This window comes from Haemaphysalis longicornis, unplaced genomic scaffold (assembly GCF_048455015.1).
Source record: "Haemaphysalis longicornis isolate Haplotype H1 unplaced genomic scaffold, Haemaphysalis longicornis Haplotype H1 scaffold_10, whole genome shotgun sequence".
In the NCBI taxonomy this organism is placed as follows: domain Eukaryota; kingdom Metazoa; phylum Arthropoda; class Arachnida; order Ixodida; family Ixodidae; genus Haemaphysalis; species Haemaphysalis longicornis.
Genome location: NW_027526204.1, coordinates 121,199,097 through 121,343,275, shown reverse-complemented (window position 1 = coordinate 121,343,275; position 144,179 = coordinate 121,199,097). Strand labels below are relative to the sequence as shown.

The 144,179-nt window shown below is 46.5% G+C and overlaps 1 protein-coding gene and 1 non-coding gene across 3 annotated transcripts; one reads left to right on the top strand and one right to left on the bottom strand.

Annotated features, from left to right (window-relative positions):
- Window positions 1-71,294: 71,294 nt before the first annotated feature.
- LOC144159190 (uncharacterized) lies at window positions 71,295-109,117 on the bottom strand. 2 transcript variants are annotated; one of them, XM_077690521.1, is made up of 11 exons: window positions 109,006-109,117; window positions 106,580-106,690; window positions 105,506-105,713; window positions 104,616-104,719; window positions 97,669-97,901; window positions 95,969-96,143; window positions 94,471-94,642; window positions 93,213-93,313; window positions 83,404-83,542; window positions 78,726-78,977; window positions 71,295-71,612 (listed from the first exon to the last, which is right to left on the bottom strand). In XM_077690521.1, the coding sequence occupies exons 2-11, from the start codon at window positions 106,688-106,690 to the stop codon at window positions 71,473-71,475; spliced, it is 1,635 nt and encodes a 544-aa protein (XP_077546647.1). In that variant the 5' UTR covers window positions 109,006-109,117; the 3' UTR covers window positions 71,295-71,472. The 2 variants fall into 2 exon arrangements, with proteins under 2 accessions (XP_077546647.1, XP_077546646.1); XM_077690520.1 differs by lacking the exon at window positions 109,006-109,117 and adding an exon at window positions 108,855-108,928.
- A 12,318-nt stretch (window positions 109,118-121,435) lies between these two features.
- On the top strand, window positions 121,436-121,508 carry Trnaa-ggc (transfer RNA alanine (anticodon GGC)). The gene has a single exon. It is a non-coding gene; the product is annotated as a tRNA-Ala (tRNA).
- Window positions 121,509-144,179: the final 22,671 nt, after the last annotated feature.

The window sequence follows — 144,179 nt, the reverse complement described above, 5'->3', positions numbered from 1 at the left end:
CGGGGCACGGACGCGGGACATCCCCCCGAGCAAGAGACGCTAACATCCTCCTCTAAAGTTTTCAGTTCGTCGTTTCTATTGACGTCCAGCTTCGCGTGCCTTCGTTGTATCAGTAGCTTTTTGACTCAGTTTGAATGAGTGAAGGACATAAGGCGCGTTCGTAGCACTTTTTGTTCCTGTCTCGGTTTTGTAGCGCAGTGGGGAGAACGCTGCGCACCTCCCGTTGCGGCCGGAGAGTCGTGAGATCGAAGCCGGGCGCCACTAACTATTTCTTTTTTTGTAGGTTAGGGGGAGAGGTGCGGACAACGGACGGACGCCGGACATAGCCCCTAGCACGAGATGCTTTGCATCTAAAAAAATATACGTGTTCAACGGCACCGTATGCACAAGAGGGCGTGTACTCCACGCCGCGTTAACCGGCTCCACCTACACTATAAATTAACCATTGCTCCGAGCACTTGATAAGAAAGTTTTGTCGGTGATGGCGAAATTTGTAAGAAACGTTCGGCGGAAGCTGTGAGAAGAAAAAACAACTTTGCTGCAGTGTTCACTCCATTGGTGGAAACGACGATGCAAAGAAAAGTGCCACTGAAAGCATCGATAAAGAAAAAAAGCACCAAGGGATGAGCAGCAAATAAAACCCATTGCTGCCAGGAAAGATGGCGTGCAAAGAGCGCTGGCGATATGATTATTCTGAAAGTTATTGGGCACACACACGACTTCGGCTTCGTCGAACGCGATGGCTCTTCTTACGATGTACAAAGAGACGGAGATAGAGCAGGAAGTGGGTTGGTGGGGTTCTTGACCCCGCCGTCGCGCCATATGGTTATCCCCATACGTGAGAAAATTGCTACTGGTCACGAAGGAAAACACACTGTGCGGGGACCTCTCACGCGAGATTGGCCGATCTTCTCTCGTCTCTGTCTTGTCGGAATCGCCACCTGGTGCACGGGAAATGGACATCAACTTCGCGATGGGGAAAGGAAATACATCTTGCAACAAGGGTCCTTTCGCAAAAATACAGAAAAAAGGTGGGTTTCTTCATGCGGCAGATTATTACAGCCTCAGCTTTTCGAATCATCGCTGAGATTCGGCAAAGGAAACGCGTTGAGCATTGAGAAACAAGTTGTAAAATAAGTAAAATATATAGATAACAGGTTGTAAATTTCAATACTTTGACCATGGGAAAAGGATAAAATGTTTTGAGATGTAGATTATCCTGCGAATACCCTAATTGTATAAAATTAGGCGCTTGTAGTTAACGCTAAAAATTTTTCGGTGGCGGAATTCTGAAATTGGACGTCAGGCCGCCGCATAACGGCGATCGAAGCCAATTAGAGGGAAGCTGCAGGTGGGTATGTCGACATTTCATCCAAAGGAAGTTTTTGGTAGCATAGTTATTGGGCCGACAACGTCGACGACAGATTTTCATTGAGGCGGCCTTGTGTGGCGCTCGCCTTTAAAACGTAGTCGGAGTCAATTACGCTCAAAATGACAACACCACTGCCTAGTGGCTGAGTGAAAAAGTGGAGTAAGTATATGGTATTGCGTAAGAGGTGTGTTGCGGCACATGCTTCTGGTCAACCTAGCTTATTGCACTAGTTTGCAGGTTGCGGAGAAGATAAGAAGCTCTTTATTACGACTGCATCAGTACTAACTTGTCCCAAATATTCACAAAGAAGAGATAGCATTGGGTTCTATTATTACTTTGGTCACCTCTATTTCTAAGTGTTGCTTACTCTTTCTATTACATTAGTAATGCACATACTCTAGGAAAACCTGTCGTATATTTTTTCAGCTGAGGTTTTTGAGCCCTCCGTTTAATCATGCTCGCCATTTTATATTCCGTAGGTGTACTTGCCCTTTTATAGGTGGCTCCCCGGTAAGAAAAAGAGACCACAGTCTTACATCCAAAGAAGCCGGTTTCAGGTTCTAGATGTGTTCTTTAGTTCACTGGATCTACGTCGATTTGAAGTATGTCAGCGTGGACCCTGTGCACATATTCACAGAAGGCTTCCTGGACGTAGTGTATGTTCACTGTTTGTGGGGAAGGCAACCACTGTTAACAGGATGTTTCAGACTTCGTCCTATTATCGGCAATGCTTACGCCGACAGGTGGATACGAAACGCCAAAATTTCGTCATAAGCGAAGTCTGCCAGGATGAGCTGTTTGGCTAACTACTTCCGGTCATGACATCAATAAACAAGAATAGAGAGGCGAAAAAACAACTGCACCCAAAGCGGAGAGTACACAGGCGCACAGCTATGACGGCGACATAAAAGGACTAATGCAATCTACGCTCTTTGTCAGGAGGGCCGCCATTATGCATTTGGTTAGAGCTAATTCGTGAGTTACTGTTCGTAACGTTATCCGTGGTAGACCAACCGGCAGGCTTAGGACAATTTCACTCCCCTCTTAATATCATGCTGGTATCGTAGTTGAGATAAAACTCAGGATCATGAATAGGATCAGGAAGTGTAAGATCAAAAGGTGAAGTTTACTTACTGACAAAACGCGAGGAAAAAATTGGGCCCATCTCCCCGCGAGGGGGACTCGAGTAAATGCGTCGCATAGGGCATGGGTGTATTGCGTTAACGTTTAGTGTTTGGGGAGTTGGTGGTAGTGAATGCGTTGTATCAGCAGCTTCTTGACGTAGTTTGAATGAGTCAAGGATATAAGGCGCGTTCGTAGCCTCCCATTCTGTGTCGGCTTTGTGGCGCAGTGGGTAGATCACCATGTACATTGCGTTCCGCCCGCAAGGTCGAGGGATCGAAACCAGTCGCCGGATAGTATTTTTTTTATATAGTGTAGGGGGAGGGGTGCGCACTACGACGGACGTCAACGCGGGTGACATCGTGAGTTACTGAAATGCTCTGCATTTAAAAGGAATGGCAGGACAAGGCACGTCGCTATATAGTTGGCGCTGGTTATGCCAGTCAAGGAAGGAACCCTTGTCGCCCGGGCAGTTTCATACTATTATATAGTACAGGGAAATCTGACGCAATTGTCTAGAAGAGCCGCACTTCAGCAACAGTGCCATTATGGTACACTGGGTAGAAATGTTCTACTTGTCCTTGGCATGGGTCACCATACAAGCTCAAAAGTCGCCTGTGGCTGCAAAAAACTGGCAGAATACTGCAGAGTACTATTTAAAGTTGTTCTGTTACTTGAAAAGTGCCGCCGTGAAAGATTTACGTCTGGGAAATTACATTAAAGCTTCATGCAAGACGAACAAAAAAATTACCCTTTTTTGCTGATTCTGGAAACCCATCTTTGCAGTTAAGCTGAGTAGGGGACGAACGTTGCTGGGTGTTGTGGAGGTGCCCACGACGGCACGCGATAGCAGCGATAGATCTCTTTCGGAATATATGTTAGTATAAGGCTATACTATAATATAGTACAGTACTATTGCGGAGACTGGTGTGGATAGCACCCTGTTAGGTTTAGCTCAGATTAGTTGGGCTTCCAGTTTCTTTCCGTCGTCTTGCAAGTACCTGAAATGTGTGCGATGCAAACATGGCTCCCGAAGATTTATGCGACTGACGCAATTATCTAGCCGGGCTGATTTCTTGCGTTATCTTGGTTATCTTAGTAGTAACGTAATCTTAGACAAACGTACAGGCTGCGTGTATGGCCACTCTCGTTCACACACCACACTGTGTGCATAGTTATGGTAAAGTCTGGGGTCATGAATACCGCTTTGATACACAGCCCTAGAATAATGCGATATATCTTGCGACAGAAAAAGAGCAGAAAACAAAAGCCAGGACATCAAACCTTGCTGTATAGATGGGGCCTGTGACCCTTCTGCATACGAAGACCCTTTTGATGGCACTCATCAGAATACATTTATTCCATTAGGGCACCGCCGCATCAGGAATCACATGCCAACGCGACGTGTTATTGGCCCTGCTACACACCATCTTCATACATGGGGGGCTGAACTTTCGTGTCAAGGCTTAGGAAATCACCCAGAAGAAGCTAGTTGTCGAAGCCGACGTTTGACTTGCTTGAGTTGTTGCCGAATTGTTTGATTTGGCTTTGCTCACTCGGGTTTCTAGTCCCTTCTTTGAGCACCTGAGATGTGTGTGATGCAAACACGTCTCGTAAGGTTTGATCGGACTGACTCAGATGATTAATCAAAGTGTGAGGTTTAAGAGAGTGGGAAAAAATTTCAAGCAGACACACACAAAAACCAAGGCGTTTCCAATTTAAGCGTTTTAAGCATACGATTTCCAATTTAAGCATGCGATGTGAAAGCATCGCACATTCCGGCCTATCAAACGTGGACCATAGAGGTATATATCTGTGGTTATGCAAAATATCATAAGGTTTCGCGCGCCCAGGCAACACATGGGGAATGAGGCACGCTGTAGTGGATGGCGGCGAATTGGTTTCGACCATTGGGGTTCTTTACCTTGGGTCGAGATCTCGACATCCGGACGTTTTCGCTTTCTGTCTCCATCTGGCAAGCAGCCACAGCGACCGTGATCAAAATGGCATAATTGGGCTAAGCAGCACAACGACTTAAAGCACTGAGCCACCGCTGCGGGTTTTGATGGGATTAAAAGTGGGCCCACGGGACTCCGTGCGCATTGACAGAATTATTGCTATCTAAATACGACCGGGTGCTAACGATCTAAGAGACATATTTTGTAAATTAGCAGGTAATAACTAGGTACTTATCATAGTTTAGAAAGTCGCACGATACGTCTTTGCGGGTACATGCTGCTATCGTGCTGTGCGCGCTCTTTATCGAATTCGCACAGGACATCTATGCTTGGTTTGCCTAAAGTATGCGTGAATGGCGTCGCAATCGCCCTGTTGTTGTTGTTTCGTTTTTATCTTCCCTCAGTTTCTTCGAATAGGATTCTTAATCAATTGCACTTTCTGCTTAACACTTGTAACTTAACGGACTGCCAGGGAACTTCAAACTCATCGTACGTCTAACGGCGTTACAGTTTCACAACCTGGGGTGCGAAAAGGCAAGGTCGGGCCTAACGTTTGGCCGACAGATAACCACACCACCCTTTCGCTTCACCGCCAGGTATTCGCGTGGTTTTCTAGTTACAGCGACGCTGATGCTCAGGCTTCATTTTGCTTATTCGTATTTAAAGGACGTATCATAGGACGTTCATTCTAATACCACTTCACAATTGAGTTACTCCATCATGTTACCGCAGCTAAATCTCATAAAAATGGTTCTGTTTGAACACGCATGAGCAAGAAAGCAATTGCATCAGCCCCTGCGGCTTACTGGCTAAGGCATCGTAGTGATAAGGCCGAGAACGAGGGCTAAATCCCGACCACGGCGTCTGCTGTTCTAAAAAATCGAAAAGCATAAACGCCCGTGTCCCTATATTTCGCTGCATGTTAAAGTTCCCCAATTGGCTGAAATTAATCCGGAGCCCTCCACCCCGGCGCGCCTCATAGTCCAAGTGTAGCTTGGCCGCGTTAAACGCACGATCAATCAAAAGAGCAATTATTACGTTCTCCTAGTGCATGCGTTGGTTTACCAAACGCCAGCAATCGAAAGATCGAAACAATGACATTCTTTTGAGTAGATTACCTCTTTCACAAACGGAAGATATACGGTACCGGCAACGCAAGTGTTTCCGACTGGACAAGTGAAACGCAATCGAAATACACCAGGGCATGTCTTCGGGCATGATGCGGATGTAGTGGACATAAGTCACGTTCAGCATTTAAAGCAAAACTATGCAATTTAGGCGCGCAGTATTGAACAACCTCGCAAAACAATATATTCGTTGTAATTATTGAGGAATGCGCTGCAGTTCTACCGTACATTTTAATCTGAAGTCATTAAATGGCCTATTGAACAAGAAATTGAAACAGTTCTATTCAAATTGGAGGCTGTCAAGCGTGGAGCAGTGATTTGTTAGAGGGTCTGTTGCGCCTACTCTTGACTAATTTCAGTATCAGGCTGGCGCCGATGCTGAAAATAGACAAGAGAGAGCACCGCAGCCCCTTGTAATGTAAGACCAAATTTAGTTTTTGCAAATTTGGGGTAGTAATGTGTAATTCCTTACTTTTCTTGTTATATATTTCTGTGTGCTTATTTGCGGTCTAGCAACCGCCGCCTCTGTGGCAACGGCCCAGCGCAAAGATCACCTCCAACACTTTGCATACGAATGAGTAACGTGGGCCTGTGTGGCGCATTGGGATAAACACCAGTTTCGAAACTAGAGGGGCTCGTGTGCCATCCCTACCAGTGAAAGGGATGATCTTCGTTTTTTCGAATATTTTTCTGAGACAGTCTTTATGAATCATCTGTTTGTATGCGCAACGCAGCGTGGCCATGGCGCCTAGATACCGCTACCACGTACGGGCTACGAGGACAAACCAGGCCCCTAAAGTTCTCCGCACCAAATAGCCGTCGTCAGAGTCTATATAAAGTCAAGGTATTCATTGTTAGCACGTCATACCATGAGGTGTTTTATAGCGCGCACGAGCTAACACCGGCATAAGCGAAAGGTGGTTTTCCAGGGCCGTACATTGCAGATGAAGGAAACGGCGGAGCGGCGCCGAACGAGTGAACAGAAAAACCAGCGAAATTCACCGAAATTCGTCCGAATGTCCAATAACACGTGTGAGAAGAGAATTTATTATGAAACCACATATCAGCACGCAGCGACTAGTGGTAACAGCGCTGCCCGAAAAACACACACAAAAAACAATCAGTTTCCAAGTACTCCGGGCAGCCTACACTTTGCACAACAATTCTCTGTGGTGATGAAACAATTAAGCTACTCTGAAATCAATGCACACAAAGTAATAACACGGCGCAGGTACGAGCAGTGGCAAAAAGTGTACGAGACAGATCGAAGCCACACCAAACACGTTACACCCTACGGCAAACCAGTGTCCCAAGCGGCAGGGTTACAAGGGCGGATAGAACGTGTCTCAAGAGTCCAAGTGGACGCACATGCTATCGCATTGCGATCTTATAAAATTTGCTAAGGTGTCCTCAAATTTTTATATGAATAACATCGCTGTTTCTCCTCAGTCGGCTTCGTATGTGTCTTGTGTTTTGTAATAATTTAAATACCAAGAATTGCTTTGCGACCGAACATCCTCAACAGGCGTTAGTTACAAAACCGAAAAATGCAGCTTCAGTGGTGAAAAGCGAGTTAAAACTTTTCTAGCCATGCACAATATTTCAGTACGTTTTATAGCGCAGTAATTGGAAAGACGGTGCCTGGCGTAGCCTTTGTAGCGACACGTAATCAAACAAAAGAACAGCGCCGGTATGTATTAAAACTTTTGAAGCAAGGTTGTTGGTTACCATGGTAGGATCTAGAGTGGAAGCTTGAACTTGACGGCAAATTCTAAAGCGCACCTTCATTAACACCATAATTACGATTTTGTCTTGACGTGCGGAAGGCTAACTTTTTGAAACGACCGGCAATTTGAACTTCAAAGGAGCTAAGAGCTGCCTGGCGTTTCAGTTGATCATGTAGTGGCGGCACCACCATTTGTATTTGTTCCCACTATCATCATCTGCATCATCCCACCATCATCATCAGCGACTTGCCTGGCTGCGTGAGCAGTGCATTGCCCCACAGAGGAGATGGAACGCGACCAAGCGCCTGGGCGGTCGTATGCCTACGCCTCTCTCCAAGTGCCCGCCGGACCTAACGCACATTCAATAAATGTAGGTGAACCACGGCGCATAACCGAGTCCACGTTTCAGTTCCGAACAATTGGTGACCCGGACGTGATCCCCGGCCAGCGGCACACCGACGTGGTGACGTTGGGGGACCCGCCGATACCGGTGTTCCACGCACGCCACCTCAGAGGTTTGTTTTTCAAGCTTGAGGCCGCCTTCTCGCTGAACTACGTCACCATTCAGCCGCTCAAGCACTCCATCCTCTTGAACACGCTTCCCCCCGAGCTCTGCTGCGTCTTCGCCCTACCACCACCCAGCAAAACCCCCTACGATGACCTTCGCGCTGCCATGCTCGCGCACTACGGCTTCGGGGACGACTACTTTCGGCCTGCAGCAGCTAAGGTACCCGCGCAGTCCGTGCACGCTTCCCCGCCGCACATCGTACCTTTTGCACCAACGGCGTCGTTTGCTGCCACGAGTTTCGCCATCCTAGACTGCACCTCAAGCGTGGCAGCCACACCTTTATAGACGGTACTGGCAGCCGACGACGTCGCGGATGCTCACCGACTACAGCCTGCTTTTTACGCTTCTAACATACCGCGAGAAGGCTCGGGTGAGCCACAAACCACCGAGTCAGTGACCTATATTCTGCCTCGGTTAGCACCACCACCGTCATCTGAACCCACTGCGAGCCCTCCCCTGACACCTCTCCACGACCAGTGCTCCACAACGTTGCCAGCTCGATGCTAGACTGTGAAGCAGGCACAGTGCACACCTGACTAAGCGGTCATCGTGGCACCCACCAGCTGCCGTCACACTTTCGGCTCCAGTTTTCGTGAATCCACGGCAGCACCGTGCCCTTACGCTCCGCGAGGTACTCAGCTGCAACAAGGCTGTGGATGCAACTGCCGTGCCTCCGAGCGACCTGCTCGACAACCAAGAACCACGTGGGCCAGTAGATTCTCTCAGAGCAAAGATGGACTTTCCCAAACTACCTGCGACCAACATTTTCACGCGTCCAGTAAGTGAGAACAAAGAAGACCGCAGTGCAGTTCGAGCCATCCACCTCGCTCACTCTCGCCTGTTACTTCGCTTACAGACGCCGCGTATTCTACGCCGAGTCGTCAAAGCCACATCTGAGCACGCAAACGTCGTGAAACTCGCGGACGGCTCATCGCTACGCATCGGCCAGCCACCTCGACGACAGTGCTGGCATCGCTAGCTAATCGCAGACACCTTTTCGCACGCTATTATCGACAGCTACCTCTACGACTGCGCAGGACATTCTCTACCCGCTCACCTGCTTCATATTCCTTAACACATGGACGGATACGTTGCTGGAAGAAACCACCACGAGTGCCAATGTCACTTCGCAGGACCCGGGCCTTTGACGGATATGGCGCGACTTACGCTGCGCACGTCACCGTACCCTGTGCAGAGCGAGAGCTGCCTGCATGGAAGAAACGCCAAACCCTTAGACGCCGCCTCCATTCGACCACGTTGCGATCCTGACAGTTCTCTCGCCATCTGCGGGGGCATCTCCTGTGCCTGCGGACAAGCCTGTCAGCTTCCACATCGCGAGACGTCCGTTGCTGCGGGCGACCCCGGCGCCACTCCCAGCCAAGACCACCCGATGGCATGAACTCTAACCAGACGCTCTCACGGGACTGACCACGGCAACCAAAGAACTTTGAATTAGGGCGACTCTGCTAATAACCTGTTTTTAGCTGCACATAGCTGTATATAGCTTTTTATTCGCGAGAAACAGCCATTCATCTTACCGCGCTCTGCGCTTTGGGGGGAGCCCTGTAGTGGCGGCAACGCCATTTGCATTTGGCCCCACTATCATCATCTGCATCATCCCACCATCATCATCAGTGGCTTTCCCGGCTGCGTCAGCAGTTCCACGCGCCACAGATGAGATGAAACGCGATCAAGTGCCTGGTCGGTCGAATGTCTACGCCGCTCTCCAAGTTCCGGCTGGGCCTAACGCACAAACAATAAATGTAGGAGAGCCACAGCGCGTAACGAAGTCAACGGCTCCGTACCCTACAATCAAAAATGATCAGGGACAAGATTATTCTATTGTCTTCACATTGTGATAGCATACACACGTGCGAAATCCCGTAGGGAACACAGCGCACGACAACTTCGCTCTACCATAATCATCATGGTAAAGGATGAGTGGTGGTGTCGGTGGTGGTGGTGGTGTTAATTGCTGGCGCACCCAGCTCTGCGAGGTATGCCGGCAATTGTTCCACCGATCAGCATTTTTTTACCGCTACGCGTTAAAAATCATTAAGAGTCACTATGGCTTTTGTCCCTCAATAATCATGCACACGTCCTTCACACTACGACGATGGTTGAACGCAAAACTTCCTCGTGGTGGATGCTTCATTTGGCTAATCCCACACTGTGAGTATATGCTACTTTGGAGGTACACACCATTTTTCTAGAATACCCGCAGCCACTGTCAAGGGTGCACTCCGTAGGCCAACAGTTTGGGTTTGGTGTGTACTGTGGGAATCGGTACCTGCTGCTTCTTGTTTTTTTAGCCGATGCCGAAATGGAGCAATCGGATAGACGCCGCCTTCATAACGCGAGGGACGCAGGTTAAAGTCTGGTCACGGAAGCGTCCTTTTTTTTCACTTTACCCACGATGATTTATGATCATCGTAAGAGAAAGTTGGCATTCCTGCTGGGAATATTGGCGTACAACTTCATCAGTGAGGACAATAAAGCTTCGTTTTAAAACCCGAGGTTCAGGCGCAAAATGTGCCTCCTTCTGATCCAATAGCCTTTAGGGACAATGACATCATTAAAATCGCCATGCTGAGCGGATCTCCTTCGAAGTTCTTAAACAAACCTTACCGGTCATTCTCATGCTCCCGGTAGTTCATAAAGAATTGTCGACTTAACCTATTGCACCTTACGTTGGGAACAGAGGTGGGAACATAGCGTTCAGGTTATGAAGCAATGCCGGTGTCTACGCTGAGTTGGTCCGCATGCGCAAGAGTAATGATGCCTCTGTCCCCTTCATTTCTTTGGTTACACAAGGTTGGTGTTGTGGTGGCTACAAACATCGGAATGGGTCTTTGTTGGCGGCTTTTAAAATGTGCCGTTCGTCTTGAGCCACTTTCAGAAAACGAATACACGATGTTGCTTCACGGGCCAACTTAGCCGCGCCTTGGTTTCCGGTCCCTCCTACGTGTGATGGACCCCACTGGTAACAACCACTAAGTACGTTTTCGTTCAGCTACTGAAACAGGTGTTGGAAGCGTTGGCAAGTTTTGTCTAAGGAAAATTCAAGCAGTAAAATTTCTCGAGCCAACTTGAAATCCGATGAAATTACCGGACGCCACACCCGAACCGATCTGAACATTGTTGAGGCCGCCCCAATCACTATAAACGCCGCCGTTGTGATTGACCTCAAATGGTCAATGCGAGCCGCTCAGGAAATGTTCATTCCGTGTATTACTAAGGCCACTGCGCTGATATTTAATTTCCTATCAACAGAACTGCCCGTTAAAACGTGAACACGTGAACACAACCTCGGTACAACCGGTCCAAGTGTTGAAGCGCCAGCATCCCCGCTTCAGCCACTGGTGTAAATCTCTTCGAGCGAATGCCCAGGATGGCGAGCTGACACTCCAAATTCTCGAAAGACCACGGTGGTTCCAAATGGTGTTGATTGTTCCCCGATTGTTAATAGAGAATGCTGAGAGTGTTGAGTGTCGCGTGTATGCGAGATGCCATCCTTAAGGAGAGCCGGCCCGACACCCGTCACCCGTCGCTCGTCGTCTATCCTTCGACTCCGCTCAGCGCCCATCTTGAGCATGATTCTTTACCAACTACCTGTACTGTTTCCCCCGGAGTCCCAATATGCTCGTCTTGAAGCACTGTCCCGAAAGGGAGTTTAGATATCTCTAGTAGTTCCGAGGCAACAACAAACAAAAAAATATTTGATGACTGTCATTTTCCCCCGCTTAGCTTGATGGCGTCTCAGCAGCTGCTCTTCCATCTCCTCCAGCTCGGAGAGTGCGATGTCGGAAAGGCATTGCGGGCGTTATAGGATAGGAGAGCACGCTTCTGTGGAATTTCGCGGAGTGCCGTACACGACGACAAGCGGCGAATACGAGGGCCAAGTGTGCCGCAAGAGCATGGCGATATACTTATTTGTTTAGCTTTTGCTTTGGTTCTCATTCAGTCTGGCTTATTTTCGACGCCTTTTTTAACTCAGACAGCGGTGTTTCCAGTTTCTTTCTTATCAAGTTTACTGCATGAAGACGGTGAAATAAATAGGCCTTTGCCAATTTGGTCTGTAGTTGTCAGGTTTTTACATTTTGTGTCTTTATACAGTTTCGAAAATTTCAGAGCACTGTTTCTTGAAATATATCATTTCAAATGACATTCTTGCCAAGGGCAAGAATGTCTCTAACTAAAACAGGAACTCTAGCACGGAAAAAAGAAGGCGTCTTTTACTGTTTTTGGCAGCCTTCGCTGCTGTAAATGCTTTATCAGTATCAGCGATAGTTTTATTGGGTGAAGTAAGTGCGAAACACTAAGCACGATCACGATCGTAATTAATTCCTTGCATTGCTTCTAGTATTACTGCTTTTCTGTTCACGTTGAGTGTTTCGATAAGTACGAACCAGCTTGGTAAGCAACATTATCCCAATGGTATTTCCAAACTGTGAGAGCCTTTCTTAAAGGGGCCCTGAAAGGCATTTTGAGCACACTAAATGAACTAGCGCAATCGCTAGATTGGGTCGCCAACATCATCTGTGCCAAGTATTACTCTTTTACGCGCAGCGGAAAGCTCACACTTTTGTTGCAAAGTTTGTCGCTTTTTTCTCACCCTTTCCTTCGTGTTTTTGGACGCCGCCATCTTCACATGTCTACATCATCGATTCCCAGATGTTCGTCATGAGCTAGACATCCTGCTATTGGGCGGCTTTTTCACGCACTTCCGGCAAAGAGATGAGTCGTCTGCTCAGCGTCGGCTCGCCGGCTGATCTGCCAGCGGAGTGCCGGAGTGCTTTGACATTTTACGACAAACGAAACAAGTGTAAACAAACGCTTAACCGTTTGTATTGAATGCAACACGGCCATAACACGACGTGGATTTTATCTTACGTGAGTACGTACCATAAAGAAAGTCCCGTGGCACTTCTTTGGTGCAATCGCAGAGAACGCCCTGAGCCGAATGCCCGGGTTTGACGCGTACATTTTATTCAACTTCAAAACAATCCAGAGATGCATTTCGAACGAACGCAACGTCACAACATGCGTTGCAAGTCTGAACCGCGATTGACAGACGATGAGTTGCCTCCTCCTGCCCGTCGTAAATTCGGCACTCACCTCACACCTGGTTTGCGGGGACGAGCAGCAAGTCACAACTCTGGCGCGCAAGCAAGAAGGCTTTTAGCCAGGAACATTGCACATACCCCATGCGAGGTTGAGTGGTACGTCGTTCGAGAAAGATAATCCAGACCATGGGAAGCACTATCCACCCGCAGAAGTACAATGTCGCATTTCATCGCGAAACGAACGCGTCCACAACACACAGGAGGCGATGCACACACACACACACAGCTTCGGTCGCTGCATTGGCTTAGCTGCAAGCTTCGTTCGGACAATCAGCGATGCTACGACGATACAGAGCTGCGTGAGGACGACGTGCTAGCCACTTCACGTATTTAAAAACACAGGGGCAAAGAACTAGGTTCATCGGAAGCAAAAAATCTTTCCTCCATTATAGTGCGTGAAATATACTGGCTAGTGTGCCGAGGGCGGGCTACAGGCGGGCGCCGGGAGCGATGTACGCGGCCGTCTGCCGCTTGGGGCGCTGCCGTGCGGGAGTGTGCGCGTTCATCCGGCCCGAGCAGATCGTGCGGTGCCTCCGAGCTGCGTAGCAGACGGCAGCGGCAGAACTTTCCATTCCCGCTTGCGACGAAAGCGAGCGAAAGCGACGGGAATTCTGTCGCGCAACCAAAATTTGTCCCGACCATTCAACAAAAACGATCGTCGCGCGACAAAGCGACGGAATTCCTGCCGCTCTCACTCGCTTTCGTCGCAAGTGCGAACGGGCCTTTATGCGCAATCTCCGCCCCACATAAAACAAGCTCTTGCTTGTCGCCTGAGCATACGGTTGATATCTGACTACGTTACACTGTGCTTGCCAGTGTATTTAAACGATGTCACTAGGTTTGAAACGTACGCGCTTGGCGTGCAGCTTTGTAAACGCAAGCGGTTTCACATACGCACGCTATTTTGCTGCTAATAGAGTTTTAGTACAGCGTTTGTGGCCTTTGCATACGCTAAACGCTAAATTTTTGCGTCCCGCTACGTGACACCGCGATGGGAGTTTTAGTAGAGCGTCTCATCAGTTTTGCGTAGCGACACACTAATGCATACGGCGCCATCTGTCAAATGTTTTCCGAAATGTCTCGCCGGCTGATCTGCTAGCGAAGTGCCGGAGTGTTTGGACATTTTACGACTATCCAAACAAGTGCAAACAAACGCTTTCCCGTCAGTGTTGAATGCAACACATGGGTGCAGCTTGTCAGAACACGGGTTCTCGCTGATCGAGTGCAGCGTTGGTTTGCTCTTCGCCTTCACGTTCATCGCCGCTGATAAAGCGATCCGATCCGGCGCGTTTTGTGCACGGGTTCTGTGTCGCTTGAAAATGTCTTTTTTCACATGCCGCCGGTAGTAGGAATTACAACCACCACAAAATAACACCCGGCACCAGCGGGGCCACATCTGAGACCGCGCTTTTTGGATAAACAGTGCGCGGTGCACCAAAGGGAACGAGCGCACGATTCTCCCCACGCGGCTGCGAGTTCGCCGCCGATACCAACTGCAGCTACGTTCACCGCGAAAGGGCAAGGCCAAGCCGCACACATGCGGCCAGGTCATTCGTTCGCTTTTCCAGCCTGTGTCCATGGTGTCTACAGAGATGAAAAAGCCGAAAGAGCTGGCCCGTAGCAGACGGCAGTCTGTGGGAGCGCAATAGCGGAAGTACGTCACCGCTGAGGAGCGGAGCATCATGGGAGGGGAGGCCAACAGCGAAGAAACAGTTGAAAGGAGGAGGAAATACGGCGCGACGATAATTCGCGGTTTTTGATTTACGATTTCTCAGCTAATACTCATCGCTTTAACAAAATTCTTGCAGGAGGAGATTGCTAATACATTGCTTTATTTGGTTACATGTACATCCATGCATCGGCGGAAGGCATTTCAGGACCCCTTTAAGGTGTGGTTTTCTTTTTGCTTTTATCCTGCGATATCAGGTGACTAGGTTTACGTTCTACAGAGCAAGAACCGACGGTCGCTTATTGACAACAACAATAACGGCACGACGTGAATGATACTAGAACGATAAGCATGGTGACGCTCTATATTCGGTCACGCCACTGTGATTTCTAAGTTATTGACTTCATTTGCAGCTAGGAGAAAAGATTGCCAATATTAAAACAACCCCGGATATAACTCTAACTTGTCTCTTACCATTTACGGATACGTAAAAACCTAACCTTTGTATTTTACGACCTTATATGCATATAAACAGTTCACAAAAGTTGCATGGGCATTAATTCAGGTTGAGTACGTCGCGAAGCTCAATAGTTTCCAATCCTGGGTTTGAAATTTTATCGAAGAATGTATGACATGGCTTTACTTAACACAGATCGTGATGTATTGGACATATTGACCTCAATTAAAGGAGGTTGCTCGAAGCTTCGGAGTATCGAAAGGAAGTTTTAGTTGAGAGAAACTAGGGCGGGAAAAACAGTAATGTGCACAATTGTTTCCTTGGTCGCCAAGCGTCTATAGGTTCTTGTTACCCTACTGTAGCGAGACTTAAATTGACACTGGCGGCTGAGCTTCCCTAAACATTCTTTTGGTGTTTTTGACCAACATCGGCAAGTTTTTCTGTGGTTCCACCACGCAACGTCACGTTTCACTAAAGAATGCATGACTGCTAAATTTTACGTTACAATGATTTAAAAACCAGACAAACACGTAAAACATATATGGCAAGGGCAGACTTCATCTCTTGCAGAAAACAAAAACTTTGACTTATTTCTGCCCCCTCTCTCACGGTGACAGAGAGAGGGAGAAAGAGTTGGTGTGGGTGGTAAACTTCAATAATTTTTACCGACAAACGCGCATCTTAGGCAACAAAAAAGATGACACGAGAATCTTAATTTGTGGTGCGGTCATACGGCACAGGCAGGTGCTCGCTCATTGAGCCCTCACAAAGAGATGGTCTTGGCCTATTTATGAAGCTATGATAAGTCGTCCGGAGAGGCAAAAGGTCAGGGGGGCTCTGCAGATCAGCCCTGTTTTTCGTTCCTGCTCTGTGGGTGCGTGCTGAAGTGAAGATTAATTGCAGCGACACGGAAACGCCAGTGTTCGCCGGAGTGCCGTCCCGGCTCTGAAGATGGATGACCGTTATGACCAATCCTTCTGAAATTCCTCCACAGACGTCACACAGCCCCCATTGGGTGAATATGTCGTAAGGGAATCATAGTGCACGGCTGAGCCCTCCCAGCAGTATTTACAAGGCAGCTACAATGCTGCGGTTACTTTTTTATACTTTATTCTGCCCTTTGTTTGCGATGGCTGTCCGGCTCCTTCGTAGCTCTTTTAAGAAGCCGCTATAACGCTAAAAGGAATTCTAAAAGGAACCGGTTAAAGGAAATATAAAAGTTAGCTGTAAGGGATAAATTGGAGAGTACGCAAGTGGTTGGCGTGTTATACGAAAACACTTAGCATGACAATTGATGATCGGTGCGTAACACTCTAGCACACAGACATGCTGAAGCGCTCTGCCAAAGCTGACGACACACGCGACTTATTACTCATAGGTTATCGTACCAGTGTTTTAACCTCGTACCCGTAAAGAAATGTATAGGAATACTACACTTTTAAATTTAGGAGAGGTTTCAGTGGATACAGATGTTGAAGGCATCGCACAGCACTTAATGAATTAGTGATACGCCCAAACATTGGTAAAGAAAGGCCTGAATAAAAGTGTTGTCGTAGTTCCTAAAAAGTAAAGTGTCTCGCTGGCCCCATAACCCACTCAGATGATGAAGTACAGTGGAGGTGCCGCTTGGGCATTACAGCGAGAAGTTCGGTTCTACATTTCCGGGTCACCATCGTTAATATAAATAAGAGCGCCCTGCACACAATTAAAGCAATCTACATCCCACAACACAGCTGTTGATATGCACTATATACCATGTACTGTGGTTTGCCTAGTTACGATCAAACAAAAAACAATAAAAATCGGTGCATCACTTATTCCTTGAAAGCGAGAACTCCATGGCTGCTGAAAACTCTTGAATGAATAGATAGTGTGGCGCCGATTAAAAGAAAAATAATACGCGATAATGTTTGTGCTGTGTATGTTTAAATTGAGTAATTCACGACATTCATATATAAATAACGACTGAATTGCTTCCAACTGTGGTGTAGGTGTACGCTCGGCAGTCTGGGATTCAATTTCAATTGGAGTTCCTGGTAATCGATATCCCGGAATCAGAAAACATCGCGCTCTGTACAGTACATGTTCTACGGACTTGGAATACGTTTTTATCAGAGTGGTCTTAACTAAATAATCATGTCAGGAAAAACTTGAGGGCCAAAAGTTGTATTTGTGACAGATACGAACACTTTCATTACACATTATTGTAACAGTTAGGGCATAAGCTCTCAATGTTGGCTCATGTATGCATCCTAAAACCACAAATGTGAAAATTGTTATTTATATCAACGTAGTTTGAGATTAGCAGATCGTGAAAACGACAAGTATAGCTTACTGTTTCTCTGCGAAGCACCAAGCTATTCCGTCTATGATTCTATTCGTGTGTCTAAAAGAAGTAGTTGTGTCTGTAACAGAATTTTCAGAGAAACAAGATGGAAAAAAATGTTGACAAAAATATCATATTATTTCGAGTAGCAAGAAAAATGCAACGAACCTCATTGCTTGCATAAAAAATTTCCTCCGTGTGCCAATACTCATACCCCTTCCTAACCCTCCTCATAGATGGCTTTCGTGTCTAGAAAAAGAACGAAAAAAAAAAACACCCGTAATTTGTAAGCGTTTATTCGCCTTAATACCTGAATTTTATTAACCTCAATCAATACATAACTACCTCAATACCTCAATTTTATTCACCTTAATGCCAACGAATGGTATTCAGACAAGCGACCGTGGACATTTCCTCATGACTGAATTAACGAATGAACCTGCCATAGAAATTACGAAAGAAACACCAAGCCATTCCTCCTCCTGTCACCAGTAAAGCAAAAAAAAAAAAAAAACGTAAGTCCGAGTCTCGCGTAGATCAACAATTCCCCCCAAAACTACGGTAATTCAAAATAGCAGCGCTTTTTGAGTCCACTTTTCTCAATTTCTGTTTTTTGTTCTAGCCATATGGGACCGATCTGCGTAACGTTTTAACCAGAATTTGCATACACGTCTCCGCTATGAAGAAGTAGGGAACGCCTGGAGAAACCTCACACAGCCTTGCTATTGTTGTTACGAAGAGACTTTTGCAGCTTTTTTTACAGCTGGCAGTTCTGGCTACTACAACACTGGCATTGGTACAAAACAAAAACAAGCCAACAGTAGAAACCAAGGCCTCCATTTATTTGTGTATCAAATATAGCAGAGGGACAGGTTGAAAGGTGTGTGGCTACGTCGATAAAATATCTAACACTGCTCAAAAAAGGTCGGGAAATAACAACAGTAAGAAACAACAATACAGTAAAAGGAAGTATCACAGATCCTTGGCGACTTGTGAATGCGTCAGCGTAAGCCACGATGAGGTAAGTTTCTGTCCGGGTGCTGTTGAAACTATATCGCCTTCCCCCGCAGATGTCTCCAGGAACCTGCTTCCCCATTCGACTTGGAAAGTAGTCCTTTTTTCCCGGCTGCGCTGTACAGAACCCGTAAAGCAGGTAAAAAAAGCAGCCGAAGAAGTGAGGAAAAGATAAAAATACAAGTCGGACCTGTGACTGCAAAGTTAGATCGCAATATTTTGCAATCTTACTTCAGGACATCCCATTCGTGGTATATAGTACGCGGCTGGCATGCGCCGCGCATTGCGAGGATCCAGGAATCTACTTCACCTTGCTGCTTCCTTGAAATTCGAAGTACGAAATAAGAAATTTCAATACGTTTCCAGAGATGGTTGAGTCCGTTCTTCTTGGAATTGGTCTATAGACACACACGAAACGCTGCTTTATTTTTTAGTCCGTAAAACTGCACAGAAACCAATCCAGACTTCCATTTTCAGGAGCTTCGGCGTTACACCTCAATTGCTCCACATCCGTCAACGAGTAAATAGAGGCTTCTCAAGCCAAGTGCTTGAAGACACCATAGAGCAAAAAGAGAAAAATAGTTGTGGTGTACGGCTATGTCGAAAAGCAAGCATCATGCGTGCACTTTGCCCAGCAATGAATTTTCTGCCGATAGAAAGACTTGCACAAACGCGTGCGAGAACACTCTGCCAGGATGTCAATTCATGTAAACGGCTGTCTGCTGATTGCAAAACCCCTGAAAAGTTCGGAAAAGTCTCCCTGAAAAGTTGGGATACGTTTTCCGAGAAATGAAACATTGCTTTTGATATTATGTTCTCTTTCGGCGCCATGGTTGAGTCCTCCCCTCTACGTTTAGTATACTGCCTTTAAGGACTATAACATTATCGCATGTACGCATGCATCGCATTAGTGAGTCTACTGGTAAATTTCTCGCGCACATGCCAGCGTGGCTAAGTGGGTAAAGGTGTTTTTTATCAAAATCGAACCCCTGAAGTAGAACGAACTTGTGGTTCAGAGGTTCTATTTAGATCTGCTGTCTAGGCGGTTATTTCTCACCATTATGAAATGAAAAAAGCACTGTCTCTGCACTTGGCACACACACAACTAGAACAAAACAGCCAAATTATGTCACAGCCACAGTTTTTCTGTCGCCAGGTAAAGCGGCGAAAAAATTTTGAACAATAAAACAGCTCAAACCAGTTTACGACTGCTAGAAAACGCCGCAATTTGTTGTTTTTAGCTTTTCTCACACATTTACGGATATGATTTCACTTTTTTTTATTAGTGCGCGGCACTTAAGCGTCCGCTACTGTGTTTTGGCGAGGACGTCGGCCTCGTAACGGAGCGCACTGAACACCGAAGGAAAACTGAAGAAGAAAGTGTGTCGGAAGTGTGAGCGGGAGGGCGGTATGCCGAGGCGGCGCCACAGAAGCCCAGCACGCGCTGCCTGTTGCGCGAACAGGGGTCCTTGGGCATCCTCGTGGTAGCGCGTTTCTTCTTCAATCAGGCAATTTTTAGATGCGAGTGCATCTCATTCACTCGCTTGTCCCTCCGTACGGCGTTGTTGTTGTCTGTCCACACCCTTCCCCCATTCTCCTCGTCGCGCGAGCTGCGCTCTCCGCCGCTCACCCCCTTTCCTCTCCGATAGCGAACACTCTCTCGCGAGGGGCATTGGATTGGATTCGATTGGCTTGGCTTGGCTTGGCTTGGCTTGGCTTGGCTTGGCTTGGCTTGGATTGGATCTGATTTGATTGGATTTGGATTGGATTGGATTAAAGTGGATTGTGTTGGATTGTGTTGCGTCATAGTCGCGCCCCGTTGCGTCATAACCGCGGTCGTTTCAGCACCGGCGTTCCCATTTCCATCGATGCGTTGAATGGAGCCTAACAATTCTGCTATCGCCCGCACAGCCGTAACAAGCACCGATCACTGTGATAACAGGAATGCTAGCACCACTGAAGACAAGGCTGCGAAGCGGCGTGAACGTGATGCTGAACGCAAACGACTGAAGCGAGCAGCCGATTCCGAACTTCGTAAACGTGATACCGAACGCAAACGGTTGAAGCGAGCAGCCGATGCTGGACTTCGTCAACGTGAAGCCGCTGCTGTAGGCGGATTGACGAAGAATACATCATACGCGTTCCTCACACGTTTCACGCAATTAGAGAATCAACCCAACGGAAACACAAAGTGAACCCCCAAGATGCGTCGCATCTCTACAGGGTTCCCCTCGCGGGAAGGTGGGGTAATTTTTTTCTCCTCCTAGTTGTGCGGCTCATCTGAGTCACGTGACATTTGCGCGGGAGGTTCGAGCCCAATTTACAACGACATGCTCGGCAGCGTCGACGCGCTGGGAGATAACAGAGCGTTTTAGCATAGCGGCTAGCGGAGGCTCACGCTACGGTAGGGTTACCGGGACCAGACCACGCGTGCGCGCGCGGGTAGTACGAGGAGGTTGCCCCTCAGTGGAGAGAAGGCGCGGGCGTGGCGAAGGCCGGCCGGCGGAACTAATCCCCCCCCCCCCCCCCCCCCCGGAACAAATTTTTCACCTTCCCAGTCGGGCCCCGCTACCCGCCGCTGTAGCGTTAGCGTACGGTACCCGGTATGCTAAAGCTCTCTAATGGCAGACTAGCGCGCGCGACCGTTCATTCGCTGATCACAAGATCACTCCCTGAGACACGTAGCAGCTATGCGCCGTGACCGAGAGGACTGCAATTCGCGCTGCGCAAAAATTTCGCATTAGGCTGTATAGAAATAGCCTTTTTTATCAGCGTCACTAAAAGTGAAATGCTGTTAATAGTGAGGTATACATTTTTGCTTGAGGGAAGGGTGGCAACCGGGGCAATCTTGGTAAACAGAAGCTATTTTTTATTTGCAGGTGCTTGGGAGCATATTTACGACGCCCGGGAGTGCTTTCCGGAAAAAGCAATCACTTTTGTTGTTTTTGCAGCTCGAGAGCGTCTTTTCAGGGAATATCGTTACGGACTATCGCGAACACATGGGCTGCGTACTTGGAAAAGCCTTCTTGGAGAAGAAGATCAAAGAATCGCGCAAAGGTTTGTGGGGATGTCCAGTGTATCAAGAGTCTTACATGACTCCCATGCATTAAGGTGTTGAAAGCAGCTAAAAGCATTTCCTTATATATCGTGAGTAGAGAAGGAGATGGCTATTAATGGCTTTTGCTGTATATGTTACGCAATTTTCGGGAAGATCAGTGGAATTTTTTACATAACCCTGGCGCGAGAAAAGGAAAACAAACCAACGGCAATAATTACCGCTGTAAAATTGAAAGTTACGTCGCTGAAGTACTCTTGGTGTCCCTTAAAGACGTAACATTAATCATGATAGTAATATGTTTGGTGGATTTATGGGGATTGAGCTGCGCTACTCGAATTACGTTACAGTTCGCTATGTTCAACACAATTACAGTCCCACTCAGCTCCAACGTATAGTGAGACCAGCTAAAGCAAACTCCAAAATATTCACATATCGCAAATATATAACACAATTTTTATCTGGGAATGGACAACCAATTCATTTAGAAATCAAAATAAAATAACGTTCCTTTAATGTGAAAAACATGTGCTAAAGCAGAGAAAGAAAACGCGATACCTAACACTGCCGAAAGATCTTTTGCGATAACTGAAAAATGGCATTTCCTTAAATAATGTGTACGGAGATTGCGGAATACGATTTGTCGAATAACCGTGATGTGACGCGTGGCGCCGGGAATCAAGTGGACAGAATTCATAGTCGGCAGTGTGTAGTCGGCGCTTTTATTTCGAGAATTTCTTTCCTTGATCACCAAGAGAACATTTTCGCTCACTTTGTGGCGAACCCCACGTACAGAAAGCTCTTTACTGGAACCGTGTTGCGAGTGACGGTAATGCAAATTTAGAGTACCTAGGGCTTGCAGTAACTTTTCTTCGGTATGCAATTTCAGGGGTCTCAAACGCAACTTCCAAGCTGAGTAATATAGGCCGATTGCCTAATGTACACCTCAGAAAACTGCGGGTGCAATGTTTTCGGAAACTCACGCTCATTCATTCCTGCACGGGCGCAAAGAAACCGGGGCATTCAGGGCAATTCCTAGAAGCAGTCGGTCGTCAGCATCCCCTGGGCTATTACTATGCCTATTGTTCCGTCTGTGTTTTGTAATATGGCACCTTCAGTGTCCTCTTTGCCGAAACTCCATTATCTCGAAAGTTTGTGCTGTCGGAAGTTTCCGTGTGCTCCGTTTATAGCCTCAGCTCTCAAGGACGGCCACTCACTGCGCAGCAAAGGGACAAAGTGTTCGCCTGACTGATGTGCACATATATGCGGAAAAAAAATCGTTCTGCTGGTGTAAATGAGGTAATTGCACTAACAGCAGTTTGATAAAAGTCCGCCAGCAGTAAGACAAACACGTTACTCTCCGCATCCTGGTGGCTGCAGACGCGCACTTTTTCAGTTTATCGTTCACGGCACCAGGTGGCATTTGGCAATTGCGCTTTGCTTCATAAGAAGGGCTTCACAGGGATATCTTTAAAAGGAAGCATCGTTGTCATCTGGCAGTTGTTCTTGCTCGCGCGCTCTTCGAACAGGGCAAGAAGGAAGTGATGTCTCTATAAGAGCTTGCGGACGAGTACGCACAAGGCATATTGCCCTAGGTTAATGGCATCGCCTCCTTTACTAAAGGAGGCGATGTTAATGGAAATGAGCAGAGTCGGTACACTAATAGGCCACGACCAAACTTTCTTGCGGAAGGAAATTGATTTGGTCGTGCATCTGACAGCCCCCGTAACATTACAGGTGGTATTTGTTGAAAAGTTTAGCTATCAATTTCTTCGTTTGGCAACACCCGAAACGGCCACAGACATGGCCGATGCGTCCACGGACATGGCGCGGCTTGGCCACTGCGCCCGCACACCGAAGAAAAAAAACACCGGCGTGCGTCGTCTGCTGCGTCTCAACCCGATAATCAACGGTGGCGTCAGCAGAGATATTATTAATCGCACTCACATTAGACTGGAGGCATTACTTTGCGTTCGATGGGGCAGAGTTTGGAACGTCCAACACAGACAATGTGCTTTGCCCGGACAGGTACTGCCATCCCACCGAGCCCGACGTAACCAGTGACGGCGCACTCCCACGGTTGCCTGCATGCGCGTCTCGCGAGTGAATACAAGCAATAGCGCCCCATAAAAACGACCGCGGAGAAGAAAAGAAGGGAAGGCGAACCACGTACAGTTTCCAGTCTTTCAATCTCCGTCGAAGCTCGCTCCACTGCGTACAGTCAAACGTTGGAAAGAATTTGGCTTCCATGCCACGTCTATTTCGAATGAAAAACCTTTCTTGCAGCATGTGGTAAACCTGGAGGAAGGAGAGCTATTACTTATCGACAAAAAAGCAAAAAACAACCGTCTGTGTATATTTTGGCGCACGTGAACGGTCCTCCATAGGTCAAAATTATTCCTCAGCGCTCTATTAGGGTGCCCCTCACATGCCAGGTGTAGCTTTGTCGCGTAAAACTCCACAATCAATCATCTTATCCATAAACGTAACCCCACTATCTAAGCGAATAAACGTTATTGTCGCATGCGTGCTTTGTCTTCTGGCTGTGGAGGCGGTGTCACTTGTCAAAAAAGTACAAAACCTGTTCCGCCCTCAACCTTTTGTTTTAAAATGAGAGGTATGATCAACCGTCAATGTCATGTGGCGTTACTGGTGGCCTAAAGACGATGGGTGCGGCCCCGTACTACCTGGCACAAGGGTGGGCAAAACCTCGGCTGATGCTCATAATGCACGGCTGTCATAGAAGTCACAAATCTGACTCCGGATTCGATTCTTTGCTGGCCACTCAATGCCACATATTGTCTCCACCCTATATAATCTCATTTGCTGTTTCTGCACAGCCGCAGGGAGAGTCTTAATGGAATCACACCGCATTGTACTCGTTGCAATTATTATAATCTTCTTGCAGCCTTCGGGGGGGGTGGGGGGGTGGGGGGGGGCAGGAGGAGAAGAAAAACTAATCATCTCCTAGTTTAACTATCAGGGCGTGCTGGTGTTGAGTGCCATACGGCCGGTAGGGATGAAGGGGTCTCACAGGGAAGGCCCCTCCCCATGGTTTTATGAGCAGTACAGGTATTTCTACTCTCTCTATTACTCTTGGGAAAAGCAAACGGCCACCAGTCGTTTTCGGCTCCACTCCGAGTGAAGCGCTGGGCGGCACCAACCGATGACTCTACTCCGACCCAGGGCTGCGCCTGTGGGCGTTGCAAGCAGAAGGAAGTTGAGAAAAACACAGGAAGTTGAGAAAAAAATAGCAGTACCAACACTCGTGGTAAAAGTACACAAATGTAACTAGTGCTGTTGGAGTAGTTGAGGTTTCCGCAACACGCAGGTTTGTGTCTTCTCGTTTCTCGTTCATTTGACAAAAAAACTGCGTTATAGAAAACAGTTGTCGTGGTTGAACGCGGTTCAATGAAGTTATTCGTATGATGGGTCGATTTCACATTGAGACTGCGCAATAAATGACCTCAAAATTTGACCGCATAAAAAATACAGACGCTGCTTGGGTTACTCAGCGAAGCAGGCGCGAGAACACAGTAAACTTGGATGAAGGCAGCGCTTCCTTGCGTCATTTTCTGGTGACACGCACGCTTACTTTTTCCCGCCACCCCCTCTGCGCACCCCTCCTCTTTGAGCGGACGAGCGATTAGCCGTTTTCACTGCGCAAAAGCACCAGGATCTGGCTTGACACTGGTGTGTCTTGAGGGTAATATTAACGCTAAGAGGCGTTTCTTGTTTGTGACCTCGGCTAATAGACCTTTCACTGAAATAGGGGTACTGTCTAATATTTCCCAATATCACTTATGCGCTTTTAGCCTTCTTTAGTTATGAGCATAAAAATCGGGATTTCTATGGTCTTCTGAATGCAAGCGGTCAGCAGGAAGCCTGGAATAATCCGCGATGTCTGACTGTCTATCATTTCTGTTATGCCGCTATCACAAGCATCGACTGCTTGGAAACGTATCAGCGGCGCTAGGAGGAGGAATAAACATTTAATTGAGCAGTCAATGTTGTTGGGTTGACCGCCAGGTGGGGGAGCTCCTTAGTCCAGGAAGCCCTGGGTCTTGGCGGCCTGTCTCGCCCGGTCTACCAGATGTTGTTGGTGATCCGGGTTGGAGCTGGTCAACCGACCCTCCCACTGCTCAAGTGAGGGATTTGGGTTTGGGGCAAGGGATGGTGTGTGGCGGCACTCCCATACCATGTGGTAGAGAGTGCATGGCTCCACGCAGAATTTACAAGTGTATGTGTGCAGTGTCGGATGCATTGAGTGTAGTTGTGATGATTAATAAAGTGAAGCTTTAGTGTCCTCGCTGATGGCGTTGTGCGCCCATACGCCCCGCAGGAAAGCCAACTTTCTCTGAGGCGGATGAGGAATGATTGTGGGGAAAGTGAAGGGGCAAAAAATGCTTATCGCAGCCGGAATCGAACCTGGGTCCCTCGCGTTATCAAGCCGATGTCTATCCGATTGCTCAATTTCGACATGGACAAAGGGGTTTGGAAAAGTCAGACGACAACCAGAGAATCTGTCACAAGAAGAATTACGTTGCTCTGCGTGTCGTAAGGCTGTTAGCCACAAGACGTAAGGCTTAACGTCCCATTTTGAAATATAGGAGGTTACGCCTAAAATCACACCTCGGGGGTTTAACACCTCAAACCCGCACCCATTAAAAAAGAGTGATCAGGGAACGCTTAAGAAGCAGGTTCCGATTCGCACCGTAAACATCAGACACAAACGTTAGGCCTACGCAGCGCACACTCCGGAGTTGCTATGGGTATCTAGAAAAGGGTGTGTACCTCCAGAGTAGCACATAGTCGCAGTGCGGGATTAGCCAACGGAAGAATCCTTCACGAGAAAGCTTCGCGTTCAACCACCGGCAGCGTTAGACGGAGGGTGCATGATTTTTTTAAAACTGAAACATATTATAATAATACTGCAAATATTTATGTGTGGGACATGAAGGCAAGCGATGTTAGGAAAATACTCACTGATCAAAATCGAGCATCGGCAAAATTCAAGAATGACTGATTAGCCTTCAGATATCCGGGACTTCATAAGCAACCCTCACATGTCGAGAGAGCGCTTGAATAACAAAACATGGAAAAAAAGACACCAGAGAAAATTAAAAGCCAAACATAACATAGAACGTCAAAGCAGGAGGCAGTCTCGAGTAAACCAAAGCTTTCCAGTTTCGCGCGCAGATATTCACGGCTATTTTTTTATTTGCGGGAAGCCAACTCACCTGGGGGATTGCCTAACGGGGACTCGCACAGGCGCAAAAAAATTGTGATAACGCAATCCTCTCCAGCCCTGATACAAAGGTCTTCGCCGAAGCGTGGTTCACTCTTCCGAGCACGAGCGCGAAGATGACGCATTTTTAAACGTGCTGGCTGGTGCGTTCGGTAAAAGCATACTCCCCTTCATCTCCATCCATCTTCCACCTAAGCGTTTTTATTTTTGTGGGCAGACCTGGCGATAGATGTGGTGGCATATTCAGTGCAAAAAGTTCATTGTGTTTTGGAACGGTATTTAAGAAACAAAAAACACAAAAAAGTCACTGTCTTGAGACAAAGCAGAAATGTCTGAAGAAAAATTCCGGAGTTCTTTCTTGTAAAACGTGCGGCGTTCCCGTTTCTGCTTAGTGATAGAGTAGGCAACTTTCGAGTCACTTGAGTAACGTGAGGGATGGGCGGACTGAAAGCCAGTCTCATGAAAATATCCATGACACAACCAAAGCTCCAATGTGGCTTTTGCAAAGGGTTCGTATGACGCATGCGGGCTCAGACTATAAGTACCAGTCGGTATCTAATGCTTTGAATGCGCGCAGCTTTACTAATGTTCTTGAGACATAGCTTAAAAGTCGCCACAAACTTTTGCGGTGTTTTTTTTCGTTTAGCTTTTAAGCCGTCTAAACAAAATACAAGGTACAAGGTTTCTCAAGTTCACTTTGAATCGGGATTGAACCTCGCGCTTGAAGCTAGTCTTCGTGCAATATATTAAGAAACAGGACGAAACTATAGTTGCCACTTTTACCACGAAAAGAAAATAGATCGCGTATAACATTTCTAAAACTAGTTATCACAGGCGGAAGAAAAGACTGCAAATGGTGTTTCGTGAAATTTTTCAGTGGTGGAGAATTTGCAGGCTGTCGTCTGGATATATCTACAGGATGTTTGAATTTATCATTTCGCTTGCGCTGAACGACATGCGAAGACAGCCAAGTAGGTGCGCCGTTGATGGACAGATTGAGGGCGGTATTTTGAGTGTGTCCTCTCCTCAATGTTTTTCCTCGACTCGACGGAGGGCAGGATAACATGCGAAACTCGGTTTACATGCGAAACTCGCTTTCAAAGATCATCTTGAATGAAAGTCTCGAGTGGAAGAGGAATTCAAAATAAGTGTTAAGGCACCAAGCGACACGAAGGAGGACAGCAAGGCCGCGTTTTTGGGTGCGTGCATCGTCTGGCTATCTTGTCCTCGTTCCTGTGAACTCCGTCAGCACAGTGTTTCCTCATGCCAGTCGTTACGTCATCGCCCAGTCAAGTGGTTAATCTGCGCTGAAGCGCACACGCAGACGGCCTAGCCGCGACCCGGCGTTAAGGTGAATGTGATGCCGCTGCTATTCACTTGCCTAATCGCGTGCTACAGCAGACGCGAAACTCGCCGTAAGCGAAGCGATAATAAATATTACAAAGCGATAACAAAGATAACAAAGGTGAAGCCAACGCCGCTTGTATAAACATTGCCTAACGCGTGAGCAAAAAATGGCCAAACAGCCACTCTCCTGTTGCTCTCTCATACCCTTCCACGCTCCGTAGCCTTCCAGCGTGCTTTCGTGTCCGCCAGCCAGCGCCGCTTCTCGGAAACTATGCAAAATAGTGGAAAGTTTGTTTAGCGTCCCCGAGGCGGCGCTCCTACGCCTTCTTGTTTTTCACGATGCCTGTCTGTCTTGGTCTGTCACTGATAAAACTTCCTTTGTCACGAAGCAAAATCCCTTGCGCTGCCGCAGGCTGATGCCGGCTTCGCGCGCTTATCTACTCGGATCACAGGCCCTGAAGTTTTCTGAGTGGGGCATCCCACGTCTATCCCCTCCGCATTTAGGTATTGTTTTGACCCCGCTGTTCGCACTCCGCATCGGTACGCACTTCTAAAATTGAGGACTGTAATGTAGAAGCGCCCGGACAGCGTGGCGGGATCCCAGCTGCTTATCCTTTTGTTTCCTATGATTTTCTGAAGTTTACAAGCACGTGATATTATTGGAAAGTAATCGTAGAAGTGAGCGCATGAACAAAAAACGTGCACGCAAGTTTTTCTTCTCTAAATACTCTTGAAAGAAAAATATCAGTAAAATAATGGCTGCCCCGGCAGAAAATATCGTTTTTCTGTTAGCTATATGTCTACCCGACAATCAGTATGCTCTTACACTATTTCAGTCCGCCTCTGTCTTTATCTTTGGAAAAATGCAGCAAGTATAAAGCGAGTAACACGTTGAACGAGATCCCCAGTGCGCCCCAAAACTAGCGCCCCGTCGCGGCTAAGATGTAAGCGAAACGGCCCTTGAAGCCCAACAGGCAAGCTGACAGACACACGTCGTAGAAGTGGGTGCAGCGTTCGCGACTCGCGAGCAGTGACGTAAGGCGAGATGTCCGCCGGCACGCGCCACATTGCGGATGAGTGCCTGAACTAAGCGTCCCTACCCTTCCCATTGAAAAGCACGCGACGCGTCAGGCAATGTTAATACAGGCGGCGTTGGTGAAGCTCGCAGCCAGCGAAGCGATAAGTAAGACACAGCTTGATGGCCATTGTCCGGAATTTATTGCCACCCGATGAAGGTCCTACAAATATGTATAGTAGTAGAGCTTTCCCTTTGAAATCAAAAGTACCAACTGTGTACCGGCTCGCCCAGATCCGCACAGAAGGAAATGGAGCGTGGGAACAGTGACCAAATTAAATAACTGCGCCACGTAGGAGCGCTGACGGGAACCAAGTAGCGGAGTTCTGCAGGTTCCTTCGCACTGCCCTCTCCGCATTTTCTGAAATGCTTAATCGTCGCTCTGCTGGCGCGTGAGGCCGGGCGTAACAGCTTCCGAAGGGCAACGCTAGAATATGCGGTGGCGCCTGTTACGGGGACACCTGCAGCCGGAAACAGTGACTGAATCCAGCGTTTCTGGGCGCGCACAAGCTACGCGCGCTCTAAAACATGGCTTGTTGCTCTCCTTAAAGTACAATTATGAAAGTCTTGTTCGCGGGCGGCATAGTATTGCCTGTTTTCCCGGCTTCTCGTGGCTTTCCTGTGCGATGCAGGACATTATAACGCGATAGCAAAAGATGCCTCAAGAATATAGAAAGCACCCCAGAAGTTAAAATGTCTTGCATCGCAACGAAGTTACTTCTTGCAACGCTTGCAACGCAGCGACGAAGTATTACCGCGGGAAACTATAGTTGTTTCGCATCCAAAACGTGTTATCAGAGTTACGTCTCTCTTCTGGAACTTGCGAAGAAATTAAATCCGATTGAAAGCAATGCACCCCATAAACGTAACTTTGCCGCCGTTACATTTTATTTGTGGCAATGCACTAGGAACCTAAAGTCGCCACTTTTTCTTCCACTCTCTGTAAGGGGTACTTCGCCGCAATAACCCTTCGTTTGAAGGGAAACTTGAATGAACGCAACTGAGGGCTTTCTTCGTACCTGGAAATTAACAGTAGGTTGCGTTCTCGGACAAGCGGAAAATAGTTTCAATACAATATGACTGTGACTAACATGCTTGAATAAAAAAGGCGTAATTTGAGTTTTAACTTCAGAAACCCTGCCCCCTCATCTGAAAGTCTTGTAGTTTCTAAAAATACCCTAGACACCCCTACCACATGGGTGCGGCATTTATTTGGAAAGTATGTCTTCCATATTTAGCCGAATTAATCATTGCCTTTCGTTAGTCAATGACACGCGCAATCAACGGCATACGTTATTACTCAATGACACTCGCAACTACATTGGTCATACTACAGTAACACCAAGAGTTCCTGGACGAACCGAATTGTTAGTGCAGATCAGAATCCCCCGTCTTGGCCAGTTCCTGGCTCACGAAACGGGGAAAGCCATGTTTGCCATAGTGCCGCACAATTCGGAGCACGATTGGTGCGGGGTGTTTGGAGCATCGCCAAGAACAAAGACTTAGTAAAGTTGTTCGAAGAAAACGAAAGAGGCACTGAAACTGAAAAAAAACTCTCAGAGCATTTGGCGTAAGTTCAGTTCGAAAACACTTCAATAAATGCTTGCGGTGATTCCAACAAAAACGTTTATTTATACAGCGTGCGGTTAACTTCACCCAACACGTGCGATTTACAAAAAGACTCCGATCAGACCAATCATCCCCATTCGTCAGTATAGGCTCGCAATGCCGCAATACAAGAGGGATATCTGATCAGCTAATGGTGCCTTCATTAACTAATGGCGGGGTCCATAGATTTTGCCCCTCGGCCTTTCCTTTCTTCTCAAGCTTTCCTATCTCTTGCGGCATTCGTCAGTATTTCTATAGCTCCTGACTGCGCCTTTTAGTTACTGCTTCCCTCCCAACCACTAAAATACGTTCTGTTTAACGTTCCTGTCAACTGTTGGCAGGGCTTCATTACTGAACTCAACTAACTGCCCAACACAAACAGCCTTGGGCGCAAATGATAGGAGCATTTCCGGCTAGCGGGTCAACACAACGGCAGATGTGAGCTGCTTGTTTCCTTTTTTTCTTTCTCCCGAAGGCTGGTCTCTGCTTCGGCAATATTTGTCTATTCCTCTCGTTTTTTTTTATTCTGTTCATTAACTAGAGTAGTGGTACGTTCTGAAGCGCCAACACAACCCGACGAGGTTTTCTTGACCAGTTTTGTGCTCTCATCGGTAATGTGAATAGTGCTGTTAGGCAGTTTTCATCATTAGATCTCGCCTTACTTAGGTTTCGCTCTCACCGGCAGAGAGGTTGTGAAATTCAACTACTGAGCCGAGTGCTTCTTAAGCTGGAAGTTTGGCATGCTTTAACGAGGAGGGAAATGGTGTTTCGGTAATTCCGGGAAAGGATGACCGGTCTATGGAGCAGGCTTTATACTCCCCCGTAAAGCTTCCGCCTGCGCAATTAAAGGCACGTGTGTCTCTCGGCTCGAAATAACTAATGAAAGAATTGTGGAAAAAACACTTTTCCAGCACTCCGCAACATACTTCATAGCTCCAAGCAACAACGAGGTAATCCTTCACCTATCCACTTTACACGGGGAGATAGCGATATTCGAGCACCGACACTTTGTGAAAGCCTCACACCTTACGTTTTACCCTTTTCATGCGATTTACTGGACACCACTTATTCTGTCCTCTGCGTGGAGATGTGTCGCGTTTTTTTTCTTTTTTTTACGAAACGCGTGTAGAAGTACTGTGGCCTCTTTTAGATGCGGAGCATCTTATATTCTGGGCAAGTCCCGCATCGGCGCCCGCACTCACACTGCGCATACCCAACTCTCCTCCTTCCTTGTCTCCCACAGCTGCGCGATACTCCCGTCACTTCTTCTCTCGTACCAGCTGCGTGCACTTCGCTTTCGCTTCTCCCGCGTTCTCGCTTCTGCTTTCGCGGCGCATGCTCGGCGCTTGCGCATCTCTCTTCCTCTCGTCTCCTCTCCTTCCACCTTGAATGTAAATCGGGTAGCGCGCTGCGCGCGTTTAGTTCAGCGCTTGCTGCGGTTGACTCCACTTCACTCCGTCCTTCCGATAAAGTGTGATGGAAGCGACAGTCCCGTGAGTTATTGGGTGGTGCAAGCAAGCGTCAGCACCTCCGCATCTACTCAGCGTTCCCTTCGGGAAGATGGGGCTAATTTTTTTTACTGTCCGTGCCTCGTGTTGTTGGTTTTTGTAAGCAAATTTAAAACATCAAAGCAGATAATCACGCAGTCAGTTGCCGGAATTAAACCCAGACGTCATGAGTGGCGCTGCGAATAATACTTACCGCACCATTTTTAAGTTCAGTTAACCAACTAATGCAAAAGCGGAAACTCTTAAGCTGTGTTTACAAAAATTACACTCCTCAAATTATCAGAATTGACTTATTGGTTGTAGTCGAACGATGTACGGACAAATGTAAGCATGACAGATGATGTTCTGCTTCATAGAAAATCCATTCGTCAGCTCCAGGTAAAAGACAGCCATCGGGAAAGGCAAAAATTGCGTTTTAGAGCACATGCTGTCACATGCAGGTAATGTTTGCTCGACTTACTAAGACAAATTGCGAGTTTGGTTACAATGTTTTTTGCAAACATTTAGCTGGTTCCTCGGCTACAAAAAAGAGGCAAAATAAATCTTAGCAATACGGTTTGCCCGATCATCACAATAGTGCCGTCGCTGATTATTAAAAGAAGATTATATAAAAAAGAATGCGATTACAAGCCCAATGCAAAACAATTAGATTATCTAGAAATTAGAATTTATGCCGATGTGATGTGCAGTTATTGTATCAATGCAAACCGGCCAGCTGTGTGGAAACGCTTAAATGCAAATAACTTCGAAAATACGGCGGGTTATCACACACACTTTTGAGAGTCGCGAACGTTACCATCACTTTAGCACCTACAAGAGTCCATAATTAGAAAACAGAAATGGCACTGGCATGGGGACGATATCTCATCATTCCTCGCGCATGTGGGCATTCCGAGTTCTCTCTAATGAGGTGTACCCGAAAACATTTTCATGCGTCCCCGAAACAGCATGAGCTTGTGGGGAACGAATGGCAGCGGCAAATTCGCAACATGCCCATGAACATTCTACGTCTTACGCATGGACGCGCATGTGAGAACCGGGCGCATGAACACGTGCGGTTAGTTTCTAATGCGAAGAAAGGTATGTGGGTTACGGCCACTCGAAAACCAACATGCCAGACCTTAGGGCAAAAAGCACGAGTATATTCATCACGGGTGTGGGATTCATGATTTTTTCACACGTGAATAGGGGCTCGTCGGATACAAACATCGAAATATAGACACAGGTTGTGGGCATAAGAAAATTAGGGTGTAGTTAAGGTCCGAAAGTCTATTTTACCCACGCGATATTGTCAACTTCCTAACGAATGCGTAAAAAGGAGCATTGGAGTTGAGGATGCGCGGACATGTACATGAGGTCACGGGCGCAAAGACTAGCCCACAGACGTGGGTATCTAGGCATTGCACACCCCGACGGCGGTATACGCAGATTTCAAAAACCCGAAATTGCGATGTCGTTGGTGCGTTATCACTTATGTCGCGATGAATTACTTACAACAACACACGGGTACAGAGATGGGGCAAAACATTCCTGCGTAAGACAGACGAAGAAGGCATGCCTGTAAAGTTTGAACATAGTGCCCTCTTCCGCAGCGTTTATTCTGGAACTATCCCATTAAGGAATTCCGGGAACGAAGAATGAGAGTTTCGTGTGTAAAATACAGCCCCTGCCTTGAAGGGTCTATGACTACGGAATTAAGTTTTTTTGCAGATTGAATATCTTGTGCGTTTGCTTTTTTGTTGTTCTTGTGTAAAAACAAAGGTGCTTTTTACCGCCTGCTGCAGTGAGCCATGGGGCTGACTGTTATGGGCGCAATTTTATGACGCCAGCACTCGCCGCAAGTAATACGTCTAAGGATTGACGAGTAAAACTACGCCGTTAGACTTTCGCAACTACTGTGCACGTTGCTATGTCTTATTTAAACCATAGGTTGAAATAGCCTTGGATATTGTAAAACCCCGGTGATGAAACTGTCTCTCCCTACAACCTTTCTGCGAATTGAACATTACAGACATTCTTTCCTTTATCGCATCAAGAGAAGCATGCATTTTTTAGACCATAGCTGCGGTGAATGTTGTTTAGGAAAGCGGTTGTTCTGTCAGTTGTTTGTTACACTCCGGGCGGTAGAGGTAATTGAGTGTACACAAGACAAAACAGGTTTCAGAAACGTCACTGAGTTTTCAAGAAAAAGTTTTAGGGTTTGGAAGGATAACAACTTTCGGTTAAACCAAGGCTGCTCCTATGTCTGGCAATATCATCCGAACACAAACTGGATGGGGTCCCAACATTGATAACAGCCATCTTACATTGCTTTCTTAGTCCCCACGTGTTCTACCGTTCAACGACACTCATTGTGCAACTGGACCCCCGCAAGGCGAAACTGCCCGTGAACTTCTACCGCGTTCACAGAATAGCGCATAGTTGGCGTGCGATATTCACACAACGCATTTTGAGCTTCCAATATGTCTCGCACAATCGAATTTTCCACGCCAAGAAGAGCGATGGACGGGGACAATACGAAAAACTACAGTTCACGGCTTTTTTGACCATGGTTGTTACTGATGCTGTTGTTTAACATTTCTTCTCACTTGGCGTACCGATAGGGATAACTGAGCAGCTTGCTTTTCATGCAAAATGCGCTGTGCCATATGCGCTGTGGTTGCAGCAGTTTATCGTGTTTAGCCCCGCCGGGGATGGAATTTTTAATGGCTTAGAGTTTTGCAAACGGCCATTGAATTCGAGCCATAATCTGCTTAAAGTTGGGCACGGTGCGCTCATCGCACCCGTCGGAAACGGCGACTTTAATAACAAAGAGTCACCAATAGTACTGGCAGCTACAAGTGCCCGCGTCGATAAAGATCGTGGTTAAGCTGTTTTGAAGCACTGCAGCATTATTTGTATTCTAGCCTTGCTATAAATTAAATTTTATTAAGCAAGGAAGTAATTCCAAACGTTTATGGCCATCCCTTGAGCTCAATGAAATTACCCGGGGATCGCCTATTCATGGGGTTTACGCATAATATCCAGTGTTAACACGCACACGTGCATTGAGCACTCACGGGGCGAGTGTCACTCGCTGGGCGATTCAAACCAGACTGGCAAAAGGATTCCTGTATTCGATAGCGGCTCATCTTCCAAACCAACACACGTCGAAAATCCGCGCACAACTGGGAAATGCCAGCAACGTGCAAGGGGCCAGCGGGCAAGAACCAATATTGCTGTGCCCTTATTAGCGGAGCAGAAAAAGTGTTCTTCTATACCCAGAACATGAGGCATTGTAAACGCCAATACCCAGCAACCAGGTATCGACGTGTATAAAGCTCGAGCATCATCCTGGTAGATGCAGGCAAAGTAAAAGCATGAGGAGAAGCATGAAAGGAACCCTATGGAGTTGAAAATTATACAAATACAGAAATATGCCTGTATGAGAAAGTAAATAAAGGCAGCAATATCCTTCGCAGTAACTACAGAAGGAGAACAGGTGTGTGAAAACCGGGCCAGAATACTCAGGTTGAAGTGTCATTATATCAACTTTAGTGGGGGGGCAAAGCACCGCCAATTTACAATCTGCGCACGTAACCAGAGTCCCCATGAACTTTTGGTTGACACAACGCGATGGAAAACACCTAACCATGTTGAAGAAAAATGTCATAGATTAAAAGAGTATTAGAAAGAACTGGCGATGCACACTGTAGCCTATGTGCCACGAAAGAATAGGCGGAAAGGATACCCTTGACCTCTTAAATGTTCTGCGATCAACTTTGGCTTAAAAAGTAACCTTTTTTACAAAGAAAGGTAGTTTTATCGCAATATTCTGACTGTATAGCTAAGCCGCTGCGTGCGGTAAGATGTTCTCACAGTGTTCGGCAGTGCAAAAGAGCATAAATGAAACTCTAATGCAGCCTTTACGTGTGAAAAAGCCTTTTACGCTGATAAAACCTCATGCAGAATACATTGCATTAGAGGACAAACTCGAATACAATTTTTCACAAGAGAGAACCGTTTATGCTCAAGCATAACCGGTGGAAAAGAAGCCGTTATAAGCATGAGAGGTAAATTTAGGCACGAAAGAATTGCTTACGAGAAGTTTGAGCACCGTGTAACTTAAGGCGAATATTTTGTTGGTAGTTTTGAATGTACCGGTGAGATCCCCATCCTTCCTCCATACAACTACGAGAAAAACGTCGTCGTTGCTGAACTAAAAGCCTATTGCTTTTATTTGAAAACAAAAAATACAGCAGGCATGCCCATATAAACACACTTAGACGCCTAACTGATATTTGTTATAGTTCCAATACCCCAGAAAAGCTCACCAGTGTAAAATTAGCAATCGCGTTTGATGCAGTGTTTACCGAATGACAGCAGTCGCTTAGTCCGCTCGCGGCGTCTTTTGCACCCACAAGAATATGCGACAAAGCTAGGAAGGTTGCTGTTTTCGCAAGACTTGGTCAATCCCAGGATCATGAGCAGGATTATTTATAGACTGAGACCATTAAGTTTTTGTGCAGACGCAAACAGGAAGGCCACCTGTGTCCAACGCTCGTTAGCGGCGGAAGCGTATATCACCGCGTGAGAGATCAGCGAATTGCTCTTCGTAGCACTCCTCAACGGTTAAACGCATGTTATGGGTTCTCCGTTTTTATAGGACCTGGCAACGCGAGGGTTTCTCGGTCAGAAAACGGGCACGTGCGGTATAGAATCCTGTAGAGAGAACTGTGGCTCTGCAGCCAACCATTATCCTAATGTATATGGCACGTGTGATGTGTTATGAAATTGCTACGTAAGCCCACCATCAATGCTACTTAGCCAACGTCAGAGGGACAACTGTTGCAGAGAGGCTTTGTGCGCCATTAGGGATACAGGCAGCATAGTGCACTTTGTACGACTTCATAAATACCGTGCGTCTTTATGCGGCCCAGATTTAGGTAGGGACGACCACACGTCTCTGTTAATGGCAACTTATTGCTGAGGTTTTCAGAGAGTAGCCATTTAAATTTTGTAAAAAAAAACACGAACGTCAACAGCTCTTAGAAAGACAGTGGAGTATTTAGAGGCAAGGACGTTTCACGTTCCTATTAGCTACATTTGCGTACGTCGGTTTATGACCCCTGATGCCTCTTTCATTCAGGTGCCAATGGGCACATAATTCAGCAATAAATATGTGTGCGCGCGCTCGTAGAACGAACGAAGAACGAACCCTTACTACAATTTTTTGAACACCAAGTAAACGTGTCAAGGAAAGATGCCAAGGCATAGCGATACGTGGTTTATGAGATAAAGATATACTATTGTATTCCTTCTTCGTGATGGATCAGTGTATTATTTTACCTAAAACAATTTCATTTTCGGGATTTTCAAGTAACCGTTTTGACAAAATGGAAGGCCGGCTTCAGAAACGCACCGTGTCTCCAGACCTCTTATGAGAGCTTTTTGGCCGACCAACCGGTCTATGAGGAAACGCATTATTTTTTTTACAGGACGTTATGGGTCCCACTAAGGAAGCTTCCGTTTCTAAAAATTATGCACACCTCCGTCTAACAATGATAGGAGGAATTCTCTGGTTTTCCTCGGAGTATGGCGTTTAACTGGCAAACAGCTTGGACTTTTTACTCGTTGAGCTTTGACTTTGACTCGCACGCGGATAAGAGTTTCGACCGCAGCAGTCAATTCTGACTGACATTTTACCATTTTATTTTTGCATGAAACCAAGCTTCGCGTTCAACCATCGTCGTCTTTAGAGGGAGGGGTGGATGATTTTTTTGTGCAAATTTGCACATCCATGCGCCCGTCTCTAAATCCCAACTGATTCGACTGTGTCAGCATGGCGCAATAGGACAGACGTCGGCTTCACACCGCTCGGAACCCAGGTTTGATTGCGGCCGTGGAAAGAGTTTTTTTTTGAGGCGCTTGATTCATTATCACCACCATCATTAAAGAAACTTGGCTTGTCTGGAGTTCATATTGTGGTGCGCAGGGACGCCATATGTGACCTATTCAGCACACCACAATTTCAGAGCTAATCACAACGCCCAAAGTAGCTTTGCTGGTCACTCTTTGCCCTGGTTGAGAGTGATTTAAATTTTCCCCGTGCCTTGAGACGTCCTAAAACAGCTGTTGTATACCCGCAAAAAAAGTAAATTAAAGCAGTTCCAGTCAACGTGAACACTGTTGAAGTGTGGAGCAGTGATTCTGCAGAGGGGCTGTGGCGCCCTCTTTTTAATAATTTGAGTACCAGCCTGGCGTTGATACCGAAAGTAGTGAAGAGACGGTGCCGCAGCCCCTTAAAAGGCGTTTAAATGGATACTTGAGATAATTTTTTACTATTTGGGGTAATTAATACATTCTAGCTTCATTACTTTATATAATTTTGGGTACTTTCTTGCGGACTAGCAATGGCCGCCTCAGTGGCCACGGCACAGCACAAAGATCATCCCGAACTCTTTGTATGAGTAACGTGAGCATCTCTGGCGCAGTGGGATAGACACCATCTTCGTAACGCGAGGAACCCGGATTCGATTCCGACAAAAGCGGCTATCTTTTCAAAGCCTCTGCTTGTGTACGTGACGCCGTGGCGACGGTGGCTACATACCTTGACCCCGGAAAAGCTAGGACAACAAGCCGTGCCCTTAAAGTGTTCCGAACCTAATAAAATGACCACAGAGTTCCAAGTGAAAATGTTTTCACAGGCTCTCGGACATCGAAGCTCTCTCTTCTAGGCTGAATTTTGTGGGATTTTTGGGTGCATCGTCGTCCGCCCTCCACAAAACAAGAGTAGTAAAGAATAATTGTTGTCTCGTTATTTCTCGTCTGCAGTGCCGATGACAGATCAAGAGGTTAAACAAAAGCTACACTCATAGTGCTCATAGCAACAATTGCCGTTTCCGAGGAGGGTAGTCAGCAGCGTTGCTTGACCGTCATACGCACGAAAACGTTAAAGTTTCGGAAGTCCGCACTCTGACGTGATATCTATGTGAACCAATTGAAGCCAATAGAGTTTCCTAATTATGAGCACCCTATTCCGATTCGGGCCGTTTGTACGGTTACCATACATTTAGCGTTACTTCAGGTGGCACTGTTGTTATACCAAAAAGCTTTCTTAGTAGGACTGATTGCGTGTTGTTAAAGAATAAAAGCATTTCTATATATACGAGATTGTCGGCCGTAAAACTCTTCGAAAAGCGAAAAGCACCAAAAAGCGCACTGAGAAGCAAACGCTGAGTTCGTGAAACCGGGTTTGAAATGTGTCAGACTGGTTACTTAAAAATCCCGAAAAAGGAAGGGTTCTAGATAAGACAGTACACGCATTGATCGTGAAAAGGAGTAAAACAGTAGACGTGCAACTCATGAATCACGTATCGGTGTACATTTAGATCGTAGGTAGATGCTTTTACTTAGTGCGCCAGAAATGGTCACATGGGCTGCTGTGCGTTTGCAATTTGGGTCTTTTAAGTTTTGACGATCAATTAGACGCATTTTCAACGAAGGTTGGACGCACTTTTAGAATTCGCGCTTCTCTCAGCGCTCTTTGGAAGGGATGGCAAAGTTTTTTCAGGGTGTTTCCCGAGTCGCCCACTTGCCGTTGTAATCTTATAAAAGGATTCTTTGGGAAGCCCTGTTTTCTTTTCCTATCGAGCCCACGATAAATGCCGCTCCACGTTGGGCTTACCCTACAAGACACCAATAGAGAACAGAGAAGCTCGCGTGACAGCTTTTGTCATGGCGTGCGCGCTGTCGTGATAACAATGTTAGCACGTGTGGCCAAGTGCCCAGTCTGCACTCCGAGGTCAAGACCCTGGCTGGCCCACTTCCTGCTTCAAGTGTGTTCTCTCTTATGTCAGTCTGCGTTCTGAGTTTATCGAAAAATGTCAAAGCAAATAATTCGCTGGTTTCCTGTCCTACTGCTGGGATTTTGAAGTGACCAAGTGCCTTGTAGGCGTTTAGCAACATTTTATGTAGTAGGAAAGCTATGATTTCTCATAAGGACGAAGATCATAGACACCCGTGTGTTCGAGATTTCGCTGCGTGTCAAAGATTCCCAGGTGGGCAACATTAATCCGGAGCCCTGCAGTGTTGTACACCTCATCGCCTGCGCTGCGTCGGCGCGTTAAACCCAACAATGAATCAAATCAAGGAAGCTATGAAGTAACATGAAGTAGAATGAGCTTGCAACATTCGATGACAATGGGCTGCACTGTATTCGCGACACCAATCAGTTGTGAGATTACCACTGAGAAACCCAGGATCCAAAAGACTAATCCGCGATCCGTGTTGGCTGTTAATGAGGAGCTAGGTCACATAGATCATGCTGGCGTTCTGTATGACATTGAAATATTGAGTATTCTTCAAGGCACCATGTCGATAAATATTCCTGTTCAAGGTAAATATCCGATGCTTACATCCACCTCAAATCAATAAGAGTTTTAAAGAAAAACGGCTTTTGAGGGTAGTGAAACTGCGAAAGGGGAAGAGGCCCATAGAAGGACAGAATCAGGGGGGACGGGAGCAAAGGAGGAGTAAAAAGGTAATGTTGACCCAGGGGCTGTATAATGTAAAGAGGTGGGGTACAGTTGGGAGGCAGAGTGATGGGTAGGAGCGGGAAAGATGAGTAGGAGGGACATGCTGGGGAGGCCGAAACGGTACGATTTTCGACGTCAATTGCGGCGAAGCTAGCTGGGTCTCAGCCAGTTTTTTCTCTCTCATAGTGGTTAGGCAGCATAACAAAGCTATTTTTCTCTATTGTTTCCCTCTCTTTGGCAGACAAATGGCAGAATATTCTCCGCCACCCGTTCTGGTTTATTTATTTATATTTATACAGGTACCTACATCGCCCTCGCGGGCATTATTGTAGGGGGGGAAACAAGCAAAGGAATACAGTACAGTCAATATAACAAAAAATGGTTGCGGGTAAAAGGCTGTATGGTTGAAACAACAAAGTGTTGACTTACACTGTCATAAATAAGGCATCACATTGCAGATACAAAGCAAAAACGCAAAAAAGAAGAGTGCTATCGGTTACACAGGGCAATAAAGTCAAATAAAAAGCAATTAGTACGGAACGCATCAGAAATGTACAGTAGGGATTAGTTCAACAAAAAATTGTGCAAATTTCTAACAAAACATGACGGAGGCGCAGAGACAATTTCCTCTGGCAAGCCGTTCCACTCATGCGTGGTCCTTGGAAAAAAGGCGTATTTGAATGCATTGATCCTGGACGCGTATTCACGCAGTTTTAAAGAATGGTCAGTACGGGGTGACACATAGGTAGGTGGTCTTATATACTGTTCTTTGTCGATGCCTGTTCTGTTCATGAATATGCTGTAAAATAGGGACAGTCGTAGGTATTTTCGCCGGTCAGCTAACAGAGGCCATTGTAATCCTGAACGAATGTCAGCTGATCTCACGGTGAAGTTATAATTGCTTGCCACAAAGCGTGCTGCTCGTGCCTGTACACGCTCTAGGGCTTCTATATTTGATTTTGTTGAGGGGTCCCAGGCACTGCAAGCATATTCCAATATGGGACGCACATTGGATATGTATAGTGTTTCTTTCAACTTAGTTGGTGCCTGTCTAAAATTGCGCCTCAAAAAATTTAGCACGCGACTAGCCTTTAATGTTAAGTAATTAATATGAGCGTTCCAAGACAGGTTGGCAGAAAAAATGATCCCTAGATATTTATATTCTGATGCAACCGGCAAGGTAGCCCCGGCCATGACGTAATTTGAAATCCGAGGCTGTTTTTTGTTCGTAAACCTCACCAATTTACACTTCGACACATTTAATGTCATTCTCCATGAATCACACCAAGATAACACTAACCTTCTGTAACATCGCATCAAAAATGTTGCGTGTGAATAATGAGTACAACGTGCAATGTTGCATTGTCAACACACCAAGAAGTCCTTAACTCTCGCGAGAATGAATGTTCACGCGGGATTGAAAAGCCTGATTGGTGAGCACAAAGAATTTCCCGAAAGCCGCCGCCGCCGCCAACCACCTAATTCCATCGTCGCACAGCTGCGGTTCCCCAACTGGCAGGACGGTCGCCCCAATCAGCATCGCAATTTCCGTGCATCCCGTAATGACTTGGATGTCACAGGCAGGGCACATTGTGGCTGCATGCAACGATTATCCGATTATCGATCTTCCGAGACCGGTTTATCGCTGTATTCCGCGACCAAATACGCATAGTGGGTAGCGAGACGTCCCTGGGAGTCGTATAAAATTCACCATGGTCGAGAACGATGCACCGTGACATGCCACGTGGTGCCACAACATCAATCAATCAATCAATCAATCAATCAATCAATCAATCAATCAATCAATCAATCAATCAATCAATCAATCAATCAATCAATCAATCAATCAATCAATCAATCAATCAATCAAATACTGCATGTTTTTCCTGCAGACCTTGTGTTAGAAAAAACAAAAAGGCGACATCTGAAAAAATTCCCAGAACGCCGTGGCCCACTTGATAGGTTGTAAATGCGAAACCATGAATATTCATTTACACCTTTGATACTCCTTGCTACAGCCTCTCTTTGTGTAAGGGATTTGTAGCCTTGTGCGCTGCACAGCGTTCGCTTCTAGAAGCGCCTGATAGCTTTCGAATGTCTTCGATGTATCTCCTGCGCGCCCACCGCTGAACTTTGCTGCCCCCTATTAAAAGTAGAGTTGCCGACGATTTTAAATTTCGCTCCTTGTCTACTCGCTCACTTGGCTGGGGTTTTCCCCTGCCTTAGTCTCTGATGTACTGGCGTGGGCGGCCACCTCCCCCTAATGCTGAGTTTAGGCTTACGCTAGGGAGCACCTCGAGCTATGGTATGTTTTCCGAGGAGCCTTTTGACGGTTGCAGACGCCGGCATGGATGCCGGCTTATCTCATCCGAACATTTTAGTGCACTCGCCCAAATAGCGGACTCTAATTAAATCAATATATTAAATGACACAGTATGAGGCCACTTTGCAAACCACCAGATTGACGTCCAGAACCAGTATCGCTAGAACTGCGCAGCGGCCCCATCCAGGTAGTGGTGTTTCTGCAACCTATTGCCTATGAGGCTTCCGACGTACGCAAAATATCATAAAGAAATGAGAAGGGTTAAACTGCGCGGTGCCTCCACGAATGTGACTTGACAAAGTTGATTCGACGCCTGTAAGCGTTCTGTTTAAGAGGCTTCACGCGGAGATGAATCATAGTGGCGAACGCGTAGAGGTTTTTATTAGTGGCTAGGGCAGCCACACATGACTTGGAAAATGTCGCTTTTTGTCGCATCTCTGACGGGCTACGAAATGCCCCGAATTCGCGAATTTTATTGCTTAATCTGCTCTGTCAAGAATTATTCACACCGTTGGGTTATTACTGTACTGCTCCCTTCTCCCGAAACAGTATTAAGGACTAAAAGGCTACTAACCAATCTGGAGGAAATTACTCACTTGTTATCAAAAGCCTGCTGCATGCGGATGCATAATCGTCATCCCCATTCAAAGATAGAAAGAATGAACTTTTTTGGCAGAACAGACAGCCACGAGGAGAATGTCCCTCTGCGCGATTCAACTGGGCTGGCCACCTCTCCCACACTTTCATCAGACGAAGCACAGAGTCCGTACAGGAGATGTAGCGTACAGGAGATTGTAGGTGCTCCCCTCGCACTATTCGCAAGAAGTTGAATCATCTTCACTATGGGCAAAAAGACACGGACGAAGGGCTGAGGTAAACACTCACAACTGAAATGTATTTTGAAAAGAAGCAAAATATACCCACACCACCAGCACATGTTACACACTGATCATATAGATTGCATCACATGTTCTTATTTAGATATGTTACGTCTTGCGGCCATGATGCTAGGGACAGCTGAATGACACATTTGCGCCTCGTTTTTTGATTACGTATTCTTCGAGTATCTCCCTTGTGGCTTGACAAATATGCTTGTACAGGCAAGTGGTAGCGCCGAACTTTTCCGTGCATCCACACTAATCACAATGGGTTGCCAACTGTGATAGTTTGCCTTTTTTGTTAATGGCCCGTTCATGTTCCTTAACTCTGACATTTATGTACCTTCTCGTTTCCCGACATAGCTCCCTCGACTTGATAATGCGACATCGCAGACCACCCGTATGGTACATCTAACATGCTGGGACCGATGTTTTGTGCCACAGCCTTCGCTTCGCGTTGCTCCTCTTGTTTGCACTTCCTTTTTGAAGGAGTTGAAATTGCTTCGACATTGGATTAGCATTGACAAACCATGTGCTATAACCTACCTCAGAGGTAAGAAAGGTTGCACAGGGTGGAATACTGTCTTGATGACGTGGCGGGGTGTTTGGTGGATAAAGAGTTGGAGGCATCCTGTAGGCATGTTGCTGTGCTTTTGTTAGGTGCCCGTGTGTCTAGCCTGCAGCAGTGGGCTGTGCTAGGATAAATGGCTGGTGGGACTGCCGTCGGCGCACCCTCGGCTCGACGTGGCCGGGTGGCTAGTTCGCATACGACTTCGTGTGCGACAAAATGGCACCCCGGAGAGTCATCTCGCCTGTTATTCGCACAAAGTTGATTTTTCGCTGGGGTGTACACCTAAAAAAATTACCCGCGCCGTCTTTGTTATCGAAGTAAGACCATAATATACTGCTCCTCATTCTCTCCTTCTCTCTCACATAAGGAGAATAGCTACACACCACTGATTGATTGATTGATTGATTGATTGATTGTGGGGTTTTAACGCGCCGACGCAACGCAGGCGATGAGGCGCGCCGTAGTGGAGGGCTCCGGATTAATTTTGACCACCTGGGGATCTTTATCGTGCGCCGAAATCTCGTACACACGGGCGTTTTTGCTTTTCACCTCCATCAGAAAAGCGGCCGCCGCGGCCGGGAATCGAACCCGCGCCCTCGTGCTCAGCAGCGCAACGCCTTAGCCACTGAGCCACCGCGGCGGGTAGCTACACACCACTGCCTCAAGGGCAAATTACGTCGTGTCTTTCATGACGAAATGCCTTGGCGTTATCCCGGAGGTTTTTACCCATACTAGCTACAACGAATTAAAAAAAACTGAGTTCTTTGTTCGTTTCTGCTTTTTATGATAGGAACGACGGTCAGCAAGGAGGTAGCAAAGGCATGACACAGCAGAAAAACTAGTTATCCGTAAGCGAACGGAACAGAACGGAACGGAACAAAAGTAGGCAAACATTCCTTGCAATTCTATTCAAGTGACCCACAGGGTACGAAATGGGCCATGCAAATAACCCACGACAGAATGTGAAGAGTGTTTTGTGCCTACTCCTTGAAGGAAAGCGAAATTCGAGTTCTGGATATCTTTCTGTTCGAATGTCTACCTTAGTAGAGAATTGCCTTTAGTGGCGAGATATCTGCCTCCAAAACAAACTACCACTTGTTTGTTCTCGGTTCAAATAGCATTATCCCCAAACGACCACATAGGATGAAATTTCGTTGAAAGGCCCCGAATTTGCTGTCTAAACATCTGAGTTCTCCGGAAGCTGCCACGAAAACTACATCACCGTCGCAGCTAGCATCTTGTTTTTCTTTCTCGAAATTCCACCGTTGTTTTCTGAAGAGGGCTCCCACTTCCCCCTCTCCCTAACCTGATCTCGGGCAAAATAAAATGTTTAATTCAGTCATTCATTCATTCAATCATTCCTTCCTTCCTTCCTTCCTTCCTTTCTTCCTTCCTTCCTTCCTTCCTTCCTTCCTTCCTTCCTTCCTTCCTTCCTTCCTTCCTTCCTTCCTTCCTTCATTCATTCATTCATCCATTCATTCATTCACGCATGAAGGTAGTGGCTGTGCAAACAGCAAAGTAGTAAAAAAGAACTCTTCCGACGTACGGTGCCTTCACTGGTACATTTGGGCGAACATCTGATACTTGTTCATAGTGCGAATACTGGGTTGAACTAAGATAGGCAAAGTGCGTTGGTGAGGATTGTATTTAAGTACTAAACGTCCTGAGAGATATTCCAAGTACGTGTAACTTTTTGTAGTGACGGCCACATGTGCGCCCCAGAAACGGGTTCACCGAAACTGCTGTGACGGCACTCACTCGCTTTTAAAGCTCAGTGTGGATGCTTCCCTGCCGATTGCTTGTTTTAATTTAACGCCAGCAATGACATTTATTCATTAGTTTGTACATTCAGTGATTCTATGTATGAAAACACGACCTTATATTTCTCGTACGTTTGGAATATCGCTTTTATAAACTCAAAACCTCAACTTGCGCGTGGGTTTGTATTTTGTGTTTATCAATGTGCTCTAACATTTTGTGTGTGTTTTGTATATATAGATAACATTTTTACTTTAAATAATATAATTATCCTTCTAAAACTTCTTTAAACGTATTAGCGTGCACCTGCGTATATACATACTTGGACACATACATACGTATATACATGCACACATACATACATGAAGAAATACATACATACCTACATGTGTGTATGTATGTTTATACATACATACAAACATATATGCATACATACGTACGTACGTACGTACGTACATACATACAGTCGAACACGGATATATGGAACACGGGTATATCGAATTATTGTCTATATCGAACTCATAAATTATCCCCTTGAAAATTCTGTGTAAAAGTATAGGAATTCGTACGTTTATATCGAACCGTATTTTTCACGACATTGGGTATATCGAACGCCGCGCGAGCTAGAAGGTGCTCTTCGGCGGTCGCTGCACCCCCGATTGAGGTTGATGATGATTTGGAACAATGCGCGGGCATGGCGAAGACTGGCTCGCGGAACTTATCCCCCCTACCGGAACGAATTTGCGCTTGCCCAGTCGGGCCCCGTTTCCGGCCGCCGTAGCATTAGCGGACGGAGCCCGGTATGCTAAATCTCTCTAGGCACACAAGCCCGAACGCTCGGAAAATGTGACAGTGGGAGGTAGGGACGCCCCTACTGCGCACGTCCTTTTTTTTCGGCTGCGTACGTTCCCCGGCTTGCCGGAAAAGAGTTTTTTTCTCTCTCTCTGGGTCTGTCTTCCCCGGATGTCGTCTCGGGAAAGGGAAGAGAGAACGAAGGCGCTGACGGCCTCCTCCTTCTTTTGCATTTTGCTGCTGTTGCTGCTGTTTGGCGAGTTGTCCCGCACCTTTCGGAGATCACTGTTTCTCTCGGAGATGACCATTGCGAGCGCTTTGTTGGAGTCCGTTCAGGGAGCCTTGGAATCGTTACCTTCAAAGTTCTTGTGGTACGTGCGCGCTGTTCTTCTTTTTCGTGCGTGTTGTGCATGGTGTGCGAAGACGCAGCGTACTCCTAGAATTTTCTAGTTGTGCAGCCTCGAGAAGATCGAGAACAGCGTCTTTAATTTTATTTCCTGGACGAACAAGCAGGCCAAGATCAGCGATTTTTTTTTCACGGAATGAAAGCGTCCTGTTGCGTCGTGAGTGCGGAATTTGTTGTCATTCTTGAATGCGACGATCGGTAAGTGATCGTCCGCCATAGGTGAGGTTTCAGAGCCCATATTTCTTATATCGAATTTTTCATATATCGAACTATTTCACCATCCCCTTGGAGTTCGATATATCCGTGTTCGACTGTATATGCATACATACATACATGCATACATACATACATACATACATACATACAGCAATTCCTCGTTATCACGAAGTCAGCTGAACGAAGAATAATTTCGTTATAAGCGGTATTTCGATATAAGCGACCATTTAAAATCGCTAAACCAGTTGAGCTTTAATTGCACCACAACGGTATGGAATCAAAGCACAATGTATTTAGTGAAGCAAAACTTTATTCAGGTGCAAAATGGCAGTTAGCTTTGGCTGTTTTAAGTTCCTGCCGGGCGTGAGCTACCCCTGCTCCAATTTGACCAAGCATTGCATGAGTCTGTCGTCGCCGGCCATAACAGTGGCAGGGTATGTGGCCAATTTACCGGGGGGTGTGCTGGTGTCACTGAACGCTACGCGAGTTTTACGCTCAAAAGCGCTGCAAATGCCGTAGATGGAGTCTGAGCTTGCGTTTGTTGCCCTCAAAAATCGATTAACTACTCGATTTGGGTGCACATTGCAGACATGAAAACTGACTGGTTTTGCACTACTCTGGGAAATTGTTTCCGAGCTGTGCAGCTCTGAAGTTTGCAAAACAAGAGTATTTCGGTGCCCCGTTGTCGACGACACTGCAAATTCTACGGTTCGGGTATCGGTGTTCGCGCAGCGTCACGTCCATGCCAATGACCAATGTCTAATAACATAATTCAATGACGCTACCACGCATTCGGACCGCTTTTCTAAAGTCAGGTGGCGCGAATCGAGCATGACCGACTCGAGAAAATCGCCCGGCAAAGACCATCTTGCGTTGACACAACATGTTGGAAGCATGACTGGCCGCTGGGTCACCGCCGCTCGGCGATGCCTCCGCTGGCCACTTCGCTCTAAGCGGGTGTAGCTCTTCATACACTTGAAGTAATGCGACCTAAAATGCATTCGTTTGGGTTGGGATCAGAATGAATCTCTAATAAAGCAATATTTCCAGTAGAGCGATTTCGTTATAACGAGAGATTATTGTACATAAATACATACATACATACATACATACATACATACATACATACATACATACATACATACACCATACATACATGCATACATACATACATACATACATACATACATACATACATACATGCATGCATGCATACATACATACATACATACATACATACATACACACATACATACATACATACATACATACATCTTCGCCCAAAGGGTCAAGGACTCCTGGCCGACGACTGAAAAGAAGGGCAGGGAAATCCCCCTCCTTCCCCTTCTGGCTTTCTGGAAAAAAATAAAGTTGTTTCTCTCTCTCTCTCTCTCTCGCCCAAAGGACTCTCCCACTAACATTCATGGATTCCTTGACAGAGTCCGCTGCATCAGTATTCCATTAAGACCCGATCTCTTCTCGTTCCCGTAAGCTGTATCGTAAAAAAAAATATTGTCAAGGGGGTGCTATCAAATTTAAAAAAGATATAATAGAATCCCACTTGACCACATAAGTGGATAGGAACTACAGCGGTCACTACAGAGGCGGAGCTATGCAATTACGACCATGATTAAAGGATCAAATTCTACGAGATTACTTGCGCGACTGTTCTTTAACAACTATATATTGCCTTTCAAGATCATCAGAAAGCATTTGACTCGGTGAAAACCTTACCACACATGCAGGCATTGCGGAATGAGGGTGTAGATGAGCTTTACGTAATAATACTCGAGGGTATCCACAATGAGTAAGCTACCTGAGTCCTCCCAAAGGAGAGCAGTAAAATACCTATAAGGAAGGGCGTGAGGAAAGAAGACACAATCTCTCAATTTTATTTACAGCATGTTCACAAGCGGTACCCAGAACATCGGATTAAGAACAGGTGGGCGTAAGGGTTAGTGGAGAATAACTCAACAACCTCATATTAGCTGATGAAGTTGCCTTACTTAGTAAATCAAGAGACGAATTGCAAAGCATGATTACTACACTGAACAAGCAGAGTACAATCGTGGGCCTTAACATTAAAATGCAGGAAACTAACCAATGCTCAGTAGCCTCAAAAGAGCACAGTGATGTGAGATGGGTGGTGAGGCAGTATAAGTGGTAAGCGAATATATCTACTTAGGCCAATAGCGACCCCGAATCCCAACCACGAGGCAGAGATAATCAGAAGGATTAAAATGGCATGGCGTTCACTTGGCACGGATTCTCAGATAATGAATGGTAGCCCACCATTGTCCCTGAAGAGGAAAGTGTATAACCGCTCCATCTGACTGGTACTCACCTACGGGGCAGAAACGTGGAGGCTCGCTACAAGGGTTCCACTTAAATTGAGGTGGACTTAGCGAGCAATAGAACGAAACATGACAGCTGCAAAGTTAAGGGGCAAGAACAGAGCAAAGTGGGTGAGGGAACAAGCGCCTTTTGAGGACATATTACTAGAAATTAAAAAGAAATGGGCGTGGGCAGTGCATGTAACGCGAAGGCAAGATAACCGCTAGCCATTAGAGTGTGGATCACTAGAGAAGGCAAGCGTGGCAGGGGGCGGCAGAAAGTTAGGCGGGCTGATGAGATAAAGAGGTTTGCGGGAATAAAGTGGTCGCAATTAGCGCTGGACCGGGATAATTAGAGATCTATGACAGAGGCATTTAACGTTCACTGGACGCAGACAAGCTCATTACTATGATGCTGATGATGATTTCAAAAGATTATTTGCATCACTGTAACTATACAACAGAAAAAAACAAACCCTGCACCCGGCACAATGCATGAGCGGCAATGACACTCCTGATATACTCTCCATATCAAAAATATGGCCGGGCTATGGGAATTATTCGGCATTCTCACAGATATGACTGACGAAACTCGCCTCGCATGCTCCGCGTTTCACCGGACCACACGTTAATTGCGGTCACTCAGCGAAAGGAACCGTTTTTGTAACTAGCGGGCGTACAATAACTGCTTCCACCGTCTAGGGCTTGAAGGTCGATTGTACATCTACCATCGGAAAATGGTTAGACACTTGCTGACGCATCAAGACTGTCATCGAGAAAAAAATTGCCAATCTAAAACACTGCGCGAAGGGCAAAAATAGTGCATGCCTTTAAATTGCCATCCCAGCACCTTCCGCTTTCTAGCCTCGTCTACCTTGTACCTATTTACTTCTCCTTGGCATATCTGTGAGAATGCGCAAATTGAGGTCAAGATTTGTTGCTCGCTTTTTCCTTTCTTCGCACAAGCTCTTTTTTTGCAAGTGCCTTAGAACCTAATCAACCGTGTTCATTCTTGGGGCGCGTGATATAAGAGAAATGATTCGGCGAGTCGCCTGCAACTTATCTTGGAGTGAGCTTTATTTTCATGGAGTAAATTGCTTGGCCTCGTCTTCAAAGAAAATATGTTTTTATGTTGCTTTGATACTTTTTTGCCTTATTAAAATTCTCTCATCGCGTGGTTCTGTATTCTCTTTTAAAGTTACGCCGTCAGTTTACGTAGGTGAGCTGTCGGATCGTTCCTGTGAAGGCTTTTATGCTGTTTTGTTGCCTGGCTTGCTAATTTTGGGCTGTTTTCTCTCCCAGTTCGCGGTAAAAGCACGAAGGTTCACATGAATTTGTAGGTATTTCTGATTCCTGCAGTTCAGCCTACGGGCCAGAAAATACAGGCTCATTAAAATGTCGTTGTAAGGAATTTATTTCAGCTCTAGACGGGTTTCAAAGTCTTCAGAAATACCGCTTCTCGAAACAACATTTTTACCATTTCTTTTCAAATTGCGCGATTTCTTCTTCTCAAGAAGAAAAGGGTTACGCAGGGGTAAAAAATTCAGTAGTTTTATTTGTCGCCTTAGTGCGATTGGAGTATGCGATGTGACGTTCTGTACGACGCTTGTGTCACGTTAAGAAGTCCCAACCACCCTTATTATGGCGAAACGTGTGTACAAGTCTGTCAACAATCCTGCCGACCCTAAGTTTTGAAAGTGGAAGTTTTCTTATAGTGGTACCGATGGCGGTATGTAAGAAATGCAAATGCCTTTCCCCTTATACCGGCTGGTCGATCGAAAAGGTCTGCTAAGGTGTCTGGAGACATGGCGCGTTCATAAAAATAGAACTCTGTTGTGCCAAAACTGTTACTCGCAAAATCGCTAAAAAGGTATGGTTTTATATAAGCCAATATACGCATAGATTGTTAAGCAGGAACATAATAGTATACCTTTACTTTATAAACCACGTATCGATATACATTGAGATCGTCCGTGGATACGTTTACGTAGTTCCCGAGAAATTGTCGCATGGGTGCGTCCTTCTTTAGCGATGTGGGTCTTTTAGGGTTGACCATCAATTTTACTCACTTTCAGTGAAGATTTGACGCACTCTTATTTCGCGCTTTACTGAACTTTCTTAAGGAGGGATGGTAAGATACCAATAAAGATACCAAAATTGGGCAATCTCTGTATTTCAGAACGACAATTCTACCGATACTTCAAGTATACTACTCGTCAGGTAACTTTTATCCTAGGGCAAACAAGTTTTATTTCAGGGCACGCTTTTGCCATTACACAGATATCACCATCAAGAAAATTTAGCACTCTTCTTCTGGGGGAAAATTTTACGCATTTAACAGACAGTGTTTTACTTCACAACAGGCGCTAAGAGTAAAACTCTCATGCGGCAATTTTTGACCTGGTGTTTGCTTAATTTAAATAAGTCTGGAGATGAGACAAAACTTGAAGAGTCTGTAAAAATTACCGATAGCCGCAGTTTCATTTTTACGGTGTGTTTGGCAGCGAACAAAATTTCCAATTCTGCTGCTGTAAAAACGCCCGCATTCTTGTTCAGGTCTATTGTGATGATGAAGATAGGACTATCGGAACCGCATGATTCAGCAAGGACATGATTTGGGGCGTTTGCACAAAAGGAAGGGTACGGGTGCTTATCCTGCCAGCATAAAAGTATAAAACATATTGTACATGTTTTGTTCCGGGCATTCATTTTGTCAATCTTAGTGAAAGTTTATTTTCTACCCTATTCTGAAGAAGCCTGCGCAGGTGTGTTTTAGTGGAGCAGGTCAATAACCCAGGAGAGCGCATGCATCTCCCCTGTGTTTCCGAAGGGCCACTAGGACACCTCCACTACTTGGGAAATCTTTCTGCAGCCGTATTTTTTTCAGTGTCTCAAAGAGTGTTTCAAGGAGTGTTTCAAACGGAGACGATATTTTGCGTTAGAAAGTATTCCGCCAAAAGTGACTTTTTGTACACTGCGATGTTTCAATAGATTGATCTGAAGCTCTGGTTGTAGGTACGCCATTTGGGGGCACTACGGTATGTCTAAATCTGCATGGCTCGTTACAACACAGCACCATAGTCAAGAGGTGTCAACGCCTTCAAGAATAAAGACATGCCTCCTAATAAACATGTCTAGACGACACCGGCACAAATGTGCAATAAAGATACCAAAATTGGGCAATCTCTGTATTTCAGAACGACAATTCTACCGATACTTCAAGTATACTACTCGTCAGGGTCATTTCGAGCTCCCAAGATTTCCCTAAAGGTGTCGTCTCGGTCTCTTTCCTGAATACCCTATATTACCAGTAGGCCCACGCAAATCGCGTTTGTATTGAGATTACTGGGACGATCGGCATCGGTGGGAATTTCGCCCGTAACGGGATCTTTAGTGAGAAGCATAGAAAATGTGTGAGTGTCGCAATAGTTGTCTGAAATTGCGTATATGCCCTGGGAATTGCACGCTCACGGCCCCCTATTATTCTTTCGACTCTCGGCTCCAAAACCAGTGCGAAGATCTTGATTTCTTTTGTGAATAAACAAGTTTCTGCTATTGTATCAAGCCCGGACGACTACCATTTTGATTGAACTTTCTTCCACAAACCTGCTGGCAAAAAGTAAAGAAAAAATGGCCACGTATCTGCTCCTTTCGTTGCAAACGTCGACGTAAGATGATAGTCCACTGGCGCCCCTGCCAAGTGAATGCCTCTCTTCTCTTTCCGCTCACCTCTCATGCTGTTCTTCGTCTGTTTCGTTCCTCCAAAGATAAACACGCTAGCGCTTTGCTCAAGTCAATTTTCTAGTATTCCTACGTAATGCTCGCCTACCCACTGATTCCGCAAAGCTTGAATCACTGCTGAGGTTTCGACTAAGTCAAATGCTTTCTCATAATCTATAAGGCTATATATAGCGCACTTCTCTGTCAACAGATTGATCATGTGAATATGATCTATTGTTGAATAGCCTTTACGAAACCCTGCTTGTTCGTTAGGTTGACTGAAATCTAAGGTGGTAGAAATTCTGTTCGCGAATACCTTGGTGAATACCTTGTAGACGGCTCACAGTGAGCTGATCGGCCTGCAATTTTTGAAGTCCTTCATGTCACCTTTCTAATGGTTTGGAATGATTGTGGCATTCCTCCAAGGTTCGGCACACTCGCGATCTGTAGGCATTGCGTATACAGGTTTGCCAGTTTTTCTAGTACAATTTGCGCACCATCCTTCAAGAGGTCTGGTGCTATCTAATCCTCAGCAGGTGATTTGCCCCCTTGCATTTCTTTCAAAGCCGCCCTTACCTCCGTCGTTACTGGTGGGACGTCTATCTCCTCTAAACTATTTATTCCTCCGGCATCCTAGAAGTCGCGGCTACTATACAGATCTATATAGAAGTCCTCGGCTATTGTAAATATTTTATTCCTTTTTGTGATGGCATTGCCTCGCTGGCCATTAAGTGCATACAACTGGTTTTTTTCCCATGCCTAGACACCTCTTCACAGCTTTCAGGCTGCCTCCATTCTTTACAGCATCCTCAATCCTTTCCATATTGTACTTCCGTGTATCAGCGATCTTACGCTTATTGATTAACTTAGAAAGCTCCTCTAGGTATATTCGGTCATCTGGGATGGAGATTGTCACGCTTTGCCGTTTCCTGATAAAATCTCTAGTCGACTGCGAAAGTTTACCAGTATCGTGTATAGCCATCGTACCTCCGACGTCTATTGCGCACTCCATGACAACGTGTGTAAGATTCCCTCTAGGTTCCTGTGTTGTGAACTCTGCTTCTTCGGTTAGAGCTGAATATCGAATCCGGCGCGCAGTCCCACATTCCTCATCTTTGAATCTTACTGCTACCTCATCTATCGGCTTATGACGTACTAGCCTGTTGAGTTCCCTCCTCAAATCTAGCCTTATTCGAGATCTTCCCATATGGTGGTCCCTACACCTCACCCTTCCGAGCACTCCCACATCATGCACGACGCCAGGGTTATCACATAGTATAAAGTCTATTTCACTCTTATGCTCCCCATTCGAACTCCTCCACGTCCACTTCCAGCTGTCCCACTTGCAGAAGAAGGTAGATTATTCCGTTAGGCCAACTCCACTTATAGGTCCCTTCGGTTATTTCTACAACCCATACCATAGTTTCCAACTGCCTTGTGTCCAGCCTGCTTCTTGCCTACTTTAGCATTGAAGCCTCCCATTACTACGGTATAATGTAGAAATGGGAGTACTGTAGTAATGTATGGCACAGCGTTTATTGCCATCTAAAAGAGTCGCGGCTCGAACTTGAGTCCCTAAATAAAGTTTATTCTCTCCCTCTCTCTCCTTCTCTCGCATTGTTGAGGCCCGAAGCCGGCCAGAAGGGGCCTCGTTCTGATGCCTGAAGATTCGACTAAAGTATTTGCGTCAAGCGGTTACAGGATAACGTGGACTGGACTCAGTACGCAAAGCCCGTGTGGCTCTCCGGCTGATGTTACAGGATCAAATTTTAATTCCATCCTCTTGTACAAAGCAGTTCCAAAAGTGGAGTATAGTAGGCGTTACCTGACGTATATCCCATAAAATCTGTGCTTATTAGCAAAGACAGTTTAACTACAGTGAAAGGGTAGGATTTCTGAGTCGAAACCGTGAAATTTGTTCGTAGTAACACAAGCTTTTTACTAGTCATGAACGCTACGTGTATAGGCAAAGTTCAATTTAAAAAAAATGACGTAATTTTGTGTGCTCCTAAGTGCAAACAGAAATTTAACCACTGATACATTTCTGAGCAATCATTTATTTTATATACGCGTTAAGTAAACGACTAAACTATAGACCTAACCAACCCTTACGACACCCGCCGATCACGGCCAAAGAAAAAACACTCACGCCTCGCGACTCAACTTTACACATTAAAGAGGCGGAAAGCCTGTTCATGCACTGCGTCCGCTGCTGGCGTGGTCAGGTTTTCCGTTTGCTCGATGGAATGGTTGTGCGCATCTACCCTGGATTAACTAGTTGTAGCCCACTCACATAACGTATAAACCATCGGTACATATACAGCGGCTGCTTGTTTTCTCCTCTGATGTTTTCGATTGCACGGTGCGCTTTTTTTTTTGCAAGCGTACAAATTACTTTTGTACGTTGTCTAGATTTAGGAATGGTGATAGTGTTACGTGGCGGCAGGACTCACAAGACGAGCGATGACTAGTGACGCAGCGATCTATTTACAAAGAGACGGAATCTATTTACATTAGAGCCGTGAGAGCTGGAGCGGCGGCCGCGCCACCCACTGCTTCATCCTCATCGGCATGGATCCACTGGAGCTACGTGCCAGCGTCCACTTCGCTTCCCGTAACAACATGGTTTTTTGAATTTTCATTCAAACACACAAGGCCGCCTGGTGGCCTCTTGCAAGCGGCTAGCGACGATTGGACCTACAATGGCGCCATATCAAACTTGCACGATTGCCCCTAGGTGCCATCGCGCAAGTTTTAAATCGATGAACCGCCAGATTGAACAGCAACGCGAGGAACGTCCATGGGGTACTCTGCTGCTCAGCTCTGAGAGAGAGAGAGAGAGAGAGAGAGAGAAAACATTTGAATGAGCCTAAATGTGAGAGTGGAAGCCTAGTCCGGGAATCCTGGGTTTCCCTAGCACTCCTGGTCCACGTCACCAGGAGAGTCTGGTCCTCCGGTTGACAGCTGGTCAACAGTGTCTCCCGCAGCTGAGTGAAGGAACGGGTGGAGAGCGGTGGTTGGGAAACGTTGTGAGTGCGTTCCAGAAAAGCAGAACTTGTGTACAGTCATGTGGCGTAGAGTTAACGCCCGGGTAGAGTTGCCCTTAATGTAGTGCAGCTGTCAGCAGAAGCGCCGGACGACGGCCGTGGCAGTGGCTACATTTCTGCTTTGCGTGCTGCATAATGCCAGGTGACGACCGGTGCCCCGCCTCCGATGAGTGGCACCAGTGATCCTGTACAGGATGGTCGACGGAAGAATGCCGAAAATGAGACGAAGGTGCGCCGCTTGGGCGGAGCAGTAAAAGGAACGCTGTTTGCCGATCCATTTGCGCAACGATTCGTTGGAAACGCCTAATCAGGGCTGGTCTAATCAGTCTCCGCAAAGCGTGAACGCGCCAAGTGGGTGAAGTGGACGTAAACTGGCGGTGACGAATTAAATGCCCTGTAAATATTGTCCCCCCTTCGAATTTTGCTGCACCACTACCCGTTCTGTTATAAATAACAAGTATCATCACTTTCTCCACCACCTCCTTCCGTCCCCGAAGGCTTCTGCGTGGAGGGGAAGCTTTACCTTACTACCTCTGAGCCGTACCGTAAACTCTGAAGTTAAGTTCTCGCCAAGTTAGGATTCTTTTGCTCCACGCGGCGACACGGCCATGTGAAGAGTGAATACAGACGAAGCGCGTTGGCCCGAAACGTTTTTCACGTATTATTCAGGCCAGTACTCGGTGCTTTTCAGCCATCGCTGAGTCGTCTACCAATGCGACCACTTCATTCAGGCGGATTCTCCCAAACAACTCGGCTTGTCAGTGCGTTTTTTTTGGGAGGAAACTATCAGGAGCGCACTTTCTCGGTGAGAACTGCGTCCTATAAGAAGTCTGGTTGCGTAAGAGCAGCCGAAAAGCCTGGTTGGGGTACTTCTCGGCAGTTGAGATTACACAGTATGTGCGGCACTTTGTCGTGCGTATAGACGCGGTGTGAGACGTTCCAATGCGAGTTGTGCTTTCAGCCGTATCTCTGGTTGACTCAGCCACGTGCCATTGCTCAGTCGTACCTTGTTTCTAGCCCGGTAGGTCGCACCGTTTTGTTATGAACTTCATTTCATTTTAAACACCCTTGGTGTGGTGCTTGTGTCCATGGAAGATATGATAATACAGTCGGGTGGAGGCAGACAGAGAAAGAAAGAAAGCATGGAAATGCCCGGGGGTTTACCGTGTGTAGAGCCCGATTTGCTGCCCTACACTGGGGGAATGGGGTTCAGGAGATAAAAGAGAGGGCGGGCGAAGAGGAAAAGATAGCAGTGGAAAGGCGCACTCTCTAGTCCCGTTTTGGGCACTACAGTCTTTCATGCAAATTCGTTTCTCTCAGAAAACGTAGAAAAACTTTCGTCGCCTTCTGTGAAGTAGATGGTTGAGACCGATGACCTTGGATATTCTCTACTGTTAGTGGTAGATTGCCCAATCATCTGAGCGGGCTTGTCCCCGAAGAGTATTCGGGGCAGCGACACATCACTTGCTCTACAGGCTCTTCCACCACGCAGGCGTTACATTCGGCGCTAATGGCCAACCCGGTAAGGAAGGAGTAGGCTTTCGTGAATTCCACTCTCAACCACAGTCTACAAAGTAAAGTCGACTGTGGTCGAGACAACCCGTACAGAAGACGCGTTGAAGAAGGGGATCTTGAATATAGACATTGTGATTCGAGAAGTACCGTGAGTTCCATTGCTTCATGGGGATTCTACGAGCGAAGTAGCGGAGCATTCTCGCGGTATCGGTCCTTGAACTCGGAAGCAGGTGGGAGTTTGCACACGAGTCAGTAGTAACTTTACACAGAAAGAGGGTTTTCAGGAACCCAAAATGGCGGCGACAACGTAACGTGTCTCGACAGTGTGGGGCAGAAAGACCTTTCCTCCATCCCTTCCCCTCCCCTACGCCTTTATATTACTACGGCACCATCTGTTGGGACCTTGCGTTACTGTAGAGCATGGCAATCTAGCCGCGAGCCCTGGGCTCGTGTGAAAGTCATTTTTGTATTTTGTTTTTAAAATATTGTTGTGAACTCGTTTTTATGTGTGCTTTAAAAATTGCACCCACGTCGATTCAATTAAAAGAACACAGTATGTGTCTGTCGTGTGTGTGTGTGTGTGTGTGTGTGTGTGTGTGTGTGTGTGTGTGTGTGTGTGCGTGTGCGTGCGCGTGCGCGTGTGCGTGTGCGTGCGCGCGCGCGTGTGTGCGCATGTGTGCCCGCGTGTGCGTGTGTGTGCGTGCGTGCGTGCGTGCTTGTGTGTGTTTGTCTGTGCGTGTGTGTGCGCGCGCGTGCGTGTGTGTGTGTGTGGGCGTTCGTGCGTGTGTGCGCGTGTGTGAGTGAGAGAAAGAGAGAAAGATGGCTCATTGTTAGGTGAAACCAAAGAGGTCTCCGGCATGTTGTCGTTTACATGCTACCCTGCGGGGAAGCGCAGGTGGGAATACTGTCTTTTATTTATGCTTTGCCTTAAATATTTCTAGTTTTGCTTAAAATTTTTAACAAGTCTGAAATGTGCCCGTAAAATTTTCTCAGAAATATCTTCTAATTTCCGTATTCCGACCAATATAAACGTCTTGTTCAGAATTGTTTGTACATTCAAAGGAGAGACAGACAGACCAAAAATAGCCCTGTTTAAATAGCCCAAAAAAGCCCATCGTCTTTAAAAAGGAACAAAATGTGGCTCTGTCTTGCAGAACCGTCTGAAGGAGCGGGGAACGGCGTCTTACTTTGCAGACCTTTTTTTTCTGCTAGAACGACAGCTCCGTGAACTTTCCTTTTTGCTCGTCCTCAGCGATGTCACAGTTGTTTTACACGCATTAGCAGCAATACTCCACCCTTCCTAGGTTTTCAGCGTGGCCTTCTATTGCAACGAAGGTTTGAACATGAAAACATGCAATATCGGCGATTTTCAGGTGTAAAATCAGTCATTTCAAACTTATCACAAGCTACACACCCGTAACTGGGTGACACACCGTATGCGTGCAAAATAGGCCTCGTTTTATACAGTAACAAATTGTAAGTGATTCGGCATCAGTGCGGTGATGATATCCCACTAAATTATGTGCAAAGTACTTTTCCCTAATTTGAAGAAAAAACACCCCTAGAAAAAGAAACGGCGTAAACGTAGGCGAAGAGCCAAAATAAAAAAAAGTCTGTAGAAATTCACAGAATTATCTACTGATGCGTAACTCGTATGCCGCTTGTCTTAAGTGTGAGTTCGTTACAGCCAAAATTTTGGTTTTACTAGATCCTGTCCGACCAATTATCTTCGTTTACGCTGTTATAACGATTATAAGTGGAACATCTGCGAAATCTTTACCATTGTGGAAATGCCGTGGGTTATACGTTTTGAGATTTTCCATAATTTTTTGCTATTTTCTTACTTTTTACTCCTCAAAATTTTGCCCGACAAATTATCTCCACTTACGTTATTATAACGACTGCATTGGGAACTTTTCCGAAATCGCCAATTTTATAGAAATGCAGGGCGTTTACGGTTCGCCCGTTTCCGTAATTATTTTTTATTTTTCTTAGTTTTTCTAGATTTTCTAAATTTTGTTCGACCAGTTATCTCCTTTTACGCTATTATAACGATTATAGGTGACATTTTTGCGAAAATGTAGATTATTGTGGAAGTGCCATGCGGTACACGTTTTGATATTTCCGTAATTGTTAAATATTCTCCTTGTTTTTAGTTTTTCAGGTTTTTTTGCGACCAGTTATCTCCATTTACGTTGTTAAAACGATTACGTTTGGATCTGTTCCGAAATCTGCATTATTATGGAAATGCAGGGAGTAACACTGTTCGTCATTTTCCTTAATTATTTTATATTTTTCTGAATGTTTTAGTTTTCCAAAATTCGTTCAACCAATTACCATTATTTACGTTATTATAGCGCTCACAGGTGAAACATTTGCGAAACCTGCCTTATTGTGGAAACGCCATGCGTTACACGTTTTCGATTTTTCGTAATTCTTGATTATTTTTTTTATTTTCTTGTTTTGCAAAACTTAGTCGGACCAATTATCTGCATTTAATTTATTATACCGATTCCTTTTAGAACTTACCCGAAATCTGAGTTATTGTGGAAATGCAGGTCGTTACACTATTCTCCAGTTTCCCTAATTATTTTATAATTGTCTTGGGTTTTTAGTTTCCAAAGTTTCGTTCGACTAATTATTTCCATTTACGCTTTTATAGCGAATATAGGTGAAACTTTCATGAAATCTGCAATATTGTGGAAATGCCAGGCCTTATACATTTAGCCTTTTTCCGTATTTGTAACATTGTTCTTATTTTTTACTGGTTCAAAATATTGTCCTAGCAGTTATCTCCATCTGCGTTATTACACAGATTAGAACTGGAACTTTCCCGAAATCTACATTATTGTAGAAACGCAAGGCGTAAGACGTTTCACCAGTTTCGGTAATTATTTTTTTTCTTATTTTCAAGTTTTTCAAACATTTCGTTTGACCAATTCTGTCCATTTACGCTATTATAACGATTACAGGTGGAACTTTCGCGAAATCGGCATTATTGCAGAAATGCAGGGCGTTACACATTTCGCCATTTTCCGTGAATATTTCTGTATTTTTCTTATTTTTTAGTTTTTGGAAATTCCGTGCGGCGGGTTATCTCCATTTACGGTGCTATAGCAACTACAGGCGGAACTTCCGCGATATCTGAATTTTTGTAAAATGGAGGGCGTTACACGGTTCTGGTTGTGGGATACTCGGCGTACAATGCTACGCATAAAAAAAAACAAAATAGAAGATCATGCAATATAAATGTGAAAAAAAAAAACGTCGCTGCCCTGAGGGGAGTTTTTACCTGTACGTTCTCTCATCAGTGAATCTCCGCTGCCATTTATCACTGCCTTCTTATGCACGCGTCGTCAGCCCCACGTGTTAGGTCGCTTCTTTTAAGCCAGTACCCTGCGCATGGCTCAAGCAAGTGTCAAGAACACCTGTAGTGAAGGACAGTATGTATTGTTGGTTTTACAATACTGAAAGTAGAACACACTCTGGTAAATGTAAGTGGTAAGGAGTTGGCGGGTCTCTTTCTGTTTTTAATTTTTTAAAAGCATTTTCTAAAATTTTATTCTGCGTGTTACAAGGAAGTGGAGGGTTTTTTTGTCGCAAACTTGAACTCTTCTTAACCGAGTTAGCCATAAGTTGATGGGTCGCTGTTAGCACTCCGCGATAGGCAGAAGGTGATAAAATTAGGCCTAACTAAAACATCACCAAGCTAAACGCTGCTTTCTCTGTGGAGGGTTACAAACTTTTGCTGAAATATACAGGCACAGGCATGGCTTGTGCTACAGCAAACCTGAACGTTAAACGCTTGAGCCTAACTTACTTTCCTATCACACGAGGGAGTTGCACATCAAAAAGGATGCATTCTTTTTGTACAGCTTTTTGTATGGAGCAGTTGTCAATGTCGAAGACAAAGCAGAAGGAACGCGGCGAAAGGGGGCACTGTTTTTTGTCCTTTCTGTAGCTATTCTTAACCGCGTTTTTATTCCCTGAACGGCCAGGAAAGACGAGTGGCACATCCGAAATCCTGACAGTCACGAATGAACTTGCTTTCCACAGGCACGCATAATGTCACTAGTCTTTTTTCTTGCAATAAACTAAACCACTTCCAGGCACATTTATCTAGATAAGAAAGCGTAACGGGCCATGAAGACGAATTATTTTCTTGGTGCAAAGAAAATGACCACTTTGCCTCAGTAACAATAACACCAAATATAAGGCGGCATTAAAAATTATTTAGAACCCCAAAATAAAACAAAATGTCATTTGTTGTTTGAATGGCATTGAGTGAGTAAACAAAAGCCCATTCTTTGAAAATAGTAAGGATCAGTCTTGTGTTCCCGGCGCGTTGAAAATGTCATTACCCTCTGTTAAGAAGACATGGTAAATGACAAGACCTCCAATATCTAAAGGTGCTTACAGATTCTAGAGTAGCCTATTAATATCGGACGTGCTTACGGAAGAAAAAGAAAGCACGAGGAGATTCTAACCTACCCCTAAGTATGATTGTAAGCATGTAAGCAGAGACGCAACACCAACATTAAACGAGACAGACTAAACATGGGGGTCTAATCAGCCAGTTTTAATTCCATCAAAAACCAGACACTTTTTCTCGTCCTTTCAGTCTAAAAGGAACTTCAGCATATACTTATCGCTCCGCCCTAATGGAACCCTACACTTCTCGCTTGGCTTCTGTCTGGACGGAACGCTAGACACTACTTATGTTGGTATCGAACTTGCACCGTACGTGGAGGTGCCTACTCGTGTGTTGGCCGCTGAACACTGCCCTGGGCATGCGCAGCCGGGAGTGCCGCACTATTTTCTGCGGTTTCCCTGCTTGTCGTGGCTGCTTGTTTGCTTGCAAGCTCATGTTAACGCTCGTTGAAACTGCATCCCGACGGTTGTCGGGAACTACAGGATAAAATTCTTACGAGGTATGTACTATATACATTTGATATTTCGTAGCACTGCCTCATGAGAATCCCCGCACTTGCTGGCCCGGCGCCTACGACGGTGAAGCGGTTACGACCAGCAAGAGATCGGCAGGGCAAGGTGAATTGAATATGGGCATAAAATAACTCAAAGAAACGAATTGCCGTGAAGGGCGACAAGATTGCGAGGCTGGACAGGAAAAAAGCTTTACTTTTACGACCCCTTGTGTCGCGGAGGGGTTTTCATCGTGAAGTGCTGCTGCGCCAATTGCTGGGCCGCCAAGGTAACCAAGTTTTAATTTCTGCCTCGGATTTGCTTTTAGAAACACGAGAATATACTGCTTTCATTTGTGTGAATGTTATCGACGACCACTCAAGCCACACTTTGATTTCAGTTTATCTATAAGAGTGGCGGCAAGTACTTATTCGTACGGGACACTTTTAGATGTGGAATGTTAACTGTGGACCAAAGTGCTAGCATACATATAATTGTAATTGTGGCGGTCATTAAAAAACGAAGAGTGAACTATGGCCGCAAGGTTAATGGACGGACAAATGTTCAAAAAAAGACGGAGTGTCTAACTTTTGGACGGGACTTTCAAATCATAAAAATAGTGCCCTTTCGCTCTGTGAAGAAGGATTACCTCCGAAGTGCACGAAATGCACGAAAAAAACACGCTTGTTTGTAATTTGCAATAGAGCAATTACCACTTACCCAATGAAACTTTGAAGGGCTCGAGATATATTGTTGTGGACAAACATGGAGCGGTCTGTTCCCCTCCTGCGTCTTATTGTCTGCGTAACACAGCAAACCAATCCGCTCGACCACTGAGGACACCGGAAAGTTCGCATTGAGGCGGTGGACGTAGACGTTTAAACCTCCGCCAGCACAAATGACATGTCATCAGAGAGGGCATGAAACCTACATCTGCGCGTGCACGCCCGCCCCCTCCTCCCCCCCCCCCTTGCCTCTAATCCCAACACGTGGCAGATAAACATACAACCAGTTACGTGCAAGTGTTTAGAAGTGAAAGGCCCCGTTAAAACTGTCGCTCTGAAAGCCATTCATGCAAAACGAGAAATATTGGTGCACGTCGACGCTGCTGTTCACCCGGTAGAGATTCACAGTGACCGGGCCAGCTCGAACTGGCGCTGGAAATGGCGGCGGCCGCGGCTCTCCGTTGTTTCTAGACCCATTCGCGCTTCTGTTCCGGTAGACGCTCCTTCGATTCCCACTATTCTTCCTCCGAACGAGCGATGCGCGCCTGTCCATATGCAATTACCACCAAGAAGGAATCAATATTTATTCTAGTGGACAATCATGTGGCTGTCCATTGCCGTCCAGCGTCGTAGGCATCTCACTGTTTGTGTAACACACCATTTCAAGCTCAAACCGCTCGGACATTGAGGACAGCTGACAGTTCGCACTGAGCCGCGAGACTTCCAGGTTCAAGTTTCCCGCCCCCACAATGCGCATGTCATCGGTAGCAGCATGAAGTATATAATTGCTGAGCCATAGCCTCCTGTATAACGCCTTGTGCCTGCTCAGTGTCAGATATTCCTCCAGTTTCTCTGGTGGCGCCCTAATCCCAGGTTCTCCTGTGTGGGCGATGGCACGGTCAACATTTGTCTTCACATCTTGCAACAATGGGTAGTTTAACAAAAAGTTGTCAAGGCCATTTGCAAACAAATTATACAAAAAATACGTGTAGTATAAAGGAGATTCTGGCTCTACAGCACTTAACGTGCAACTCCTGTTTAACAAAAAGCTATAAAAATTATTTCACGAAGCCAGAAGTAAAACCATCTAGTAAGTGGCTGGGGTGAATCTAAAGAGAGAGAGAGAGAGAGACAGCCTTAATTAGAAAAGGATGACCATGTGTCACGATGGGGGAAAGGAATGGGGAGGGAGGGTAAGAGAAAATAAACAAATTAATGCTGGTCGTTCTCAGTAGACTCAATAACTGGGCCAGTTCTTGGAACCTGCAATTCATGGGACTCTAGAACTTCACAGTCTTAATTACAAAAGAGATGGTCTTTCTCGGCCGACCTTGTACGTTCGTAAATTATTTAACGCAAAAGCTTTTTTTTTTGTTTCACTCGATTCAGCCAGAATTGCTACGGGTGAGTTCACTAGTGGGTGTGACCCACTGAAAATTGATCGGTTTTTCGGTATGTGATTGGTGAGTTAAGAATGAGTGTAGCGGGGAGAAGTAGAGAAAGAAACGAGCTAAGTGCACGCTGAATGTTTATCCTCAGCTTATATAAGCGCCCTCAAATACTGAGTATCTCCTTGAGCTTAAAATTGAAGTCGTCATTCTCTGGGGAGCAGGCCCGCATTGCCGATTACCGCGTTGTCAATATATCTGCTACATGCGCGCTGGCACCATTTCGTGGAGCAGCGGCGACGGAGAATAGGGTGCGGGGAGCAGGAGGGGGTGAGTGGGCGCTTACCCTATCGGGGACCGTGAAAAATATTAGCGGCAGAACGAGGCGGAATGGACTCGTAAGTAAAAAAGAGGAGCTCCACTGTTTGGACTTCTTTCAACAAAATTTGATTAGTATGACTCAACTATCACAAACACAGAATCGAGCATCATTATTTTTGGCTTTTCAACGTCCATAGAGCGCGATAAATGTTAACTGGCTCTTATAGCAGTGGCAGCCGTGAGGACATCTATGCATCTTTGTTGTGAAACTCGCGTAGTGAAACCAAAAAGGCGAGCGTGCCAGCTGGAACAGTACACTGAACGCCGTTTAGTAGTTCTGCGACACCAGGCATAAAGCTTCGGTCTTTATTATTGGCTCATGAAGTCCAAGCTCGCCATTTTACGGACTTTTGTAGCTGGAAGACGCCTTCGCGTAGCAGACGACGCCGAGGTGCGTTTCAGTTGACCTCTGCTTGAAACAGCAGTTCGCATCGGCATGGCCGTCGAGAAACCTTGCAACTTGGCGCCCCCACAGTGAACGGGCTGCTCCAATGGGTTTCGGGGCGATAGAGCAGGCACACTCGGTTATACAGTGTGTTGCGACGATAACAGGAACACTTTAAAAATTTTTCCTGAGCGATCCGCCGCTCTGTTCACGCTCAAACTTCACACAAAGGTCGCATTTTGTGGTCTATTTTGTTTGACATCGGGAACAACAACGGTAGTTACCTGTTTATTCTGAAAATAAATAAAAACGATTTTCGCCTATGGGAAAATGGCGGCGATTTGGACGTGCGAGCCCGAAAACCGGGTTTTCTGATCGTCTGTTAGCTCATTTCTAGGTGCATTTTCTGATCGTCTGCTGCACCATTTGGCTCCGTACGTGAATCCCAAACATGCGTTTCACTCTGCAGGTGGTTCCGTCGTTCCAACATCAACTTGCGCTGGCTCGCACGTCCAAATCAGCGGCCATTTTCCCATAGGCGAAAATCGTTTTTATTTATTTTCAGAATAAACAGGTAACTACCGTTGTTGTGCCCGATGTCAAACAAAATAGACTACAAAATGCGACCTTTGTGTGAAGTTTGAGCGCGAACAGAGCGGCGGATCGCTCAGGAAAAATTTTTAAAGTGTTCCAGTTATCGTCGCAACACCCTGTACAGGAGGTTATGGCTGAGCAAGCACGCCCCCCGCTTCCGTCCCAACCAGTGCACGCATAAACCGACAACTGGTGAGGGGCGCGTGTTTATAGGCGTGAGACAGACGGCGAAAATGTCGTGCGTAAAGTCTCTCATGCTGACAAAGAATTGTACGCTCAAGTCGGCGTTCAAAGCGAGCACGTTGCTCCGGTAGCGCCTGACAAGGGCGTGACCGCCGCTATCAGGCGATTCCGCAGCTTCTGGAAGAGGCATCCGTGGTGGCGAAGGGAATAGCAGTTGTGACAGCTGCGTCGGCGGTGGCGAGGAAGAGCGGCGCCGAGTAAATCCGCTTCATATGAATGAAAACTGGGGTGGGGGGGGGGGGGAGGGGGCGGAGGATGAGGGGGGTTACACATATACTGCTTCGCAGTAAAAAAGTCTCTTTAGAACAACTCGGTTTATATCAAATTTTTAAAAACGTTTTGCAGACAATATTTCGTTTCCTATGTCAGCGATGACAACATGCAACTTAAACATAAAGGGAAAACCTTATGACGTGGGATAATGCCTAGGGCGTTGTGTAGCTGCGTGTCAGACCAGGCTCTATGCAATCGGGCTATGTTTGAAATTGCTCTTTATTCTGGGCGAACGTTAAATTTCCTGCAGATTTCTTTTTCTCGCAATTTCGTTGTTCTCCGCTTTTAGACCAAAGTTTGACTACTTCAAATTGAAGCCGCCAGCGACGTTTGCTAATTATTTATACGTACAAATTCTTACTAGTTGGTTAACAGGAGCGTAGATTACTGCGGGCGTTTGGAACATGCACAAATTCCTTCCGGGAAACGACTACAGTACAGTCTCGCGGGCGATAAGAGTAAATAAAAAGGTGGCACAGCGTGCGCCGATAAAATAATGTCATACCCCTGCTGGTTGGAGCTGTCGTAGCTGCGGGAGTACGGCCATTCACCAACTTGGGCGTCAAGTAAGTCGAGCTGCGCGCGTGGCGGCCGCACAGCTGCGCATTTGAGGCACGGCTTCAAGCGCGAGGTAAAAAATGATGCTCCAAGCTAATTGAAATCATGGCTTCATTTAGAACGTTTATCTTGACATTATTAGCACCTAACAGATATTTTTAGCAACTAACTGATATATGATAAGGGCAGGTATATGTTCGAGCAGAGCACACGGGGGAAGCGCGCCCACAAAGTACGCCACACACATGCAATGCGGCTTCGTCTGGAAGTAGTAGTCGTTTTGAGTGAAGTGCTTTGAGCGAACGTGCCATGGTGGCCGTCACTTTTTCCAATCCGTAGGTTCCGTGTCGATAACGCCTTGCGAAGCGCGTCGTTCGCTTTTCCCGGGAAGCAGTGAAAGTATGCACTGTTCTACTTCAGTCACGCCGTCACACCGAAGGGAACGCAATGAACACGTCTGCTCTATTGTATTTGGGCTTTCTTTAGGCGGTATCACAACTCCGCAGTTACGACGCTAAAGAAGAGTGCTGTGCCATGGGGAAGTCCGCAACCGGACCTGATTAGGGCGATTTTCGCGACGGTCGCCAGGTGGCGAGCACAAATGCGGGTTCGCGGATACAGCTTTGTCGAAATCTTCGCAGTTAGCGAAAGATTTGCCCTTGGCCACGAATTCAACTGAGAAGTTTTCGAGAAAGCTGTATAGCTTTCCTTTGTAGCCGTACGGCTGCAATCATGGAAATGTCAAACTTTCCTCTGCTAAAGACGTTTTGGCTCCGTGACAGTGGCCTTCACAAAAAAAAAATCACGCCATATCCACGGAATGAATGATGATAAGTGGGGCGAAGCTCGAGAGGGGGAGATCATCGGTAACCGTAACTCTCCCGTGAAAGTTCGCCCATTACATCATTAAGAAAGACGTAAGACTGTGTGCGTACATTGTAGAAATCAACTTTTATTTTCGGAGTCAATGCTCCCAGGCCCAGACCTGGTGAAAGACCCCGCGCCATCGAGGACTACCCCGCACCTCCACCACAATTTGTCACGTAGGATGGGACACAACGGTAAAGAAATAACTTTTATTTAGGGCGGACTTGTGCCCGAACAAGACGAGAGGAAACGAGCAAAGGTCCTTGCGTCTCGTTCCATCTCCGAGAACGACTGCCTGCGTTCGTGGCGTGATCTCTTGCGTGATCTCCCCCTCGCAGTGCACGTGCGCTCGCGCCTCCGTTGGCGAACACAGACAAGCTCGCGCTCCCGGTGCCGAGTTTGCGCTGCCGGTTGCAGCCGGTTCTAGCGCGTGCAACGCGGCCCACTTTGCGACATCTCCGAAAGCATGCGGCGGTCACGTACCACAAAACACAAGGGATAGACATACCCATGACTTAAGGAGCTTCGCCCCTAAAAAGACATTTTTCTACACATGCGTCACTAACAAGTAAGTGCACATGGTTTTATCACGTCCTTGGAAATGCAGGGATATGTGCCTTGCTTACTTTGTCTTATTTCAAGCACTTTTTTAAATTTTGCAGCCTTCCTGCCGTCCTTTTAAGTGGTTTGTTTTTTCGCGAACCATGCATTTTGTTCCATTGGGACGGATATGTGTTCCAGAAAATTTATGTAGTATAGCGTGTAGTTTCACTTACCTTGTGGCAACTCAAACACGGCAAGACTTTGACTCTTTTATTGTGTTATTTTTTCTAGGCACTGGCATGTGGACGCGCCTGGACACTTAATATACGGGACAAGACTGGCGCACTTAGCGTAAAGTAATATACATTTTCATTGTCAACCAGCGCCAGTCATCGGTGCCCAAGCATTGAGCTGCACATGTTTAACCGAATACGATATGGAGTCGCATGAACACTGTTCTGTTTTAGTATTGGAAAGCGTACATTGTATAATCTATGACATTACACTGTACTCTTTTGCGTTTTATATTACAGGCTTTGCCTAACCTGAAGTACAGAAAGATAAAGAAGCAGCATAGCAAGATGGTTAAACTACGGAGCTTAATCTTTTTTCATTCAAGGAATTGTGTAAAATATTACGGTGGGTCCATTAAAAACCACACCTTACTTTTTGCCATTCACGGAACTACGTAATGACAATACGGTTCTTCCGTTATATTACGTACGTTACATTTGGTCATTTACGGAAAGTTGCAATCCCAAAACGTTGAGTCCATGAAATGACAGACGTGATCCAAAAATTCGCCAGTTTTATTACGGTCTTGCCGTACTATGGAGTGTCCGTTCTTACAAATCTCTCCGTTTTCTAAATTAACGAAATGTGCCCAGAAACATTTTACCAGAAGCTTTCTCCGTAAGCTCGGTCATTTGTTTACACTGTATCTTGTGCACACAGGGAGCCTTAAAACACTTCTCACTTCGTGTGTTGTAAACTTCTTTCTGATTCCCACCAATGCTATGCGGCATTTTTATTCCTCCCAGATGGAAGAGTCCAAAGTTTCAGCTTTGATCCTTCCGACGTTCGTGATTCTTAAAACTGGTCGGCTTGGACAGTAATACCCGCTGTGATGTTCCTGGTGGCTCAGGTGGCTGTCTTGTTACCGTTTCCTTATTATGCTACATGGTATTTCACGTCTGAATACGAAATGCCGCTTTCGTGTACAGCACTACTTTGCTTGACCATGCTTGTACAGAAAACGAACGAAAAACACCTTGTAACGCTTGTAATAGAGCTTCCTTGTCTGTTCCTTGAGTGCCGACTAAATTTATGTAGATAGACGTCAGCGCACGCGATATGATACCGAAAAGTTGCATCTCCTGCAGGGTATGCGGCATGCTCATGTGTTACCCTGCTGGTCGTTCCGCTCACGTTTTGGGTGAATTGCGTTGGAAAACCTGGCCTTGTAGCTCAGAAGAAGTGAGATTGTGATCCTACTTTTGTAGTAAGAGCGCTCAGAAGTTGTCAGACCGCATCGAGAAAAAATATAGTGGTCTTTTGCCACATGCTACGTAGTCATCCCCCCATTCAATAGTTGCGGCAAAACAGCCATCGTTGAAAACCCCTCGGTTGCTTGGGGACGGTCTTCGTTAAAGCTAAAAGAAGCCGAGGCGCGTACGGGGTGAGGATTCAGAGTATATAGTGGAAGACGTGAACCGCCGTTCTATATCAGCAGGAGAGACGCTATAGATGCTTGTACAAGAATCGTAGTTATTAGTGCGTTACGTGCCTGTCAGCACTCAAGGGATACGCTCAAACGGCTCTGAAGGCCTCTTTGGCGATTGTACAGTCCTGTTTCTTTGTAATGTCTTCTGTCAAGGGCCCCCAATCCACAAACAAAATTCTAAGGCGCCAACAAGACTTCGCCAGAAGGTGGCTGTGGAGTCGTCCCTGCTTCGTCTCTTTGCCTTGGTATGCAGATTAGTTTTTTAAATTCCCAGACGAAATTTAAATCATTCTTATAAAAAAGGTTCTTTATTCAATGAACCATCATGTATTTATTCTTCACGCTGCGATTAAAGAATACTTCTCAACCGAAGTGGTTTACTGGAAAAATAAAGCAGACAGCAATGGGCACCATCGACAATGTTTATCTAGGTTCTGGGCATATTCCCAGAAATTCAGAATGCCGGATGTGATGCTCAGGTTCTTGGTCAGTTGACTTCATCCTTGGAACGTCGTTCGATAACCCACTTGCGAAGCTCTCGTCTCTGCAACTTCCCAAGCCTATTGCGAGGAATTTCAGTCACGATGGTCACTCCACCTTCCAGTTTCAGGAACATTGGCACCTTTGCTAATGTGAATGAAACACACAAAAAAAACACGTTGCGTTTTCAGGAGCAACGACAAATGTTCGTTGGCAGTGCTGCCAAATGAAATACTATATTCGGCGTCTCACCTAGTGTCTGGAGATATTTTGTATCTAGTACCAGTCCTAGTATTCAGAGAAACATTGGGCTTACGTTTGAATCACGTGATATATCCTGCAAATCTGTATTGAGGTGACCGGGTTTTTATGTTATCGTTCGAGAAACTGCTGTTGTATACCACACGCTCATTACCAGCCAACGTTGTTACTGTCGCGAAACACGCGTGAAAGTTACTTGGAAACGGCATAATATTACTGGCATGACGAGCAAAGCCAAATTAAAAAAAAATACCATTGACTTTTTGCACCTCCCGGCACTGGCCACTTGACCAAAGCTTCAAACATATTTTGCGACCATTTCGCTCTGCTAGAACGAGCTCATTATTTCTGGCGTCTTTCTGAAGATCGTCATCCCTGCCATGCGTGTTCGTCATGTACAGTTACCAAGAATAATTACTTACCGACATGCCCAGATGTTTAGCTTTTACTATATGCCTTACATCATAGCAAGAAGATTGCCAGCTACTTAGGAAGTCATGTACAAATGCTAATGGAAACTGAACAGAAACTGTTTGAATAAAAAAATGGCCCCGTTCGCAATGGAGATGTGAAGGCTGGGGAAACTACGGAGCTGGGAGTCTCATTAGCTTTAACTTGGCTTTTTCGATAGCTTTACTTTCCACGTGCCCGAAATTTCGGATCTACTTAACGCCGCTTGACACGCTCACGATCGGCCTCTCGCTTACTTCGCTGACGCTAGCTTTGGTTTTAGGAAGAGAGCACATTCTTAGGTAAGCCCTTTTTATCGGTAGACCGGACACTGACGCCGCCGAGCGCGCGCCGTCTCTCTCAACTAGAACAACCCCTGTGCGTCAGAGCTTAAGTCATAAATAGGCGCAGCCCATCCCCGAAGCGCGAAACCCCACCCGAACATCTCCGTCGTGACGCGCACTCCCCAACCTGCTCGTCGGTGCCTTTCCTCCTCGCCACTTCCGCTCACACGCATTGTCATAGCATTTTCCTCCCCTCTACTTAAGTACGTCGATTTTGGAGTGACGCCTGGCACGGCTGCAACTCAAGCACAAACAGCTACACTGTTAAAACTGATGCGGAATCTTGGAACTTTGTTAGAATAAGAAGGTGAAAGCACAGTTGGAGCTCCTGTTGATCTGCTGTGGAACTTTCTGCTCAACATTGCGGACCCTTCTGTAATCACAAGAGCAGGCTCTAGGAAGCATCCTGTGGAGCTCGTTCTGCTTTCGAGACGTCGCATGTGGTATCCTAAACTTCTTCTGATCGCTAGCCGGGGTACAGAGCGTGCTGTTCCCCCCATTGGTAACTCCACCTTTCGACGCGGCTTGTACTTCACGTACGGCACCCGCCTACGCTCCTTCGGCTCAGCTGTTTCCATTTCCTGTCGTGCGACGTTGCCCTCTCTCACAGCCTTCATCCGGTTTGCGTCCCTACTGCTGTTTCCTTTTCCGGGAGAGTGACCGGCCTCACGCAAATTCAACTATTCTGGACCCGGTTTTAAAGCAAAGCTTTTTACCTCTACCCCCCAAGCGTTCTTTCGCGACTGTTGGTGTCAGCAGAAAACTCCCGCGAACAAATTGATCTCGATGAACTCGTTATTATCTCGTTTAATGCAAGAAGCATTGTAAATAAAAGTGACAGTTTAGAACTGCTTCTTTTGAATTATGACCCTCATCTAGTGGTAATTACCGAAACCTGGCTGAGTGACAGGATCAGTGACAGCGAGGTCGTTCCACATGGTTATCAGATATATAGGCGTGATCGTGGCATCCGTGGTGGGGGCGTAGCCGTTATAGCAAAACATAATATCGAGATCTCGGTTCTGCCGGTTATTCCAAACCATGAAATTTTGTTTTTAGACATATCTGTTTGCGGCCTCAAATTCTTGCTTTGTGCGGCTTATCGAGCACCTGATGCAACTGACTCGTTTCTTTGCGAATTGTACGATTCCCTTCTGCCCCACAGTGGGCGCGCGGTTATTGTAACGGGTGATTTTAATCTGCCAAGTCTTGACTGGAATCGCCCTACTTATGGAGTGAGCAACTCTTGTGATAGTATCTTAGACATGATGTTGGCTATGAATTTGAATCAGCTAGTTGTTGAACCTGCCCATCTTCATGCCATTTTAGATTTGTTTTTTGTTAGCGAAGGATTTTCTAGTGGCATAGTAAAAGTAGATCCTGGTATTTCCGACCACCGACTCATCTCGTTTTGTTGGTCTTCTATCGAGCATGGCAGTGTCGAGGACCATCCAGTCAAACATGTCAAAAATTTTGACCGCGCTGATGACGCTTCTATCATTGATTATTTAGAGTTGCAATTTGATTACCAGATGAACAATGATGTGCACAGGTTGTGGATGCATTTCAAGGAAACAGTAAAATACTGCATTGAGCATTTTGTACCATTCAGAAAGGTTAGAAGTAAAAGATACAATGAATGGATTACCCGAGATATAATTCAGACAAAGCGTAAAATAAAACGTCTTAGGAGAAAGAGGAGTCCAAGTGAGCAACATCTGCAAAGCCTCAAGCAGTCCTTGGAATGTAAGGTGAAATCAGCCAAGGCTCATTATTTTAACGTATCACTTCCTGAGTTTATCCAAAATGACCCTTCCAAGTTCTGGCGCTTTTTGGGTGAAAAAAAACATTGCCTGAATGAAATAGCTGTAAATGGTAAAATTGTGACCGATTTTAAGGAAATAGCCCAATCATTCAATCACTACTTTCAATCAGTTTTTTCACCAGGTGGCGTGATTCCAAAACGCCTAACACGTGATTCAAGTGTACCTGTTATATCGGATCTTGGAGTTCTGGCAATGTTACGTAAGCTCGATTCGAGAAAAAGCCCCGGCCCCGATTGTCTTCCAAATGGATTCTTAAAACGGTATGCTGACCAGTTATCAGTATTCTTAACTAGGATTTTTCAGACCTCCCTGGCATCGGGTGAAGTCCCGTATGATTTTCTGGTTGCTAGGGTCAAACCACCCTTTAAACGTGGAGATAAACTTGCAAGCTCGAACTACAGACCCATTTCTATTACAAGTAGCTGCTGTAAAATGTTAGAACATGTTATTGCGGGATTCATTCATGAATTTCTTGCTGAAAGAAACATTTTGTCGCCTTACCAGCATGGCTTTAGGAAAAAAATGTCTACTGTTACGCAATTGGTCACAACAGTGCATCACTTCTCTGCAGCTTTGGATGAGTCCGGACAAGTCGATGTGGTGTTCCTAGATTTTAGTAAGGCCTTTGACAAAGTGCCGCATGATAAGCTTTTGTATAAACTTGAATTCATTGGCCTTCCCAATTGTATTTTGAACTGGATTAGAGCTTATTTATCAAACAGAAAACAGTATGTTGATATTAATGGTTGTTTCTCTCATTCTCTTGCTGTCACGTCTGGTGTACCCCAGGGCAGTGTACTTGGGCCACTGTTGTTCCTTCTGTATATAAATGGTTTGGTGTCTGTAATTCCTGAAGCGGTCTCTGTGAGGCTGTCTGCCGACGATTGTATTGTTTTTAGAGAAATTCGATCACCTGACGACTGTGTTGTGTTGCAAGAATCCCTAGTACAAATAGAGAGGTGGTGTGAGGAGTGGGGAATGATGCTTAATGCCGCAAAATGTGCGTTTTTAAGAATAACACGAAAAAAAGTTTTCTTTCGTTCTCAGTATTTTCTCCAGAACACTGCAATCACAGACGTTGCAGAGTATAAATACCTCGGCATCACTCTAAACTCTACTTTAACTTTGTCGTCCCATGTATCACGCATTTGTTCAGCTGCATTTACGAAGTTGTGTTTTTTGAGGCGCAAATTAAGACATGCCCCAAGTCACGTCAAGCTTTTAGCCTACAATACTTTTGTTAGAGCCAAACTGGAATATGCCTCCGTGGTTTGGGATCCGCCCTTTAAAAAGGATATTTACATGCTAGAGCTCGTCCAAAGAAAAGCAGTACGGTTTATTTTTTGCAAATATGGCCGTTACGAGTCTCCTTCGAAGCTCATGTCTGACAATGGCATTCAATCCCTAGAATCTCGAAGACGCTTCCGGTTATCATTCTTACATAATATTGTTACGTCTAAAGTGCAAATAACTCCATCGACTTTAGTTCAACCCTTAAGCACAAGAAGGACACGACACACGCATACTCAATCCCTTCAGCCTATTTTCGCAAAAACAAACCAGTTCAAGCTTAGTTTTTTCCCCCGTACCATTTCTGAATGGAATGCACTTCCGGAAACAGTTGTTCAAGCCAGAAATTTTTCCGAAGCGCTCCATGCGAGTATTTGTCACTGAGTATGTGCATTGTAGGGTGTGCCATGCCTTTACCGATGTGCCTTATTTTTTTGTTTGTTGGTTTTCTTACTTTAAAAAAAAGTTTGTTCCTTGTATGAATGATTGTGTATTGCCAGTTGCCCCTCCTGCTTGGGCCAGAAAATCTGGCTTGCAGTATTCGCAATAAATAAATAAATAAATAAATAAATAAATAAATAAATAAATAAATAAATAAATAAATAAATAAATAAATAAATAAATAAATAAATAAATTAATTAATTAAAGACTTTGCTGCACCGCCAGGAATCGAACCTGGAACTAACAGAGTAACACAGCAAGAGCCCGTTATCTTATAGATTGAGCTACGAGCCCACGCGGAGATGGGGAAGAAAAGTGGTGCACTCATCAAGCACATCTACGGGTTTAACCCCTGCATTCTTGCCGAATGCCACGCGATAGCGATTAAAGGAAGCTCACACCAACCCATGGCATCTCATTTCTAGTACCCCAGTGTGCTAAAGCCTGTGGCGTCCAGTACACACGTGAATATTCTCACCTCCTTGTCGTCCGCCCTCACGACAAACGACACCCCAAAGAACACATTCGAATACTTCTTGATGGCCAGGCCATCATCAAGCCCCAGCATCAAGATCCTGGGCCTACATCTTTAGACCAACACCAAGAGTGACGGATGATTGCAGCGCCTCAAACACACTATCAATAAAATCATACACATGATCAGGCGAGTTTAAACCAAGAAGCGAGGCTTCAAGGAATCTGATACGTTTCGATTAGTTCAAGCTTTTTTCCTCTTGACAATCACTTACGTAGACCCCCTGCCTTCTTCTCGGCAAGGAGGACTTAAGATGCTTTATATAATAATTAGAAAGGCGGTTGAGCAAGCCATTTGTCTTCCCATGAGTGCGTCCACCGGAAGATTGCTGAGCACGGGGCTCTACAACATGGTGGAAGAGCGGTTAGAGGGCCATGTTTCTATCCAGAAGCACCGAATGAGCAGAACTGCGGGGGGTCGCAGCATCCTTCTCCAGATTAGCTGGGGAGCACAGAATGGCAATCCGCTTGATATACTCCTGGACTTCTGGCGACAAGAAATAAAGATTCGCCCTGTGCTTTGAAATATAAACCCCTAACACGACGTGGGTCGCCGACAAGCACGGGCTCAAGTGCTGAACACCAGCCTCGGTGGGCATCATGCAGTTATCTACACAGACGCCTCCCAACTCTGAGGGCAGCAGTACGCCATCATTGTGGCTACCTCCAGAACCAACCTTCTTGCGTGTGCCTCACTAGAGACCGAAGAAATGACGGCAGCAGAAAAGGCACCCATCACCTTGGCTCTCACTCTAACAGGGGTTCGTAAGGTAGTCACCGATTCAAAACTAGGCTACCAGAATCACCAGTCAGGTTTGGTGTCCTGACCTGCACTGCGTGTGCTAAACACCACTCACGAAATGGTTCCATTCAGCTCATATGGACACCAGATCACGCTTCCATGGAAGGCAACGAATACGCCCACCAAGCCCGCACTTTTATCCCCCGTGCTATGGAGCTGCTCGATGACAGTCACGTGCTTGTCTCGTTCAGGGACATAACCCACCATTATTGCCTTCTGCGAGAGACGCTAACTTCGCCTTTCCCTGACATTTTTATAGAACAACAAGCAACCATACGGCTCATACAATCCGGCTCCTTCCCACACCCGACGCGTCTTCACTTAATAAACCCGAATCGCTACGAAGCTGAATGTAAATTTTGCTCAGACGTAGGAACGCTCTGCCACATAATCGTGGTGTGCGACTTTAGCCCTGAGCACCCTCCTCTCTTTCCGTCAACTACCGAACAAGAGGAATGTGAGATTCTGCGGTCCAGCCCCTCTCTGCCTACCCAGTTTCAGCTGGTGGGCAGAGCACAGGCGGCGCGGACAGAATATGCGCTACAGTGAAGAAGGAACCACTCCCCTGTGCGGCGCTCTGTGCCGTTCAGAAATCCTAATATAAGTATTTCCTCATGCTCTCCCTCCTCCTCTTACTCCTCCCCCGTCTCTGCAGCCGATCTCATCACCTCCGTCCGCGAGGGCAGAGACGGAGAAGTCAGGTCGTCTAACCGGGTTAGAGTTTCAATTTTATAAAAAGTGTTTCCACTCATTTGCTACACCAATACAACTCAATCTACCACCGTTCATGCATCGTGCAATAATTTAACCTTACCAAGAATATCTATTTGAAGTAATAGAGGGTGTGGTTAAGTGTATTCCACTTCTATCTAGTTTCACTATTTGTATGGCAACGTCAGTGAATTTAAGTGACGTCGCATGGATAATCATTGTGGGTGTAGTTTACAGCTTTGCTTTCCAACCGCATTCACACTGTGGATTGGCGCTAATTTTTTTTCTTAACCTCAAAACACACCTGCTTGAAAACTGGAGAGGTAAAGATTTCGCCTTGAGAAATTAAATATGGTTATTATTGCAATTGAGGGAAAAATCTACGTTCTTCAAACGTCCTGCACATTTGTTTATTATCTCGCGACAAATACAATTTCTTACCTTCAACCTACCGGATAATTTTAAGCAGCGTTACGCTGCCGATTGTAACGTTTAGATTTCATTCCGCAAGCCACGTTAACGTCTGTTTCAGGCGTATTACCTTCTTTCCAGAACTATAAACTTGTTACCAGAACACGTATAAAGACATGAAATACCAACCGTTAACAAATCGCTGGAAGTGTTCGGGCCCGAGATGCTCGTATCCGGGCTTGGGCACTACAACGGCGTGCGGCAGCTCCCCAACCTCAGGGCTCGGTAGCCCCACCAGAGCGCAGTCTTGCACTTCGGGGCAGTTGAGAAGAACTGCTTCGATTTTGGAAGGGGCGATCTTGGTGTTGCCGAAGTGAATGAACTCTGTGAGGCGCTGCACCAGGTACAGCCACTCCTCCTCATCGTAGTAGCACTCATCTCCTACGGCAAGTAAATGCACCACTACTTTGCGGGCACTTGTGTGGCTGATTATGAAAATAGGCAAAGCAACACAATCGCCAAACATTACTCGGGACACGTAATGGAGCTCTGCCACGCCTTCGATAAATGCTTTCACTCTTTCCTTCGCGAATATAAGCTCTGCAAAGGCTGTAGATATCGCCAGCACAGAGCGGCACTGAAGATTTGCTCGTCGCAGCAGGTACGCCTTCCGCTTTTGCTTCGCTTTTGCGGCTTTGTTTGTAAGGTAGCGACCGAATGCGTCCACTGTTGCAACTAAAGGAAATCCGATCAATTGCCGCTGCATTGCGGTAATCACGTAATTTCAGAGCTCGAAGAACGCCAATCCCTGCAAAGTGAAAACAAATCTTTTGAGAAAGTTTTTTAAGTTACCCGATGGGCATAGAGCAGTATTTTTGGCTGAGATACGTTGAAATCACCTAATATATGTATTGAATGTATTGGTTCACTACCTTCTGCAAGCATTTAGGATTTCGAAAAAGTTTGAAAAAAGTGTCGCAGGGTCTCTTAATTACTGCGTACTTGCCTTGAAGACGAAGGCATGGCGATACTTATTCACAATTTCCATACTCCTGTATTGTATTTACGACTCTTTCTTCACTTTCGTTAGCTCGTCTTACAGCGCTAGTTCCGTCAGAAAGCAGACTGGCACACGCCACAGTTTCCACAGAATAAGGGTTCTGCACGGCTGGTGTGCACCTGTACTACTTACCATCACCCTGTTGTGTGAAGCGGTTTAAGTTTCCTATTTTGTGAAGCGGCCTCATGAACCACTTAAAGGTCATGATTGTTTGTCTCTAAATGAGGTGGGTATGTGCCAAGACAAAAGGAACGACAACAACAACAATAACAACAACCTTTGTGCTACCGTTGGTGATGTGCGGTTAAAGTGCAGTTGTAGGGCATTCTAGTTGCTACTGTGCCTAATTGGATTCAATACCATCGGGTCCCACTTGCGTCCTTATATATTGTTTACACCAACGGAAATTTTCTTTGGAGCACGAGGTCGCGGGTTCGATTCCCGGCCGCGGCGGCCGCTTTTCTGATGGAGGCGAAAAGCAAAAACGCCCGTGTGTACGAGATTTCGGCGCACGTTAAAGATCCCCAGGTGGTCAAAATTAATCCGGAGCCCTCCACTACGGTGCGCCTCATCGCCTGCGTTGCGTCGGCGCGTTAAACCCTACAATCAATCAATCAATCAAATTTTCTTTGTTAGACAACAATGACGACAACGGTGTCTCGCGCAATGCGGAGTTTACGGCTCTCACCTTAATAAAATCGGAGGACATGCACAAAACATCTTTCATCTCCTGTACTTTCACATGGTCTAATAAGGTCGCATTTTGGCCAATCAATGTCTCTTCTGTGGAGGTAATTTTTTAAATGAAGGGCATTTCAGTAACTCACGATGTCACCCGCGTTGACGTCCGTAGTCCGCACCGCACCCCTCCCTACTAGATAAAAAAAATACTATCCGGCGCCCGGTTTCGATCCCTCGCCCTGCGGGCGGAACGCAATGTACATGGTGCTCAACCCACTGCGCCACAAAGCCGACACAGAATAGGACGCTCCGAACGTGCCTTATATCGTTGACTCATTCAAATTACTGCTGACGAACGCTCTCTCGTCAGCAGTTGCCCCATTAACGTAACTCAAACTACTTAACGTCGTGCGCCCCCGGAAATGCTCTGCATTTGATCGTGCCCCTCGCGAGGGGGATGTTTCACTGCGTCTTCTCTCGGTCGCGGGACCCGTGGCGCCATCGGGCGGAGGCGCGGCACAACTCGTAGCACTTTCTTTGAAAAAGCGCCTCGAAAGCGCGGCAAATATGAATTTCACGCGGTTTACGCACACGCTTGCTGTACTCGCGCAATAGTGCTTTCTTTCGTAATTTGTATGTCGGTGTTTACTACTTGGTTTAGATAATTCCTCGCTGGTAAACTGAAGCACGGACCCGATTTTTTTTCTACCTTCAAATATTATTCCAGCGTCGAATTCCTGAATTCGGGCGTCAATTGTTACTCCCAGGAAATACAATTAATAATAAATTTATACAAGAGAATTATACCGAAGTTTTTTTATCTTGGCTGTAAAATTGAGTAATGATTGAATTTCGTGCTTAAAGGGACACAGAAGGGTAACAGCAGGTTGGGCTGTAACGATAGATCTCGGTGCCGAAAATCGAAATACACCATTGTCGCGACCACCACTTGTTTAATAAGCCAGGGAATTCCCGAAAGGTGGAAAATGGTGTCGACGCACACTACGCTTTTGGCTACCACGGTGTGAGGTCACAGAAGTGGTAAACGATGAAAGCACATTGAAGAAGCATCTTTGAATGTTCTCCTGACGTAAACATTTCTTAGGTGGTTGAGCATGTAAATTAAATGTAAATCAAAACTTTTGCTTGAGCTTGTCTTATTAAAAAAAGAGCTACTGCTTTTACACACTGTAGGATGGGCTGCTTCCTTCACGCTTTAGAGTCGGTCACTATGTTTCCAAATTTGTTTTGGAAAAGACGTGTTCTACATTTGTGCGCAAGCAGCGAAAAACGGCGAACGCCCGAGCTTCAGCAAGCAATAACCACGGCATGAAGCGGCAAAAGGAAGATGTTTAAGGGACCCGCCTGAGCTGCTAATCTTTCGTTCGCCGCGCGTCAATGCTGCTATCGGTAAACCAAGCCCGCGCCCAAATGAAAACTTATCGCCCGTGAAAGGTAAATGGGTAATTACATTTCGCTGCTCCGTTCACCACAAATCGCTGTTGATAATCCGTAAGCATCGCATAATTCTACGCTGGGGCGTGGGGGAGCCCGGCAGGACTACACAATCGTTAATGTTCGTAGGCCGTAATATTGTGCCAGCGGTTTTTTCAAGCAGCGTACCAAACGACATCTTCACTGTCAACTTTTCGAGTTCGACTGCTCGAAGCGGGGAATGTGGTCGCAACTGATCGCCCTTCGCTGAAGCAGTGTTCACCCCGCCGGGAAGGCAACTGCGCGGGAGCTTGCAGGATCGGAGGAAAGCTCGCGCGTTTTCACATATCACGTTTGCCGTTTCACGTATCACATCGGAGGTGTGTGGCCTGGGGCAGCGGCTGATGTGATGTGGCTGCATGGGCATCACAGATATGTGAAACGGCATTCCTCGTTCCGTGGGGGACGCATCATAAGAGTCCAAGCTAGAGTCCTCTGCCAGCGAAACGTCAGCGATAGGTTACAGACGTATAAGCTACCATTGCCAACGCTTACGCTCTAGACCACACCGGTGCTGCCGGTGCTTCGCTCCTATGTTTCCAACGCAATGGCTACGTCCCGAAAAAATGAAAGGGAAAAGGAAGACAGAAATGCCTGCTTTGCTTGCCTATTTCTCAGCAAGAAACGCATCGTTGCTCGTCGAACAAAAGCCGAGAGATCTACGAAACGTATGATCTTTCTGTTAAAACAAAATTCCATTCATCCTTTAGTGTCCCTTTAACTAAGTAGCCAGGAAAGCGAACTTTACACAGTCCCTCGGTGAGAGAGTTTTCGGCCAGAGTATCAATAATACGAAGTTGATGGAGTAGTTCCTCGGATTTTTAAATACTTTTGCAATTGTTTCAGCAAGCTAAGCCGTATTTTTACTTGCTCACGCTACACATTCTTCACTGCGTGTAAGTCCCTATGGCAACATATCGATGCAATTTACTTTTGGCAATATAACTTTACATTTCGATAATAACGATGAGTGAGATATAAACATATGATGCAGCTTCAGAATCTTCTTAACTTTGGTCAACCCCATAGGCATTCTTGGAAAAGTAAGTGATTGAAATTATTTCGGTCAAGTTATTTTTTCTCTCCCCAATCATCAGAAATGAATCAAGCACAAACTTGGCATGTCGTCCGCGCAATTTGCGAAGTATTCAGAAGCCGTGAGGAGGTTTCTCTGTCACTAAAGAGAATGGTTAGCAACCAATCTGCGCTGTTCGTAGGACGTAAAGACAGCTGGGGAAGTAGTTGTCAGCATTACAAGGTACGCTAATTAAGTCGGCACAAAAAGCCACGAGAAAAAGAATGCTAAGGTTACCGCTCCCGCGTAAGAAAACTATCTCATGTATTAGTACTCAAACGGGTACCTATGACATGTTAGCTCCGAAAAAGCGGAAGCACGGACAAGCGGTGGACCATTCGTTTGAAGTGGTGGCAGCCAAGAGACGACGAAAAAAGTTTTTTGAGATCCCTGCGAGTGGGCTTCGTACTGGAGTACAAAAAACAGGCCGATGGTGCTGCTGCTGATGATTTTGGCGACGATCATGATTCTGCTAATGATGCTGGAGTTGATTATTAGGATGAGGATGAATTTCATTAAACTGTTACTGATGAATGTTTTCCTATGAAAACATTTACCTGTCCTATACCAGCCATTGGCATCAGTGACCGGCTCGTCCAGTCTGCCCCAGTATCCTCTCATCAGGCCGGGGCCTCTGATCAGGAGTTCACCGGGCTGACCGGGCCCCAAGGGTTCTCCGGTCTCGTCGTCTACCACCTGCACCATTAACATAGTCGTAGTTTGGGGCGTAAATTTTGTTTAGCCCAATAAGAAAGTGTTGCTTGAGTTAGGTTGTACTCAGTTGAAAGCCTCGACCCAGCTACGTACAGACATAGACAAGTCAGACATAGGTACAGACATACAGACATAGACATAGGTGCCGTCACCTGGCAGCGGCCGGGGATTGGCCTCCTGCGCTGGAGTTTTGGCGACATGCAGCGCCCCTAGCGGCTGACGCCTCTGGGTAGTACAAAAGCAGACAACCCTCGCCGCCCTCCATGTGTTTTAAATTACAAGCCAGATGGAACGTTGGTTGTGGTGCTTTGTGGCGTGTTTAAATGACTGCATACTGTATGAAATAGCCCATAAAGTAGTTGCAGAGGCTAAACAAAATAATATCCGCTAAAAGAAGCCGATTTGTCGGCTTTCTTTTGAGCGAGCTGTCGCGGTGGTCGCGGCGTGGGACAGTATCGCCAGGTCGGGTGGTTTAACTGTTTGACGACAGTTACAGTTTTTTCTTCTTGCATGTGGTCGACAAAGCAAAGTTCACGAGTAGCATAAACACGGAACGCTGCTCATCCTATATCCTGAGGTAACTGCAAAATGCAAGCGAACGCAAGCATTGCGCAGCCGACTCAGCTGACACTGCTGGCCTGGCACCGCCTTTGAAACGAGAGGAAATTTTCTTTCGCATTTTCGCAAACTAAAGGATACTTGCGTAACGTTTTACGCCGCACGATTTACGAACGGCAGGGTACTTGTATACTAGTGAGTAGGTGAGGCAATAGCGCCAAAAAAACAAATTAAGCGCTATTAAAGGACGCAAAACCAAATCACACGCCCGCTGCCTGCAGAGATGTGTACTTCTATAACATCACATAACACAGCCGCATACTAGTGAGTAGGTGGGGCAATAGCGCCAAAAAAAAAACAAATTAAGCGCTATTAAGGACGCAAACCAAATCCCACGCCCGCTGCCTGCAGAGACGTGTACTTCTATAACATCACATAACACAGCCGCATACACGGCGCGGGGCACCGAATATTTACATACGATCATAACTGACTGTGTCGGTTTTCTAGTGCAGGGGTCGTCGAATCTGAACGCCGACACGCCAGTTTTGACTGCAAATGGAGTTAGCGAGACAAGAACAGAGAATTGGCGTCCTCCAGTTGAATTGCCCCCCCATTCCCCCCCATCTTCACACTTCGCAGGATTATTGTCAAATATTATTAGAAATTCGCTGATTTTTTTCTCTTTGCATTCAAAGCCCCCCTCCTCCTCCTACCCGATTCGCTGTCCAGCCCTCCGCCTTGTCGGCTGCATGAAACTCGGCCGTTTTTGACCCTCATTCTAGGCTATTAAGTGCGAACTCGGAATGTATGCTGCAAGAGCGTAATTAAGTAAAGTGAGAGCAAAGAAGGAAAGCGAGCGGCCTCTTAGTTCGCCCGACCACTTTGTTTTACGACCCGCCGCGGTGGCTCAGTGGCTAAGGCGTTGCGCTGCTGGGCACGAGGTCGCGGGTTCGATTCCCGGCCGCGGCGGCCGCTTTTCTGATGGAGGCGAAAATCAAAAACGCCCGTGTGTACGAGATTTCGGCGCACGTTAAAGATCCCCAGGTGGTCGAAATTAATCCGGAGCCCTCCACTACGGCGCGTATCATCGCCTTCGCTGCGTCGGCGCGTTAAACCCTACAATCAATCAATCACTTTGTTTTACGGCCACTAATTTCGGAATCGCAAAACAGATTTCACGCTTCTGGCGGTCGCGGCAATTTGTCACTGAGACACGCAACAAAACGGCAAGCTAACGCTGCAACATGTATTCGTAACGGCGACGCAAACGAGCACCGTTTAATGAAAGTGCACGCATAGTGTGCAGATACGCAAAAGAGCGGCGTACCGCAGGCGAGCCTGCGGTCCGCCGGACTTGCTGGCTTTTTAAAGCGCGATCATTGCCGATTGCGTCACTCTTCTTTTTTGATCGGCTGTTTTTGAGAAGTCTTTGTCACGTAGAGTATTAGTTTAAACTAGAAATTTTACTAAAAATTTCACTTCGTACGACCATCGATCAGTGAACCTGCGAGTAGCAGACGCCGCCACGGTCCCGGCACTTTCGTCGGCGCTGTAAACGTGTTTAGCGCTGCAAAGCTTTTTTACTTAATGCCAAGTTGATCGCTGAAATAGAACGGACGCGTCGGGGATGAGCTGGTGACCACGTCGCAAAATAATCTGGAGCGTCGAGCTCATTTTGCTTCTGTCAACACGGGATCCTATGGGACCCGCGCAGCTTTGTACTACCCGGAAGTACTGCCCGGAAGCCGCTTGCGCAGCGCCCCCTGGGCAGCACAGGAGGCATATAAGAGGCGGACATGCGCAGTTGTGGGGTTGGGAGCGAGGGTGCATGTCCCACTGCGATATGTTGCCCTCTCCTCGCTCGCATGCTTGTCTTGTCGCCGTGCCGTGAGAGCGCTGAAAACATCCTCTTACGATGCGGCGCGACATAATGTCTGCTGGCACTCAGTGCCAGCAGACATTATGACAGCAGACAGTGCCAGCAGGCGGCCTGGTCGGCGCGCACGAGCGCCCCCTCCCCAGATCTGCCGGCTTCATATTGCTGACATAGCTTTGCATGTGTAGTGCAGTAACTTGAGGAATTAATGATGGACACGAGGGCCAAACCCAAAAGCATGTCCCGTGCTGCCTTCACAGGTTCTTCAAGCACTGAGGTGCCTCCGAAAAAAAAAAAACGTGGGCTGCCAACATTGTTGTGCAAGGGCAATAACCTGGCCTATAAAATAATTGGAGCTCCCTAAGTTATTAATTTTTCGGAACGTTAGAATTCTGTTAGCAATTATCCCACCGCAAACACCGCTTGCTGTCAATATATTTCGTTGTAGGCACATTGTAGTGGTATATTACTGTTTTCTACAACCTCCGAATGCGTGAAGTGACTCAGCCCAGACTGCGTTAAACAAAGGCGTGTTCTTCACCGCCAGCGCATTGTTCAATTCCCGAACCACGGCACCACGAACGCAAAAAAGTGTAGTGCCAGCAGAGGTTAGGCGGATGCTGTTTGTCTCCGTTTCTGGGCGCTGGTTTTCTTCAAGAAATCGTGATTAACTCAACAGTATGGCTTCCGAGAGCAAAACGCGTTTTCCGCGCAAGCACTGATCGTAGCTTGAAGCAATTACGTGCCGCATTGCTCTAAGCATGACCAACACCCTCAGCGGCGGCGCCGGTATTCTTTACAGTGCTTGCGGAGCCCTTGCGGCATGGCGGCAAGGCAAGCGTGCGAGCGAGGAGATCGCAACATATCGCAGTGGGACCCGCACCCTCGCTCCCGACACCTCTACTGCACATGTCCCTCTCTTTTCCCCGGCCGCTGCCAGGTGACGGCACCGGTATCTTCGGCCGTGCGTTCCGCGGTTCGTATTTCAATTGTCCACGAGTGTACATGCGTTGCCAGGTAAGAGGCGCAAAATCTTCATTGCCCAAAAAGAGCACCGCCTGCACCTAAAAGGGGAACATTTCTGATGAACCGTTCAGCTAATCCTTAGTTGTACATTCAATCACTGGCGCATTGTGCATTGTGCGCCCAAAATTTTTACAAATGATCACCAGTCATATCACCGCCGAATGGAAGCAGGTATACACTTTTCTATCACGCACGATTATCGTGACCAGTACAAGGGACACGAAGGGTGTTGAGCACACGAACCGCCTTCGTTAGCACACATGATCTAACAGATGCGTTTCTCGCAGCACAGATACCGAGAATGTTTTTAAGTGTAGAGCACTTTAGGGGCTCGTCTTGTCGTCCTAGCTCGCTCTCTGGACCCATATGTACAGCCACACGACGTTCTGTTGTACCGGCTGTCGTCGCGGCGTAACTCAGTCAAGAGGTTTATATAGTAATAAGCGTTCGAAAGTCGTGAACCCTATGGCGCTTGTCCTACATCTCCCCGTTGTTTAGCGCAAACAAAACTGTTGGTACATTTCGGGGTAAATATGCGGAATTAACCGGCAGCACCCGAATCAAATTAGTTAGAACGGTCGTTGGGATGGTTTTTACGATAGTAAGCGAAAAAAAAGTGGCAGTGCCACGCCACCACGTGCGGGATGAAAAGTAAGCACACAAAGAAGAGAACTCCTCCTCGCCCAGTTGCAGGCAGGGGGCGCGCGAGCACTGCGATGGCGCGAAATTTGAATTGCAGTGGGTGGCAGCAGTGAGGAGATAACAGCGCTACAACCCATTATGGCGAATCACTGCTCTGCACTTCCGGCAGCTTTCACATTGAGCAGAACGGCTTTAGTTTTTTCTTGGATGTCCGAGCCGATGTCGCCGCATTGATGTATCCTGTAGCGACACAATGATGAAAGGGTACCTGATTCAAGCAGAGCTTTTTTGATGCATGAGAATGCAGGCCCTGGGGTTAGCATGCCCTGTCGAGCTTTGTTGGCGAAGGAGATATTGCATCTCAATAGTTAAATGCTTTGCTTTAGTGTTGTTGCTATATATTGCTTTTCTTGGGTGCATGTAGGAAATGTTTGGTTTATCAGCAGAATTTTTCTGTTTGCTTCCCTGATATTGAATATTGAATTAATTTTCTAAGAACAAGGCAAACTTCAGGGAAATCTGTCACCACGGGGATAACTCTGTCGAGCCTAACCAATTCGTGGTTCAATAAATCGTTTTTAGTGATTTGGTTCATGATTTAAAACAGTTTAGCGCAAGACTAGAAGGACTGGAAGCGACTGTCCAGTCTTTCACGGTCCTTGCGCAGCCGTGCTAAGCGTAATCTGATGAACTGTTTGCGCTCATCGCCACAAATTTCAGTTAGCAAAAAATCTTGATTTCATGACAAGAGCATAACAACAATTCTTCAACTCATGACGCCAGAAAATGTCTGTACAAAATTCAAAGAATTGTCTACTAATTCGTAGCATGCTTATCACGCTTGTCAAGAGTGTCAATTCTTAATAGACAAAAATGGCCTTGAGAAGTGATGGGTGTTGGAATATTTTATTTCTTTTTACATTTCCTATTTCTTTCTTTTCACCAATGAAGTAAATATATACCACTACAGCGATAAAATGCGTTATGTTTATATCGCTAATTATGTATTTTTACACAGGAGCAAGGCGTACTGCAGAGTTGGCCCATTTTGGCTCTTTCTTTATATGTATTTTTAACGCTTTTTTCCGGTATTGTTTTGTTCATTCTTGGGTTTTGGGGGGAGATGCATAAGATGCTTCTTATTGATTTTCTCTGATCATTTTGTGAAAACTTCATTCTCACTTTTTTTCTACTTGTTTGGGTTTTCAAAACTCGGTCCGCAAATTATCTCCAATTACGCTCACGATCACAGAGAGTAGTAAAATACCTGTAAGGAAGGGCGTCAGACAAGGAGACACAATCTCTCCAATGTTATTCACAGCATGTTTACAAGTAGTAAGCAAGAAATTGGATTGGGAACCGGTGGGACTAAGGGTTATTGGAGAATACCCCAGTAACATCAGCTTCGCTGATAACGTTGCCTTGCAGGGTAACTCGTGGGACCAATTGCAAAGCATGTTTACCGCACTGGAAAAACAGTGTAGAACTGCGGGCCTGAAAATTATTATGCAATAAACTAAAGTAATGATAAATAACCTCGCGACAGCACAGCGGTTTGAGATAGCTGGCGTGGCAGTGGAAGTGGCAAGCGAATATGGCCACTTAGGCCAAGTTGTGGCCCCGGATCCCAACCGAGGCAGAGATAATTAGAAGGATAAGAATGAGGCGGAGTGCATTCGGCAGGAATTTTAAGATAACAAGTGGCAGACTACCATTGTCCCTGAAGAAGAAAGTGTATGACATCTGCATATTACCGGTACTCACCTATGGGGCAGAAACTTGATAGCATACTAAGAGGGTTCAACTTAAATTAAGGACGACTCAGCGAGCAATGGAACGGAAGATGATAGGTGTAACATTAAGGGACGAGAAGAGAACGGAAGTGAGTCAGGGAACAAACGCGTGTTAAGGACAGATTAGTAGAAATTAAGAAGAAATGGACGTGGGCAGGGCATGTATTGCGAAGGCAAGATAACCGTTGGTCATTAAGGGTAACAGAGTGGATCCCTAGAGAAGGCAAGCGTGGCAGGGGGAGGCAAAAAGTTAGATGGGCAGATGAGATCAAGAAGTTTGCGGGGATAAATTGGTCACAGTTTGCACAGGACCGGGATAATTAAAGATTAATGGGAGACGCCTTTGTCCAGCTGTGGGCGTAGACAGGCTGGTGATGATGATGATGGTGATGATGATGATGATGGTGATGATGATGATGATGATGAAGAACGATTACAGGTGTTACTTCCGCCAAATCTGCCTTTTTGTGCAAGTGCAGGGCATTCCACGCTTCGCCATTCTAGTTTTTTACTATATTTTGAACGTTTTCACACGACATTTTTTGTTTATTTATCCGTTTACAGATGCGATGTATCAGAAACATAATTTTTTATTTGTCAGATCGTTTGTGTCGATATTTTGTGCCTATTTTTCGTACCACTTGCGTTTTCAAAATTATGTTCGACCAATAATCTTCATTTACGCAATTGGAAAGATAACAAGTCTTGCTTTCGCCGAATTGGCATTTTTGTTGAAAAAGAGGGCTTTACACGGTTCATCAATTTCGCAATATTTTATTCGTATTTTGAGAGCATTTTTTTCCGTACTTCTTGTTTATTCTTGGGTTTCGGGCCAGATGAATGAGATGCATATGTTTGTTTTTGTAGGATCATTTTCGCGAAACTGATCGTGTTTTTTTTATTTTCTGGTTTTCAAAATTCCGTTCGACCAATTGCCTTTTTTTCATGATGATATAGCGACTACATGTGTTGCTTTCTATAAATCTGAATTTTACTGCAAATGCAGTACGTTACACACCTTGTCGTTCGCGCCATTGTTTATTTGTATTTCGAACGTTTTTCTGCGGAAGTTTTTTGTTTATTCATGGGTTTAGGGTTGAGATATATGAGCTGCATATAGTTTTTTGTTATTTCTCACAACACTTTTGGGAAAATTATATTTGTTCAAAAGTTCTTGCTTTTGGTATTTCAAGATTTTCTTACACCAATTATCTCCATTTACACTAATATAACGATTAGAGGTGTTACGTCCGCCAAATCTGCATTTTCTTAGAAATGCAGTGCGGTACACGGTTAGTCATTTTTGCGATTATTTTAATGGTATTTTGAACACTTTTTGTGGACTTTTTTATTTTTGGGTTTCTGGCGCAGATGTATGCGATGCACTTTTGTTATTTAAGTATATTTTTTCGAGAATATTTTTTTATACCTCCTCAGTTTTTCTTATTTTTTGGGTTTTAAAAAATTCTGTTCGACCAAGCATTTCTATTTACGCTATTATCACCACTACAAAGCTGAATATTTGTGGGAATGCAGGGCGTTACACGGTTCGTCAATTCTTTATTCGTACTTTGAACGTTTTATAGAGACTTCTTTGTTCATATTTGGGTTCTGGGGAGGTGTATAAAATGCCCATTTATGATATGGTCAGATCATTCTTGCTAAAATTTAATTTTTTCTATTTTTCTAATTTTTTGTTTTTCCCAAGAAAGTTCTACCAGGTATCTCCATCTACGCTATTTTAACGATTACAGGTGCCACTTTCGCCAAATCTGCATTTTTGTGTAAATGCAGGGCGCTACCCGCTTCGTCATTTTCGCTATTTTTATTCGTATTTTAAATGTTTCTTTTTTGCGGGCTTGTGTGTTTATGTTTTGGGTTTGGGGGATATGTAAAGATGCATACGTTCGATTTTGTCATCTCGTTTATGTGAAAAAGTTTATTTTTGTATTTTTTTTTTGTTTTACAAACTTCTGTTCGACCAATTGTCTCCATCTACGCTATTATAACGAATACAGTTGTCACTCCAGCCAAACCCGCATTTTTTTTAAATGCAGGGCGTTACACGGTCCAACCTCTTCGGGGGACAAAGGATGCTACGCATCAAAAACCTTGCACAGGAAATTGTTTTAGGGGCGAAGCACCTTAAGACCTCGCTTTGTCCGTGGCTTGTCCCTTGGCGTTTGTGTACACAGTGTTGCGCATGCGCGAGGAGCATTGGATTGGATTTGATTGGAATGGGCTGAAATGGATTGGATTGAATTAAACTGAATTGTATCGGATTGAATTGAACTGGAATTGTATATACTGTACACACGCGTTGTCACTCATTTACATGCGCGAGTGCGCAATGCCACGCGTGATTTACGGTAAGAACGATCCCCAGTGCTTCAGCCACTCGCCATGATTCATTTCGTGGAGATGCGTGGATGTTTAATGCGTAGCATTCTTTGCCGAGTACCCCCGCGCCCACCCGTAGCAAGGACCGGTTATTACCGTGCATTTCAGCAATAATGCAGACTATGTGGAAGTCCCATCTTTTAATCCCAATAATAGCGTAAAAAAAGATAATTAGTGAACAGAATTTTGAAAAACGAACAAAATATGCAAACTATCAAAAATTGTTGAAAAGGCTGACCCTGCACCCTCAAGTTCTCCAAAAATGGGGATTTCGCAGTAGTTCCACCTTTATTCTTTATAATAGCATAAATGCTGATAATGGGTCGAATAAAAGTTTGACAATCCAACACATAAGAAAAGTATAAAAAACAGGCGAAAAGGCGAACCGTGTAACGCCTTCCATTTCCACAATAGGCAAATGTCTCGGAAGTTTCACCTTTAGTCGCTAGATTAGCGTAAATAAAGACGATTGGTCGAACAAAATTTTTACAAACCGAAAGAATAACAAATATATAAAAAATAGTGAACATAGCAAACCCTGGATAGGCCTGCATTTCCACAAACAGGCGGATTTTATAAAGTTCCACTTTTAATCGTTATAATATCGTTAATTGGTCAAACAGAATTTTGAAACACACAAAAAAAAGGAAAATACAAAAAATAGCGAAAATAGCAAAAGTCTAACGCCCTTTATTTACACAGAAATGCATATTTGGCGGAAGTAACACTTAGAATCATAATAAATAGCGTAAATGGGGATAATTGGTCAGACAGAACTTTGAAAAAAAAAATTTACCTGTAAAGTACTCGCACTCCAGACAAGCGGCATAAGAATGTTGCGCCTTAGTAGATAATTCTCCGAATTTCTGCCGATTTTTTTCGCATTACCCGCGAACTGACCTTTTGTACGGACTAGATTGAGTGGATGTAATTGTGTGATTAATATCGATTCACAATTAAAACCTTGGGGTATTTTGCGGAGCAAGAAAGGGCTGCGAAGGGTGCTTTAAAATAATGTCTTACATATATACTGAATCTATTTACCCGCTGAAGGTGTTTATTAGAGCTTGGTTACTAATAACATGCCGCAAAATATATTTTTCGACTAACATGCCGAACCCTCAATCAGAGATAAGAAAACTTCTGTGGTGCGTTTTTCACCTCAAATAAATCTACGTGATATAGTTTCGAACTGATAGAACGTCATGCATCATTCTTGATTGCTTCATCAGTACAGAAGACCTCACTACATCGGCAACTGCGATGTCAGAAAATGAGGATGTAATGTACAAAGATACTGAAACTTCCTCCGCGTTGCGTGAACTTGTCCACAATACTGCACAAAAGACATTACCATGGCTTCAACACCCATTCCGAGGCGTCCAATGGAGCCGTATCTTGGTGGCGCATCATGAAGACCACCCGTGACGAAGATGAATTCCGTTTGCCCGTACACTGCGGAAAAATGGAAATGACAGTGCTGCAATAGCTAGGATTGGCTTCCATTGTTGATTAGCTATTGTTGATTGTGGGTTAGCTGCCGGCAAAAAAAAATTCCCAGAGAAAATTTCACAAACTGCTAAAATGTTGTATCTGGAAGTTCAAAAACTAGATGCGTGACACATGGGCTTCAGAGCACCTGTTACAGCTTATTGCAAATCCCATGGTTGTGCGCTTTCAAAACAATGATTTGTACTAAAGTGAAATATAGTTAGCGCTACTATTCGCAGCGACTACAAAATGTGAGAAATTCTGGCCACGAGGACCTGGAGCGTTGGCATAGTGGCTATGGCGTCGCAGCTGCTGCTCGCAAAGACGCGAGCTTCAGCACGGCCGGAGTGGCTGCTTTCCTGATGGAGGCGAAAAGCGAAACGCCGGTGTGTCGAGATTTCGGAGCACGTTAAAGATCGCCAGGTGGTCAAAATTTATCCGGAGCCCTCCGCTACGGCGCTCCTCATATCCAGATGTAACGTGGTCGCGTTAAACTCAGCGATCAATAAATCAGAAAACAATGAAGAAGCTTCGAAGTACATCTCAGTTCGTCGAAATTTACATGCCTTTTCCGCAAGGTCCCCCGGCTACTGCAAGAAATTTGGTGATCCGTCTGTATCACGGTGCAGCCGAACGCCAAGTCCTGTACATATTCTCGCGTGGATATTTCTCAAGCAGGGGATCGTTGCTTGACAAATATCCACGTGACAATGCGTCTAGGTAGACGGAGGTGTAGACAGCTGCAAAATGGATATGTACCTATTTATTAGGCGTAGCGCTACACCGAAGAGTACAGGCCGCACGGCGAGTCTCAGCGAAGATGGCTGAATCAGTCCGGCCCGCGAGCGGTGGACCCACACATTTACGTTGTCGTCTTCGAACACCTGGCTGGCCAAGGAGCACGAAACGTATCACTCACTGTGGATATACCACTGCATGGCGATCGCACACACCGCAAGCAGAGGATCGCGGCTTGACAAATATCCACGTGACAATATGAACAATGTCAGACCTCTTACTACACTTAACATGAGATCTCCTCGGGGATGCGGTCGCTATAAAATAGAGTGCGTCTGTTTTACATTCATTGCAGGGCAACTCTTGGTAATAATGAAACTCACGCTGAGCGTAGCTCTTTAACTTGAGGTCGTTGAAAAGCCTCCTTGCGAGATCTTCGCTGATGTAATTTGTAGCCGTGATCAAGTACTGCAGGTTGCTAAGGTCATGCTTGGTTCGCTGTGGATGATCCAGCAAGCGTTGGGCCTCGTAGGGAACTGTGGCCAGTGCGGATACCTGTGGAAGACATGTCCTCCACCGATTGTCTTCTTGCATAAGAAATAGACAAATCTTGTCGCAAGCAAAGAGACCCTCGACGTTGTCAAATAGAAGGGTGGAACATATTTAGAGGTGAGGAGTGAATGTGAGCGCGAACGATGAAGATGACGCAGTACAGCCACTTCTGACGCAGTACAGCAACAGCCCGCGCGGAGAGAAAGCGATTTCATGCCTATGTGGTCGCCAGGGTTAAACTGCCTGTTCGGGCGGGTTTAAATGCTTCGCGTTGCTGCTATAGGGGTATATACGTAGCAGAGAAATGGAATGCAAAGCCAGTGCAGGGCTGAGTAAGAGGCAAAAGATGGTGAAATGAAAATGGCGGTGATAGTTAGGAGTGCTAAACAGGAAACGGAGGGACACGCAGCTCATGTCGCCACCAAACTTGCAAATGTTAACTGTAAAACAAAAAACCGAAAGCACAGTGAGCATGACACGCGGACGTGCTTGGTATACGACATGTCAGATACACCGGGCTTTGCTTTACGGTAGCCCTGTGGCCGATATTCAGACTCGTGAGGGCGAGGAATTCAGTTCCTAGGTATCTACCAAAAAGTATTGCACATATTGATTTCTTTTAAGCGGTCCTCAGAGTAAATACCAGAAAGTGCAAAAAGTAAAAAAATGTTTGTGTGCTTTGCAAGGCACCGCACAAAAAGAACGTGTCATCGGCGTCAAACATAAAATAAGGTTATTCTTGCAGGTACACTGAAGCGCCAATAAAGCCAGCTGTATCGGCAAAATTTAAGTGGAACTTCAAAATATAAAGGCTTGATACGCAGCGCTCAAAAAATCTGGTTCGCCTTTTTGGGGCTTTTTATTTTGTCTTCCTTTTGTGAGCCAATGTATAAGGTGCACGTAATAGATTTGGTTGGTTTATTTGTACATTTTGTTATATTTGTATTTGTCTAATGTTAATTTGCTGAAACCAAACATCTAAATTTACGTTGCAAGATGAATTAATGAGTTCACTTCGCCTATTCTGCATGTTTTGTTTAATGTAGCAGTTACACGCTGCAATTCTCGGGTTGACGGAATGCAACACATTAAAAACAATTAAGCGTCCTGTCGTGACTGAGAGTTACCCCATGAATCTGCAGGAGTGGTCCCACGAGCAGTCACCTCCGCCAGGTATCCCTCTAGTTGCATTTACAAGGCACAGCCGAAAAAAAGCTGTCAAGCAATATTCTACCTCTTTCTTTCCGTCCCTCCCTCCTTTCTTCTTTTCATCGCTCCTGCCTCCCTCACCCACATCGTTTTTGCTTTATAAGAGAAAGAGAAGCTCACCTTTTGCTTTTCCAGCGCTTTTAGGAGGTCATTAGTGTTCGGCGACTCCAAAAAGACGGTAGACGCTCCTTGCACGATGCCTTTGCAGACACAGTCAAAAAGGCCATAAACATGGCCGAGTATGCCCGTGTACAGAAGGAAGTCCCTGTCGTTCAGGCCCATGTGACGCGGGTGACTGGAAATATTGTTTCTACTCATCATAATGTTCAAATTTATTCTAACGGACATAGAGATACCAATGTGGCGTCCACCGGGGATGACACAAACAGGTTGAAAAACATCCGAGCAGAACCAAGAACGTAAATGTTGTAAATGCGCAAACATTGATGTATATTCTAACAACCCCTACTACTGCCTTAAGTTTCGAAAAGGAAGTAATGTTTTTGAGAACCACTTCGGATACATACGCTATACTGGTGTGTACAGCCACCTCTCCCTATGACCGAGGTTTCTTGGTTTAGGTTTTGGGCGCTGAAGATTGGAATTCCTGAGTGCCGTTTTTTTTTGTATGACGCTGGAGCGAAGTTGGGTGATGACATATCGAGTGCCTGAACCTACGCGAGAATCATAAGGTATAACGCCTTTTGGTTTTAAGCAGTACACTAACTTGAACCTTCTATGATTCACTGTTTATCAACCCAGTAATAGGCAATCTTTTAGGATTTCGAGCACGAAAACATTTTTCGCTTTTATTATTTGTCTAACACTCTACTTTAGCACAAAATAACGCTTGTGGCTTAGTTTTTCCAACTTTTTTTTTTCTAAAAAATTTGCATCCACAGGAAAATGTCTGCAAGCGTAGGGACATTTTGAAATTTAGGTTAGCAATTGTTAATGTCAGCCATGTGTCCTCTCAACGCGTTTTAAATTTATAACCTTAATCACATGCCTACATCACCTGCCTCTAAAGCTGAATAGTCAAAATTTAAATTCATTTAACTTCAATACAAAGTATTAGCTTCCACCATCACAAAAAAATTTCGAAAAAAATGATCACGGCCAATGATCATGCAAAATTCTAGTTTCGTGGGGCTCCCTATCCTTAGAGCTCGGTATGATGTGCGTTGTAATCCATTAAAGATAAAGCGATTCCCGTCCAGACTAAATCACTGGACATATTTCTGCAGCAACCAAAAACAATCATGAGTCAACCCACTCTGTGAAGAAGATGGATCAACAAAGCGTTCTTTGCACACGATCATGGAGGTGGCGTTGAGTTTAGGGAAAAGGTATGAACAAACTTAATTTGCTTGAGCGTTGACGGCGGTTATTAGTAAGAAAGGTGCATACAAGTACGCACGCATTGTTATTTCGACTCACTAATCTTGAAAATCTTATTGATAATTAATGTACTGAACATGCATGTCCAAGTGATGGGGCGTATAAGCTTAAGGTCTTTGTCAAGCTTCAAAGTTGCGAAAGCTGCCTACTATTAACTACCCTTCTCAAAATGTACAAACAAGTGATAAAATATTTAAACTTGTGGTCCAAATCATGTTTCGAACAGTTGGTCACCACCAAAGTGGTGACCCCGTGCAGACCGCGCACACACCAAGACGCTCATTTTCAAACACCTTCCCTTTAAAATACCGGACAGTCTCGAGAGTTCTTGCATCACGAATGAACAATACGCGAAACTGTAGCCATATAACCATCGATTAAAACAAAACGTGTCCATGCCAAATGAAATAAACGAGCACCTGCTTGCTTGCACATTCGCCACAAGAGACTCGTGGCAGTGAATGACCATCTTTGGCTTCCCCGTCGTGCCGCTGGTTAAATGAGCGTAGCAGAACTGTCCTTCGATGTACTCGATACGTGGCTCGACTTTAACTCGAGATTCTTCGCCTATGCGAAGGAACTCTTCCCAGGTGCAGGCGCCGTCACTGATGCGTTCAGTCTTGTCAGCAGATGCCCCCAACACGATGACATGCTTGGCGATAAGGAGGCGATAAGAAATGGAATAAATTTAAATTAGGCATTAGGTTTTTGAACACAATTTTGGAGATCTAAGCAACACCCACCGAAGTGCGAACGTTAAGATCCTAAGGATGCCAACGTTCACGTTACAGAGGTCAAATGGTCCGTTTACACGTGGTTATATAGGCACTTGCGGTATGTAAAATATGCGAGAAACATAATTTAACTTGACTTTGAAAAGTAATAGTACTATTAAAGCCGGCGGTGGGCACTAAATTGACTTTTTTTTATGCGAAGTTCAGAGGCTGCCGTCCGGCGGCGCTCTAGTTCGCGGGTGGATACCTGGCGGGCGCTCCACGAGTCTCATGGCTCAATGCGCCCAGTCGGCTGTCCTCCGCAATTGACAAGTTTGGGTTTAGCTTGAAGTGTTCCACAGACAATAAAATGCCTTAGAATGGGCAGCGAAAGGGACAACCGCGTGTGTGTCCGCTAGATTGAAGCTCGAGGCCTTCAAGGTGTTAAGTCGCTATGGGAAAGACGCATGTCGTTCGCTTGGAGGAGAAGCGGAAACTTAACAAGCGCCAGCACGAAAAGGAGCGTGGATGGACGCGAAAACAACAAAAATCCGCTGCCGCAGCCGTTGCCGCATCACGTTCCAGCTGGTCGAGTAGCTGCAAATACATCCTGAGTACACTTGTTCACCTTAACGGGCTTTTAGAGCGAAATGTTTCGCTCTTAAACCGGTTCCACCATGTAAACATGTCAATAGACGCCGGCATCATAAGCAAAAGGGCCAAGCTTCAATTGCAGCCACCGCAAGCGCTCTTAATTCCAAGCAGTTAATGTCAAAATACGCGAAAAATCAACTTACTGCCCTTCAATTCTGTGAACACAGATTACCGGTGAAGCTAGACGCAGTCCACTGAGTGCATCAGAACAAAGCAAGTTTGTTATATGTTATTGAGCATACTTCATATGCAATTATCTTAATTAACTTGGAAGGACCCCAGCTTCATTCAAGCGGATAAATGTGGAGCTGTCTGTTTCCTTCCCGTGTCGGAGGAGACTTACTGATTGTGTAACTCCCGCAACCCAATCCGCTAAACCACTGAGGACCCGAGACAGGTCGCATTGGACCGCGTGATGGTTCATGTTTAAACCTCCCGCCAGCACCACGGACATGTCATCAGTACGGTAAGCGCATGAAACTTGTAGCTACGCATTCACGCCTTAACCACCCCTCCCTCCACTCCAAACTGCTGGACGCGTAAACCGGAAACTGATTTATACGTATAACAGTCAACCGGTGTAAGACACCATTGAAAATGTCGCTCTCTAAGCCCTGCTGAACAGGTAATAGTGGCTTACATCTGCGTTCCAAGAAAGTGAGTTGCTGTTCATTCTAGATGGATTCACAGCTACTCGACAAGGAGAACTTGAGGCGGCAATGGCGATGGCGGTGGCTCTTCGTTGTCTTCGTGAGAACTCGCACTCCTGTTCGGGTCGGTGCTTCTTCAATTCCGTTTTTCTTCCTCAAAGCGAACGACATGCGTCCGTCCTATGGCTAGTTAAAACCTGGGAATCCTCCATATTTATTCTAGCGGACAGATATATGGCTGACCATCTCCCTCCCGCATAGCACGAATCTTACTGTCTGTGTAACAGACCAACCTGCACCCAAACCGCTTGATTACTGAGGGCAGGTGACAGGGCTCATTGAGCCATGAGACGTCCACGTTTAGATCCCCCACCGGCAAAACGGGCATGTCACCGGTATAGGAATGAAGCCCAGCTGTGCAGGCACGCCCTCCTTCCACCCGAACCCGTGCAAGCATAAACCGGTCAACGGTGATGGGCGAATACTTAGGTGTGACATACGCCCGCGAAATTGTCGCTCGCAAAGCCTTCCAAGCTAAAGAAAAAATATGGGCTCACGCCGTCGTTAAAACCTGACAAGTTGCGCTTCAACAGGCGGAATATGCAGCTACTCGGCGAGCTGGAATTTTAGGCCCAACGGCGATGGCGGCGTTCGATCGTTCTTAGGCCCATACACGCTTTGTTTATTCTTCGCAATCATCTGATAACGACGCAAGCGCCGTTGTCAACCGATTGTGCACCTTGTGAAGGAGGTATGGGGTGGTGGCGAGAGGAATATCAGCCAAAAGAGAGGTCGGCAATAGCGTAGAGGAGCGCCTGATAGGCGCCGAGTAAATTGGCTTCGCCGGAATAAAAACGGGGGAGGGGGTGTACATATTCCTTCGCAGTAAAAACGCCGGCGTGTGTGAGATTTCGGCGCGCGTAGATCTCTAGGTGGCCAAAGTGATCCGCAGCCCTCCCCTAGGTGCCCCTCATTACCTGTGTAGCGTAGGTGCGTTAAACCACATAATTAATCATTGTATGTTTATCCAACCCCCCCTCCCCCCCCCCCCCCCCCCCCGCCACCCAGTTTTCATTCCGGTGAAGTCGCTTTACTCTGAGCCGCTGCTAGGCTCCTAGCGACCACTGACCCCCTGTCACAACTGTGATTCCCCTCAACAACAACCACGCCTCTTTCACAAGATGCGTAATCGGCTGACAACAGCGCTAGTGGCGTTGTCAGGTGATTGCGGATAATATACAGAAGCCCGAATGCGCTAAACACGACCCAAAGCCGCCACCGCCGTTGCCGCCTCAAATTCCACCTCGCATAGTAGGTGTGAATACTCCCTGGTTGGAGAGCCACTTGCCCGGTTGGAACGCCGGCGTGAGCCCATGTTTCTACTTCAGCTTGAAACGTCTTCTGAGCGACATTTTCGCCGGTGTAAATTACGCCTAAAGCCCGTTCTCCATGGAGCGATGTTGCCTGCGAATTCGCAGATGCGGCACCACTCATGCGTCTAAACGACCTTTTTTCACCCCTGCGGCAAAGTGCCAAATTTTCGGAACGGTCGTGCATCCCCGGCGAACGCCGCTCGTACGGCGTGGAGGTGGTAGAGGGGCCGTAACTTGCGCTTCCTTGCAACCAAGCTGCGCTATTGGCCTCCCGAGGCTGCGACCTGCGGCTCCACTGGCTGCCGGGCCACAGTGGCACCCGGGGCAACGAAGACGCCGACGCCTGCGCCAGGGAGGCCCACCAGGAGGGCGCCCCAGTCTCCCAAGATGCCACCGCGTTCGACGAGGCCCGCACTGCCCTGGCCCCCATGGTGCAGACGATGAACCCTGACTCTCGGGTCGTGAGCGGCCAGGCGCCCAGACCGTTGTTGCCCGCACGCATCAGCAGGGATCCCCGCCGCCTGCTTCTCCGCATGCCGCTCAACTGCTGCAATGTGGCGGAGCGTCTGCACCGACACGGGCGCAAGAACTCCCTTACATGTGCGGACTGTTCCGAACTGGAGACGCTCGAGCACCTACTCTGCTTCTGCCCCCACCACGCGGGGCCGAGAGCAGAGCTCCACCGAGCGCTCCAGCGCCGAGGCTTTCCCAGCGCCGGCATAAGGGACCTTCTGTTCCCGAAGGGGCCTGCGGCAACCCAACGGGTAGTCTTCGCTTATCTGCTTTTTTTCCTGGAGACGACCGGCCTTACGCAGCGGCTGTAGCCTGGAGTGCAGTGATTGACTGATGTGCCCGGAATGACAGCATTCTAGTACTGACAGCTATGTTTATACATTTCTCTCTCTCTCTCTCTCTCTCTCTCTCTCTCTCTCTCTTTCTTTCTACTTTATCCTATCACTCCCCCTCTACTTCCCTTCCCCTGCACTGGGTTGTAAGCAGGTGAGCTCCCTGCCGAGCTTAAAATATCCACAGTGAATTTTTTTTCCTTTTCGCGTCGCAACTCCAACCACCACCACCCCACCATTTGCACGTTTAGCAAACAGATGGCGTTGCTTGCATACGCGCGGCGTAAGCGCGGGCGCACCAGCACAAACGTACCCCTTTTCACAACACGACGTCGGGCGCCTTTGTTAACGAATGCTTAATTGGTGTCCACGCAAGTCTCATACATCACAGCAGTTCGGAAGAAGTACACAAGTATCGTAGAAGAACCGTCCGAGGCGCAAGAAAATGCGCAAGCATGCACTACAAACGAACCCATTGTTGCTTGCTGTGTTTGTCTTCTGTGCTGTGTGTGCGTATATTCATAAAGCCGCTAATAAACTCATATTTACTGCAAAACAGTCTGAAACAACTTCCCCAGAAGCACAATAAAACCTATTTTTAAAAATTAAAACAAGCTTTGCTTGTGGCAGATCTAATTCAGTCTGCAAACAATGTGCTTCTGAAGTGCGAAAATTGCGACGTTCGGGGGCCATGTAGACGACATTTCCAAGAATTACGAAATTCCCAAGTGCGACTGTTTGTTTCACCGAATTCGCAGACGAAAAAAACTCCCAAGCATTCCCCCGAGGGTGAACATGGTTAAGTGCGAATGCACGGGGTGATGCTATGTATTCGTTGTTGAGGGTAGCGTTGCCTCCCGGATATCCATCGCACGACCGCTCTCGACGGAGACGCGCGCGCGACTAAACTGGAGCAGAGCGAGCAGGAGACTGTAGCGAGAGAGCGCGCACGAGCCGACCCACGGAGGTCTGGCGGTTTATCGCTGCATATATAGGGGGGTACGCCGCGCCGAGCGCGCCGAGCCAGGTGGCTGAGAGAGGAGGCGGGCACGCGAGAGAGAGGGGTGCGCGCGCAGCTGCAGCCAGCGAGGAGAGAGGAGGAGCGAGCGAAGGGGGAGAGACGCGCGCAGCGGCGCACGGCAGCTGCCGGGGAGAGGAGGTGGGGTGCGTGACGTCACGGCGCGGGAGAGGGAGAGGGATGCGCGCGGCGCACACCGCCGCACCGCGAGGGAGCGGTGAGGGCGTGCCGTCACGTGGGGAGTGACGTCATGCGCCGTTGCTAGGGACGCTCCTCTCCGCTCCGCGCCGTTGCTAGGGGAGAGGAGGACTGCAGACGCCGCCGCCGCCGCCGGCGGTGGAAGGTTTAGGGTCGCTTATAAAGTGCATTCGCACTTAAAACGCACCATGTAGAACGGGCTAAGTATGCGCCCATGTTCGGCTGCCGATTTACGTGTGTACGGGTTCTGGGCGGCAGGAATGGGTTTTGCACGCACAGCTGCGCTTCATGTCACTACCGAAGACATGGGCGGTGGTTGATTCAAACGTGAAACATTTGGCTCAATGCACCGTGTGAGCGGTCCTCCAAAATCGAGCGGTTTGTGTCTGGGGTGGTTTGATACACAGAAAGTAAGATGCCTACGACAGGAGAGTCACGTTTGTCCAGCATAATAAAGCTCGAGGCCTCCCAGGGAAGGACGGATGTCTCGCTATGGGAAGAACGGATGTTGTTCGCTTTGAGGAATTGAAGAAGCGTCGGCCCGAACAGAAGGGCGAACTGGCGCGAAAACCACAGAAAGCCGCTGCCGCTGCCGTTGCCTGCGCAAGGTCCAGCCCTTCGAGTATCTGAGCCTTAGCTTGAGCCTGCTCAAGTTCCAGCCCTTGCCCGCTTGCAACGCTGAAGTGCGCAAATATTGCTTGTTTAGCGTAAATGGCTTCCAGAGCGATATTTTTCTACAGTTTCTTTGACTTCTACGGACGCGCACATTATCGGTTGCCGGTGATCAACAGTCTGTTGTGCTGGCGGGAGTTCTAAACGCGGACGTCAGACAGCCCAATGCCACAGGTCAGGTGTCCTGAGTGGTCGAGTGGGTTGGTTTGGTGAGTTACAAAAACCGTGAGATGCCTACGACGCGGGAGTTAAATAGACAGCTCTATGTTTCCCTCTCCTACCAAAGCTCGAGGCCCTCCAAGTTTCATACAGCTATTTTGCTGGGAGATATGCTAAATCGCCCATTTGAAACCAACGCGTTTTGTTTCAGTGGTCCTTGTACTGCACCCAGCTTCGCACGTCATCCTTCTTCACAGATTGGAAGGGCACACATTTTTTTTTCATTTCCGTAACGACCATTGTCAGAAAAATTTGGCTTTCCTGCCGGTGTATTTCACGTTACAGCCGCATCAGTAAGAATACTAAAGCTTCCCTTTTAAGTGCACAAACGGACGGAAGATAGTTACAATGAATGTAAAGGTTCAAAGGACTCGAACTTGTTGGCACGCAGCAGCACCGATGCGTCTCTTTTTTTCTTAATATGAAAAGCTGCTGAGAGTTCTATGACCTGCATTATTTCTGCTGCCGAGAATTTCAATCTTCTCGGAGAAAGGTGTGTCTTTGGTCTCAAAGGTCCATCACAATTATCATCAATATGCACTTACTTTCCCAACAACGCGTTTTAGGGATCGGGTTAATTATCTTCCTTATACTCGCACATCGCTTAGAAAAGACGTTGCTCAGGATGCGGATTTTGAAGTTCTCGTATGTACAACCCAATAAATTTTTGACGCAAATGGAGATATATACTGATGTCTCAATATACACATATTTAATGGGGTTTTCACTTACAACGGCAGATGAAATCTAATGAGCGTTAAAATTGGCAACAGTATTGGCTGGCATAGACTTAAAGCGGAGCAAAAAACATACAGTATCGTTTGTGTAATAGAATTCACGGTGGGCATCGCTTTCTGTCTTTCCCATGCATCCAACGCAGCTAACACTCAGCTAAAACAAGGAACTCAAAAAATTGCTTACGGATGAGTGCACGGATTGCGAAAGTTAACATCTTTTTGTAACGAAAAGGGCGCAAACCCGTAAACAGTTTTGTGATAATAAAACAGGCAATCTTAGGGCTCACTTTCACAGAAGGTAGGCTTGGCGGCAGATTGAAAGCTTCTGCATCTCCATACTCGCAGAAGAGTGCATCAAAATTGAAGTCGGTCTTCCAGTCATTGAGGATATCTGAACAGAAAAAAAGGTTTAGGGAAACTTGCTAGTTGCTCAATGACATACTTCCTGCATCAGAAACTCAGGCTTTGCAAAAAGAAAGACGCAATGACGGAACAAAACCAAATTGTATTTTAGTCATCCCTCCACACCTCAGTGGCGAAATTTCCGAAACCTGCCGCGAGTACATGTTGTCCGGGCACCTCGGCACAGCATGCACACTTGGAATAATGAAAGCAAAGCACCACTGGCCCCGCGCAACTCTCCACGCACCCAATACCTTTGGAGCTGCCGCGACTGCCAGCGACGGAAACTCCACCGAGGAAACCCACCCGACTACGACATCCTATCGCCGTACATTGAGACGCTTCCAACAGATCAAAATTGAGCTTCTCGACCAAGTAACGTTCCCAAGCCAGTGAATTGCTTTTGCAACATAGAGTGGGTTGCATTGGGAAGGTAATGTTCGGCAGCAACATTACCTGTTGATAACACTAACATTGTTCTGGGAATTCTTCCAACTGGCACAAAGCTGCAGAAATCTGGTATCAGAGTACAAGGCCTTGACTGAGTGGCAAGAGAGACATATTTGACGAAGAGACTTGAACTAGCCCGATGCAGGGCCGGGGATATAATGAATGTGTTCCAAAGGTTGCGCTGCTCGTGGTCAGCAGGAATATTAGAGGTGTAGCATCTTTGCTTTCCCAAGAAACGCAGGCGGTTCAAAAGAGCAAACGAGTGCACACTGTTCTTCTCAGCATCATTACGTGATGTTGACGCTGTTATCTGCATTTTACTCACCGGCTGCGTATCCTGGGTACTCGTAGGCGAATGCAACATTGGCGCACGCTGCGCCCACAATAAGTGGCACCAACTCCGTGCGATTGCTGACCAAGACCCAAATCTTGCTGCCCGCACAGAGGCCCAAGTTTCCGAGAGCTGCGTGCACGGATACTGCCTGTTCCGCCAAATGCCCGTAAGTGTTCTCCTGATGAATCGTCCCATTGATCTGAAATCACGGAGAAAAAAGATTCGCCCAGTGAATAAACGACTCCAAAATCAATAAAAAAGATTGTAACTGCACAGTTTCCATCTGTAAGTACACCATCCCTAAATATTATTTTAATAAAATGATGAGACATTTCTCTCTATATAAGAACTCTAACTTCACGTACCTTCCTGTAAAAATAGCATAATCGAACATGTTACTACCATTCTGCGAATAAGAGATCTTTTCATCTTAAAGCTATGTTGGCCCTTACATTTATTTCCTTTACCGTAAAAACGTCTGCTTTAAAAAAAAGCCTGAAAAACAAGGTGGCGAGGACATCTACGTCACAGTATTAAAATTTATGACTCGAGTTACTTCAACGTCGAAGGAGCGTTTTCGAACAGCACTGCTGCTTTCACCGTTTATTCTCTCCTATCACTGAAGATCAGCTGAAAGGGCGAGGCTAGGTGCAACGGTTTTTAAATGCTGAAGAACTGAGAAGCGAAAGGCTGTCCAAGTTTGTCTTGCTGAACATGTCGGTGTGACAGCTTGCGGAATGGAGGTGTTGGCCCGTTTAAGCGAGGACGCGAGAGTCTCAGTGTTTTAATTAAGGAATAAGGCAGCAGTGGCAGCGTTTCAAATTTGTTATTGGCTGGCATCGGGGTCTGACTCTGCGTTTCGTTTTTTCGCTGATTGCATGGGGCCATCGATAGTCTGCCAAAAAGAGATTCCGCCCACGACGGGGCCGAGGTACATACAAAGTGTAGGTGGGAAGTTCGTGGAATTACATATGATTGGTGGTGGCCGGGTGTCAATACCCGCGGCGATACCGATAAAGATTTGCCTCCGCGTTTTTTATTGCTTGCAATTACCCAAACGCTCACCAATTTAGAATTACGGTGCCGATGAAGATGATCCAGGATGAAACCTCCGAAATTCTGTTGAATGCTGAAGGTGCAGTCGCTCTCCTTCATTGGGCTCTTTAGCACAGCCATCTGGAAATACACAGCCCGATACTCAAAGCTCAAACGGTCCTGTATCTTTCTGTACGTTTTTCTTTCACGCGTTTAATACGAGAATATTAAAACTTGTTGTGAGAGGCAGTTATAGCGCGATGGTGTAAATGGGCGCTTCAAAACCATGAAAGTCCATACAAGGTCTGTAAAAAGACAAATATTTTAATAAAAAAGTGTATTAGAGCAATGAATGCCGTTCGTGGTAGCATCATTAGCACAATTCGTTGAGCATGAAATAACTTTTGCTCAATGCACCCCACAGAATGTTCTAAAAAATGTCGTAGCATAGGCTTATTTTTTACATATATGTGCCTCCTACCATCTGAACAAAAAGATACAACAAATAAGCCTTCGCATAGGTACGTTCTCGTGTGTTCTTACCAATGTCTTACAACCTGTTTCGAGATAGTCCCAAAAAACACTCCGTAGACGCTTTTTCTACAATTACAAGATTTTGATAGGGGCCCAGTGAGTGAATAAAGGAACTCCTGATTCTGTACAACCCACGGCGAACTACGTATGACAAGTGATGAATAGGTCAGTATTTGTGGTAACAATTCCGTCATTTGCCCATCCGGGTGTCCCCAGGTGCAACCACCACTTCAGATGTAAGTGCTTTGCCATTTAGAACAGGTAAAAGATGCTTATTAGTCCTGCGTCTCTGTAGGCGACATCCCTAATTGGCCTGTTTTTAAATACTCGCCCAGTATCTGCTCACTTCGCTGCAAATGTCATCGACAGACGACAGCATCGTGCCTCCTGTGACACGTAAATGCCCCTCTTCTCTCTCCGCCCACCTCTCATACTGTCCCCCTCCGTTTCGATCGTCTTACGATAAAAAAGGAGGAGGTTTGTTGTAGTAAATTAATTTTCCCGCGTTTCGCTGATCGCGCTATTTATTTGAAGATGTTGTTACTGTTGGACTTCGAACACTGCCACGAGGTGCAAGCTCGCGCGGGCGCTTTTGGTATTTTAGGGTAAAAATTTTGCCTTCAACTCATGTTGGTAGGGGTGGTCCTGATGTTTATTAACGGATGGATCAAGCCTTGCGGGATATGCCGGAAATTGCTCCCCGATCAACACTTTCTTGCCTGTATGCGCGGGAAATCACCAAGAGTCAATTGATCATCACCTTCTTGCCACTTTGTATTTGGTATCGCAAATTTCAAGCACACATTTATTTTCACGTGCCCGTCCCTGCGTTCAGCGATTCAGCGAGATCCCGACACTTCCGCGGCACAGGCCTGCATTCTGTGAGTCTTCTGGACTTCCTCCGGTAAACGAGTGCCAATGTGTAGCTTTAGGCCTTTATGCCGAAAGACATATATCGCAATTAAAAAAAGAAAAACTAACAAACATTACGACTAACCGTTCGGCATTGATATTTTGACTCAGATACGCTTCATGTTTTATTTTCATCAAAAATGTTGACAAGTACAAACCACTTTTCCAGATTCTGTGATTAGGAAAGGTTTTGCCTATATATATTTCTCGTTCCAAAATTCTTTCATGTTTCGGCGGGGTGGCTGAATCGAGGCTAAGACAAGTAGGCAGACGAACAGACAGACCAATATTTTGAGCTTCAGTAGCCGAAGAAACACTATCGTCTATAAAAAAGCCGCCTTCCAAGGTGCGAGACCAAAGAAGCTCTTTGGAAAGCTTTTCATGAGGCGTCCAGCGAGGAGTGGCTCTTCTTGAAGGGTTTCATAGCTTTCGTAGCACGACGTACAACATACGGCGACTTAAACTCGGCAGATGGTGAGAGCAGCACAATGCAGCTGAACGGGTGAAAAGACCAGCAGACCAACTGACAATCATCTTCAAGTCTCACATATGTCGGCGGTCGGAACAAGCGATGCGTGACGGGTAGGATACGTATCAAAGTTATTGCAAAGCTTTCAGGCGGATCTTAAAGTAAAGTGGTCCAAGAGGTGTTCAGCTAAACATTCATGCTTTCGCTTCCCGAAAGTATAAGCACTGCCTAGGTGTCTTCAGACTTCTTTTCACAGAAGAGAGATTACATGATAATAATACCTTTGGAAAATTAGGCAAAGGGTCAGCTGCAAATCTGCTTTTTATCTCTGGCAATTCATTGTGACTGATTCTTTATATAAAAACTCCACGAAGGAGCGACCATGCGTACAGGGTGTGCTGTTTTCATCCCGGAGACGTCCGAAAGCGCAAGCATCGGTCTTCGACATAGAATACCACTTTCTCACTGGAGTTGCACATTTTAAAGTTAAATAACAAGAGAGTTGTATCTGACCGAACATAAAAAACTGCAAATCGCTTACCGCGCCAAATGCTTACGGAGAAGACCACAACACGAATGCAGAGCTCGGTCTGTGTTTACTAAAAAACTGCGGCAGATTCATTTTTCACTTGACAGGAGTCCGCAAACAGGTGTTCAGTTCTGATCCGGCACGGCGTACATCCGGCTGGTTTAATATATATGGGGCGCGCATCCTGCGGAAACGGAGTTTCTATTTCATCTAAGCAATGTCTTAGTTTTGCTTGAGCGTGTGTTCTTTATTTTGTTTGGTTATACGCTTAATACTCTGGTTTATGGAAGCTTTGCATAAACGTGTCTCTTCAGAGACAAGATGGTCACTGAACAGGAATAAAACAAAGATACCATGTTTGTTAGGGGAACATGATGCACTAATCTGGCTACGCATTCCCGAGGTAGCGGCTGTTTTAGAATTAGAGAGACCATGTGAATGTTGTTTTCATGCAGCCGCATGTACGGCGTGCAATGCCATTGGCTTAGCATGCGAACAAGAATGGTGGCCGGTCTGTTGTCGTGCTTAGTTGCTTCTTAAAAAATGGAAATGCTGTTATTATGTCTGGCTGGATGACCGACTTAGATCAATCATGAGATAGCCGCCGTAATGTTTATGTTGGTGTAATGTTTTCCTGCAAGAAAAAGGGATTGCACAACTGTGTGAAGTTTATTTATGCTAATGACCTTACTCTCCTTGAGGCCATCCGCTGTTCCGACGGCGGAACCTCCCTTCATGCTTTCTGGGTGACTTTCATCTGGAAAGTAAGAAACACGGACACAATGCTGACCGCAGCACAGCATTCCGCAGCATTGTGTCTGTGTTTCTCTCGACCGTCCTTCGTTTCCTTATGTTTCAGCTGAACGTTTCCCAGTGATTATTAACCAACTCGCCCAATCCCAAGCAATACTTCATAGCTTGTCACGCGTTTCCGCTCAACTGTACAACACACTTCCTGTGAACACTCTTAAAGGGGCACTGACACAAAATTTTGAAGGCGAGATAACTTCGGAGATAGATTGGTGGGAACACATATACATCATCTGCAAAATATCAGCGGCGAATACAGCCTAGAACATATTTAAAATCAATTTTAAAGTGTGCGAAACGCAACCGAGCAGCCAGCAGAGGACCACGCGCAATCGACATCCCGAAGATATTGTGTAAATAAACAACGTCCAAACACGTCACGAGTTTGTGTTTGCCGCTTCCGCACTGCCGGCGTTTTAAGCCGGCTCGCCCGGCTCGCCGCTCCAATCGGAGGGCCGGAGGGCGGAGCTTCTGCTCTCGAGAACGAACGACCCGATCGTTGGCGGCGGAGGCGCCGTGATTTCGTCAGCTCATCGGGCAGCTGGCCGCGACCAAAGTTCTGCAGTGATTCCAGGCACTCTGTTTCTATTACTTTTTATTTTCATTGGACGCGAAAACGCGCCGGAGACACGAAAAGCCCACTGAGCGAACCGCACGGTCGCTGTGCAGGCGGCGGCCACGGCCGCGAAGTGGCCCAGGCCGGCGCAGGTAGCTCGAGAGATAGCTTGTCACCGCTGCACGAAATTGTCCCCAAGTCCTGACCATTGTGGCTTACATGAGAAAGGAGTTAATGATGCGATGGCGCGTTGCATTAAAAATTGTCACCGGCACCGCTTACGAGAGCGGCACTCGAATATCCGCCGCACTGCTAAGCCGAACACATCTGTAGGCGGACCTGTAGGCAGACCGGCCGGCTGCTCCCAGCGCGCGTCTTGCCACCCACCGTCTCGAGCGTCGCGCGTCGTTCTTTAGCCGCGGTAGCATTTGCACTCGCAGCGCCTGCGTCACATCCACGGTCGCTTTTTAATTAAGCGCCTCACGAGATCAGTACGTGGGGGCATTCGCAGAAACTGCCGTCGATGCGGATTCGACAGTGCAACGGGGGCTCTGCTCTGTGATATCCCTCCGACGGTCACGTGGTCAGCTTTGTTCACACAAAATCCACAAAATCCATCGTTTCGCGGCACTCGCTGAAACCGAAACTGCGCCTGGCCGCATTGAAAATGCCTCTAATTAAACAACCGTCGCATGCTGAAGCAAATGAGGTTTCTACAGGTTATAAGTAGGTCACTAGCTACTTATAGCAACAAAAAAAACAAGATGCAAAATTTTTGTGTCAGTGCCCCTTTAAATGTCGCACTGCGACATTCACTAAACTTCGTCATCTTCCTGAGGAGTGCGTGCTACGAAGGCGTGTGACATCGATAACACGTAGTCGTGCCGACCTCTAACTCATTGCCTGTACTGCCAAGCTTAACCACACCGACGCCACAACGCGCTGCATGGTTTGTTTTGTCCCACGGTGAACGGTTTTACGGCAGCTGCTTCGTGACCATGTACTGCTTGTTGTGGAATGCTGCTTTGATTACTGGTTGCCTCGCTCTGCTGCCCTTCCATCGACGTTGTGCGTTTTAAACAGCCTACCTTGGCAGCATGGCGAAAAATACAGCAAAATCTTACAAGCAAGTCAAGACTGCCACCCTCCTGCCATTCGGATCCTCACAGTTCCCAGGCTTTTATGTTGAGAGTTCCGACTGTCACCATCTGCGCCTTATGCCGTCTTGCTGGCCCTGGTAACCAGCCGCTAGGAGGTGTGCCACACACCAACCACTGCACGAAGCGCCATCAGTCCCTCTTTACCTGAATGGAGGGATACAGTTTTTTAATGGGACCATGAAGACAAAACACAAGTTTGGTTCATTCAAAATATTGCCTCGTTAGAATAAGACGTACACCATTTTAACGTAATATTCACTCAAATAAGGTATAGAATTACGAAAAAAGGAATGGCCATACAACCCACTAGCTCATTTGCCGCAACAGAACCTGTGATGCCAGCTCTGCGATTCGTGGAGGCCGGCAGAAGCAAACGCAGATTCCGCAGAGCTTATAAGCTTGCCGAACGAGCGATCTGTGCCTAAATATAGGGAATGTTCTTTTTAAAGCAGTAAGAATGGTGAGACAAACCGTACGTTACGAAAGCACACGTAAACACAGAAGTACCGATGCGTACTGCTGCTGGTACTGCAAGCACTAGGCTTGGTTCGTTGCGCAGGACTGCGGGGCTTTGGAGTTGTCTCAGATGACACTGGCGGATTGACAACAACAAACTGTGTCTTATGTGACCTTTTTTGTCGTGCGAGCACTATGTTTAACGAAACAATTACTTTCTCATTGAACAAAAACAAGTCACGTTTAAATACGGCCAAAAACAAACCACAGGCCGAAAATTGCTTGCCGTGGTATGGTGGTGCCATCTAGGCTCACTAACGGTAAACAAGGCTTCGCAATCGGGTGCAGAGTGGTCGGTTCCTGTGATGTCATTGTAGTCCGCGAAAACACACTACTTACCGGGAAATTCAAAATTTTACCTTAAACTCAATACTTTCTCAGTGAATAAAAAATGTTTGCATCCGGAGAAACGCTGGGGGCACTAGAAAACACAGAAGTTTTAGAATGAAACAGACTTTTGTTTTGCCTGCATGGCCCCCTTCAGAATCTCTTCAATGTTCCACAGTGGTGATGGCCAGGTGGCCTCACTAAATGTCCCCACGGAAATGGACACAGTGCGCATGCTGTAGCCATCTGAATCCTACACGGTCATTAGCCCGCTCCCTCTTACTCTTCTCTTCTTTCTGCTTGTGTTCAGCACCTCATTCCTGTTTTTGTAGTTGTTCTTTTTTCTTTTCGTTCTCTTCCGCACTTTTTTCTATTACGCACACTTCACGCCACAAATCAGTGCGAGATTGGACACGTAAGCCTGATGATGAGGGGCAGCTTTGTCTTTAACTTACAATAAAATACTACTAATGATTTGAAACCATCCCTTTCCGTAATCCATCTGTGGGCCATCCGTCTAAGGAAGTGGCTGCCAAGAAACCGCAAACCCAGTAGGTGTCAGCTAAGGTTTCTATGGAGGGGTCAGCTAGCAAAATTTTGGGGAAGGAGTGGACTGAGCTAGCACCCGATAGATGTCACTGGAGATCTTTGGGAGAGACCATCATCCTGCAGTGAATACAAGACTGATGATGATGATGGAAGTAATGAACGATTTGAAAGCGGACGCTTTTGATCTCTCGCTTTGAGGTCGTGATGTGTGGCCCAAAAAATCGCAGGGCCTGGCGGGAAAGTAAAACAGCAACGCCGGAGGAGGGTTCTAAGAAAGGGCGACGCAGCGAATTCCGAGATTTCAAGGAAAGGCAATGACAGAGCAGCTAGAGCGTTGAGGGTACCGGGGAGGGAAATGTTAGAGCCAGTGCCAGATGGCGTTGAAGACGGACACAACAGCTGCGCTGGGGAGGCACAGGAACATAGGAGCAGTGCCGTTGGACGTTCCAAGGCAGCACAGAAAGTGTGTCCGAGCAGCGGCCCGTTATGACCACTCTCTGGCATGTCCGGAAAGCGTCGAGCTTCTGGCAGCCACTCATCATACGTTGAGCAGGCAAAATTAGGCCACCAGCACTTCGGTATTTTCCGGCCGTCCGGGTTCAGGCACACAGCGGCAGGTACCCGGCTGCGAGATATTTAGTTTACTTTCGGCAAACGATGTTCAGAAAAATAAAGGCCAACGTACGGCCCCAAGGCATCCGTTTTTCCATCGGGAAGCGGTGAGCTTGGCAAGCGACCGGCCACAGAGTATTTGTTTTCTTTTGGCAGTTGGTGTCCGGAAAGAGACACATGAACAGCGGCCCTGGTGTATTCGTTTTTCACACAGTTAGCGAGGTTCGGCGAGAGAACGGCAAGCGTCCGTTCGCAGAATATTCGTGCTCTTTGGGTAAGCCGTCCTGCAACGGTGACCGGCCGGGGTACGGCCCCCGAGCGTACATTTTCATTCCGTGAGCGGTCTTTAGCTGAATCACGGCAAGCGACCAGCCGCAGAGTATTTGTTTTGTTTTGGCAGCCGGTGTTCTGAAAGTCAGCTGACGTAAAGCCCCAGGTTATCCGTCTTTTTTTCGGTGTGCAGTGTTCTCCAGAAGAACGGCAAGCGTTCGGGCGCCGAGAACCCATGCACTACAGGCAACTGGTGTTTGAATGGATACCGGCCTATGTACGTCCGGTTTTTCCTTCGGTAAGAAAAAGGCCGCTAGGGGGCCGACCGCTGCAGACACGTCTTAGATGGGCTGGGTGTTTCTACGCTTTTAATGAATGAACTTTGTTTCTCGAGCAGTAATGAATAGTGCAAATTCAACCGGCAAGGTGCAAGCACTCACGGCACGTCACCGGTCGATCCTCTAGGCTACCGGAAGACTCTTTATCGCCACATGAAGACTGTGCCACGCCAACGGGTGAGCTAAGCTTCGCCAGGCATACCGCTACCACGCCTCGCCCGTCGGTCTCCTCGACGCGCCAGCTTGAGGCCATTCGCCCCCCGCCCCGTTTGAGGAATTGAGAGCATTGTAAAAGAGGACATCGGCCCGCCAAAGATGTCTGACCCGAGATAGCCTGTGGTTCGCCGAAAACAACTGGCCTACAAGGGAGCCAGTAGCACCAAGGTAGCAGCATGCAGGACCGGCGCAACGTCAAAGACTCCCAACCAAACAAAGGCAAGGGCGCAAAAGCGCCAATTTCCGGCACTTCGTCTTACGATAATACTGCGAGAATCAGTGTTGCATTATTTTGAGTATACTAAACTTAGAAGAGGCTAAGCTCGTGCATTTGCAGATGCAACTTCGTACCCTGCACTATGTTTCTTCATCTGCTGTTATAACTCCCTGTTTATAAGCAATAGGAGCAGAGACCTTTTAATCACAACGCCATGATTTTATTAAGGTGAACTGACCTATACTTGTGACCAAGAACCAAAAGGTGCCCCTTTTTGGGCATAATTTTAGCAAATGAGAATAGCAGGATAAAAGAATTAGTTTTTTTGCGCGTCTTTTGCCGACACAAATAAGGAGCACATGCAGACTTTACCGCTGCTGAAAGTTTGAAAACGTGGCCACTACGATGGTTAGAGCGCAAATAACGGCTGGCGCTGTTTTCGATGAACGTGCGAATGCTATATTCTAAAGCTGAACGACCGTGTGTATACATAGGGCCGAGCCACAAGTTAGCCCGAGCGGGGTTGAGAGGCTTACCCATTGAAACACGGCGAGAGACATATTTCTTATTTTTTATTCGTTCAAGAATGCAAGATTTGTTGTACCGTTGCCAAGTTTTTGGTTTGAAACAATTTATTCAACACTTTTCTTTCGCCTTTCTTCTCGTGAACACAAGGTTGGATAGAACTGCAGCTACCAGAAGCAGGGCGTTATTCGCTACACGTCTAAAAAAAATTCAGCGAAGTACGACATTAGGGGGAATTGAAGTTATTTTGGACTATTAACCGGTGTGCCCACAACTCATGAAAAGAACACCATAGTTAAATTGAACATGAACGCGCGTTTTCGATCTCTCCTACAATCATCCCTGTCAAAGCCCATCAGAAACGTTGATCGAGTATAAAATTGTCCCCTGAGTAACATGCTAAAATACTGGACGCAATTTTTGTGTGTAGAAAATTATATAGAACGTTCCTGGGTGTTGTTTGGGGTGCAAAAACGCTTACATGAGTACTTGCGTGCAGGTTTTAATATACAATGAAACTGGTAAGGCACCTGTAGCAAAAATAGCTGGTTTCGGCAGAACATGTAAGTGTTGAGGAAGATTGTTTTAAAAAAGTTGTTTAAAGCTGCTCTTGTATCTGTGCGAAATTCAACACATTATTTCTATGCCTCCGCCCCCCCCCCCCCCCCCCCGGTTTTTACAGCTGTACCGCGCACAGGACATCTGGACCTGGACACTAGACCTATTCCAGCTATAGCAAAGAAACGAATATGTTTTGAACCAAGAAAAAAGCACCACAGCTGATATAGGGATGACAGATTGTAAGCAGTGTTTATTGAATGAATTTTAATGTGTACTGAGGTTTATCAATACGTAGGGCTCGGCGAATACTGGACGGCTGGCGGTGTCTTGTGGGCTCACATTGATGTTGGTTCACTGAACACAAAGGGCTTCGTGCGGATGCGCAGTAAAGCCGAGTCATCTGGTTGCACTGGAGGTGCCGTCCACCATGCCTCACTACAGTTACCGCAGTGTGACGGAGGTCTAACGTCCGTAGACTGGCCGAGCTCCGAAGGCTCTTGTCAGCCGGCTTTTTGTAGCTGTAGTACGGCTGAGGTCCGACCACGGTATCTCGGCTGACCTCCTCTGGCACTTGTCCGGCCACACACTGGTGGCTGTCTAATGGCCGGAGCCGTACGGCTGAAGTCTGGCCGTATGAACATAAGCCGGTAGAGTGACCAACAGAGACCGGATGTTGGATAGCCGTGAGAGTACGGCTGTAAACGGCCAAAAGGCCAACATTTTCAACACGGGCATCAATCTTTCGCCGGGAAAAGGCCGGATAGAAAGTTACTGGTCAAAGTACTTCGCCTTGAGTCAGTCCTGTGCTGACCAGAATGAGGAGAAGCGTGCTGGCGGCACTGCGTAACACAAAAGTACGCCTCCGCTGAACAGGCTAGAGCAGCTCAAAATGTTGCTTGTCGCAATCACAATGAGGAGGAAGGGGCTATGAATAAAGCGGAAGCAGTTGCCCGACGAGTGCAGCATGGAAGCCCGACAGACAGATCAGAGGAAGTTCTGCCTAGGCGTTTGTCGTCACATTATTAGTAGGTCCTAAGCATCGCAAAAGTAATTTCTTTAACCCTAACCATGCATTTTCGGAAGCCCTAATGTGCACCATAAGCTAGTATTGTTCACTGACGTATATATTCTCCATGTTCTGAAAAGGTCAGTTATGCTTGCTTTTTTTATTTTCTGAACACGAACTTAACCCCATAGTTCATGCCAGAACCGTTGAAATGGATGCCTTGTCATGTACTTTACTGAGTAGGTGTTTTTTGATACGTCAAATGTGATAATACCTATCATAGCCTTCTCCTGAACCTCCGCCGCTAAGATCGACTTCCCCATGATTGGGTGATGTAGTTATACTTGCAATACACGGTTGCGAAAGTGGCATTCAGGATAGTTACAACCACTTTTATGATTGAGTTACAAGCACCGCAGGAACGGGATGATAGGAGGATCATACAAACACCTGTCAGCTTGCCTGTATTGCCTGTTCGTGATAATAAAGATGAGTTGTTAGTTAGCGCCGTGTTTTTGTGATCCTCCTATGGCCCTGTTCCTGCGCTGATTGTAACTCAGTTATGTGACAACTGGCCCCCTTACAATCTGTGGTGCGTTCCTATAAATTTAGTACCGGCGATGTATTCGTCTTGTCAGATTGTCAGAAGCTTCTAGCTTAAGGATTAACGCCGAGTATAATTGAGATTTGACCATGCTGGCGTGGATTCAAACCCCTCAGTTTATCCCGATTGCTTTCGAAATGATATATAATGCGAGCTCGTTCAGAATCAGAATCAGAAAAAAATTATTTGCACGAAATACACATAGCAAATGCAAAATATACAGAAAGAAGTCCCATAGTCAGAGACTGTAAGGGGACCTCTTGAGAACGAAGCAGAAATAAACCAGCTATGGGGCGCGATTTAAAGTTCCAAAAACATTCGCACTTATCCCTGTTAATTTTTACATTTCACAACAGTGCAGCCTTCTCTCTTGTACACCTAACTTAATCAAGCATTTGAAGGTCACTGTGTATACTTGGCCTGATTTTCACGAGAAAGTGCAAGTTGTTTGATCATTTATTGTATGATTTTCTGGGCCCTAAACTTCCTTACCTCTGTCCGCATGTACTTAATACAAAGTTCACGCAGTCTAAGCCACAGCTTCCAGCAACAAAGGAAACGTTACCTGCCGGTGTGGCTCAGTTGCTGAAGTGCTGTGCTGCAAATCCAAGCGACGTACATTCCGTATCTGCCACTACGACCGTATTCCACATACAGGGGCAAACCGAAAACATCTGCGTGTCGTGATTTCGCAGCACATTAAAGATTCGAGGTGGTTAAAATTAATTCGCACCCCTCAACAACGGTTGGTGTGGTATACCCCACGTGTTGCTTCGGCGCGATAAATCCCCGAAATTTGAACCATCTAAACGAAAAATATAAAAAAAAACATTTGGAGAATTAACGCGCCGAAGCTACACCTAAGCTAAGAGGTGCACTTAATCAACCTCCGGATAATTTTTGACCGCCTCAGGATCTTTAACGTGCGCTTGAATCTTGGCACACGAAGGCTTCCTCTTTTCCCCTCCATCTGAAAAGCAGTCTAGAAGGATTTGCTGTTGGGTGAGCTGGTGCATATTATCAAAAGGTTCAAAGTGCACTAAGAAGACGCCACACAGAGAGGAGTACAAAAGGATAGGCGCAGTCTGTGTCTGTCCTTGTATACCTGCGCCTGTCCTTGGGCTCCTCTCCCTGTGTGGCGTCTTCCTTGGCGCACTTTACACCTTTTGTGAGAAGTAGTCACCACGGACGGGGTGGAACCCACGTCGTTAGGCAGATCAGCACGACGCCTTAGCCACTGAGCCACCACAGGTAGTTTTCTTTAAACAAAAAAGATCGTGTTTTAATTCCGAAATAAAAACACTTCCGCATTTTTTTCCTCACTCCGTTGGCGAAGGCGCCTTCGTTATAACCTGACAGGAACACAGGCACGGTTTATAAACAAACGGAACTCCCGACAAAGGACAAATACCGACAGATATCATGAAACAAATCCGTTTATTTGCTGATTTTCTTCACAGTATGTACGGATACTTTCAATAATTCGAACAAAAGCTTGTTTAAGGGCTGGTTGTTAAAGCTTCAAATTCCAAATTCGCGTGCTCGAAGTACTTAGACGATGGTCAGGGAGAGTGAAAAATACAAATAATGTAAATTCGCACCTGCAAAAAGTTGCAAATAGGCGCTTAAACATATGGCTTGTCTTCTCCACTGGCACTGTCGCTCGCCTATGTACGCAGAGCGCTCTCAATTTAAATTCGATTGGTTTCTCTTTTGCCGTAGAAGCATTACAAAATACACTCTAATGGCGTCAATCTAAGAGTCAAAGTAGAATGTCTGCGAAAACCTGCTGGACCCGGTTTCACTGATGTAGTGAACACAGCTGGTAATGTAGCACATGTGTCTGGGACCAACGTTTACCGCTCCCTACTAACGAGAAAGCGCTCGACCACATAAAGCACTGTGCCTAGGGAAAACAGCTGGGGATGTTCATTATAGAAGTGGACGGGCTAAGTTGCCGCAGTAAACAGTACAGTGAACTTCGCTTGTTGCAGGCTCCCACACGAATGGGACCACGATAACCGATTTCTTTGATTGATTGATTGATTGATTGATTGATTGATTGATTGATTGATTGTAGGATTTAACGCGCCGACGCAACGCAGACGATGAGGCGCGCCGTAGTGAAGGGCTGCGGATTAATTTTGACCACCTGGGGATCTTTATCGTGCGCCGAAATCTCGTACACACGGGCGTTTTTGCTTTTCGCATCCATCAGAAAAGCGACCGCCGCGGCCGGGAATCGAACCCGCGACCTCGTGCTCAGCAGCGTAACGCCTTAGCCACTGAGCCACCGCGGCGGGTAACCGATTTCTTTAGAAGCGGGGAACACTCAGCATACTATGCAATGAGATGTTCTGTGTGATTTGTTGTAGCTGCAAGAGATACCACTAGGTTGGCCACCGCGACCGAAGAATGCGGAGAAAAAGACAGGAGACAGCACAGGCGCTGTCAAACAAAAGAATTTCCTTTAGGAAAACAAAGTTTACTTGAACAAAAATGCCTGAGTTACCAACCGGTCCTGCTCCTTACCAGAGTCTTTGAATGCTTTTCTGGTCATAAAACTCCCGCCCAATTTTTTTGTGAGGACAATGGCTACCGCGAGCATACAGTTCCATACTAATATACACCAGAGGGACATCTGAGGCTGCAATCGCAGCGTGTCGTGGGCGCCGCCAATGCAGCAACCGGCGTTCCGTGCCTAGTTGGTTTGGCTAGCCACATGGCTTCGTTTTTGTCTCGAAGCCAAAATCATCAAAAACTGGTAACATCTTCCTTCCTGTTCAACTTGCATGACGCGTATACATACTCCCTAACAAATATCCTTTTAGCTTTAATTTTGTAATATAAAACTAATTTGGTTAATCTTCTACACTAATATTGTTTCGTTTTTTCATCCAGAGCCAACTTTCCAGCCTCCATGAACCATGCGCGAAGGACAAGTGGAACGTGCCTGCCCGGTAAATGACGGAACGCTCAATGAAGCGCGGGTGGCCCAGACAGTGGCGCAAGATTTCCCTCTAGTATATATTATTATGAAACTCTATAACCCCGAGGTGGCGCCACTGCAGATAGGAGATCTTGGGATGGCCGACGCTGCTCCGTGCGAGCAGCTACGTGGCAGAACCTGTGCCAGTGTTCGGCGGCTCTTTCTTGATAGAAACACGTAGTTGTAATTGTATACACAATTGCTGCAACAACTACTTCACCAAGCTGCCGGGATCCCTCTCTGGTGACGAAGTGATGTTTGTCTCCCCAAGAGCCTTCGCAGTGTGGTGGCACCTACCTGGCTTAGCCTCTTAGGCATCCGGGCTGTTCGTTACTTACTGAGAAGGCAACATTCGATGCTTTCTTGAGTTGTGCTCAGGGAGCCGGATCAGAATGTTTAAGTGTGTAGAGATGTATGTGTTGGTTCAAACTGTTAAGAACTAATCCGCGGGTGTCGTACTTTTCATCATGCAACCAGTGTACACGTCTCATTCAGGAAAAGAAACAAGCTTTAAGATTCATAACTGAAATACCCCTCTTTTGTGGCGCCCTTGGAGGTAGAGGTTGCTGCGAGGTGCAGTTCACTTTCTGAACCTGAACGGGACTTCCAAGTTTATGGGTGTAGTTTCATATATGTGCTTTACAACTGTTTAGGACTAATATACTAGCGTTGCACTTTTCATCCTTCGCGCCATGTAGAAATCTAATTCGCGAAAATAAACGAGCTTGACATTCATAACTAAAATACCTGTCTTTTGTGGCGACCACGGATATAAAAGTTGCTCCGGGCTGCCGTGCGCTGCTGCGAGAGGCCTCAGTATTACCCAAAAGCTCTATTTCAACATAAACCAGCAAAAGCTGTGGGCAGATGAAGCCTTTTCTTGAAGCTTTGCACTTAAAAATGTGGTGCCTTTGTTTACTCCAATCACGAACACACGACTCCAGGATACTTTTCGTACGGGACGCGGTGTAATTCTTTGCGTTTCCGCCTAGAGGATTAATGTTCGTGTAAACGAATCCTCCATCATTCCTTCAGCCCATTTGTTTTGTTTTCCAGTTGGCGGTTTCGATTTTGAGGTGTTTGAGTTTTGAGTGAAATTGTAATACACAGGTAGTTCCTAACGCCTAGCGCAGGAAACAAAAACACCTGAACATAAATACCCCAGAAAGTGGAGGCTAAAGTAGCCCCGCCGGTAGCGTAGTGGTTATCGCACCAGACCGGCATTCTGGAGGTCGTGGGTTCGGATCCCACCTGGCGGGCATCTTTTCTCCACTTTCTTATTTTCCAAATTCTGTATCTTGCGCTACTACATCCTCCCCTTTGCTTTCCGAGGTGTTCTTGACTGCCAATTCTTATTTCTATATATATATATATATATATATATATATATATATATATATATATATATATATATATATATATATATATATATATATATAGGTACACACATAATCGTGCGAACCTAAATTATTGCATGACCAATGCTAGAAAATATCGCGAAACAACGCAATAGAATACACACAATCAAACCAGTACAACGAAGAACTGTACACAGACACACACACACACACACGCCCATATATATATATATATATGTGTGTGTGTGTGTGTGTGTGTGCTTGCGTGCGTGTGTGTGTAGAGCTCTTTATTGTACTGGGTTGATTGTCTATATTTTATTGTGTTGTTTGGCAGTATTTGCTAGCATCGTTCATGCAATAATTTAGGTACGCACCATTATGTGTGTGCTTTTGTGCGTGCCTCGCTTGTATGTTATTACTAAAATTTTGTAACCCCACCCTCTATTGGCCGCACCGGCCAACAGTATAAGTGAATAAATAAAAATATTCAGATTTAAACAAATAACTTCATTTATTTTCTTTGCACAGGTAAAAAAAAGCCCCGCTTCCTTTCTTACGCGCCCCTATTAGCCGCCCGACCCTTTTCGTGCCTGCTTCAGCTAGTCGGCCCTCCACCTCAGAAGGTTACGTAGACCTGATATAAATGAAACGGCTTTGAGCCCCTGGTTGCCATACTTTCATCTCATCAAGCTGTAACAATCCGTTCGAACACGGTTTATTAACAGAGTTGGAAATAACGTCGAAGCTGCAACAGCCGGCACAAGGTAACTTCCGCTACGCCTTAGCTCTAGTTGTGCCAACGGGGCGACGAAACACATGCAACGCTTAATGAAGACAGGTTTCTGCGCTCGTCAGGAGTAGGAAGGATGGGTTAGCGCCAGCACCGAACCGCGGGGCTCTGGGGACTCCGGCGGGGGGATGAAAAGCGTTTGTTGCACTTTAAATAAAGCGAGATCAGTTGTTCCGCTCCATGGCAAGGCTGGTATGCGTTATGAAAAAGTAGAAAAGAAACTTGGAGTTACCGCTCCGATCCTAAATAATTGATTAAGTTTTTCAAAAAAATTGCGAGAGATGGCCCTACGGCATAACATGAACTTTTGATTGATTATGAGGTTTAACGCGCCGACGCTGCACAGGCGATGAGACACGCCGTAGTGAAGGCCTTCGGAATAATTTCGACCGCCTGAGGATTTTGTGCGGGCACCGAAATTGGCGTTTTTGCATTTCGCCTCCATCAGAAAACGGCTGCTGAGGTCGGGATTCAAACCTTCGTCCTTGGGCTCCGCAGTGCAACCCCATAGCCACTGAGCCACAGCGGTGGGTCCGATCATCAATAACCAGGCTGCCTCGGTTCACCGCTAGTACACGCACGCAACGCGTAAACACTACACGAGGCAAGCTTTAGAGCAAGCGTGCCTATGGAGAATGGTGGGGACTACATTATGCTTGCCTGCAGCCTTTCGTACGGTCTAAACAAGTCACCCTAGCCGATTTTCTTGGAACAAAATTCTTTCGTGAAAAAATGGCAATCCAGCGCAGCCTAGTCTCCGTGTCGCGCTCACTGTGCAGAAAGCGGTGCGTTGCGGAACGCCGCACACACCGACAGTCTTTGTGAAGTTGCGACCAGGGAGACTCGCATGGCGATTCGTCCCACACCTTGAGGTCCCGATCGCAGCTGGTACATCTCAGTGAGGGGCAGGTTTTTTCCCGGAAATTCAAAATTTTTTTAAGGCGCACGCCGCTGAGCACCATGGCAGCCTGTGGCGGAAGCCGAAACCGCCCCGTGCTTAACACCAGTCATGGCGAGTGCGGCGCTAGCGTCGCCTGTTAAGGTCAGCCCAGCAGCTCGCTGTATGTCGACCCACACCAATTAAGCGGTGTGTCAAATCCAAAGCAAAAAACATTTGCTAGAGATTCAAAAGAACGGAACGGAAAAACAACACAGCAGCGCGCGCTGTGCTTGTGCGACAGCTGGTTTTACTCCCGCAGCGGGCGTCGCGCTGCCGGCGCCAGTGCTCGGGCGCATGCCGTTGCAGGTTTCATTTCTGCCGCCGTCGCTGGTCTGGGCCTGCGATAACGTGGCGTGCGCAACAAACGTGTAGTAGAACCTAATTCGCGATAACGAGTCCAGAGGTTGCTTCTGTGTGTTCTGCCCCCGCAGTGTGGCGCGATGTCCATTCATTCTAGTGCCCGCCCGCTGATTCCGATTCCGCTTAATTCGTACAATTTTATGGTCCCCGCCGAGTTCGAATTAATGAGCTTTTACTATAATCGGAGTCCATTGCATTCGTAATTAGTGAGCAGTAAGCTACTTCTGTCAGTAAAAAGAATGGTATCCAATAGGTCTGTTTCTGGTATACCGTAATGACATACGGTCTAGGGATTTGGGTTTGTACTAGGTACTTTGAAAGAAAGCTTAGGTAGGCCTAAAAAGTCATGGAAAAACAATTCTAAGGATAAAACTTCCGCGTAAAAAAATTGCTTATTTGTTACGAAACAAATTCAAATGCCGGCCATCTTAGTCAACAATAAGCGTAACATTGGGAATCAGACACGTCACGTAGTCGCTAAAGGCGGACAACCGGGGAACCACATTTCTAAAGGAAGTGGCCACTAAGAGACGGCAAGACAATAGGGAAAGTGAAAGGACACGATGCCCGGACAACATACGCCAATTTCCTGCCTGAGTTTGGAGTACAAGAGCCCGCGACAGGAGAGATCGGATATCACTTGGAGGAGCCTTGAAACTGCAGAGGGTGAAAACGGGCTGGCTATGATGATGATGATGATGATGACGATATATGATGATGATGATGATGACGACGGCAATATATCATGATGATAAATACCGCCTCTAAACACACGCCCTGCGAAATTTATTTTAGATTTACCTTCTCTATACCAGCCACTGGCGTCAGTGACAGGCTCGTCTAAACGGCCCCAGTATCGTTGGATCAAACCGGCCTCTGACGAGAAGTTCACCGCACTGACTGGGCCCCAGGGGTTTTCCCGTCTTGCTGTCTGTCACCTGCGACATGACCATAGTGGTAGTTGCCGGGGTGAGGTTTGTGTTGCCTCAGAAAGAAAGTGTCATGGGATCTGGGTTGTACTTCACTAGGTGTCTCAGAAAAGTAAAACATGAACCTTTATCAGGAAAAGAGGCACAAAATACTTGTACATGAAAAACAGCCCCTAAGACTCCTCAAATGGGCAATGATAGGGTGCGTGTGAACCTTCTACGTAGCTATCTTCAGTCGATTATAGAATTACCGTTGAAATGTACGCCCAGAAAAGCTCACGAAGTAGAAAGCTAGACATGGCCACGATGAAGTTTACCATCCAAGCTACTGACTGCGCTTGTTCATTTGGTGCGCTGAAAATGCCATTCAAAACCCCATGAAGATCTTGAAGACCACCAGCTCCACTGTTTCCTGAGTCTTGCCATCTGAACTGCGAAGGCGGCCAAATTTTTTTGTCCTTCCCACGTTTTTTTTTCTCTTTTATGCGCCGCGCGTTATAAATATTCTCTGTTCGCGACCCCATTTGTCCTGCCGCCTTTGAAATTTTAGTTTCTTTGCACACAGTTTTGTATTTTATTTCGGAAAGAACAGCGAAAATGTAAGGCAAATATTTCCTCTTGGCAGGAGCGCGTTTGGGGCCTCCAACGAGAGCTCTCCGTGTTTCAAAAATGAACTTACAGCAGTCTGTCGTAACGACAGAGATTGGGGAACATGACGTTATCTGAACTCAAGTCTAACACCAAACGGAGGAACCCAAAAGCGAACCGACCCACATCACACCACATTACCATGCACATAGTTTATTTAAGCGAAGCTTTAGGGTCCTCACCTATGCTCTTGTACGCCAATACGCACTGCAGGAAAGCCAACTCTCTCTGCAGATGATGAAGAATGGTCGTGGGTTACGTGAAAGAAAAAAATGGCTGCCGCTTCGCTTAGCTAAGCGTGAATATGCAAAGCAAAAGATTGGTTTAGTCTGGTTCTGGTTGACTCTTGGGTTCGTCTGGTTAAACTTTCATTTAGATGTATTGCCTATCGCAGATGTATTGCTTATGAAGCCCTTCGGTTGCGTGCAACGCTCACAGAAGAAGGCCGGGAGAACACGGCATTCGCCAGGGCGAACGCGGCGACCGGGCCATTCATTCACGGCGAATGCACCGTTCCTTTTCGCTGGGCGCGAGACAAGCCACGTTGCCCGAGGAGACACAGCGCCGCATGCCTTGGAGGCTGCGGGGGTGGTCGGTTGCCGCGGCCAACGCGGCGGCGATGACTGCTGCTCCTTCTCTTAATAGATCTTTTCAGAGGCTGCGGTGCTCTCTCTTCACTACTCTCGGTATCAACGCCAGGCTGATACTGAAACTAGTCAACAATCCCGCCACAGACCCTTTAGCGGATCACTGCTGCGGACTTGGCAGCTTTTACGTTGAATGAAACTGCTGTAATTTTTTAAAGGATAGGCTGGACTGGTATTGTGGAATCTCGGGGAGGACAGTGCGCAGCACAAAACGTTCTAAACATGTTGCAAGATGGGCTTTGTTTGTTATCATAACCGCATGCTACGGCCTGAGCAAGAAGATACAAGAGATAATACCTCCCATGAGTGTGTATTCGTTTGGGCTCACAACGTCTTGCAGTTTGATTCGATATAGTCCCAACAAACACAAGGTAAAGTCCATTTCCATAATCACACACATCCGGTAGGGGCCCACGTAAGGGCAGCAGATAGGAATTCCTTATTCTGCAGAACCCACAGTGGCCAATTTATGACAAGTTGCGAACAGTTCAATATACCCGTGCGTGTCGTGACGGGGTGTAATCGCCCACCCGGGTGTCGCCGGTTATAAACACTAGTTTAGCCATATTGTATTATATTGCTTATAAGAACTTAAAAGAACTGCTAAGTTGTCCTCGGGCTCTGTTAAGGTGATAACCGTAAGTGACCATTTGGGGAAAAAATAAGGCATCCGGCGTCCCTAACGGAAACATGTCCTGCGGAAGTGTTCCCCAGCACGAGGCGTTCCGCACGGCGAGCCTAAACTCGGCAGTAGCGAGAGGCTGACGTACACGCTAGCACACCGCAGATGGAGAGAGCAGAACACCATAGCCGAACTATAAAAAATCAAGCAAATAAAGTGATGATTGCAGTCAAGTCTCACACTGCACGATAGTAGATACGAGCAGCGGCGCAACGCGTAGGAGATAGATCGAAGCCATTAAAAAATTTTAGGGTGGATCGCAAAGCAAAAGGTACCCCAAGCGGCAAGCTTACAATATCCTTCGACAAGGCAGGGCAGAATGCAAGACGTCCCAAGTGCTTAACTGCACTGTCAGGATTTCGCGTAAAGAAGCCATCAGAACTGTTTGGTGTTCTCGGACTTCTTTGGCTGCAAAAAGGTTAGATGCTCGTAATTACAAAGGTGCCGTTTCCTTTCTAGCGACGCTACAAAGCCCAAAAGTCGGTCTCCGGCATAGAATATCACTCACGCATTGCAGATGCTCATTTATAAAATTGGAAGCTACAATGTGAGAGTGGTGGGTAATTAACAAAAGGCTTGTTCTAAAAAAAAAACTCCCACCTCCCCTCGCGGGAACCCCTGTGTAGATGCGACGCATAGGCGGAGCGGCGAAGGGACCGCGTTTTATAGCGCGCATAACGTTGAGGGGACTGCGTAAGCCGGTCCCAGTTGATGACGACGTTGGTGTACTTGTAAAGCGGCGTGGACTCTAGGTGTTTGAGCCAAGCGCGGATGTTGCTTCGCCGGAGAATGGCATACCGGTTATATGCGCAGCGCGCCCGAAGAAGAGGAAACGGCGGAAGAGGGAGTACTGCACATGCGCCGGCCGCAGCGCGTCTGCCGCGGCTATGACGCAACACAATCCAACACAATCCACTTTAATCCAATGCAATCCAAATCCAATCCAATCCAATCCAAGCAAGCCAAGCCAAGCCAAGCCAAGCCAAGCCAATCGAATCCAATCCAATGCCCCTCGCGAGAGAGTGTTCGCTATCGGAGAGGAGAGGGGGTAAGCGGCGGAGAGCGCAGCTGGCGCGGCGAGGAGAATGGGGGAGTGGTGGACAACGCCGCCGCCGCCGCCGCCGCCGATGACGACGACAACGACAACGACGCCGGAGGGACAAAGCGAGTGAATGAGATGCTCTGCATCTAAAACACAACCAGATTCATGCCCATCGCTTGCCGCCGAAAAGGGTGCAGGGTTTCTATAAACTTTTCTCTTCAGAAACCGGAAGGTTGATGAACACGAGGTTAAGGAAAGTACTGGATTTCTATGGATATCTTGGCTATAATATTGTCGGTATGCATTGCCAAGGTAGCGTATGTTTTATACTTTGACGGGAAGGAATAAGGTGGGGGAGGAATAAACTTTATTTATGCGAGCCTTAGGTGCTGCTGTCTGGGCACCCGCCTGGTGGGGGGTTTCCTCTAGTCCGTGATACCCTGGCCTGCACAGGCCACCCGGGCCCTCTCTACCAGGTTACGCTGGGAGGAGACGTCGGAGCTGGTCAGTTGTGCCACTCACTGCTCGTAAGTAGGTTCGGGATTGGGAGTAAGGGACGGGGTTTGTTGACACCCCCATACCAGATGGTATAGGGTGCCAGGATGGGGGCAGTATTTGCAAGATGCGGGGTAGAGGGTGGGGTACATTGCATGGAGTAGGGTATTGTGGGGGTAAGAGTTTGTTTGTAGTCGCCGGAGTATTGTACCTTCGGTTCTAGATAGGTGTGGGTGGGGTGCTGGGTATTGTTGGCGCCCGCGCCGGTAGTGGGCCAGTATATCGGCGTATTTTCTCAGGGGCGTGGGCTTGAGGATGTCGCCATCTTGAAGTTTGTCACCCTTTCGGGAAACGGCCCGGTGTGTATGCGCGCGGGCGGCGGCGTGTGCCGACTCATTTCCTTTGAGGGTTTCGTGGCCAGGTGACCAGACAATCTGTAGTTCAGGAAGTCGCTTAATTTGTTTTAGTATAGCCAATGCTGGTAGGGATATTCGTCCGATCAAGAAATTGCGGCATGCAGCTTGGGAGTCTGTCAGTATAACTGTGTAGTTTTCGCAAGTGGTGGCAGCTAGGGCGATAGCAGCTTCTTCGGCTGTTTCTATAGATTTTGTAATCGTCGTGACTGCGGTTAACTCTTTTCCGTTGGCGTCCGTCACACTGGCAGCGTGCGCAAATTTGTGGGGGTATGGAGAGGCGTCTGCATAGCGACTGAAGGGGAGGTGGTCATACTGCACATGGATTGCTCGTGCTCTTGCTGCTCGTCGTGCCTTGTTATAGGTCGGATGCATGTTACGTGGGATTGGAGCCACTCTGATGTGTTATCGGATTGGTCCGGGGATGCGTGTCTTCTTGTCTTGTTGTTGTGGGGTCGAATACCCTAGCCGGCGGAGGGTCGCTCTTCCGGTGGTGGTGAGTTGGAGATGTGTGAATTGAGAAAGTCGGTGCGCTTCTTGGATTTCTTCCCACGTATTTTGGACGCCCAGTTGTAGTAACTTGCTTGTTGCCGTTTTAGGGGGCAATCCTAGTGCGGTTTTGTAAGCTTGCCGTATCGCGGTGTTCAGTTTGTTTTGTTCGGAGTCTTTCAGGGCTAGGTAAAAAGCACTGTATGCAATCCGGCTGATCAGGATGGCTTGGATTATGCGCAGAGTATCTGATTCTTGGAGGCCAAATCTTCGATGAGAAACTCGATGGATAAGATGCATTAATTCTGAGAGAGTACGTGGGCGTGTCAAAATTGTTTTGGCACCCGACCCGTCTTTGGGAGTAGTGAGCCCCAGAATTCGGAGGTGGGGGACGTTAAGAACGGGTTGATTATTGATGCTGAGTTCAGGATCCGGTATAGAGTTGGCGCGCTGTTTAGGTGTTCGTTTACACAGCGTAAGTAAGGGGGATTTTTCGGGGGCACATTCCAACCCCCGGGCTTGCAGGTATTGTTGTACTACTTGGATGGCACTTTGGAGGCGTCTTGTTGGTCACCTATGGCGCCCGTAGGAGTCCAGAGTGTCAGATCCTCGGCGTATAGGGCGTGTCGCACGTTGGGGATAGTTGTCAACAGAGGAGGTAGATCTTTCATGCCGATGTTGAACAGTAATGGAGATATCACTGAGCCTTGGGGGGCTCCTTTAGGCATAGTTTGGAAAACGTCAGAACGGAGGTGCCCGATTCCCACTGTTGCAGTGCGATTGGTTAGGAATGAGGCAACGTAGTCGTAGAGACGTTGGCCGCAGTTAGTAGAGGCGAGACCTTGTAGGATTGCTTTATGAATGATGTTTTCAAATGCTCCTTTGATGTCTACAGCCCGGATCGAGAATTTGTGGTGATTGGTAAGTGTGTCAATGATATCTTCTTTCAGTTGAAGTAGAACATCTTGAGGTGCGAGATGTGAGCGGAATCCATACATCGTATCCGGGAAGTAACCGTTGTTCTCTATGTGGGGTGAAAGTCGGTTGTGGACCATGTGTTCCAGGAGTTTTCCAACACATGAGGTTAATGAGATGGGTCGCAAATGTTTTGTATTCAGAGGTTTTCCCGGCTTAGGTATGAGGGTTATTTCTGCGTGTTTCCATTGTGGTGGTAGGGAGCCAGATGTCCATTGATTGTTGATGTACTGTAGTAGGCTTTCGAGGGCTATTGGGTCGAGGTTGCGAAGTAGCTTGTTCGGAATTTCGTCTTTTCCTGGGGTGGTGTTTCTTGTGAGGTTACGCACTGCGGGTTCCATTTCGGCTATTGAAAAAGGTTCATCTAACTCTAGATTGGGGGTACCGGTGCATGGTGAGATAACTTGCGTTTGGTTTGCCGATGTTGCTTTGAGGGGTTTCTCTAGTTCTTATATGAGGTCTTGCTCAGTGCCCGGATGGTTGTGTATTATTCTACGTAGTTGATGCGCCGTCGTCGATTTGGATTCTTTTGTTCCTATGAGGGAGCGGAGAAGATGCCAGGTGCGACGGGTTCCCAGGGTTCCTTGAAGTTTATTGCAAAACTCCGACCAGTTTTGTTGACTTTTTTTTTTCATGGAATGGTATAGGGGGGCGTGACATGTCGGCAGCGTACTGTGCGAACGAGACAGGAGGAACGCGTACTGCGAAGACCCCACCTCAAATGAAGAGCTCAATACGGCCTTTCTGCAGAATGCAGCTGGTAATTCATTTTTTTTCTTGACATTACACCGACAAATGATGGTAGGTTCTGATAGTGTAAGGCGCACACCGGCCTGGCTAAGTTTGTATTGGGGGCACATCCTGTTAAAAAAACTGCGGATACGTCTAAGTAATGTTCCTTTCTTCCTGTAAGTGCTGTTAAGCCATTTTATTTCGTTATACGCCTTTACCTACGGGGGACGTTTCCTTCCAGGTGGATGTTTTGCACCGATTCAATACATTATGGCACATTCCGTATGGAACGTTTCCATAAACTTGCCTCTTCAGGAATTGGAAAATGGTTGAACAGGAGGTTAAGGAAACTACTTTATTTCTATGGAGATCTTGTCTATATTATTCTGGCTATGCAATACCAGGGTAGCTGCTGTTTTACGATTTGAGTGGAATAATGAATTTCGTTCTCATAGAACCGTATAGTCGGGCGTGACACATCGGCAGCTTACTGTGAAAAAGATGAAGGAAGGACGCGTGCAGCCGTCCTTCGTAGCTGCTAACGAAAAAGCACATAGTATTCTAATGACCGACTTCGAAAAATACGGAGATAGTCGCAGTAATGAATATGTTGATGTAATGTTCTCCGTCACGCAAAATGGATTACGCAACTGCGTGCAATTCAGTTATGGTGATTTAACCTGCTCGACGCATCCACTGTTCTGCTTACTACACGTCCATTGAAATTTACCTGGTCACATGTTGTCCCTGAAAGATACAGCACACACTTTTTCTAAAAACTGCCGAAGCGCGCACTACGACAGTAATTAAACTGTGTCATTCATAAGAGATTTGCGCTAAGACGCCTCGAAGTGAGGCGGGGGACATCCACAACAATTTTTCGTGCTGACCTAGATTTTCGTCTTGCTGTACTGCTAAGGTCAACAGGAATGGTGCCACATCTCACAGCACGACTTGGTTTGTAGCGTAAGCTGCACTGGCCGACGTGGAGCCGTTACGCGTGTACCTTGAAGGGCCGTTCAGCGCAAGCGTGAGGAGCATTGGATTCGATTGGATCAAATTGGATTGTATTTTTATTGGAATGAACATCCAATCCAAGTGGAGTACGGGTGTGTGAAGAATTCGGTCTGCACATTCGTCGGTCTGCACATTCCAGAGGAGTGACGTCATAGCCGCGGCAGACGCACTGGCGCCTGCGCGTGCCCAGCTGTGCGCCTCCGTTGCGCAGTAGCCAATTCGGACGCTGCGCCGGAGCCGCTTGATAGCCGTTTCGCGTGGCTCCTGGAGAACCGTGGTGCGCGTGCGCGAGGAGCAGTGACTGGACTGGACTGGACTGGACTGGACTGGACTGGACTGGACCGGACTGAACCGGATTGGATTGGACTGGACTGGACTGGACTAGATTGCATTGAATTGGATTGGATTGGAAATCGTTTTAGCAGCAGTAAGCATGATATTCAGCTAATTCTGGACAACCAGGAAACCAAGTATAACCAGCTGAACCTACGCTCACGCTACGTATATCCTAGCATAGCCGGGCTAAGCCACTGCCGATTTTTGCGTACATGACGCCGCCCCTGGTTCAACGCCGGCGGCGTTAGGGCAGCTGTTTCCTGCCAGTCTTCTGCCTGTCACGGAGTCCTGCTCGGCTATCCGGTTGCCTCATTCTGCTGTCCTTCAAGCGACACTGTGCGCAGAGATAGAGATGAAGAGAGGGAAAAGAGGGAGAGGGAGATAGAGAGTAAGAGAGAGAGATCGCTTTATTTAGTCTTAAGAAGGTATATGAGAGCCGCTCGGCTATCAGAGGGCGGGGGCGATGTTGTCAGCGCTGGTGACCACAAGTATCTGAACCTCTGTGTGCGAGTTGCTCAGCGCTCTCCCATTTCTCATAATTAACTATAGAGGGAAAGGGATCTTGAGAATTACAGGCCTACATAGAGTGGACCAGCGTGGCTAGGTCTACACAGAGTGGAATATTCGGCGAGGGAAATAGCGAGGCAGAATACGGTGCAGTAGTGCTCGGCAAGCCACCAAGTTTGTCTCTAGGAGTCGCCATAACGGCTCCTGATGGTTCGTTACAGTGTGGGCAGGAGAGTATCAGCGGCGAGGGAGGAGGTAATTTGTAGTGATATGATAGTACTTGATTAACTGATCCCTGGGTGGCTTGGCGCTATGATACGGTATTCCGATAGAGTTCACAGTAAATCACTTATTTCCACATGGAAGATTGACCTCCAGATACATGCTACGAGATATAGGTAAAATACCTGCGCGACAGTGCTAGCAAATGTGCACACAGAAGGTGCGCACAGAGCACCACGCTCAGAATATATGTCTCCCTTGCCACAACATCGTCGTGGACGGTATGGTATATCATCCTTTGGAGAATCCTAATTTTTCTTGAGTCCTCCACGCTCTGCCGCTTAAGTGATTCTGAATTGCTTGTTAAGTGCTTGTAATTTTATATTGAACTGGCCACTAGCCTTTGCAGCTATCGCTCCAAAGAGTGTTGTGTACACACTTCGTGTTTTGTGAAAAAACTTTTCTCAATTGAAAAATCATAATAATCTCTAAGTGTGTGTCACCAGCAGGTGCTGTAGATCGTAACACCTTAAAGTAATCATGTGTGATTTTTAATAAATGTTCTAGTGCACAGTTTCCATTCGTTTAACACTACCTCAAAAAGATAACTCGAAGAATTTGGCGAAAAAAACAAGAAAACATTAGGATCTCTTCACTCGGAAGCATCCCGAAGTTAATACACGGGTAAAAAATACCATTGCTCATATCTGTCGTAATTTTAGTGTATGGGGTACCCTTGACGTGCGAAATTTTGGAAGACATTTTGTATGTTTTTGGTTCAAGAGGGTGCTCTCTTTTTGCCAAAAGGGCCCTTAAATCTTTTCTATCAAAAGTTTGTGCTCTTGGCGCTCAAGTAAGGGCATTTCTGGTCTTCGTTCCTCTAATAGTTGGCCGCTTGAACTATACTGCTCCATGCAAAAGCTTGGGAATTTTCTGGCATTGCTTTTGAAAACAAGCTAAGTGTTCCTTCATAAAAGAGAATAGAAGCACTACATGAATTGTACGATACTAAGGGCATGCAATGTAGAGCCCTATAACAGAGAGAGCTGTGCCCCGCGCTTTTACGAGGGGCACTTAGGAAGCTCCAACCACGGATAAAAGGCTGCTCGCTCGAGCCATTTCCAGAAATAGTGGGCTCCGTCCAGCCTCAAATATTTTAGACAAGCTTAAAGCATCTAATACTCACTCTTGAGAGCAGTACGTATTGAGGAGAAGTGGATTTGCTCTTTCCTGCTTCTTTGATGCTAGAACCGTAAAATCTGATTTAAGAAATGTTGAAGAAGAACACAGGAGCAACTTTTGTCCGTTGTGTGATTAGCAGATTAAAACAATTCATTTTGGGTGTAAAACAACTTCGGCGTCCTCCCCCACCCCCCAGAAAAGTAAGAACAAAAATTGCAGGAAACAATTTCCAGAACCACTTTGTATCCACTTTTTTCTACTTGTGGCAAGGCTATATGAAACTGAAGGGCAACCAGTAAATCTACAATGTTGAGAGAAAGGATCTGAATAACAATAAAATCCCCCATAAGTCCAAAATTTCACCATAAAGTGCAAAAGTTGGCAGTTTCGGTGGCAAATGGCAATTGGTAGCCCTGTTGAATCAGTCGACTGCGTGGTTTCCAAGGTTCCTGAACAAGACAAAAACGGGAGACACCTTTGTGAACACTTGAGTGCACGAATAGATTGCTTATGTATGCCATGTTTCATTGAGTGTTTAATACACCAAGGGGTACGAGTTGTGGTGTCTTTATGTGCGCTTTAGTTTTTTTCGTGCCACAAGGTCTTCTATTCGAACACACTGTTGCTATTTGTTTTGCGGTCGAAACCCACTTGGCACCAACCAATTCCCACTCATACCCAACTGGAGACACTACGGATACCTGTTATTGTACGGCCACTCGTCTTCCGCGCGCCCCTGCACCTTCGCCGTACTCTCTCACTTCACTTCGCTTTGCGTATTGCCCATGTCATAGGCCAACCAAGAAACAATTTTCCAACTCAGGCACGGGTTAAGTTACTTATTTTCTGTTATTTTCCGGCCGTAATAACCTAACTCTCTATTTTGAAGACAGGTTCTTTTGTTGAAGTGACACTGTACGCTAGCTTTTTGTCGCGATTTGGCATTTCTTAGGCCGCAGGTGCTTTGTTCATGGTTCTGGCTACCAAAAATAATATCGTGAAAGGCCAGAATTACCGGAAAGAGTGGCTAGCCTGAAGAAGAAAAAAGGTCAAGAAATGCACAAGCAACGACGACAAAAACCTCCAAAATAAGCAGCTGGGTGCGCTGGCCATTCTACGGGGCCTTCTCGGACTAAGAAATGGAGATGTCAGTTGGTCCAATGCACTCTCCCGTTTTTCACAGAGGGTGTGGCGTCAGTTCCAGCGGGATGCTCAAAACTATCACCATGCTCATTAAACTATGCCCGTAAACGTGTTACGTGTTAATAACCACTTTTAGAATCTAACATCAATGACCACCGCAAGTTGTGGCTTCTCATTGGAAAAGTGCACGCTCCTCGACGTTTTGAGAATTCGCTGTTTCTCCTGAAGGGCAGCCAATTTCGTAAGCACACCCAGACTGATGGTTATTCCGCGCTGCAGGAACATTTTAAATGTACATTGGTGTCTGCATTTAAATAAAACAGGTGAGTGCGTGGCCACCGAGCTCCGAAAAGCGCCGGCGCCGAGAAGTGGCGAGAATCGCAGACTTGGCCCATGCGCATTGGCCGCATAAGAAGGAAGAAGCCGCGTCGTCGTCTGCTACGGCCGTTAAAACTTCAACATCCTTCGAGTGCGATTTTTCCCAGCTCTCGCAAGCAGGGCGGTAGTGCCCTAGCAGACTACAGGGCGGCTTCTACGTCTTCCTGCGGTCAGAGTGGGTATGTTCTGACTATCCGATTCAGGCCACTTCTGTGCGCCGGCGCTTCGCAGAGCGCGGCGGCCCCGTGCTCGCGATTTCCTTTAGCAGTGAACTGCACTCTACTTCTGCCGTGGCTCAGTTAAGCATTCCTCCGTCCCTGATTATTCGATATGAGCTAAATTCATGCGAGTACACAGCATGGCGCATGCCAAAAAGGCCTTCTTTCAATGTACTTTAGCGGTGCCCTCAAGGAACTGGCATTTTCCGGTAGAAACCTGGCTAATGCTGAGTCATCTATAATAAAAGCAGTTCTTCGAGCAACGACGAGTCATAGGGCCATGAAGACGTGGTCTGAAACAACCTTTCGACGTAGATTTTGTTCAAGGTTAGCCCTAGGAAAAAGGCGTGCTTTTGAATCAAATAAAACAGAAGTCGTACCCGTTTAGACGTCGGTTGCCGTAATCACTCTACCGATCCCCTACGTTGTTCATCACGCGTGCTAAGCGATTACAACCCATCCAAAGCTCGGGAAAGGGCTTCCGGGTACTTAAGAGGCCCGTGTAGAAATTTGAAAAGCGGTACACCACAAGAACGAGGCCTGGGGAGTGCGAACTTCTGTTTCGGGTGAGTTTTACGAACACGCGCACGTAAGGTATTCTATCGACGACATTTTTATGGTCGTTTCGATCAACTTTTAACTGCAGTTCCTGCAGGCCTCACCTTTTTTCAACATACGGCAAAATAGAATTCCTATCCCTCTTGCGTGTGCTGTAACAATGTCGTTGGTAGGCTGTGTAGAATCCGGACACATTACACAGAAAAATTGTATTTTTGTATCATGTCAGCAGTTAGAGTCAGGAAAGAGCAGGCTTAGCACTAGAATTAACGGCTGGTTTGTGAGACAGACAGACAGACAGACAGACAGACAGACAGACAGACAGACAGACAGACAGACAGACAGACAGACAGACAGACAGACAGACAGACAGACAGACAGACAGAGATTCTTGTTTAGGTAGCACAGCAGAATACCGTACGATGAATAAATTTAAATACCCATATTATACACTAAACTAATCTTTGTTCCAATTGTCACCTACACGCCCGACAAGGCATCCTTGGTTAATCGCTGGGAAGGGGGGGGGGTGGTTTAATTTGCAGCGTCAACTGCAGACACCCGCGAGGTCGCTGCCTACGCATTCTCTGCGAAACGCCCATTACATTGCGGAATAGGTGGAGCAGTAAAGGAAATGGTGGATAGGGGGGGGAGAAATGAATGAAGGTGTATCTTTCGTCTCATCCGCCGTGGTGGTGAGTTGGCCATTTCCTGCACGATTTGGGGGCCATCCCACGACCGCAACGGATCAAATTCTGAAGAATCGCCAGTGCTTGGCCTCACACAGTAACAAACCCCAAGGCGTTTTCTTTCCTTCGACAGTGCTGGATAGGACGGGCCACACGGAGCGGCGAAAGACATCCTCGTAAGTGCTTGGAAGCGCTTCGAATCAGGAAGGAGGTATTGCTGGGAACACGAAGAGCCAATTTGTTAGGTGGACTTGTAGTCTCAGTGAGTGGCGAAGGGGAGAATGTATTGAGCGTGACCAGCCGAAAGTGAGTGGCGAAGGGGAGAATGTATTGAGCGTGACCGGCCGAAAGAGCCTTTCATCCCCAGAGGGGCAAGCGGACTTTCTGGGTGCGGACTCCCTTTGGGGGGGGGGGGGGGGTGGGTGAGCGGGAGGCACACAGACCACGCTTCCGGAGGTGCGCTGTAAAGTAACGGTCAATTACCGCCAAGAACGATGTTCTGGGTTGATGGTGCGGGAGTGGGCGTGTGCACTTAGCGGTGGTGCGAATCTAAAGACACACTCTGAGAGGAGGAGTGAGTAGTAGTAGTAGTAGTTGTAATAGACGCTATTGATGTAAGTTTGAGCGTAGAGATGTCAGTTCATCCTCTATAAGCAGGTCGCGAGGCCGCGCCACTTCCAGGACACTAGTTACGAGAAGTTGAAGTCACTCGCAGGTAAAAAAATCATCCGCCCCTCTGTAGAAACGACAACGATGAGGGAACGCGAAGCTTTGCAAAATCAAGTCCCAAGCCAAACGAACCAACCCACAAGCGAGCACCTCTTTCTTATTGGAACAGTTTACCGCACTTCGTTGTGCTCTCTAATTGTTTACTGACACGGATAGTCCATGGCTTTCCCTAGCCTTCAACCAGCGTCGTCATTCAACGGAGAGCTACATTTTCTGACTAACTTTTGTTTGAGGCGCACCTCATAGGCGATGAGGTGCGCCTTAGTGGAGGGCTCCGGGTTAATTTTGACAATCTTGAACCTGCGCCGAAATCTCGAACACACGGGCGCTTTCGCTTTTTTGTCTACTTTTGCACGTCTGTGCACCCATCTCCAAATCCAAACTGCTTCGACCGTCCCGGAATGATGCATTCGGTTAGACGTCGGTTCTATACCGCGGAGGACCCAGCTTAGATTTTGATCATAAGAGGCGTTCTTATTATGCTTCACTTAACCTACGGTCATCCTCATCTTCAGTGAAAGTTGGCTTTCCAGCATTGCGTTTTGAGTGGACCACAGACCGCATCAATGAGAGGCTGAAAGCTTCGCTCTAAAATTCATGAACCAATCCGTTGTGTAAAGGTGGATGACCAGATAATCTTGAGTATGGACAATATGCAGCCCCCCCCCCCCCCTTCCCCATTACGATGACGGAAGAGGAGGGAAATATAAAATGGCAAACGAGAGTCTGTGCTGACGGTGGGACCGCCACCCAGAGGGGTCAAGGGAAACTAGACACAAAGCGCTTGAAACGAAGACAAGAGACGTTGGTGCGAACGTAGACATGGCGACGCAGGAGACACAGCAGCAAACCTTCAAGAAAACACTACTTTCTTCCTCAGATTTTTCTAGTCTGTCAACTTGTGCGTTTTGATCCCACGAATATTCGCGTAAGGTGGAACGCTAAACGACTTTTCAATCTTCAAAATGATTTGTATTTCTTACTTATCTAATTGAATGCCCATCAAAGTGATGAGATTTGCAGGTTTTTGGTCGAAACTGGATGTTTTGTTTGGCTTGCCAGATTGATTACTTTTTGCTCACAGGCACGAAATATACTGGAACTCTAGCCGCATAATCTTCGCCTCATAAGGTTGGATTCATAGTATATTACTTCCTTTCAGACCGGCCTCTTCATCAGATCGACCTATGAGAACTTAATACCGACGCTAAGGCTCATGGCGCTCCGTTAGCTGGTACTCGCAGCTATACCCCGGACAGCCGATGCCTTTTTTTTTATAGGCTGCGTCTAGAGTGCCGTCAGACGGTACTGTAAGCACTCCAATACATCGACGTCCACCGGCGTTTTGTACAAAAATCGGCGACTGGTGCTACTTCGTTCTTATCAATGTAGTGTAAGATAACCTAACCTAACAAAACGTAATATACCCTAAAAACAGAACGAAATGATTTAAAACACAAAAAACTGTCCTAAGCTATAAAAATTTTAACTGAATCAAAAGACAAAAAACAAGTACAACGAGCGATAGCCGGTCTTTAATTACCCATTTTGGCATCAGGGATCAATACGGAGCCTGTACACGACAACCATGGACGCCTAAAGCTGTGCCAACCTCGACTTAAATATTCGAATGTCATGGAACAGCTCTCTAGACACTGCGCTTATTTGAACCCCCAAGACGTCGACAGACTGTTGTCACCTTGTGGAACGATTCTCCGGCAGGATGGCGCTTCTTCTCTCAATCAAGAGCGCGATATCGATTTCGGATGCACAACTCAGCGGGTCCCACGCGACAGAGACGGAGTGCAGGGAATGCGGCAATGTGGCGTGACAGCTTCTTTTGGCGTGTGCGCTTCCGTGACGAGGGACAATTTCTTCTGGTGTGGAGGTAACCAGGAGGCGAAACCGGGGTGAAGAACCCTGCCGACCTACTTCCTATGCTATCTCGTCGTTTCATTAGGTCGCAAGGAAAGGCATCGTGATTGATGAGTTCTGTTTAGGCTGTGTACGCGCAAAATGAGTTTACGACATAAGGCCACGGCTCCTTACGAGGATTTTGTCTTGATCTGACCAATAAACAGATTACTCGGACCCCGCTCCTGATCAAGCCCAACCGGAATCACGTTTATCAATGTTCTGGTTAAATCATTAGCATTGGTAGATTATGCTAATCCCATCAAGGACCTTCTATGCTCAAATCACGCTGCTGTGTCTTATCGCCGAATCGATCATGTCCTTAGTACTATGGCATGCAGACCAACGTTTATATTTTTCTGCAGTAAAGTCTATTTTGTATGGGTACCTATTGTATGCATCTTTTACCGCAATTTTTATGTCGGTGACAATTCTGTGTATCAAGATAAAACCTGTTATGTATGTCGACATCGGCGCACTTTCGGCATGATCACACGAGCTTTTTTAGAAGCATGAAATAATTTTCACGGCGTTTACATTTCTGTGCTACACTCCAAGAAAAAAATGTGAGTGGTCGCAATTTTTGTTTCTGAACTACCTGTCTGCGTCGCGGCATATCTACGAACCTTCAGCTGACATGCGTATTTGTCACGTACCAATAAAAGTTAATAAATTCTAAGCCTAATGCTTATTAAAGTTTTGGTCGTCTCCTCCGCAGTTGTCAAGCTCGCAGACGATCCTTTATTTCACTGCGTGATGGCGAGGCGTGAACGCACCGGCTCATGAAGGGCTGCGACAGCGATATCGTTTCTTTGGTAACTACCGCTGACTCAAAGCCAGAGGCAGCGAAGAAAAAAAGGGAGTATATCACTTCATCCTCGACACTGATATTATTTATTTATTTATTTATTCAAAATACCTTACAGGCCCGGGGGCATTGGGTAAGGGGGGCAAAAACAGCAGAACAAAAATAACAAGAGAAATTATACAAAAACTAGATATATAATACAGCAACACGTCAGTGAAACAAGAAAAAAAGAACATGATAACAGCTAGCAAGAGTGGCAAGACAATAAGAACAATAATAACATCTAGTGTGGTAGCCGCAACCGCAAAAAAAAATAGAAAGAAAAAGGAAAACATCATGGTGCTAACAGAAAGGAATGCTAGCGTTCCTGTTTGGTGGTTTCACATGTAAAAATGCTTGTGCAGCTGATGACGGAATGTTTCTGGGTTAGTCAGCGATACGATATTATCAGGCAGATCGTTCCACAACCGGATAGCACGTACCGGATAAATAATAAACAAAACTTTAAATATATCAATAGTTTTTGTGCGGCTTTCCTTTTCTTGTTGATTTAGCAGTAGCAGCGCTCTCATCACATGGAGCCAATTACCTTTTCAAAGATTGTGTTTTTCTAATTAGTAAACATGCTTAATATACACGCTAACATGGTATGCATATTTCTGTTCCAGCTGACCAAACTTGCGTCATTTGTTTGCCTACCCCATGTCCTTTCTCACACTGTACTGTGGTGCTGGTGACCATGGAGTTGCAGTCTGACCCCACATCATGACCAGCACCGAAATTAGCTTCTCAGCATCCTGTGAATCCCAACCACCCCGGTGGTGCCTCTGACTGTGTAGTAGCTGCCGCTGCAGCTGCTAATACACCGTCATCCAAGGAGGTGTTTTAGCTGCCATTCCACTCGCTGAAGCACCCTTTTACAACACAAAACTACAACAAGGATTGTTGTCCAAGCATTTACTGGAGCTTCTAAATAAAAAAAAAATTGGGTGGTGTCATCTTATTCAGAGACCGTGAGTGAATGCTGCAGTTCTAGCAAGGGAGTAAGTGTTTTTTGAATGAGAAAACTGCAGAGTGAAGAGTAGCTAGTCCATTCCTTGTTTCCGGTGGTATATCCACATAGCTGATTAGTGTTTATCAAAGCAAGCAGTATCGTACCTTTTCTTTGTAAATGCGTATAGAATGTTTCAGCCCACATTTTTCCTGCGTTTTATTTGTTTTTGTACAATGGCAAAAAAACTGTCTATAAAGAAATTCCTCTACATTCCAGGTAACGAAGTAGGCTTTGAAAGCTTGCTCACTTGCAAAGGCGTAGCTTAAAAGCTGCTGCATCAAACAGGTGCTGCATTAAGGGAGATGGGCACTTGTTATTCATGCATGTAGCAAAACCATGGAGCCTTAAACATACAGGAAAAAATACAGGACGAGTGCTTTAAATACAAAACTATCACTTTTGGGGTTTGCATATTACTGCCAGATGCCAAAAATTTGGCTGTGCTTGAAACTTTTATAGAGCAGAGTTCGACTATGGCAACCAAACGTCACGCACAGTAGGGAAGTATTTACATGGTGTTAGGCGTGGTGAGTAAAACACTGATTCTGTACACATTGGAGATAGTCAATCATATTAGAGGGGCCTATTGCTAAGAGCTTTAAAAGCAGAAATGGAAAAACAAGCATACAGCAGCTGAAAAAGCGTAAACAGTTTTGTGTAAACCACTTTTTTATGTACGATTCTCAAGCCTGGCGAGACTACCTATAGAATATGTCGAAAGACTTGTATTTTAAAAAAAATGTTCCAAAGTCACTGCAACTAACTTTGGTTATGAGTCACTTGTCCAGATCTTTTTCTGTTGCAATTATGATCTGTTTTGTTGTGTGCTCGGTACAGCAAAGCAGTAATTATTGTGATTATTTAAGCGCATGAGCCAAAGGGATTCAGAAGTCCTACACTGATTTTAGCTGTACGAGTGCGTACCACCCTATTGTTGCTACGATATATATCATGCTAGAGACAGGAAATCCGCCAGGCCACAGCCGCAACAAGGCCAGGATTCCAGGTCGATGGAACGCAGCTGCGAGAGAACGCAACAGGAAACCTAGTCGAAAACAGTATGTCATAGCAATGCCTCAAAGGGACAAAGCAACCTTTGTACCCTTCAATTAAAGTACAAACAGAGAGAGAATGTGGTTCTAACGTACCTAATATCGATTGCAACAGCTCAACATTTTTCCTAATGTAAATATTTTGCTGTAATTAGATGGGAAGGCAGCTAGCCGTCGTGTACACCTCGCTTGCCTCCTGCCTAGTTAATCTCTGTTGTGTTTTCATAAGTTTGCATTCAGGTTGGGCAACCAGGTTGTTTGCAAAACCTCTAAAACTGGCACTACTAACAGCTAGTGCCAACGGATTCTAACATTCATGAGAAGCTGCGGTAAATTTACAATGATCGCCCGTATAATTTCTCCTCACAGAGCTAGTGAGCCCGACCTTAGGACAACAGTTTCGTGGCGACGCAGCAAAGAAGGAAACGTAGAGGTATTAAAAGCATTGAATCGTAACAAACCGGAAATACTCACCCCCGTTACCATCAGCATCGCTGGCGATCGGTTGGTTCACCCAGATCTGCCGCGGCTGAAGACGACAACCGCAATAAGCTAAAGTGAACTCTGCGTATGGGACACGACCAGAAGCCGCCATTACGGGCACTGAAAGCATACACATGAGGGCACAGAGATCACCGCCAAGCGGTGGCCTGGTATATAGACTAGACTGCCAATGACATCACGTTTGTTTTCTCTGTTTTTGTTTGGAATTTCGCGCCGGTGAATATGTCGTATCCGGGACCGCAATCCCGAACCGATGCCCGCTTCGAGGAGAGACGGATGCGCTGAAAACCGGTACGGCGCGCCACTAATTCACCAGTTTTCCGAGAAACGGCACCACCACATCGCGCGCTGGCTAAGCGAACGCGTTCCCGCGAAGACTGGGAATCAGATGGGTGATCCGGTCTTGGTGAGATCGCCGGAACTTGACCAGCAGCGCGGCCGTGGCCGTAGATGTACCTCTGGTGGGGTCTGTTGTGGCCCACCGTGAGTGCCACCAGTTCAAGATCACGACCGGGCGTCGGGAATCGTGAGCGCCGTCCAGCTTCGTGCTCGCATGCTTTGGGAGATCCCAAATAAACAGCGACTGTGCTTCGGCGCTACTGTCGACTGTTTTCTCGTATCGCCGAACCTCGCTGGGCTGCCGTGGTTGGGGCGCCGGCTAGCCGTGGTTGGGGCGCCGGATAGCCGGCTAGGTCACCCCTAAGAAACCCACGTATTTCACAAGCTTAATTAAGACATGTTAGCATGGGGCGTAGCTAGGCGGTGTGGGGTGCGTAGGGAGCTGCAGCAGTTGCAAAGCTGATTGCAGCAGTTGCGAGGCGGATAAAATATTGCTAAGCAGTCAGCCCATGCCACAGACGCGCACTACTAGTCGGTAAGCGAAACTCTCGCGTCCCTGAATTTCTTCGAGCGACACATCTTCAGAATAATTGCAGCTCGCTCGTCACAGAAGGATACGACCGAGTGGTCATCGTAGGTCGCCGAAACGTTTCCCAAGCTCCAGGTCCTTCAGTGTCACGCCACTGCGGCGTAGTGGCTAAGACGTATTGGCCCTCTGACAGCCAGGTCGTGGGCTCTAATCCCATCCACGGCGCTGCTTTTTGTGAGACGAGGAACAAT

Bases quoted from the DNA above. Each gene is read 5' to 3' on its own strand.
- LOC144159190 (XM_077690520.1), bottom strand. From the start codon at position 108,899: ATGCTTGCGCTTTCGGACGTCTCCGGGATGAAAACAGCACACCCT. The intron at 106,691-108,854 runs GTACGCATGGTC...GTGTATTTCCAG, and splicing joins GGATGAAAACAGCACACCCT to ATGGCTGTGCTAAAGAGCCC. The intron at 93,314-94,470 runs GTGAGTTTCATT...ATTTTTCCGCAG, and splicing joins GTTAAAGAGCTACGCTCAGC to TGTACGGGCAAACGGAATTC.